Source organism: Dromaius novaehollandiae, chromosome 11 (genome assembly GCF_036370855.1).
Source record: "Dromaius novaehollandiae isolate bDroNov1 chromosome 11, bDroNov1.hap1, whole genome shotgun sequence".
In the NCBI taxonomy this organism is placed as follows: Eukaryota; Metazoa; Chordata; class Aves; order Casuariiformes; family Dromaiidae; genus Dromaius; species Dromaius novaehollandiae.
The window spans coordinates 20,199,858-20,334,554 of NC_088108.1; the positions used below are offsets into that span (position 1 = coordinate 20,199,858).

A 134,697-nucleotide genomic window follows, 5' to 3' on the forward strand; every position below is an offset into this window, starting at 1 on the left:
CAAAAGAGTTGCAGCACTGTGAAACTGAGGTTAGTCTGAGGAAACCCACCATGCTGGCTAGGGAAATGCTGCGTGAGGAGAGATGCACTAAATAATTGGCTATAGATGTGCAAAAAAAGATGTAACAGAGATGCAGGGATTAATTAGGACTCATTTTGCTCTTCATAAAATTGTAGCACAGGGCCAAAGCTGCAGCAGGGAAGATTTAGGGGAAACCTGACTCTACAGCAGTTTTCAACAACTCAGGCAATGCAAAACAGCCCCCTCGCTGGGTGGGGCTGAGACCTACCGTGACATAGGCAAAGAGGAGAAGAAAAAAAGGATGCAGTGCCCAGAGAAGTCTGTAAAATCACTTCTGTTGAAGACACACACCCTGACTCCACACTGCACCTGAAACAAACCCCATCACAGCCATCTCTAGCAGACCCTCTCAAAGGAAGAGACCCTCACTGCTCCACAAACATCCCCAGGCACCTGGAAGCCACCAGTAAACTCCAAACTGAAACACAAGTCTGCAAGCCCCCTCTCCCCCTGAGCAATACTTTCCCTGTAGAAGTAATTTTATGCTTACAGATGTGGAACTCCCACTACAATCAGACCTCGCTACAATTAAAGTGGAAATGAGCTCTCCACCCTTTGGTGATGGCTCAGAACTGACAGAAATCAAAGCTACTTGGATGCAGCTGGAAGAAAGACCCACACGAGGCCCCTCCACCCCAAACGACTCTCCCCGCACTAATAGCTGGAAGAGGGAGCAGGAGCTGGAGGAACATGCTGCTTGGAGAGGAGCCAGAGCATCGCTCAGTGCTCCAGCATGGAGACGGAGGTCTGTGACTCTGCAGCACAGTGTGCAGACTCCTGCCAAAAGCCCAATTGCACCATCTGCCAAATTAATATTCCTATTTTTAATATCTCGTTTATAGGGAGCCATTAAGGGGAGAAGGGAAGAAAGGAGAAAAAAATAAACCGTCACCATGCTGATTCAATTTCAAAGTTCTGTAAGGAATCGCGCCAGACATCAGGTCTGCTTCTTTTTTATCCTCCTACAATCAATTCTCTCTCCAGAGGTGCAGGGCCGTTGGGTCGAACGCATGGAAATGCACCACTAAACACCATGCTGCTGCTGCCACTGCCACTTAGCAAAGAGAAGAGAGCAGGGAGGCTAGGCAAGATGAATCAACATGGTTCATTTCTTTGTGAGGAGCTGTTTCTCCATCTTGTTTCCTTCCTGGAAGCAGCACCTGCAGCCTTGTTACTCCTGGAGGGCACATAGTAGGGCAATGCAAAGAATTGCACCTTAAAAATGAAAGGGGAAGGGGTGAAAACAGAGATAGAAAGAAAATATTCCCCCCGGTGAACAGAAACGCAAACGTACAAGCTACATTTCAGGTAGGAGACAGTGCGTAGAGTGGGCAACAGTAGCTGATGCTGAATTAGCAGGGGAATGCAAACAAGGGGCAGATGCTCAGAGCTGCAGCAGTGGTGCTAGCAACTGCTCCCAGTTTACGCACTGGGGCAGGGCCTGCTCCTGGCTCCTGGCCAGGCACAGGGTTCCCCTTCCAAGAGTGTCACCTCCTGAGGCTCTTCCACGCAGCTCCTGGGCTGAACAGCAGCCACCGCTGCTGATGCTAATGGAATTAAACATTAATATGCTAAACAGAACGAAGAGTGAGAGAGGGGCTTGGATTTCTCTAGGTAGCAGACATGTCTGAGGTTAATGCCTGCCAATTCTTATTTGCTCTGCTCTGTCAAAATCCATGTCCTTATTAGCCAGCCCATTAGTCCCCCGAGGCTAGTAGCCCATTAGTTTTGTCCCCGGTCCTCACTAACACTTAATGCTCTCAAAGCGCATCTCTCTCACCTCTGGGCAGAGCAGCGAGAGCGGACCTGGGGCCCACCTGGAGTCCCCACAAGGAGCAGCCCAGGCTTCTGCAGCTGCAGGGCTGAGACCTGGGGCTGGGCGTGCTACAAAGCAGCACCTTGAGCAAAGAGATCAGAGAGGTGCCAGTTTAATCTCTGCCATCCTGGTTTCGGGGGTGAGCTGCATCTTTCTGCCAGCTTCTTTGTGCTCTGAAAGGTGAGATGGGCTTCCCCACCTTCCTCTTCCTCCCTCCACCTTCCTGTGCTATCACCCCGCTTCTTCATCCTCCCAAACATTTTGGGTCTGTTCTGATTCTCTCATCACCAGCTTTATGCTAGGAATCCTGGAGGACAGGAAACTTGTCTTCTATTTGCCTATAAAACACCACTCTGTACATAATTAATACCAATAATTAGCAGGCATAACTATTAGAGACAAAAGATTGCCAACCCACATCCAGGCAGTTAGTCTATTAAGTTCAGCATCTGTTTCACACATTAGCAGCGATCCTGCAAGGTTTCTTTGCGCCGTGACTCTCACTGAACGTGCTCAGAGCAGCAGGCCGTGCAGCACAGCTGTGTCGGTTTGCACCAGCAGAAAATTTGGCCCTTAACGTGCCTCTCAGTCCAGGTAGGACTTCACTTTTCTCAGCTGCAAGCCCTGCTTTCTTCTGTACAAAGTGCCCTGATTCTCCCCAGGCTTAAATGAACATTTATACCTCTGGCTCCAGGTTAGTGGAAACTTAAGATGTAGCTGCTTTCTCTTATTCCCCAAAATGAAACTATGACCTGTAATAACAGCAACACTTACCACTATAAATAGAGATTTTCTGTCAGCAGGTCTCAAAGCACTTTACTAGTGAGACTTACCATCATCTCTGTCTTATAGATGGGGAAACCGAGGCCTGCAGGACACGTAGGAGAGATATAGGATGGGGCTTGCCCAAGGTCAGTCAGCAAGCCAGGAATGTAACTCAGCTTTTCTGCAGAGCTCCTATTTCCTAGCTTTAAATTAGTGCTAATATGAGATTAAAAGGGTGGATAGTGCCTTCTTCATCTCCCCCCAAGAAGGTAGTTACTCACTTTCATAGTTTTCTTTCATTTACATACCAGGCCACAGCAGTGGAATAAATTCTCACGTCCTGCATCTGTCAGAGTAAATGGTCCAAGCTCAATTTGGAGCCACATGTTCAGTGTGGATAAGTTCCCAAAGAAAGATCACCAAAGATACCAGGATGGATATAGATGGGAAATATACCCAAGGACCTGTTTCTTCTACCTCCGAAGTAAATATTTCCCCAGAAGTTCCACTCTCTGTAGGCAGGATCCTTCCATTTATTTCTATTCCCAGGCCTTAGATTTAGCAAGGCACTGAAGCAGGTACTTACCTTTAATCAAGCACATTAGTCGCCCCATTGAAGTCAATGGGACTTCTCAGGTGCTTAAAGCTAAGAATGTGCTTAGTGTGCTGCTAAGCCAAGGGAAGTGGTGGTTGATGAAGACAAGGAGAAAGCAGCCAACAAATGAACCAGAACCATCTGCAAATGACTCCCAACTGGGCAGGCTCCCTTGTATCTCCTTACAGTGCTTTGCTTGCTGAAGAATTTTTCATTATGAATACAGAGCTCCTGCTGCTGCTACTGCTTTTAAACAGTGCTTAGTAATGCTAAACCCTCAGGGTATGTCACAGTCACAGCCAGAGCCTCCTGCTCTCTTCTTGGACACTTCGAACCCAGGCATGGCAGGCTGGTAACAAAAGTGAGGTTAAAGTGTGGATGTGCTTTGGTCCAGGCAGGACAAGCAAGACCCAGCACAGAAGCATTATGGGGAAAGCTATGATGGGAACATTCCTATCAGAGTTAGGCTAGCCCAAAACTCTGGTCCAGATCCAGACTTCTGCATTCACATACAGTTGGTGGCCTCCAGGGACAAGTGGTGTTCACCTTACAGGGGCAGCTTTGCCCCATGTTGTGTCCCACAGCACTATCCTGTTACTGCTCTATGCCTGCACGAAGGCACCTTGAGAAACACTTCCCACACAGCTTTTTCTAAAAATCCTCCATCATCTACTTCCTGTGGTTTTTTGAGTGGATTCCTCAACACTCGGTAAAAACAAGCAAACAATTCAGAACAAATTCATGTTCCATTAGGTTTGTTGGTTAGAATGCAGTTGTTAACCTGAGTCAAAATCTGTGGTTTGGAAATTGCTGTAGGAAGATGGTTATGAACATTTGTGGTTCAAGCTTTGCAATGTTTAGTTTGGCCAGTACCAATTCTGTCCCTTGCTCAGCTATCTGTAACCCTGAGAATGAGTACCTCGTGTGAACGGGTTTTCTAAGTGCTCAAAAGACATGTTTTACAAATAAGCCCTTAAAATTCACCATTTTCTGCCAGTAAACTATTATAAAATTTTCACCACATTCAAAATGGATCTGAATGTGAGCAAAATAATTCTGTCCTTTTTCAAGTGAAGAGTTATAGAAGATGTTACCCCAGCCCCAGTTCTGGGAGGCAGAGTTGTTTGGAGTAGCTTGTGTATGCTCTCTATTGCTTTTTAAAGACATTACAGGTGGCAGATTGATTTTTATTAATTATTTCTATTGCAGTAACACCTAAGGCTGATCTGATGTAGCTCTTATATTGTGTAGGAGTAGCAAATAATGAGATTATCAGGTTGTGTACTGTCTCTGAAAGTGCCTTATTTGGGACTTGTATCATTTGTTGCAATGTACCCTGTAAACAATATTTATCAGAGCAGCATAAAAAGAATCCATAATATTCAGCTAGCTGTTGCTGCCTCTTTGATAAGATTATGATGGCAGCTCAGGAAAACACTCAAACAAGTTTCAGTTTGCCCCCCGTGAGGACTGCACATAAAGACCAAAATAAACAATAAAAACATACATTTAACTATCAGCCAGCTTTAAAATGTTTCCTTGAATTGAGGCATAATTAAAGATACAGACACGCACTTGCTTTGCAGACAGCAAGACCAGTTAAAGCCTGCAAGGTTCCTGTTCCTTCAGGCTGCTGGTACAACCTCCCCAGCACCAACGCTGGCAGAGCCTTTTTAGGGGCTCTCTTCTGCCTCAGTGCACCTTCAAGAGCTAGGAGGATGGTGTGAGCGAACACAGCTAACTGCACCAAACGATGACTCCAGATGTTCACAAACCAGCTGGGAAGCAGCAGAATCAGTATTATCTTCTATTGCTTCAGCCAGCTACTTGCCCTTATTATCAGAGATGCATACGTGCCAGATAAGAGATGGATATCTCTTCAAGAATAAGATGCCATATGCATGAAGGAAGAAAACTGCTGACAGAGAGAATGTAACTTACTATTTAAATCCCACTTTAAAAAAAAAGTCTTTTTTAATAAAATTTCCTCAGAAGAGTTTCTCTTGTGTACACAAAGCCTTGGGGAAATTTCCCAAAGGGTACAGAGGCGATTACAAGATACAAGTTTAGGCGGGAGCATCAGGGGGTGGATGCTTTGAACTCAGGGGGTTTCTAAAAGCACGGGGGAAATGCTTCCAGAGTCAGAGCATTTCACAGTGTTTTGATAGGGGACAAATTACTCATTTCTTCCTCCCTCTGCAGATCTGCCCAACAAATCACAAATATATTTCCTCCCTCAAATCATTTTCTAGCGAGAATGGTAACAATGCATCTCCTATAGTCTAACTCCACCTATAGATCTATCTCAAAGCACTTGACAAAGTTTCACAAGGTTTCATGAGAGCTATTTTTCAGGGTCAGAGCGAGGTGAAGTGACTTCACTAAAGAGCTAACCTAAGTAGTTGAATCAAAAAAGACCTTATTATAGTAACACCAAAGCTTCATTTGAGATACTACGATTTGACATCATCCCCCAAAATATAATGCTTTAGGGCATGACTCCATAGCCATTAACGTCTGTGTAAGGCTTTCCATTGACATCGGTGGAAGCTGGGTCTGCCTTTTAAAAGCTGTCCCTTCATCCATTCAGACAAGCATTTTTTTTTCATTCCCATTTGCAGCTGATGTTCTCCAGCCTGTTTTTTGGAAAGCGACAACTTTTCCATTTTCACATAGAGCAACTTTATTTCCATGGTATGCCAGCCTGCTTGGGATGTCATGGCGTGGCTCACTGCAAACACTAACATGACATGACAGGCAGATGCAACTTGCTGAGCTCTGCCTCAGCAAGACAAGACATGGAAGAAGTTTAAAGAAGCCTTTTCCAAGGAAACATGATGGTGAGGGAAAGGAGAAGGGGAGTGATGAATCTCCCATTTCCCAAGACCCAAAGTTTTGCAGTGCCTGACCCAGACTGGATGTTCGCTGTCCTTGGCCTGACCCCAGGTATCATTACAAGTCTGCCACTACTACAGTGGCAGCTCTAAGCCAACCAAGGGCCAATGGTGGTGGCAGGAGCACTGTCAGCCAAGTTGGGGTCAACCACGGCAGCCCAAGCCGGGGGGACACATTTCCCAGCATGATGTGACAGCGCACAGTCACTTCCAGCTGAGCTGCGTGCAGGCTCAGTTTTGCCTCTCAAAGCACCCAGGAGACATCCTTTAATGGAGAGGCAAGGAGAATAAACCGTGTAGCCTATGCAGACCGTAATACTTTGGATCTAAGCCAAGACATTAAAGCACACAAGCGAGTAACAGAAAGGAGGAAAGTCCCACATCTTTGATGGTGCAGAGCAGGTCTAAGATGCCTGGGAAGGCTAACTCATCACTCAGGCTGCCGGCATGGCTGATTACACTGGGAAGAGGATATCCATGGGGTCCCTAGGGAGCTCTCAAGAGGATCATTCAGAGCGGGAGCTCAGCACCTCCTCGCCTCCCTGTGCTGCCTGCTGAGGGGCAGGCACCGGCCGGCCGACGCGAACAACCTCCACGCGCACCGGGGAGCCTGGACCTGCTGCTGTGATAAACCCTGCTCTGGCGAGGAGCTGATTCAGCAAAGCACCACAGCCCAGGCCTTGACTTTGATCAGATGGCAGCTGTGCAGTCTTCTCCTGGAATTTTCCTTCTCAACTCAACCGCTTAATTGTTTTACTGCATGCACATCCTTGCTTTACTGAATCCAGCCTGCAAAACTCCCAGCAAGAACAAACATTGCATCAGGGATGAAGCAGCTCAGTGTAACTTTGGATGAGAGCCTGCTTTGCTTTACTTGCAAGGTGTTGTATTCTAGCCACACATCAGACACCATCACTGTTTGGACAGGGTGAGTATTTATGATGACCCCAGAGCCTGCATTAATTCATTTACAGTGATCCAAAGACTGGAAGACAACCCTCAGCTTCAATGGGATGTTGGCTCAGACCCATATACATCAAACTGTATCTGCAACATCCAAGCTTTCCCCATCTGTTACCCTGACCGTGAAGTTTACAGATGAGAACGGGAAAAAAGTTATAAAATACAATATGTAAGCCCTGATCTTGTGCACACGTATGACACATGCTGAATTCTCATACACAGGGTAATCTCCAATGTTCCAGTGAACTACAAACACTGCACGGAAACCAGCACGTGTGCTCAGCTGCCATCAGAGTGCAAGCAAAATCAAGACCAGCTCCTATCTTACAGAGCCCTGGACATGTACTTTTCAGGAGCTTCAAGAAAGTTGAGATAATTAATATCCATATTCATTAATATCCATTAATATCCTTTCCATATGCCACAGAATGAAATCACAGCAAATCAAGGAGGACCTTAGCTCTCTCTTGCAAGCAGGATTGCTTTTCACAGCATATTTTCAAGAACCACTACTCTCTCCAGCCCTGTCTGGCACGAGAAATGCCACATACTATGCTGTATAATCTTCCTGCCAGACTTCTACCTTGACCTGAAGCAGAACGTCCTGGAAATCTCCCTGGACAGAGACTGTCTTTGTAAGATTTATGACTCCATTTGGCTGCATAAGGAGCCTCTGATGAACATTCGAATTTCTGGGTGCTTATTCAAAGGAGGATTCTGAGCCTTTTAGACTTTCACCTGTGCCAGCATTCAGCACCATTGCCATCTCCTCCGTGGACCCTTCCTTCAGAGCAGCTTTTCGACATTGCGAGCCAGTAGCAGACCACTCAGTTCTAGATGGAGGGTCAGTGTCAGGGAGGAACAATGACTCTACAGCAGCACTGAAAAGAGGCACAACAGACTCTCAACACAGAAATTACTCCAGGCACAAAGGAAAAACCAACAAAGATCATACTCAAAAAAAGCCAGGAATTTCACAGCAAAAAGAGAAGAATAGAGACTTTAAAAGCTTCTTTCACTTCACTATGCAGCTCTGTACATGGACAGTCAAGCATCAGAAACATTGGGGCTTAGGGTACACTGCAGGTCACTAGGATTTCCTCATTTATTGCTTATTTCTTATAAAAACTCGCTACAAACACAGGAGTCCTCTTCCTCTTTGTATTGTTTGGAAAGAGTGAGACTGAACAGGATCTTTTCTTTTTCTCTCCTCTTCCTCTTAAGGGCTGCAGTAATGAGCTGAGGATATAGTTCACCTCTCTGAAAGAACTGGCTATTAGTGCTGTTGCTAAACACCTACATCAGAGACGCTGCAAAGCAATGGCTCCAAATCCTCCTCCAAGAAGTCACAATCCAGCAGCTCTGCTCAGGAAAGACAAAGAGGAAGACATTATTAAAGGGCACTGCTGAAAGGTTTAACTCCTACTGATCCCGAACAGCAGCAGGTCCAGTTCATGTAAAAAGCCTACATCCTACAGGGGACAGGGGGGTTCAAGAGCAAGCAGTTATTCTCCAGAAATGAACTGGCCTTCCAGGTCTTCTGCAACGCGTGGGGTGGAACCAGCAGAATAAGAAGCCCAGTGAATGCAGAGGTGCAGCCGATTTAATGATGCAATTACAGAAGGCGCCTGCCAGGTAGCAGGGTAAAGGGGAAGAGCCATGTGTTGTGGTGACTGGTATTTGGTCAGATGCATCCCAACACTGAGGAATTTATGTTCTCCAAAAATGTGTTTCAGAAGGCAACGCTGAGATCAGTTGCCCCAAGCCTGCTGTGACCCTCAAGTGATTATCACCTTAAAGTAGGTTAGTGTGTTAATAAATTAATTATGCACAGGGGTAGCCAGGTGTCTGAGGAGAAAAGGATAAAATTACCTCCTACTTAAATTAGGAACAAGGTGTCCTGGAGGGAAGGGAAAGGAGGGAAGATCTGAATCTGAAGAAATCCCACGGGAAATCCAAAAAAGAGACTGGAGCAAATGCAAACATTGCTCTTACCTTAACCTGCCCTGCGTGACCTTCCCTGGACTACATGCCTTAGTGATGGAGGGCCTGCCTAGAAAAAGGTACCTCCAGTATTCAGCGCATCCACGAACTCTGAGCACTGCTGGCCGTGGTGGCTGTCTCTGCAAACCAAGGTGACCATGTCCCAGGCTAAACTCTAGAAGTGCGTGCAAGCTTCTGAAAAATATGACATATGGGTAAAATTGAAGAAAAAGTATGATGGGAGCCAATTCTGGGCAGCCCTCATTTCAGACTGTGGCCTGCCTTGCCCTCACAGAGCGGTACGGCCAACTGTTTTGGAGAATGGCTCTTCTCTAGTTATGCTGGTGCAGCAAAGCCAACCCATCAAGTACTCCAGATGGGAGAGGATGAGGATGGTCAGGAGAGGATGTGGATGGTCAGGAGATACCCTCATATGGAAGGTGAACAGTAACTATAGCTCAAAGGCTAGGCAGTGCCACCATAACCCAGAAAAAAAAAATTGTAGAGGGAGCCATAGATAAAAAGAAGATGCAGACTCACAGTTAAAGCTGCCACAAATTCAAAGCCTGTCACCAAACTATCAGCAGGATGAGATAAATGTTCCAGGAGTTCCTCTTCCCCTCCTCCCTTAAGCAGGCAGTGATTACTAAGAACATTTCCATGAGCGGTGTATGATCTTTATTTTTTTCATGCACAATGACCTTTAAAAGTACTGGCTAAGCTATTTGCATTGCCTAGCCCAGAGTTTCAACAGACAGCAAGAAGATGAGCATTAACCTTAATGGCTAAATCACTTCATGCCACTCTGAAGATGGAACACTCCCTTGAGTAGACAAAAGACCATTTTTATTTGATTATTATATATTTAAATAGCAACAAGCACCTCTTAAGGCTCAAAGCTGCATACCTGTCAAAGCTCTCCTGGTTTTCCGGAGGGCCAGTCAGGAAACACCCTACCCTGGGCTTGAGCAGCACTCTGGGATGCTTCGCAGATGAAATGGGAAACCTTTGAGGGCACTTCCCTGTGGTGGGGTGAGATGGGAGAGGCTATGCCTGGGCACACAATCACACTGTATGGGATGGCTCCTGTTCTCCACCTGCACAATAGCAGGCGTCAGAGAGCTGTGAATTCAAATCTGACCCCAAAACTACCCTTTAATATTTCCCAGAGTTTGGAGTCTCCTTTGCACTGGGATCTCACACAGTTTTTTAGAGAGAGAGGATTTTGTAATGTGAGAGTTATATTTATGCTCAGAGTAAAGAAGCAACATAAAAAGCGTGTAAACAAAAGTCACAGCTCCTTCAGCACACTGTTTAGGTGAAAATACCTGCTTTGGAACTGGTTTATTTGTATGTTCATAACCACAAAGCCCAAAAGGAGTAAGCAGTGCTAAAATAAATTCCTAGAAAAGCACATCGCTCATGGCAAAATGTTTTGTGTTACTGAGCCAGCTCTGATAATTAAAACCTCACATCCAACCAAGGTCAAAATATGGCCCTCATCCAATGCATATTTACTTCCATGGAAAGGTTTGCACTGATCCTAAGAGATTCCCAGAAAAGATCAGTTCACTCTTCTTCCCATGGGCACACAGCCACTTCTGATAATACAGCTGTTTCCTAACAGCTTACAGCACTGCTGCGCAATAATTTTGGAAAGAACATGAGAACGAATGCCTCATGAACCAAATCACAAGGTGTGTACAAGTCCTCTGACCCAGCCAGGGCACCATCTTGAGCCTCTCCTCCTTTATCATATCAGCTTTAATGACTGTTTAAAATCTGGCCGACGCAGAGATCACGGCATCTTCTAAAGCCACAGCAATTGCCTTAATACTGATTCAGACCTCCGTTATTAAGCCGCTAGCATCACTTTTCACAGTCCATGGTTTGCAGCCAACCCAAGCATTGAGCGCGTTCTGCTCGGAGAGCTGGATACAACTGAACAGCACCTATATCTCCATATAGCTGTACGTGCAAAGGAGAACATGCTGCCTAATCATGTGCAAAACAGCATTTATCACACACCTCTGACTGCCATCTATCTACTCCTCCCACTCATCTATCTAAACCTGGGCTATGTCTAACGCAACAACCCCCATAGAAACTTTGGTTCTGCAAAAACCCACAGGCTCGTAATTATATCCCCCACAAACACAGCAGTGGTCACTTGGGGGGTTGCTTTGTCACACACACGGGGCGCGAATTTTGGGCAAGGAAGCAGCTGCAAGTCGGCTGAGCGCGGTGAGTGACGCCGCAGCCCCTCCCAGACCCTGCCGGGAGCCGGCGACTGCTGACGGAGGAGACCCTGGGAACATCTTCAGCTACTGCGGAAAGATGTGACAGAGGACATCTGTCAAAGCCCTCGTATTACAAACTACTTGAGAGGAAGCATGTGATCATATTATTGGAGCTTGTATTGTGCTGCTGAGCAGTGCAATTCTTCATGTCCTTTTGTCATTTAAGAGAGACTTTTGTGACAGAATTTCCCTATCACTTGTAATTCTGTGCAGGTTTTTAAAGTGCCCTATTTAAAAAAAAAATGCTATACATTAGATTTTTTCCATTCTCATTTTTCTTGATGTACAATACTGTCTAAATCAGTTTAAGATCAGGCCTGTACATCATCTCTGGAAATGAATACAAATACCTCTTATTCCAAGCCAAATTAAATAATCAGGAGATACAGCGGCCACTAGCATATTTAATATGAAGAAACACAAAGCCTAGAGCTTTCTATCCCTCTCAGAAACGCCCACGCTGCAGACTCTCCCTCCGCTGCCTCGGCACACCTGCGCTTCACCCGAGAGCGCCGCGGACGCGCATTAGGGGAGGTCAGCCCCCGCCGAGGGACGGCACAGCCCCACGGCGATGATGAGCCCTGCCCGGGCGATGCTGGAGCACGAGCCCCTCTGAGCAGACACTGAGCACCACGTCAGCGGGTTGCCAATGGCCCCAGGCCTGCATTTAAGTTTGCATAAATGTTTAATCAGAAGCATGCCTCCAACCTTCATATTTGCTGGCCGTGGCGCCTGCCTCCATAAATACGGGCGGCTTGCTGGGATCCACCGGCGGCTCGCTCGGCCCTGCCGCAGAGCAGCGCTTGCACCGGCCCCGGTGCCGGGATCAGGCCGGCGTGCGGAGGGAGGTGGCAGTAAGCAGCAGCCAAGGTGGGGACACGGGGCATGCACAGCGCTTGCTGCCCAAGGCGCATGCAGAAGACCCAGGATGGAAGCAGGCAGAGTGCGCTGAGCTATAACCATGCCGTCAGCAAAATCCTGACGTGCGTCTGCTGGAGCTGGCCCAGGTACACCCTGCTCGTGTCTGGGGTTTTTATCCGCCCAGCCACGCCGGCAGTCATTGGGGTTAGCTGCCTCTGCTGCTGCTGCGACGTTATTCCGCTTGGGTGATGGGAACTGACTGCAGCAGCCAAGGCTGACACATGACATGAATTGATATATTGGCACATTAGGGTTTTTACGTTGTTGGCAAAGTGGCATGATAAGCTGAGACCCCCCTTTTGAACTCAGCAGCAAAAAAACAGAAGCAACACCGAATACAGCAGGAACGTTAAAGAAAGCTGCCCTGGCTGCGGGCTCCGGAGAGCAGCACTCCTTGCAGCTTCAGGGCTGGAGGGCCAGAAACCACCCGTCAGGGAAAGCTGCAGCCAGAGCGAGCCGCGTGTGACCCCCGGTGAGGACGATGAGGAGAGCCTGAACATGGGGCGAGCAGGGCACTGGGGGCTCCAGCATCCTGCCTCCTCCCACGTAGCACCTTGAAGCGTCACCCAACGAAGGCCAACCGCACCCGTGCGCCCGTGTCCTCCTCAGAAAGGACCTGCTGCATCCTCATCGGGTCTGAACCTGTGCTGGTGTACGTCTGCCGTCACGCAGCCCCGCGGAGTAGCTGGCTCACGAGGGAAGAAGCGGTTGACTTCTCTGACTCTCTCTCCAAGTTCCCAATGTATTCAAATAGGGTCTTTTCTGCCGGAGTCAGTCCAACGCAACGAGTGAGGTAAGTGGACTTGAGCATGGAACTTGAGTAGCAGCTTTTATGAGCTTTACACAAAAAAATTATGCCTTTATAAAAGCTTAACAGCAGGTAGGCATAAGGCCATGAGAAACAGGGAGGTGGTAATGGTCTTTTGAAAGTAATTCCTTTCAACCATAAAACCAAGACTTGATGAAAATGATAAGCCATGGGATGTGGCTGCCTGATAGCGCATTAACATAAATGCCTCGAGTAGCGGCCACAGCAGCCTCGCGAGCCAGCAGCAACAGGGGGAATCAGCAGCCTTGTCAGCTGACGTGGGGAGCTGCTGCACAAAGGGCCTGCCGAGGAAATCATCAGCGATAATTAATGGTTGAGCTGGAAGCAGACCCACCTGTGTGAGCCGTGGCTCCCGCCTGGCAGGCGGGCATCGGAGGGCAAGACGTCATCCCCTCCCTTCCCTTCCAGCCAAAATCCTCCGCCATCACGCCGGTGCTTGCTGTGGAGAGAAGGGGGGTCCTCGTTTTTACCTATTTTGCACTTTCTTCGCCCCTGTTCCCCAGGAGATAAGCAGACATCTCCCAAATTCAAATCACAGTCCCCTCCCCAGGGGGGAAACTTTGCCCATGACAGACGGCTGGGGGGGAGGCTGGGGGGAGAGAGCGCGCCCTCCCTGCCGCCAGCGCCCAGCACACCCCCCGCCCCGCCACCACGCCGCGCGGGAAACCGCCCGGCCCGCTCCCCTTGATGGGCCAATGGTTAGAAACACAACTTCTGACAGGTGAATTTTCAGAATTCAAATGTACCCTTACGAAAGTAATATTCCAGTTCACTGGTGTCCCCTGCTAGGAGGATGCGATTTGGTTGCACAGTCTATTATGTTCCAGAACGTGAAAGGTCAGGCTTAAATGGGATTTTTCATTGTAAAAGTCACCTACATGAATGACACGCAGTACCACCAAAAGGCATTTGTAAAGCAGAATCCAGGATTACAGATGCACCATTTACTTCTGTTTATCCCCCAAATACAGAATTGCAAAATATTTGCCTCTCGTGAGACTTCAGCTTAAGAAATTTTTTTAAGCCACGTGCCGTTTGAGGGGAAGGTTGGTCAAACGAAGGAGAAGGGGAAGGAGCAATTGCAACTCCAGAGGATTGCAGTCACACCCCAGAGCTCCATCTTGCTAAGCGTGGAGATGCTCTTTGGCACCAGGTTGGCCACTACTGGGCATGCAGCTGGCTGCAGCGAGCCAGGCTGGACACTGCCACTCAGGTAGATGCTGGGGTGTCTGCGCCCGAAAGCCAGGTGCTTCCACCACCTTTGCCATCCACCGGCAGCACCCGGTGCAGCACATCTCCCGGCCACTGCCGCTTCTCCTCCTCTGTCCTCCCCCGTCTCTGCCAGGGGTGCCCAGCTCCTGCAGTAGTGGCAATATTTGGTTTTGCTCAAATGGCTGAAAAGCCCTGAGATGGCCCTGAGAGGTCCCACGTCCTCCTGGCCTGACTTCCACCTCGGCCAGAGGCGGACTAGATAGCAGAAAGCTGGATTAGCATCCGTTCTCCTTCAGCAGCGAGTGCCAGCATTTTGCGTCACTCCCTCCTGCCCTTGCCATTTCTCCTTCTTTTCACGGCTGTTAGAAAACGAATGCAGGCGTGTGTCTGTGCCCGTGCTGCACCACCCGTCCCGGTGCCCTGCTCCTGTGCGTGGGGGAGCGGTGCCCGCGCTCCAACAGTGCTGCTTCTGAAAGCAGCAAGTAGAAATAAGAAAATTTCTAGAAAGGGCAACCCTAGCCCTGCAGCGGCCCTGAGGACGAGTGCACGACAGACCCAAATCTGCACCCCAATGACTGGGAGTGGGGGGATGCTCGGGGGCCCGCCTCGGCGTTGTCCCCACTGCACCACGCATCCGAAAGCCGGCCAGCACCAAGCGTGGGTCTCGGCACCGCGCCACGAGGCCGGCACGGCAAATGGAGTCACGGAGCACGTCAAGGCTCGCGCCCGGCGGCTCACAGGGAGAAGCAAGCACAAAGGTTAATCAACCGCCCAAACATATTTGGGTCGTCGGTTCCTCTCCCCGCTCGGAGCATCACGTCGCCTCACTAACCGACTCTCCTCCAGGTATAAGCCCCGTCTTTTGGCATCGTATTTTTCAGATTTCTCTTCACGCTTCTGATTTTTACTACAGGGATAAAAGGATTTTGAATGCCTCCTCCTCCTAGGACTGAGGAAAAAAGGATCAAGATGTGAGAGTCAGGCTGAGAGGGGAAAGGTTTTGGGGACAAAAGAGAACAGAGCTTCTTTGCACTTTCAGGATCATGCATCCTGTTCTGGCTTACTGCAGAAGACCCAGAAGAAAGGGATAGCCCTTTTAGTATGGAAAAACAGCAGAAAGGATCAGAACAGCGAGCAGCAGGAGTGAGAGCAGCACCATTATCTGACAGAAGTAGAAATAAGACTGGGGGAAAGAATGACTTAAAAATAAAAGGCACATTAAAACCAGTGTTTCCGAAAGCATGTGTGTGTGTGCGTGTTTCTTTCCATGAGGAGGGCATGTGGAGGAATAAGCAGGGTTAAAGAGCCTCATTCATCTTCCCCTTACAACTGTGCTGACTCAGAACCTGGTCAAACAAGTTTAATCTTTTTAGTGACAACAAAGAGAAGTGGAAAGAAGGTGGAAAGAAGCCAGCCTGGATGGGCAAAGAGGGAGAAAAAGAAAGTGCAGAAAGAAAACTTCCCTTTCAGAGCTTTCAATCATTCGTTCCGCCACAGAAATCTGGCTTGATGGGCTTTAGGGGAAAAAACAGTGTCATTATAGCTGTGACTCTGTATCAGTCCTCTCCATGAAAGCTGTCCTACCTGTGCGGCCAGGATCCCAGCAGGGACCGAGCCCTGGAGCTAGAACCATCCGGCCCTGGGGGAAAAATTGCTCCAAGCCCAGGGCATGGGAGACAGTGGAGGGGGGTGTCCGGGAAGCGGGGCCTTGAGCAGACCAGGAGGGGAGGGAGCCAAAGTCTCCTTATGCTCAGGTTAATATGTTGCCGCTAGACCACACTGCTTCTCATCTGCTGGCTGATAGTCCTTGCATCGAGCTATTCCTTGAAATACAAACCTGAATGTCCGTCTCAATCATAAATATCTTAGCGCTCCCTGGGTCAGAAGCATGCCAGGGGGGTAAAGAAACAGCATTTTTCTTTCTTGGAGAACATCAGCATGAGGATGTTGTTGTATTGTCTAGCATGAAACAGATCCATTCATTAGTAGAGCTGCTCTGTAAGGAAAATGGCCATCATCTATGGTGGAAAGAATACTTTAAAAAAATCAAACACACTGTACAAAATAATCCTACACTGGCTGGAAGAGGAGGTCTTTTTCATCCTTAATTTCTGTAATTCCCAGTCATGCTGACTATGATGCATCCTCATTTATAATGTAAGAGTTAAGGTTGGGGCAACAATTATTTTCAGGATCCTATAATCTCAACTGTAAAATTTCACCCCAGGCTGAAAATGAAAGCACAAATCCTTCACTTTGGCATGAGCTGTATAAGACACAAAGCAGTTCCACTGCTAGCAAGTTACGCAAATATAAATGCACATTAGATTCCCCACTTAATGGTTTTTTTTTCTGATCTTGAGCCAAAAATAAGATCTGAACTGAAATATGAATTTTTCATTGCATGTTTCTGATGCAAGATGTAAAAACAGACTTCCGAGGCTACAAGCATATACCTGTTTTCACCCACCTCCAGAGCCCTGGAGATAGGTTTGCTGAGCACACACCCTGCAGACAGCTACATCATCTGACTGTGTTCCTGGGTGCTGCAAAACCTCTCCGAAATGGCTCGGCCCTGTCCTGCTCCAGATCCATACCTGGATGCACGCTGCCGGTTAGCTCTAGAAACTACAGGAAAAAATCCTGGCAGAAGCCATCAATATTAGTAAATACTGCAAAACACAGACCCACTCTGAAAGGTCTGCTCAACAACAAGCCATACACATGAATGCATAATCCCAGCTCAGCAGCCAGCATGCAGAACGGCGTCTGTGCTGAATAGGCCTGGCTACAAATCTCTGCTGTTTGCTTTTCCGTGTTGCAATGAGTTCTTTTGACCAAGCCACAGTGCTTTGTGAAGACCCATCACATTAAAGGAGATTTTTCGACAGTAAAGTTCATGTGTCCCAGGTCTCCTCCCTGGTCAGACCTCAGTAGGGCCTTTTCAGCCTGAAATGGGAGGTTTCTGAAACAATTATGTTTTGCAAAAAAGCAGCCAAACAGGCCCTGCAAAGCACAGCAAATGCACACGGAAACCTTGATAACTGGCAGGAGCGGGGTGCATCTCCAAGTAGCTCTAGCAGCACACGTCCCCCCAGGCCCAAAGCCCTTGATCTCAACACTGGCTGTCAGCAGCGACGCCACGGCAGCCCCGGGAAGGCAAAGCTGGGCACAAGCCGCAGGGAGTGCGTGCCGTGCTCCTCAGGCCCCGTCCGGCGGCACGGCTCCCCCCAGCTCCAGCCGGCAGCGTTCAGGGTATTTGCAAAAGGCGAGGGTGTTCACGGAGCAGCAGCCGCCGTGCGTCCCCCCAGCTCGCCGCGGCTCCATCTGGAGCCAGCCCGCCCCCGGCTCCCCCACGCGCCTCTGTCAGCGCGGAGCAGAGACCCGCACGAATTGATGCTGACAGCCCTCGCCCCTCCGGGCCCGCCGCTGGAAAACGCCTCCCGTGCAGGCAAGCGCTGCCGCGGTGGTGCGGGCTTTTTTCCTTCGTTTCGGCCTGATTTTTTTTTTCCTCTTCTTTAAGGGTAAACTGGAAGCGGAGTTTTATTCCACCGCAGGTTGGGCACGGTGGGCACGGCAGTGCGCATTAGAGACCAAGGCAGAGCAGCAGCAGGAAACCCAGGAGCGGCGGAGCAGCCCACTGCTGTTTGGTCTGAATGCAGGGGCATAGGGGGGGAGCGTGTGAAAAGCTGAAAGACTGAAGCATTTCTTTTGGTCATAAAACATGATGGTGTTATGACAGGCTGGGGAAACATTAATTACCATTATTGTTGTTCCATTATGTTCCAGACACTAAAAGGAGGAATGGGCTCTGCTCTGGAGAAGTCTGCACTGGTCTGATTGGAGAAAGTGTCCCAGGACAGTCTTTACATATATGCGTAAAATTATCTCATGTTTAAATGCTACCCTAATTTGGGACAGATTAAGTAAGTGCTTAAACAATTTTTTTGTCTCCAATCAGAGCCAGACTACAGCTATATAGACAGGTCTGGGAAAAAGAGCAACAAAAGATGCTTTTTCCATTCAAAACATCAAGATCCTCTAGAAGACACTGCAAGTCTGTGTTCATAGAGGACCCGGCAACACAGAGAGGATGGGACTCTGGCAGATGCATTAGCAGACCACAAGGGAGAAAGAAGCAAACCGAATATCTGTTCATCTGTGGACAGATGTTATCCCTGGATCCAGCTGTGCCACAGAAGAGTGCACTGCCCCAGCCACTCCTCATGGGGCTCTTGCTACTCACACAATTCTGCTGGCAGAGCGGTTCATGCAAGCGTGCCCAAAATGGGCTTCAGGCAAAATTCTTCATGTTCGGCTAAAGAGTTTAAATTGCTAGTTTCAGCCAACCCAGCTGATTTACCTTAAGCAAACTGTGGCAAGAACTGCGCCGTCTGCAGATGGCAAGAGCAGGAACCTCCAGCAGGGGCACTGATGCATATCTGGGGTGGGAGATCTTCCACCACACCTGCCTTCAGTACTGGTTAAATAGCTGAGACCTGATCATCTGGTAGCCTACTACAGCTCCAGGAGGACCTCATTGACAATGCTCATGGTTTTAACTGGTGTGAGAGGAAAGTCAGAGCACCAGTTTTAAATCTGACTACAGTACTTACACACAAGTACATAAGGCTGAGAGATGCCAGAATTATATAATTTGCTTGGTAGAGATTTGCTGCTCAATTTTGCAAAATGTAGCGTGTGATGCAGATTGCTATGAGTGTTTGTTTTTAAATACCAGATTAAATGGGCACATAAAATTACCGTAGCCTTGAGCTGATCCATTGCTCTATGACATTTAATGTTGGGTTACATCAGTCATGCCATGTTGCATTGCATCACATAATGTAATGTGACATGACTGATGAATCCAGACCTCATGTCTCAACACCAGGGAACCCTCACCAGGCTGATAGCCATTGTTAGGAGCTGTGCCGCAGCTGGTGCTGCAGAGCTGCCGGTCCTCCGCGGAGCGTCTATCAGGGCCCCTCCAGGACGCGCAGACACGAGGGAGGGATGGGCAGGCAGGGCCATTTGTCGCTGGAGCCTGTTCGCGAAACACACCGCAACAGGCTATTTTTTCAACTGCCTCTCTTGGCTTCGGAGTTGCCTCCCACAGCGTGCTTGCCTCGTTCTCAACACCACAGCTCTGCCTCAGCCTCCAAAGGCCCCTCAGTCCTCCATCCTGCCCAAAAGGTGAAGGGAAATGGGACACCTGCATCCGTCAGAGCAGAGCATGCCTCTGTGCCCTGGCCGTGTCCCAGGCTCTGATTCTGTGCCCGGTGACTGCACAGTGACCACGCACCCATGGATGAATTTGGTTACGGGTGGCCTCCTGTTTTAGTTGGGACCTGCACCCTGTGCGCTACATGTGGGTTTCTCAGCCCGGCCCTGGACTTTAAAGATAAAAGCCAAGACCCGATGTGCAAGGCCTGGGTGCAAGGCTGAGTAGCAGAGCTCTAAATCCCCCTGGCGCTTCCTTCCCATTCCACCTGTGGGGCAAAAGTCCCTATGGGCAACTTGCCACTGGCCACTGGAGTGCAACGTCACCTGGCTTTATAAAGGGCTTGATACAGCCACGTGACACAGCCGGACAGTTCACAGCGCGCGAGTGTGGGGCGGGCAGGGTTGAAATACCTCCAGGCTGGCAAAAGGCTGCACACCCTAAGCGGGCTGAGGAGATGGGGATGAAAATCCACACTAAGCTGCGGGGAAGCAAAATGGATTGGAGAGAGCATTAGCTAAATCCCCGGGGGAAAGGAGCAAGGGGGCTTTCGGTGCCGCTGATTCTTCCTTTGAAGCACGGGAGATAATACTCGTCCTCAGGCCAGGAGGGAGGGGGCAGTGGGGGGACAGGGGAGCTTGTGCCGGCTGGCTGGAGATGTAGGATGAGGATCGCTGCCAAGCAGGCAGGTAGTGCTGCAGAAGGGTACCCTACACCTCCTGTCTGGCCTGAATCTCCTCTGAGAGGGAGACAAAGACACCTGGAAAAATCACTGGGAAAAGGCCAACCCCACCAAAAGAAGAGACACCACTCCGCAACGCTAAATCGATTTTTGCTGGTCCCTCTGTGCTGCACTGATGCAACTCATCACCGTGTGAGATCGAAATGCTGAGCCTACCCCTGCCGAGGTCCTTCCAGCACTTCCCAGCAGGGACTGCAGGGTCAGCCTGTGGACTCTGCTCCAAGGCTTCTCCCTGCAATCCACCTGCCTGCAGCTGCTTGTGGGCATACTCCGTAAATCAGATCAAGGAAATTATCTGGGTTAAAAATAACCCAGATATAATCCTTCAAACTGCAGGAAAGGCGATCAAAATTGTGATATTTACAGATTTGCATGCAGTAGCTAAACAAAGATTATGTTATTTAAATTAGTAAAGGAAGACCTTTCAGGCTAGGCCAAAGCATTGGTCTGCATAAATGTTAGCAGCGATGGAGCCACGCTTTTTGTCACGCTCCCTATCAGGACCAGCCTTTTTACTGCAGAAACAGAGGATCCAGCCAGGGCTGGAATTTACCAACCCCGGTCACACAGATACTCAGCAGAGAGACAGTTAATAGTAGTAAAAATGGAAGGAACAAAGAGAGCCAAACTGGCATTTAGTACTTGGAACAAATGTTATCCCCGACCGAGCATACACGACTACCTTCCAGAGAACAATGAGTCACAGGCATGCAGTGTACATTTCCTAAGACAATACTAAATAAGCGTGATTTATTCATCTACTACCACTCGCACATTTTTACAAACGATTATTCCCTCTATGTGCCACTCTGCCTGAATGCTTAGCAGCAAAGACAGTGCCTAAGCAGGGTGTCTGCTGTTTTCTGCTCCGTCTGCCCTCTTCAATACGCAGTGATATCCAAATGTACAGGCAGGAGGGGAATGGGTATCTCACCACATCCACCAGATGCTTGCTGTTCCCCACAGGATCCAAAATGTAACGTATTCTAAGTCCAGAAGCCCAAGATTTCAGTGGCTAATGCCTCTGAAATCCACGTGCAACTAAACACACAGGATTTTGGAGCTTTCCCCCACTGAGCCCTGAGACACGGGCTGGGACACAGCCGAGCACAGGCACCATCATAGGCATGCATCCCAAACTGTGGGGTACACTTAGAAATTAGCCCCAAAAGAAAAAAAAATAGACCAGAAAACATCTCTAAGCCTGACATGGGGTTAAGCTTTGATATATCTTGCCACGGGATTTTGCAGATGATAAAAATTTGCTTGAGTTCCAAAACAAAGAAAGGAAATGAGTAGAAGAAAATCCCCTCATGGACCAAAGCCACCACTCCCAGCTCCGAGCAGCTTCCGGCCCAAAGCGCGGTGCCGGGGTGCCGCGCAAGCAGCCGGGAAGGCTCAGGGTAGGTTTGCCCTCTTCCTATGCCTTTCCCAAGGCATTTGCCAAAGGCCCCTCCCAGGGACAGCAGATCAGCCTCGATGGACCTTTGGTATGACCCCATACAACTGCTCTTAAATCCTTAACACAGCTTAGTTTAAATGTCAGTGAAAGATCACAGAGTAAGAGCACATACATATTCGGCTATCACGGTTCAGCTGACAGGAGGTAATTTGTTATGCTGCTGTAACTTGATCCTATCTCTGTCAAGTCCTTAGATGCCAACATTACTTCTGAAAATGGGGCATGGGCAGTCTAGACATGAAAGGGTTTCTGAAAACTTTATCCACATCTGGGATAGACATATGAACAACAAAATCCCCTGAGATACAAAATTGTTTCTGTCTAATTATTCCCAGTAAAGGTAGGCTGAACATCCCTCTATGTTCCTGTGTGCACTGGTATATTAGTTACTATTCCCTCACTAACACCTTACAGGTTTCTCTCGTGCTGAGCTGCTGCTGTTCCTGTTTCCAGCAGTGTCCACGTGACAGACAGGGAGAAGTTGATGCACACAGGTGGGGTTGGTCTTGCCTTGAGCAAGGGAATGGCCTAACTGACCCCTTTTCTATGATTCTCTGGACAGTGTAAATAAAATCCATTTCTAAGGTCTCAAACCAATGAATTTTCCCATTGGATCTTTGTGAAGTTATTTAGCTCAAGTGTCTCCGTAATTGTGATAGATTGAGACAATTCATACCAGCTGTAGAGTGGGCAGCAGGAGAAAGCAGGGATGAATGCGGACATCGGTTCAAGACCCTTTAATGGATTTTATTTACACGGGGTACATTCATCACGGAAAAGGCAGTCTGAGAGGTACAGTCCATCTTGAGCTCAAGGGGGAATGGTGGAGGGAGGTACAGCCCTGGGAACGTGAGTTTGCTTCGACGGCTGTGAGAGGAACAGGCTGAGGAAGGCAGCATGCCCCTGTGGACAACCTGCAGGATTTAAACCGCAACGTCACTGGTCACGCCACCTGACTGGTATGATTTAAAAGCAGAGTCCTGGCTCTCAAATTCGATCTCTTCAGGAACATGATGGACAACTATAGTGGTACCAGGAAAAAGAAGGAGCCAAGACACCTGAGCTCCAGCGAGTCGACCGGCAGCAGCAGTAAGGAAGCCACTACAACATTATCAATTGTAAGGTTCGATGTTAAAAGAAAAAGAATTAAATGTATAATTTCACAGAGCACTTAAAAAAAAATCTATTTTCATTTTCAGAGATTGGATTTCCTCCTTGCCCCTCTCCCAGGTCATTTTCTCTGTGCTCAGCCTTACCCTGGTGATTTCTCATTGCACTTCCAGCAAGTGTGAATGGTGTGTCGTTTTGCAAACTCTGTTCCCTCTAGACTTAGATTATTATTCGCTATTGATTCATTGCATCCATCCACAAAGATGCGTATTGCAAAATATCCAGGAGCAGTACAAGAAAAGCAATACAAAATACCATTAAAAATGTAAAGAACCAGTCATCCAGAAAAGATGCAGGATATGAGCAATGGCAGGTTTGTCGGGCTGTGGCACCGGTTCCCAGCTTCCCTTCAACAAACCCTAAGGAGTCTGATGCAGAAGAAGAAAAAAAGAGAAGCTAATATCTAATCCTGGCTTAGCCCACAAAAGCTCCACAGAAGCCAAAGCAGCAGCCCGACCAGGGGGTAACAACAGCAGGCTCAAACATGCCCTGGTCTAGCCAGCAAAGGGGGACACGGTGGGATATAGCTGGCATTTCATGTGTCGTGGAAGTGGAGACAGATCACAAGCTTCCTAAAGCCTAGTCTCAGGTATGACACTGGTTTTTCTGGAGATTTTGAGCAAATAAAACCCCACCCTCTTGGCTTCAGTTTCCCTATTTGCTTGAGGGTGACACTGCTTAGCCACTTCCGAGAGGTGACTCACAGGCTCATGCTACAGATATATCGCAATACTCACGGCAGACTCCCTTGGGCTGAGTCCCAGTAGAAAACTGCTGTGCAGGTCCAGGCAGAGATCAGGGTAATTTAGTCCTTACTTCCAGATACTTCTTCCTTCCTCGTTGCTTGGTGGTTGCATTGCATCGCCTGGCTTTGCCATGGGTGAGTTCTCAAGCCCTTACGATCCCGACTCTGTAACCCCGTGCTCCACGGCTGCCCAAAGCAACGGGTGAAGTGAGTTCCTCTTGGGAGACCACACCAAAGGACATAGCTTTGAGAGGGCCCTCAAAATTACACCTGCTAAAAAAAGTGTAGGGAGAATCATGAGATACTGCCTCCCTCTGCCTGAGGTTTCAGTGAGGCCAAGAGACCACAGCTCCACCACGAGCAGGGGGCCGGGCAGAGATGCTAACTGAGACATCTTTTCTCTGAGAAGAAGAGCCAAAAGCATGGCAAAAGTGCTTCCCCACTGCCCTTGTTTTACTTTCGGTTGCAATCCAGACATGCAATTTAAAGTTCACCTTCTCTGCAGACTCCTCCTCAAAGACTCTGCCATTAATAACACTTCACAGTAATTCAGAGACTGCACCCAGTATTTTGCCCTCTCCCTTCCCTTTGGCCATTCCTTCTAGGGCTCATGTTTTTTCTCCTACTTTTATTCTGTGCACATAGAAAATGAAAGAGAAGAAAAGGGGAAAAATATATTGCTCACTGTATACTCCAAGCAGAAAAATCTATGTACACAGAGCACACAAATCATCTAATTCAGGGCTTTGTTTGCAGGAATTTAATATTCATAATGCACCTATTTTTGTTTTAGTGCTACCCATGAATATAACTGAATAATTGCTGCTGATTAAAGACAAAAAAGAAAAGAAATGTTAACACTGAGACAAACAAACACTGACTGTGTGGTAAATAGAAACACTCAAGGATTTAATTCCCTAAATAAAAGGGAGGGGGTAGTGAAAGCAGGGAGATCCTGCCATTGCATCAAGAGAACTGCTCAGCTAGTGTTTCTGGTTGTAGTTTCCTACAATAATTTACAGTGCTAATGTACTTTTTGCTGTACAAATGGTTGTAGCCCCAGTGTAATATTGGAAAAATTTCTTTTCCTATCAAATACAAGACTGAATTCATGTCTTCTCTCCTGTGCAGGGCATCACTGCCTCTGTTGCAATTTCCACCGGTGGCTCACATCCAGCTGAGCTGGGCAGGCTGCGACCGCTTACACAGGGCAAGGGAAAACCAGCGCTGGCCTCCCGGAGGAGGCGAGACCCTGCCCCGGGCTAACGAGAGCAAGCGAGAAAGGTCCGTCTCACTCCACTTTCCACGCGCACAGCACCAGTCCTTGCTCCCACGGCACCTTGGCGCAGGGAGGTGCCACCAGCCCTGAGGGATGCCCTGCACCCCACCGTACCCTTGCTCCATGCATCCGTTATCTCCACAGCACGGAAATAAAGGCCTCTTCATCAGACAGGAAGCTTGACAAAATGCAATTGGTTTTCAAAAGGGATGTTCACCCAATAGCTTTTCTTGAGACACTTCTGGTCAGATTTTCCACCAAATTTAACAGCCTACGTGTCCTGTTGAAAATACAGGCTTACAGAGCATAAGGCATTTATTGTTAAGATTTATTTTATTATACAACATTACAGCCATTCAAGATAGATTGTATCCCCTGGCAGTTTCAGGAAACTTCTTTCCCTGTATTCATTAGGAGGAAAATAAAGTGCTTGCAAAAACCAGGAAGCCCCCAATTTCAGTTAAATCAAGAGCATTTCAGGGACTTCACCTTCAAGAAAGCAGAGAGATAATTTACATTCTGACCTAGATTTCTAACCCAAATGTATTTGCCTGAATGTGAAATGACATTTCATTTGCTCAAGGGTTCTATTTATTTATTTAATTACCAAAGAAAAGGGAAAGGGGGGAAAGCACTTTTTCTCAGATCCTACCAAAAGATTCTGGAAGAAAAGAGATTAATTCTCTGGTCACGCCTAAGTGGAGGAAGAGAGGACCTGAGAGGTCACTGTGTCTGCACATCTGCTTCGTGTGCTACGCATGTCCAAAAGCCGTGCTGAAGTGAAACATCTAGTTTAAATAAGTGTTCTGGCCCAGTGGGACCTCAGTCCACGGCCAGCTCCTGTGCTGTGGTCCGTGTGGCCTCAGGAGCTAAGCTGAGAATGAGAAAGCCCAGAGATGTTTGGGACTGTATAAGACACTTCACAAACATTTCTGGAAAGCTGGAGTCTCAAAACAAAGTGAAATCAGGTTTTTTACATGTTGGAAAAATACTATCTCCATCTATGGGAGAGTCCATGAAATAGCTCTAAAAGGCCTTCAATCGCTGAACTGTTTACCTTCAAAGTCTGGAGGCTTCTGGGTTTCTTCCCCAGCTAACTCAGTCCTGCTAATTCAGCACTTCAGCTCTGAGAAGGGCCAATATCTCCTGTTTTGCAGGAAGAAGGAGAGCAGCAGCCAGCAGTGGAATTGGGAGAAAGGAAAGTCCTGGCAACCGCCTTGCCTCCAACAGGCACCTTCACGTCTCCTCCTGAACTCTTGCTTACTGTACTTGCTTCTCTAAATCAGGGCATTGCCGCTGCCCATATAAATGTCTAATCTCATCAAGAACAGCATTGCACATTATGTGGCATCTAGTTTCATGCAATAATCCTCCCTGCACCTTTTCTCCCTCTGCTCATCTTTTATGGAGCTATAATATACTGAATGGTTTCCTGCCCCCAGAGGAACACGGGGAGCAGCAGACCTGAGGCAGACAGTGGCAGGACCCTCCAGCAGTCCCTTTGCAGCTCACCACCTAACAGATCCTGTGAAAAACAAATAAAGGAAGAAGAAGGAACCTTAATTTTGCACCACACAGCTAATCATCATAGAGAGAAGCCTTTGTGCATTGTGAAGTGCAGGTCAAAGCAGCTCAAGTGCAGTCAACAACCCCTTGTTCTGACACAAACAGATGCTCTTCACAGAGAGACAGATGAATGGAAAAAGCTGGAGAAAATGACATAATCAGAGAGCAGCACCTTTGAATATGAATGTGCTAAGATAAAACTTGCCTCTGCCCTCCATCCACTTACCAGCAGGTCCCTGGAAATAGTTATGCCTAGTACATAACAAGAGTCTAGTCATTAGCTCTGTATTTGCTGGCAGCCCATGCCTGACCTGCTGAATTCATCTGGCTAAGAGGTTTATTTTCCTCTACTTTATTCCTGACAGTGTCATCTTTTAAAATGCACACATTTCTCTGTCCTAGAAGAAGTTTAGCATGGTCCCTTTGAGGACATGAGAAGCTCAGAAAGATTTTGAAGTAAAACACCTGAAGTGCACCTTGACTTCTCTCATCTGGGGACCTGCCTACCCAAACTGCATACTTCCACAAGCACCATATGTGAGCCACGGTGAGATAAAAGCTCTCTTCTAGCAACCACAGGATCTCCCAGCAGAACATCTGTCCTAGCCCCTGGCTTTGTTGTTGAGCTTCTGAACATAGGAGTTAGCTCTGTTCCCGCAGCCCATAGCTTTCTTCAGCTGCCTCGGAGATGGCTCTGCGTCCACGTGGCTTGCTGGCCACCAAAAGCTGGGCTGCAGCTAATGCTGTGCGCATGTCAACACCCTGGCCAAGAGGAACTTTGTCCCTTGGTACCGGCTGATAGTCACTCTGGGGTTTTGTGCTCTGAGTGCCAAACAGACTGAGTTATTTAGCTCCAGTAATTAAGACCCCTGTTTTGACTCCAGAGATCCACAGTTCAATTCCTGCATATGATTCATCTGAGCTTATGGGTGGATAATGAGAGAGGCAAGTATTTGTGCTCCAAGGGGCTCTCATTGTTCTCTAGTTCTTTGTATTCAACCCGAACGCTCACTGGCCACCTGCCTTCCTCCCCAGCCTTTTGAAGAGGAATTCTTTGGTTCCCTTTGTTGTTCTCCTTGTCCCGTGCTGCCCAGGCAGCTACGAGCCAGGCTCATACCTTAGAAATGTGTCAATAAAGAGGGAAGAATTCAGGCTGCCTGGAAAAGAGGAGCGCAGCAGCACAGGGGCAGAAACGAAAAGGACTCCTGCAGGTCACATTTCTGACAAACTAGGTAGAAGACAAACAATCAATCTCTCTTGATAAAACAAAGCAAAACAAAACAAAAACAACAGAGGAAAGCTGTGAAAGTGAGCCTGCCACTCATTACGGGAAACGTCCGTACAGCAGAGGCTCCCCGGTAAATTATACAGGAGCTTCTTGATTAGAGAGGCAGCAAGTCTGGCAAATGCATCTTCCCCCACCTCCGTTAGTCACAGCACGGCTCCGAGGGAGCTGTGTCTTCCCGACACGAGCAAAGCAAGGCGGCCGGATGGATGAGTGCGCGGTGGTTGTGCTCGCCTCCCTCTGCACGATCCTGTAAGCTAGAGGAAGCCTTGCCGAGTGCAACAAAGGCTGCAGCTGAGAGATGGCTCTGACCTGGAAAGGCGGTGAGACACAGCATTTTCACATCAGATCTCGGAGTAAATTCACAGGATCCCTCAGCAACAGCCCCACCTGTGCAAGACGTGCGATTAAGTATCACTGGTGGCATGGGTCTGTTGTGGGGTACATGGTTTTGGCGTTACTTTTGCATCGTTTGCAGCCATTTGTGTCTACAAAATTCAGTGCTACTTCTTTCTGCCCTAGAGATGGCTGCACGAGGCTCCAGAGGATCCAGCCCCACTGCTGTCAGGGATAATCCTTCTCCTGTAAGCCACTGTCTAGTGCCCATGTGCCCCAGCAGGACCCTCCCTGGCCCATGACCAGCTGCTCAGCATATGCCATACTCCTCACATGGAAAATTCCCATCAGCAGGTCCCGTTGGCCTTGTAGCACAGAAGAGCGCAATTATACCACGCGGAGAGCGATGAGCAGAGCGGTCCCAGCAGCCCCCTCTTGGCACTAGGCACTGTAGCCATCCATTGAACAAGATAACCAAGATGGGAAAGGGGGAAACACAGGCAAAAGGAGTTTGGTCGCACAGGTAGCCAGCATCAGGTGAACCCCAGTCCACGTGGCCTGGATCCTGCTGGCTGTGCTGGCTGCCTGGATGCACAGTGGCGTGAAGCAGCCTCAGCTGGTGCTGCCTTCTGCTGCCCTGCCAGCAACCCTGGTGCTCCCTGCGCTTCACACAGCAGCTCAGACCAGGCCCAACACCCCCAGCACCATCCCTCCGCTGCACAGTAAAATATTCCCTCCTCCCTGCAACTGGGTGCTCCCTGGGCTGCATTAGCTGTATCTCACGTTTGTACAGGACCTGATGTCCTTAGAGCCCTGTAGGTACCGCAGTTAGTGTCCTCCTCCTCCCCTCTCCCCCTGAGCGGAGAAGGAATTGTTCTCTCCCACCACGGGGAAGCTGAGGCTGGTGGCATGCAAAGGACGTGTCCAAAATCCCATGTGGATTCAGGGTCACCCAGTGCTTCCGCTTGGCACAAGCCAGATATTCCTGGGCTGATGTAAGTTTAGGACATAAGACAAGTTTCTCCATGGACATAAAAACAACACACTAAAATAAATAACTATCCATTGAAGTCCACAGACTGTGAATATAGTTAAGGGAAGAAATTGCTCCCAGCTACTCTGAGCCCTTGCGGCCCCAGCCCAGTAACTTGTTTATGCAAATGCCTGCAGGTCAGAGGCTTATTCATTGTGCCTCACCTGATGCATCCAGAAATACCAACCCCCTCAGGCTAAAATCACAGTGCTAAATTAACTATGTTAATCAGCTCCACACATTTCTCGTACCAAGCCCAGGCAGCACAACCCCTGTTGCCTGCAGAGACAGGCTCCACACCGAGATTGCGAGCTGGCTGCCACTGCAGCCCTGGCTGGAAGAAGCGTTATCTACAGGAGAAAAATGAGGGCTGGCTTCTCCTTCCCAGGTCTGCAGCTGGCTTTGCAATGCGACTCTTACAGCCCATTCCCACGCTGGAAAGTCAGTATAGGTGTTATACTGGTGCAGGAGATAGCTATTATTAGGAAGCTGCTTTACATTCGAAGAAGTGTTTGCATACAAAGGGACATACAAAAGGCTGGTGTAAAACAGCTACTTATTGCTGTAGTCCCAGCCTGGCAGAAGTGTAATATTTACCAATTACACAGCACAGATCTGGCACGACCTTCCAGTGTTGGCCAGGCCTAAGCTATTCTGTACCTCCCACTGGTCCTCACTTTACCCTGCGTGGGAGGTTTGTACACTCCAAAGAGCCTTGGAGTTGCTTTGCAGAAAAGTGCGAAAGAAGGGAAAGGCGTTCGGTGCACATGAGTGTTGGGCCCCAAAGCACATGCATTAGTTACACCCGTGTTTTGCTGCTGCTGGGGCTCCCAGTGAGGGGGTGACCGAGGCGCTGCAGCTTCGAGCCCATTCGCCACCCCTCGTCCTGCCCAGGGGACTGCGAGATGGGCTGTGACCCCGAGCCAGGGAGGAGGAGGCCTGGGGAAAGCATCGTCTCTGCTGGCCCAGCCTGCCAGGCATGGGGATGCTTCTGTTAGCCCCAACACCGCAGCTCCCGCCCCAGCAGCCGCGTGCCACTCCGCAACAGCGCGGAGGTCAGCGAGCGCCGCTGCCTGCCCTGCGCAGCCCCTGGCGCTCTGCCGTGACGAGGAGCGAGCTGGGGCCAGCGGCCGGTCGGGCCCCAAGGGCCTGATGGAGAGATGCAGATTGTCCGCGGCCTTGGCTAGGAGAAGAGCCAGTGGCCTTGGCCAGAGCAGGACTTAGCTGCTGGGGACGGGAAGGACACAAAGTCCAGCTGCCCTCAAGGCTTTTGGCGTGCGCTTCCCACCATCGCTAATAGTGACACAGCTGCAGTGGTGGGAATTTGTTCGCAGAAATTCCCCAGTGTCAGCAAGGCTACATAAAGCGGGGGGGAGGCTGCGCTAACGGCTCTGAAGCCACAGGGCCTCTCCCTCAGCCAAACCCCCATCTGATTAGCACGTACTTGTTTTTCCTGTTCCCACACTGTTTGCATATTATCCTTTGCACCATATCCCAGGGACTCGTTAAGCAACTCGGCTTTGCTAGCACTCTAACCCTATTCAAACCGGGGAGCTGCTGCACAAAGAAACAGGAGTAAAATCCAAACACCCTTTCACCGTCTGCCTGGGCGCTTGGCTGTGCTTGATCAAAGCATTTCCAGAGACTGAGGAGCTGCTCTCAATAAGAACAGCGCAGACGGCTTATCTGGGAAGGCCTGATGCGATGGAAAACATTCACGGGGTTTAGCCCAATTTCCTCAGGAAATGAGGCTTGTTGAGCCACAACTATTAGTCGCAGTGCCTAATAAATTCCCTTTGGCCAATTTCAGACAAAACTGACAGAAAGGGAGTCCTCGAGGTGTCAAGTTCCTGGAGGTTTCGTGAAAAGGTGCCGCCAGGCAAAGGAGGAGCGCTCCAGGACGCCGCCAGGAAAGGCTGCAGAGAACGTGCACCGCGGGCGGACACGGGGAGCAGACGTCCCCGCTCCCGTTGCTCGCGGGGCTCCCGGCTCCAGCCTGCTGGAGCAACCCAGATCCTGAGCCCCGAAGGGGAGAATCATCTGGGTGAAACACCTGCAGCCTAAATTACCACCGCAGCGCATCCACGGGGAACGGTCATGCCAGGCTGGGACGCATTTCACTAGCGGGGCAGTCACCAGGAGCAGCCCGCTGGGCCCAGGCAGTGAGGAGTTTGCTTCTGCTCCAGCCATAGTTTGCTGATTTATGTTTAAAACGCAGACAATTAAATTACATGGGAGCTGATGCTGCTTAATGCATAAAGGCACTGAAATGCCAGGCCTCATCAGGTTGCCATGTAAATCACCATGGTTAACTGGGTAATGGAGAGCACAAAATAACATGGGCTGAGCATGCGTCACCCAAAACTCCCTGGCAGCAGCAGAGCAAAGCGGCATTTTGTGAGGATGAGCAGGGCTGAAGGGGAGCAGCACCGCCAGCAGCACCGCCAGGCTCGGGCTGGCACGCAGAGCTGACGCCGGGCCCGGGGATCCCAATCGACGCACGTGTTTGGCGTGCTCCGAATCAGGTGGGGAAAACCCGTCTCCAGCAATTTACCCACCAAGCAGTTCAGGCTCCCGTGAATTAAAATCAATACAAATGATGGAACAGTAAGAAGAGAAGAAGGGGAGATGGAAGGAAAAGAAAATGCAAAAATAGGAAGATAGCACCAGGATGAGGTGCCTGGACCTTAGTGAGATGCAAGAAGGGGAGCGTGGGGCAAGGAGACTTCCTGCCTCAGGGTAGGCCCCTGGTAGCATGCTGCTGAGCTCCAGGCAGTTCCCTGTAGGGCAAATTTGGGAACTTAAGGTGCTGGCCCACCTTGCCCCTTGCCCCATGCCAGCCTGCCCTGTCCCCGACTCCAGCGCAGAGTCTGGCATCTGGGCCAAGCAGCTGCACCAGCAGAAAAGCTGACCCTGCAAAACATGTTGCTCCTAGCTTGGCCCCCAGCACAGGGTCCGATGAGTGCCGGCACGCGGGCAAGGGGGAAAAGCCATCCTTTCCCGGGAGCTTATTCCCATGGCTGATTCCTCGGCTTCCTGCTGCCGAGGAAGCAGACCTTCTGCAATCCGAAATGAGGCAAAGAATGCTCAGTCTTTGAAACTCTAACAAAGCCCAAATCAGTAGCCTGGAAAAATACCACTTATCACTGTGGTAGTGCCCACAGTAAAGGGGACACCCCAAGGGAGCGTGGGGGAGGATTTAACCCTTGCAGCTCCTGCAGCCTGAGTACTTGTCTCTGCAAGCTGATCCTTCTTTTAACATTGGTCCTCTTGCAGGGGTTTTATGTGCCTGAGCATGCAGCCATGTGCCGCAGTCAGAAGTAGCGGTGGGGGAGGAGGTAGCCGAAAGACTACTGCGCTGGGGACAGCGCGTGCAGAGAGGTCCTGCTCCGGAGGCAGCCAGCCCGGGCCCCTGCCCAGCCGGTGCAGCTGGCTCAGGGTCATGTTGAGAATAGTGCACTCTGGAGCCACTGCGGGATGGGGGGCTGCAAGCCCCTGACCAGACCCCCAGTTCCAGCAAGCCATTTAACAGCCAGCCTTCATATCAGGCACACAGCAGATATTGATTGAATTGACAAGATCAGCCACTACAGCCAGCCAAAAGGCCGAGAAGTGTTAGAGCAGACTACTGTCCACACTGTTAATAGCATGAGGACCCCTTAAAAATCATCATCCAATCCCTGCCAGGCTTTAACTCCTGAAGGGGGGGTCTTTGCTTCTCTCCATGCAGAAGGACTTGTCTGCTGTGCCATGTGGTGTGCAGAGGAGCTTAACCCGGGAGAAAAACAAAGACCGAGCTGAAGTGGTGCTGTAGGTGCTTCCTAAGTTGGGAAGTGCTGCCTGTGCAGGAAAAGCAGTGGTGGTAAAGGAAAACAAGGGACAACTGTCTCATACCAGGGTGAGGAGGGAGTGGCTGCAGGAGACCTTCCTGGATGAGGCCATCCCTCGAGAAAGGTCAGAGAAGAGCATTTGCAGATGTGACAAGGCGCTGAATGCTCTCTGAAACACAGGGCAGAAGCTACCAAATGAGCTGATGTAAAGCTTTGCTTCACTTGCCCTTTCTTAACACTTCCATTTCTGAGCACAGGACTTTTGCTGCTCATTAATTAACCCATTCCGATGAAGAAGCTTTTCCTGTGATATGTCATGGAAAATGCAATGTGTGCAGAGGGTGGGAAGGCATGGGAGACAAAGGGAGCAACTACTCTCACAAGGTTTTCTCAGCAGAAGCGAGGGAACGTATGGAGCTTTGGGGATTTCACGGGAAACATTAGCACTGTCAAAGGTCACCCATTTCTGCGAGAGCTCCACAATTCAAACAAACAGCCCTTGCAAGCCAATTAGCAGCAAATGTGACAGATCTGGATTCTGTTTATGTAGCATCTAGCAAACAAACCCAGATTCCAGCACCATCTAACACGGACACATGGGCTGGCAAGGCCACTGGGTTCATCTCGCGGCTGCTCCATGTATTTAATCCCTGTGGAGGTGTCAGGTCTTTTGCAGCACTACACACTGTAGCAGCAAAGGGGCTAAGAACACCCTGCAAATTACCACCAGTGCCATGATCATGTTCTCAACTGATTCTTGGGCATATAAAATTATCAGGCAGTAAATTTTAGCTGAAGAAAAGGAAACCCTTTTCCCACACAGAACACAATTACATAGTACAGTTTATTACCACCAGATGTTGTGGTAGCCAAGAGCACAAGCTGCTTCAAAAGAGGCTAGAAATATGAATGGGGCAGCAGATCCATCCCTAGCTACTGAGCTCAGGGGCCTGGCTGCAGTCTCTGGCTCGGAGCATCCCTGTGCCTCTCCGTGCCGCAAGCCAGGAACCTCTGCCATGGGAAAGTTCACGCTGCACATCCCTCATTTCTGAAGCCTCTTCCTTAGCATCTGCTGCTGGCCAGTGTTGGAGACAGAGTGGAGAGCCCAAGTCCTGAGCTGCTCTGGCCCAGCACAGACAGGCTCAGGCTCTGCTTACTGGGGCAGGGGCTGACTAAGAATAAACCAAGAGTAAACTGCACTCCAATGGGCACATACCAGTGAGCTGGCTGTGTGCTGGCAGGCAGACATCTGAGTAAGCGAGGGGTTAGATCCAGGCATCAGTCAAGCTCTCCTGGTTGGGGGTAACTACCTTCAGAGGACTTGGAGCTTTTTTTGAAATCAGTATCATGTGCAACAAGTTAGCCCATCCTCATGTCTCAGACTGTAGGCTAGAAAGCGTCCGTGCTTGTCGGAGGCTCTGTGGCAGACCTTAGGGATGAATTTTGCAGCACTGGGCTCCATGTGCCTTGGCTGGACTGGAACTGCTGGGGAGCAAGGGCTGAAACCTGGCACTCCATCCCTCCCAGCAAAACAGAGCAAAACCCCATCCCCGGTGTCCTGGCTAGGGCCTTTCTCCTCTGCACTCCACACAATAAAGCCTGACCTGGACTGCAAGGTGAACCAGTGCCCCACATGCAAACTCTTCCACACCCGAGGGCAAGGAAAATTGTTAAAACCTCTTTTTCACAAATTTAAATCTAACGTGCTGCTCCTTTGTCCACATCGCAAGTTGCTCAGTAGAAAAACCACATGGTGCTGCTGGATTAATCACTGCCACTGACTGGTGCCGTTCACACACATATCAGCCCAGCAGGAAGTAGTATTGAGCTTTGTCAGCGCAGAAGTACTTTTCAAATATACATATAACAAACCTAACATCAAAGATCCTGAAAGAGAAACTTCTTTCAGATGATATCCCAGGCTCAGCCTCTATAGAGCACAAACAGAAGGGATGAATGATGCTGGAAACAACAAAGAGCAGAAAATTGTCTCCCCTGGCTGAACTCAAGCTTAAAATCTAAAAAAGGAACTTATCTTGCTTTTGTCTCTGCTGAAAACCCACCTCCTGCCTGGGCAATACACTGTTGTTCGGGAGGCAAGAGGCAGCCGGAGAGATGGGTTGAAGCATGGTCAAGTTCTATTTACAACCCCTCAAATCTCCAGGGAAACAACAACAAGTAAGCATTTGCTTTGATGAGCCTATCCAAAACTCCATCATATTAATGTAATATGTTAATTAATAGTAATATTTTGCACTTCTGAGGTGCCTTTTATGCAATGATCCCGAGACAACTCTACCAACACTCATTCACAGACCTCCCACGAGAAGTGAGGTAAGTAAGGGTCTCATCTCTCCCTTCTAGATGATTAAATGGAAGAAGAGGGAATATGAGCCACAAACTGCACCAGAGATTATCTGGAGTCTGCCAGGAGCATCACGGTGGAAATGGGCTGTGCAGAAAGGTGCTCAGACACCATGCTGCTGCAACACGGCACAGCGCGCACAGGACGAGACAGGCGGCGGGAGAGCTGAGGGTCCTCGTGTAGGTGGGCAGCGGCAGCGACGTGCCCCGTGCAAACCCAGGGAGCTCTCAAGCAGTGCAGATAGAGAAATGTGCCAGGTAACCCTCTCGTCCTGTCAGAGCTAGCTGAAGTAGCTCAGATTTCAAATACTTGCTGCAAACAATTTCTGTGCCGTTTGCGGTGTGATTAATGTGGCAGAGCCTCGCTCTGAGAGGGACTCTCCAACAGGGACCACATCCCCTTTTCCCTCAGAGCACCAGCACCTCCACCAGTACCGCAGGACTACAGGCAACATCCCCCCTTGCAAGATAGCTGCGAGTCTGGGCCTTTGAAACGCAGAGCAACACCCAGCAACGATATGTCACTTAAGGAGAGGCATCCCCAGCCATTATATAAATTGCTGATTCTTCATTTAACAAGTTAGCATTAATATTTATTGCAGTATGTTCACAATTGTAAAGATCTTCATTTAAAATGTTTTGTGCCTCACACCCTGTCAGCAGGGAAAGCACTATAAGGCAGAAAACAGGCTTGCAGGCTCTAATGCAAAGTGATGGCTCTGACTTCAGAAGGGAAGCCTATTTCCAGCAGGAACATCTGCTCTCAGTGTGGAAACTGGGTACCTAATCGAGAAGGCTGGTAGCAGATGGAACGGGAAAGTTTCTCCTTCTCTTGTTGCAAAGCTGCGGAGACCAAGGTTCACCACCTTACCAGATTGCTTGCTGGGTGGTGCAGTCATCCCCATTTGGATCTCTGTGCTTTCTTATCTTCTTACTTCAAAGCAAGCAGGGGGAGGGGGGAGTGCTTTAATTGTTCTAACCAGCAAGAGCAACCCAAATTTAGATCTGGTGCCAGAAGACATGCTGCTGGTGGTGACGCAGTTTTCAATCTCTTGTATGCCTGTGGAATCACAGCTCGTCTGCTGTGAAGAGGTTTGCGTGGTCTGAATCACAGACGTCAGACAGCAGAAAAGGTGATAACTATCTACAAGTCGGGAGAAGGATGGAGGAGAGGGGACTGGTTGAGAGGAACCAGGCAAGGGAAAGGTGAGAGTACAGTGAAGCAAAATAAAGATTAAGGTGGAAAAGTGAGAACAACTTAATGCTAAGATCTGTTAAACCTCCCTCTTGCAAAGCCTTATGCAGGTGCTTAACTTTGCAGACTGTGAGTAATCCAATTAAAGTTGTTAAATCCCGCAGAGACTTAAATTCCGGGAATTAATGATAGCGCGCAAAGTTAAGCACATGCTTACTGGGTGAAATTGTGTGAAATAGTCTCCTTTGGAGAGGAAGCTTCATGACTTAGAACTTTTAGATGTGGAAAAAACACCATCAAATACATCAGGAAATAATCTTACACTGGGTTGGAAGAAGCGTTTGATGTGACCTAAAAGTCACTTCCATCTCTGACTTTTATTAGTCTGTGACAAGACTTAAAAGGTCATCTAGTCCACCCCTTTGCTAATGCAGGATTATTCCCAATGGCACAGTGCCTGTTACTTTGTCCAGTCCAGTTTTCAATGAAAAGCCCTGCAAAATTTCCTCTTACCAAGGACCATTATCCTTCCAATTCTAATGTGTTTCTTTTTGTCAATAGTTCTGTCAGCATAATGAAATCCTTACTGTGCTAAATTGCTAAAAAAGATCTAAAAGTCGAATCTTCTTCTAATATGACATGAAAGTGCTGGTATAAAAATAGGATTGTATTAGCGATTCTCCACTGTATTGTATTAACATCCTATTTCACTTAAGAGAGGCAGGACTGAATTATCTGCGGATTCTTCCAGCCACTACTTTTACAAAGCTGTGTATTTGGGGTTCAGAGCTGCATGACTTCCCATTAAAGAAATGTAAGAAAATCCTTTGAGGCATGCAAAATGCTGAGGCAGCAGTTTAAGGCATGTGCCAAGCACCGAGTCTAACACTGCTCTTCCTTGCACCCAAGCAGACTCAACATGCTCTGCAAGGCTGCCAGGGAAGCTCAGGCCAGGACCTGCAAGGGGCAACCGTATCTGGGAGGTCTGTGCCCCTCAGTGATGGACAGACCTCAGTGATGGATAGCGTGATGCGGAGCAGAGTCTGTGCCAGCGTGACGCGGAGCAGAGTCTGTGCCCGGGGGATTTACCAAGGAGAGAGGTTGAATCATTGGTCTGGGAGGCAGCAGGTCTTGCCTCTGCCACTGACTGTTTGCAATACTGGCCAAGCGACTCCCCACCTTATCCCTCACACTTTCCATTAGAAAAGAAGTGGATAATAGTCCTTTGTTTGTCGCAGGGCTTGTCCCTCCTGTCTGTTAAAGCTGTAACTTCATTGCAGATGGACTGTCTCTTTGTAGCACCTATACACAAAGGCAAGCACAGCTGGCTCCTTTACTGCTGTCAGGGCCCCAAAGCGTTACTGTAATAGAAACAATCAGAGCTGAAACGACGCCTTTCCCTTGTACCCTTTGTGCATTATCAGCAACAGCATTCCTCCCCTTGAAAGCTGCCCAGCGCTGCTGCTCGCCTCTGGCAGCACCGTGGCAGGGAGAGGAGCAGGAAGGCAGACGGGCAAGATTAGAGGCCCCAGGGGTAGAAGAAAGGACAGGCAAGCTTCCTCCTGATCAGATGGTTCACCTCCTCATTTCTTGCCAGCTGGAGAAGGGAAGCCACAAGGGAAAGATGATAAGTATGTACTAAGAAAAAGCAAGACTTAAATGTCCAGCATGGAGCCGAAGAATGGAGGTGGAGAGGGGAAGCAGGTTCCTGGTCCTCCCTTTGCCAGAGCTGAGCCCTGAGCTGACATAAGGGCAGGACACTGGCTGGAAAGAGCTGGTAGCGGAGACTGCACGACCAGAATAAAGTAGAAATGGTCATCTCTGGGCAATTTTGAGGGCATTTCTAGAAATTAAGCTCCCAGGAAGAAGACTGAAGCTCGAAGCACACTCACAGGAACAAAGACCCTGGAAACTTCAGGAGATCAGCCAAGGGCACAAAAAAAGTCAACAGGTTTGGGACTGGCACCCAAAAAAAGTGCCTCAGGAGGGAGCTCAGTCCGGCCAGGACAAGTAGAGCCCAACTAAGCGGAAAACTGAGGCCTTGTTCTGCGCTGTCTCAGCTGCCATCGGTGCCACAGCTCACGACAGTCACTGCGAAGTGTTTGCCTGCTGCTAGATGGCAAGTACAAGCCCTTCCCAATTGCACTGTTGGCTCAAACAAGCATTTAAACGAGAAACTGTACATGGCCCGCCCCATCAGAGTTTATGCAAGTTTAATACATTTTTGACACCAAAACTCAACAGTGAATTAACCCCAGTTCTGCTAAAAAACAAGTCTGGATCCTTTGAAGGTCCCCGAGCTTCAGCAAAGCTGTCGTTAGCATCACATTTACCAGGAAGCTGGAAAAACAATTTCATCGTGTTTCAGCTCTGTTCTAGTCACCATTCCCAGCATGTTCTGCAGTCATGCCCTCCCTGGAATTTACAGGGACTGATTTCTCCAACACATGTTCCATCGTTGCTATTCTTTTTTTTTATTATTATTATTATTTTACTGCATAACAGAAAACTATTGAGTAGAAAGCCAGTGGGAAGCCATAGCTATTGTATTTCTGGGTTAGTTCCTTATCTGCCGAGGAGTCCTTTTGTGATTCTGTTGAGGAAGGACATGCAGACAGTGCCTTTTATCACCAGCACGGCATCTACTGAATGAAAAGAGAGGCAGCAGGAATGCAGATGTGACGTTAAAGTATAAAAATCCACCATATGGTAAAGATTACTTCAGCTACAGTCTGGTCAAGATGTTGACACTTTGGTTATGAAAAGCAATATGTATCTCTCTCTTGGTGGTTTGTGTTCAAATTAAATGTTTTGTATCAGGCAAAGAACTAATAACAAGCCAGGTTTTCCCTTGACAGAAGAGTAGTAACAAATATGGAGTAATGTGAAAGCTGACTTGAAAATTACTATTCCCAAAGATGCAATAAATGTAGAGATAAGATTTGCTTAGAGGACTGGAATGAGATAAATGCTAAAGGTGCTGCTGGTAGGAAGACAGTCCAAGGGGAACAGGCAAAAGCAAAAAAAGTAGCACTTAAAAAACAGTCTGACCTGTCTACATTTTTGTTAACATAGAATACCTCACGGCTGCCACGTACCGCTTCAGTCTTCAACAAAATGCCGCTCCCTCCCTCCCTCCTCTAATTGCACGGAAGGAAACAAAGAGGAGGGTATCCAGGTTGAAACGTCTGTGCTGTCAAGCCAAAACAGCAAGATACGCCTTTTTCAATAACTTTGCCAGGGATGAGACACCCCACCACACACACACGCACACACACGGGGCACACGTACCGCCACCCTCCAGCACTGCCATCGCGTGCTCCCGAAGGGCGAAAGTCAGCAGGTGGGAGAGAGGAGCAGGGGGCTTGGACAGGGAGGGCTGATGGCCACCGACGTGGTGTATGTGAAACACCTGAGCTGCACCATGGTGTTTCTTCCACCTCAAGGTTGCAGCCAGGCAGGTAAAGCCCCAGTCTCCAGCCCAGGAGCAGCCAGCACAGAGCCCTCGTTTACCACCGGCAGGTAACAAGAGGGCTGGGGCAGCAGCGGAGAGGCAGCTTGCAGGAAGGCGCTGGTAGGCACCCCTTGCCCCAGGCGCGCCTTGCCCTCCGAGCAGGGAGGGCACGCAAACCCCGGCACTCCCCGCTCTTACAGCCGGGCAGACACGGACATGCCAATGGTTTGGGGCGACACAAAAGCACAATTACACCACCACCAAGTGAAATTCGGGAGCGCTCGTACCCGTGGAGAGCGCAGGTGAGAGCACCCCAGCTCAGCAGACGCTGCCAGGAGGGAGCAGCAGGTCCCATGGGCCACCCAGCACGGCCTCGCCCAGCAGCCCCGCTCCACCAGCCCACCCTCGGCCCCAGGGCAGAGCGGAGGCGGACGCTCGCGGGACCCCCGCCACACAGCAGCCCAGAGCGCTGAATATGGAGCAGCCAGCCCTTCCCTTGCTCCACGCTAAGGCTCCTGCGTTATCTCTGAAACGCACGTGTGACACATCGCTGCTGTAAAACCCAAACTGCTTATTTCATTGGGCTGCCTAGCAGGATGCCCGTTATACTTGAAAAGAGGTTTGGGCTTGTGCTACCTTTATGTAAACGCAGATTGGCCTGCATCTTAAATTGCCTTTGGTGGCTTCCCCTGTCGCCTTGATCTATTGTTGTAATGTTGCTCGGTTAGCACAGCGATGGCTTTGCCTCACAAAAACAGCCTAGTTTGTTCTTCTAACCAATTATATTCTGGAGGCATAGCAATACCAGTCTGGCTCAGACTAAAATAAACTTTGCACATCAAATATTTAATACCCCAAAGTCTCTTCCTGAGGCTACACCCAGAAGCAGAATTCCCTGCTTGCCGTGACGCGTCCCAGTGTAGATACAGTCCCATCCTGATGCGCGGAGATGTATGCACCTCTCGCCCTGCACATCAAGATGTCTTTCAATGTCTAATGTAAGTTAACAGCAGTTGCGATGACTTATTTAAGAGCAGATCAAGAAATATCTCAACTCTCTTTGGAGACTTCAAAAGCAACCAAATGCTACCAGTATCCTTCGATAAAGATACAGCTTATGATGTACCTTCTACCCCAGGGGAATTCCACTCAGCAGCCTCCAGGCAGGAAGCAGGAGGCACAAGGCTGTTGGAGTCTCATAGGGGTGCAGGAGGAAGCATCAATACCACCGGAAGGACAAATCAATTCTACTGGAGAAGTAGTCCTTATACCTAAATGCAGGCATGATCCACTTCCACTGCAAGGAGCAGTCCCTACAGCCCAGAGAGCTCCCTATAGAGGCAGAAGTACAGCTACAGAGGGCAGGCAACCCACATGCTCTGCAAAGCATGAACAGAAGTCCATCCAACATGTTAACTCCATAAAACACCACAATTACTCACAAACCATGGCATGCAAGAGCAAGGGGAGTACAACATGCCTTTTCTCCATGGCAGCAAGTACAGACATGGGGGGCCAGGAGGCCTGACCAACCAACGTGAGTTCGGATGCAGCCCACCGAGCTCGAAGAGGGGGGATCTGCTGCACTGGGGACAGGCACCAGCAAGAGGAAGAGGATGTGCAACCCGTATTGACCGCTATGTCCATGAGGACCACCACCCAGCGGGATGTCCCCAAAACGGCGTGCAGCCCCAGCCAAGGGGTGCTCCCTGCGTGCTGGGTCTTGAAGGGCTTGGTGGTGGCAGGAGCTGGCACCCAGACACAAGCCAGGCTTCCCCATCTGGTACTCACAAGCCACCGCCTCAAGCTCCGGACACTCAGGCGGGGAAAGGCCCCAGCCCTGAGCCCCCGGCCGCCTGCTTTTCAGCTGCCCACAGAGGAGGTCGGATGTGGTTGCTATGGCAATGGGAAACAAAAACCAGCAGATCTGCCTGCTCCGGGGGAGCCCGGCTCTGGAGCCTCGGTTGCAAGGGCTGAACTATCACGAGTCCCACCTGGTGCTGCGGAGCAGGAGAGGCTGTCGGGACTCACTTGCAAGCAGAGACGCCCCAGAGGGGGTGTCAGTAACTGTATTATTAATTGTTATTATTATTGCTGGGATAGCTGAAGGGAAGGGGAAATTCCCTCACTGCTGCTGAGTTGGAGCGCAGGGAAAAGGAGGCAGCGAAGGAACTGCCAGAAATCCTGAATTAGAAACCCTCCAGCTGTGCCCATACATTTTGAAGTGTTTATTTCCTCCGTGAGGAGAAAGCATCAGTGAAACTGCGCGGTACTCTGGCCTTTCTCTTTCTTTCCCTTTTTATTTGCTTGGCCGGTGAGGCATACAGCGCAGAGGGTAAGCAGCGCTGTACAAGGGGATCCCGCTCGGCTGCTGGCGCGACAGAGTGGCACCCCACGAGTCTCCAGCCTTTGCCAAGAGCCGGACCAGCAGCTGAGAGGATGGGGCAGAGGCCGCGGCAAAGGCATGAAGACCTCGGGAGCTGTGCTGGAGGGCTTGCAGCACCACTTGGGCCACGTTTGCAGGTTTGCGGCACCGCGGGGGATGCTCACAAGCAGCCTTTACATGCTGCCGTGAGCCTTATTTATACAGCCTTATGGATGGAGCATTACACAACAGATGAAACGTACTGAGCAATCAAGAGCCCGTGGGCTGTGCCGTACAGGTTGTATTCCATGTGGATTATTTTTGGCTTACTGCAGCATTACCATCCCTGCCCGAGGGAGCACGGGCCAGTTCGTACCAAGGATTCGCCTAGCAGATCCTCCTCCTGGAGAACTCCTTCCAAGAAAGCCGCAGGAGGCTCCTCTGGGGACAAACTCGCCTCCTGCCAGAGCAAGCCCTCCTTGCACGCGGAGCTGCTGTCAGCCCACTGCCACCCCATTGGGAAGGCTTTCACCACCTTCTCTTTAGCCACAGGATGGGCCAGAGCATGGAAAAAGCATTTAGGACCTGACAGCCCTCGCACAGTGCTGCTGTGTCCCAGACTCATCCTTGGGGCCATCCTGCCCTGCTAGCTGTCACCTAAGTCCTCAGCTTCAGAGCAAAAGGTGCACAGAGGTAAGGTGGGACAAGTAGATGCCCAAAGCCCGACTCTGAGCCACAGCACTTACTAGCACTGTTGCTGTTTGTTCCTGTGGGCATGAAACCCTGGCTGAGCCCAACAGGTTCGCCACGCACAAGGACATCTTGCAGCACACACAGTGACACCAGCACCACTACTCGCCTGGTGGAGTCTCGTGCAGTGATCAGCTCCAGGATGCCCCCATCTGCACCCCATCCCTGTCCTCCCAGGATGGACAGCCTCTCAGCCTTTGCACGTGCCTCCCTTGGGTGACAAACCCAGCAAGCACTGTCACATTTCACCTCATGGGAGGCTCAGGTGAGGTGGATTGGAGGTGCAAGAGAAGTGAAGTGGTGCCAAGCTTTGAAGGTCAGCACCAAAGATTGAAGAGGGAGCCACAGATGGCAGGGAGACACTGCCAGAGCTCCTTCTTTGCTGAGACACTTCACACTAAGCAGGACTACACATCCCAGCTGCACCAGCCATCGAACACCTGAGTGCTGCATCTTCATGTTTGTAAGCAGTGCTTTCACAACAGAGACAGCTCATGACAGAGATCAGCTTTGAGGGGGGTAATTCACAGATGGATTGCAGGCTTTCAACCGAAATTTAGAGCAGGAGGCTTGGGATCGTGTATGATTTACTAACACATACAGGTGGGACTGGTGCAGGAGGACAGCAGATGCAAAGTTCTTTAACAAAAACCTCGGGAACCGCTTCCTTGCTGAGACCAAAAAAGTTCTCCATCAACAGATGACATTTCCCTGAGAACTGGGGAACCAAATCTCCATGGTCAAAATCTCCACCCCAGGCTGATGTTGATAGGAAAATTGATACTGATTCACTGGGGCCAGGATTTCATCCTGTGATTTAAGCTTACTCCTCCAAAGAGAATAAGATCAATTTTACAGAGAATCAAATAGATAAAGAACAGCCTTTGAGTCTGTGTGCAGAAGAAGCAGGGGTGGGAAAAGGTTCTTTCCTTATCTGGAAAGAAAAAAGGCTAGAAAGGAACCTGGAGAATGTTGTTTGCTCATTTTTCCCTCTTCCAGTCAAAACAACTCCGCCTCTGTCTGGTCTCTCCCCGGGCACCACGGGAGCCGAACGGCACTGGGTTTCTAATAGCTGCTGCCCTGGAGCAGCCGGTGGCGCAGGGCTGGGAGAGGCTAGGAAGGGTTGGACGGCCTTCCTCGGCGCCGCAGCGGGTCTCATCGACTGGCCACCACCGCTTCCCCGGCAGCTCCCTGCGCCAGGGCAGCGTGCCCCAGCCCTTGGCCGGGTCGCCATCCTGCCCCTGCGCTGCCAGGGTAGCGCCCGTGACGGCTCCTGCGGGGCTGCCAGCGTCAGCACTGCCTCCAGCGCTGCAGCCGCCGGACGGGGCTCGTTGCAAAACCCTTCACGTGTGCAGAGACTGACATACACCCGCCCGTGCAGCGCCGGTCTGGGTGGGCACAAGAACCACTGGCAGGATGGGGACAGAGAGGGAGAGCGAGGGTGAGCCACAGAGCAGCGACGGTGCTGGGCGAGCAGAGGTCTGGGGCAGGAGAGGGGACAACAGCTCTGCTCAGCCCCAGCAGAGCAGGCAAGGGCCTCCTACAAGACGGGAGGCAGCAAGGGAGGGCGGGCTGGGCAAGGGGGCCAGCCCCACGGAGGGGCACGGAGGGCGACCTCCTGCCACGGCGCGAGGGCTGGCCGTGCACTGCAGGATGCAGCCCCGCAGGCGGCTGCCGGGGAGCCGCGGCCCCGAGGGGCAGCAGGCTGCTGCCCGGGATGGCTGCGCGTTTGCAGCGGCCGGCGAGCGGCTCCGGCGGTGCCAGCGATGTTGCCAGGCAACCCCCATCCCTCCTGCCCTGGAAGCTGGAAACCCTGGTGCCGCACTGCTTTCTCAGAGGTTTTATTATCGTAATTCCTTTTTATTTTGGCCTTGGAAGACAATTCATCACCTTCAGCCGGCACAGAAGGGCCTTGCCAGGGCTCCTGCTTCGGTCGCATGACTCCAGCGCTGTCAGAGCCGGCGCTGGCTTCCCTTGGGGCGACAGACCAAGCTGGAAGCGCTCCTGTTGGCTTCTGAAGCTTTGCAAGGACTTGGTCTCATGTACCTCTTTGACCTTCTCCTACCATGCACCTCAGCCCGGCCGGCGCCCCGGCAGCAGCGCCGGAGCCGGTCCCCTCGCAGCCAGCGCTCGGCCTCGTACCGTGGTCCTCCTCTGCCCCAAGGGAGCGGCGTGCACTCTGCAACTGTTTAACAGCAGTCCTGAGATGTTTTTCTTGGGGAAAAGCTCTTAAGCTTGATCAGCGATGGGGTTAATATTGTTTGCCATATGTCTCAATATTTTCTCTGTATTAACGGAAAGCGCCGTGGTAGGATTTTCGACAATAGTACTTCAATTTTTCTTTTTTTTTATTAAACCAACAGGTTGGAATGACTGATCACGCTGCAGCACGGTAGCTACCAAACGTCCCGGGGACCCCCACCAACATCATGAGATGTACGCTGAAACGCAGCATGCGTCCCCGAAGAGCCACCCTTCCTCGCTGAGCCCATTGCTCGCCAGCGTGGGCAGCGAGGCGGCCGGGAGCCCGGCAGGGAGCTGCGCCTGGCTCGGGGTGAGCGCGGTAATTGTACACCTGCCTGTGTTTGCTTCCCTGATGGCTCTTCGGGGACTTGGGTTACATCACTTTCAGAAGAAAGACAACAAAAACAAAGCAAAAACCAGATGCAAGTTAAACAAGTGGAAGTCCCACTGGGGCCGCCGGTGAAGTTTGACTCTTGTTTCAGCCCAGGGCGAGCGACGGCACACGGAGCTACGCGACAGGCAGCCAGGCCGGTGCTTGCCCCCATCACCGCGCGGGAGCGGAGGCAGGATGCAGCCCCGGGAGCCCGGGTTCGGCCGCTCGGGCCTGGGCGCTTAGCACCTCTGCGCAGCTCAGCAGCAGGCGCCCCGTACTCCTGCAGCCTGCATCCCGCGCCGGTTCCCAGCACCTCCCTGTCCCGGCGGGCGGCCGGAGCTGGGAGATGTCCCTGTGCTCACGGGCAGCTTGCCCGGGTTGGGGCCCTTGCCACCTCCTTTCCCGTCTGGGAATGCTCTCTGCATTCGTAGAGCCACATTTCAAACAGATACATACACATATGTAATTTGTTCTTTTTTGCACTATGCTTTCAGGCCTTTGATCCCTCCAATTTATTTGTTCCTGTCTTTGTGGACTTAGTAGTCAAAGTATATGATAACTCATTGCTTGTTAATCCAATTTGGCTGTATTTAGATATTCCAGTTTGACATCAAATATAATATAACGTCCAGAAGAAAAAGAAATGAGATCTGCGTCGCTGAACCAGCTCTGAACCTTGGCCGGGTGGCTGCTTTGTGCCTTAATTTATTCCGTCTCTCCGGCTCCACGGAGCTGCTGGAAAGCCCTCGCCGGCGGGGCGGCCGACGCGCTGCGTCCTCACCTGCTCGCGGCATGGACCCACAGCCAGGCCCAGCGCCGTCCCGCGGGAAGCGGAGGCCAGCACCGCCGATCTGCATGGGACAAGCGCGCTGGCTCTCGATTTGCCCCGGTTTCGGCGGGACCGGCACCAGGAGCCCATCAAAGCAAACCCACTTAGCCGTATTTAACCAAACACTTACTTTCCATTTTATTCAATAATTGCCTTTAATACTAAAATGCATTAGATGCCCAAAGCAGAGAAAAGAAAATCACATTGAGGTGGAAAACAAAGTTCTCATCAGATAAAAAAAAAACCAACGTGGCAGGTACACCATTTTGAAACAGAATCGTAATAATTTAATAAAGCTGCTTTATCATCTTCATAAAATAGACAGAATGGTGATTTTTTTTTCCATTTTGTTGTTTACAATGATTCAATCACTGTGAAAATGTACATAACATACATATTAGCATATACAACAATTTATTCTTCATATAGTCAGCAACGGAGACACCATGGTGAAACGTACCGCACTTCAGTCCCACCGAGACCCTGCCCGAGGTTGACAGGTGAACAGTGATGGTGTCATCAGGCTGGTTTTCTTGCTCCGGGAGCTCGTCCGAAGGTGTGACACCTTCTGCAACTAATACCCTTAGCGTCGGAGTAGTGCAAGGAGGTATTTGTTGCTGAAAACCGGTTTGCATTAGGTCTGCTCTTTGAGTTTAAAGGTTATATCCCAGCTTCGATCAGCTGAACATCAGCTGATGCCAAGAGCGACTCCATCTCGCCAGCACCTGCAGTGGGCTTGGCTGGGTTTTTCCCCGAAGGTAACTGCAACTCACAAGTTGGATAAAAGATTACCTGTAGCTGCAAAAGCAGCTGTAGCAACGAGGTCATCAATTTTCCCCAATGACAAACAAATGTGTTTCCATTCATAATTAGAATTTTTTTCCCCCAAGAAGAATTTCAACATATTAATCAGACAGTGTGTTCTTTACAAAAGCAACTTGTTTCCTATCTTTTTTTTAAAAAAAAAGGCGGGGGGAACTCACTTCGGCACAACGTGTGATGCGCAGGCCACCTCCAGCTTCACAACACAACAGGGAACTGCAACCACCTCCTCAGGACAACGCGTCAGGCACTGGGGGGGTTTCTTCCTTCCCCAACCCCCCGCCACGCTGCATCGGCACAAAATCGAACCCCGGCGGCCACGGACCGGACAGCCGGGACGGGGAAACCCGGGGGCGAAGGCAGCTGGGCTGGTCCCCGGCGTGGGGAAGCACCGGCACAAGCAGCGGGTCCCCGCCGCGCGGCACAGAGAGGCTGCACGGCTGCGGCTCCTCCGGGTAAATGGGGGAGCGGAGCAAGCTTGCCCCAAGGAAACCAACGGATACAAGTGATTTTCCTAAACCAATGCTGAGGACAGGTCTGAATTATGAGCGATTACGTTAATTATATCTTAAACCATAAGAAGCGCCTACCCTGCAGCCTTTACATTTTTGCATGGCCAGTTTTGACGCAACTATTAAGGGAAAGAAAAAAAAAGCGAGAGACTGCGATTCGCCCAGGAGCCCTGAACTCATCTCAAATGACAGAGAGGGACAGTGACAGAAACAGCAAAATATTCAGGAGAGGGAAGGGCGTCGCAGCCCTTTCCCAGTTGCGCTCTCGGCCCTCTGCTCCACGCAGCGACGACGTGTCGGGGACATGCCTCCATCCGTGCCGCGGCGCAGGTCAGGGCAGGCAAAACTGTTGTTTAAACAATTTTCTTGGAGGCATAAGGGTTTACTGACCTCTTTAATGCCCCCTTTTAATACAGAATTATTTCACATTCTTTCTCGGCTGTGCTTTTATTTGGAGTGGCAAGCAACGTTTCCTCTGGGTAAATTAGAGAAATGTTTCTTTTTTTTTCCCCCCCTTCCTTTTCAGTTAGCATCTATTTTTCATCCCAACCACGATGGCTGGTGGTGGCAGCACCATAGGCAGAGGACAACACTCGGGCAAAATTAAGGGCTGGTGCTTCCCGGGCGCTGGGGACCCGTGCCCATCACCATCCTGCCAGGCCCCGCGGTGGCGGGACGGCTCTGCAAACCACCTTGCACCCACGGGGGTAGCGCTGGGGGTGATCAGCCTGGGGCACCAAGCAAGCATCTTCCACCCAGCAAACGCATATGTCACATTTTCCTGAATAAAGCCAACCGAAGCTGACCGAAACAGGCAGTATCACATTAAACCCAGCCTAACTGTGGCAGAAAATCCGGTTACTTTAAGAACATCAAGGCAGCCTCCTTCTTCTGTCGCTTGTGTTATAATAATACATCTGCTTGCAAAAAAGGGGGGAAAAAAGCATCGCAGCCGCACAGCCCCCAGCAGGCAGCACCGCTGGGACAGAAAGAGCACAAAACCGCTCTCCCGACTTCCCAACGAAGGGGAAACCCTGGTGCACTTCGAGGAGGGATACATGACGTCACATTAACTTATGGGATTGGGCCTGAATGAGGTAGCAGTAATCAACACCGGAGAGGGAAGGCTCACTAATCTCACCAGAAGAGCTTTCCTTGCAGGTTCTCCTCAAACTCCTGGCGCTATCAAGCGGCTCTGATGACAAACTGACTGAGGACCTGTCTCAGAACAGCTACAAGTTCAGACAGGACCAATTTGCCCTAAGGAACCAGATTAGTTGAGCTTATTTGATTTTGAGGATAATAATGACTGGAGCTTGTTTTCTTGTTGACATTTTTAATTTAAATAAATCAAAGTAAAAAATATTTTATCATGATATGTAGACCTAGAAAGACTATTTCTCTAGAAACCACTAATTTCAACTTGCTGGTACAGCAAACATTGGCAAGAGCTATATATTTTCCCTTCCATAGTCAATTTTAAATTCTATGAAATCTGTCAAGTGAAGGGTTAATAATAATAATACACTAATCCTCCTACCTTACTCTTACCTCACTGAGGAATTATCACTGCCAGAGAAAAGAGAGCTCCGAGACCCCTTTTCTCTCTCTCTCTCTCCCTTCTACAAATGGCTATTAAAGTAGCTCAATTTTTTAAATCAATTTTATATGAGTAAATTTGTACCCACACAAAAAAGTCCTTAATTATGAGAAAAAATAATGAATTGCTTTCATTTTTTCTCCATTAAGAAGGCACATTAATTGAATTAGTAGTGTTGTTACATATCACCTGTCTGCCCCTAAATTAACATCACTATTGCTCGTTCTGTATTTATTTATGATGCAGGAATAAAAAGAAATCAGATCACTAAAATCCATGCCATGATAACATACATACACGCACATACTTAGCATAATCATGATTGAGAAATGCTGACTGGGAAGTGTGTGTCTAATTGAGAAGGTAATTTAGATCTCTTAAATAATTTCATCACTTTGACTTTGAAATGACTAGAGACAGGGAATATCTAAATCGGGAAGCTAAAAAAAAACTTCTGGAAAAACTTTCCATGCATTGCCTTGAAAGCAGGCAATAGAAATGGGTCTTGGAAAAGTTCAGCACAGTGCAACCGACAATTCAGGCAGAATTTTCCCCCAAATGACTTCCTGTAATGCCCTGTTACTGCCCTGCAAGAGCAGGTGAAGGCTGCAGGGGATGGTGGGGCCTGGAAAAAGCACTTGCTCCTCTGGGTCTGAAAACTGCAGGTTCCCCAAGGTTTAAATAAGATGATTGTGGGTTTTTTAAAAAACTTGAAAGCCTTTTGCCATCACTAGACATACAGTAATTTGCAATATCAAATACAATAATAGTACAGATAAGCATGTGACAGCAAAAGGATTCATAAATGCAGGGGTGTCCATAGCAAAATAGCAACATCTTAAAATACAAACAACTTTGTGTTGGGTAAATATTAAAATTCACTGAACTGTAATTTTAAGCAGTCATGAACAAGAAATGGCCATCCTTTTGCCTAGACTACAAAAAGGCCAGGGTGCTTACTAAAGAGGTCCGAATAAGGAATTTGCAATTCAATTCTTTACAAGAATGGAAATTTGTATCAGTTTTGAGATATAAAAATATAGAAATTCAAAGTACGTAACACCTAACACTTCTGACAACCGAACAGGTCTCACCTCTGCCCCCTACCACTTCCAGGTGAACGGAAAAACAAGCTAATTTGCTCCAGCTGAACACCCCTGCTGCCTGTTGAAACAAGTGGGATTGTCACATTAACAATAGCTTCATTTATAAACAATACATTTAGGGAAAGCTTTTAAATACAGCAATCTGTGAACCATTGGTAAGCAATAAAAACAATACGCGCTAGGAGTAGCGTGGTTTCTCCTTGCTTTACAGGGTGCTGCTCAGAGGACGATGTCTTTTAGTCTCTTCACTCCTGGCGAGTCTTTTTCTCTACATTCTTGCAGAAGTGGGTTAACCTCATGCAGGATATTTTCGCTGTCCGCCCCCCGGGGCTCTGCCTCCGTGGGCCGGGAAGGGCCAGTGTTCCCGAACGGCTCCAGGTCGCGGCTGCCCGGGCAGTGCGCGATGCCGTACGGCACCGAGGGTTTGCCGGACAAGGGGCTCTTCAGGTGCAAGGGCGAGGTGACGGGGCTCACGGCCTCGCAGCCGTTGCCGGCCTCGCGGACCGCGCCGCTCGCCTTGGGGCTGCAGACGGGCAGATCCACTGTTCTTTTGCCTTTCGGGTTGCCGGCCCGCTCATCGGCGACGGGCTCGCTCCCTTCTTTGCCGAACGTCGCAAAAGTCCTTTTTGTGCTACAGTCTTCGTAAGGCTCTGTGTCCACAGTGGTCGCCTCTATGGAGAGCGCGATGACGTTCCTCCCGCGCTCGGGGGACTTGGCGCGGCTGGGGACCGAGGCTCGGGGCATCCAGCACCGGTCCGAGTGGCCCAGGATGCGGCACTCCTCCCTGCAATGAAATCCTTCGCTCTGATCTGCGTGAAGAAAACACAACGGCTTGTGAAACGGGTGACCCTGCCTTGGCGGAAGCCGCCCCTACGGAAAGCAGCCCCGAAGCCCCGGTGACGGGCAGGGCACGCGGGGCCTCCCTAGGAGGAGAAACGGTTTGCAGAGCCAGGCGTTGCCTGTTATTCCTACCTAAACATTAGTGATTTTACAGCAAACAGCAATCATTTTTAAAGCAACGCTCGGAAGAGGGATTTTTACTGCCATTTTTCTGCTATTCCAGACACTGGAGTTCAATTTCCAACAGGTTGTGTGTCATCTGCTTTTTGCTGCTGCTGCTGCTGCTGACAGACCGAAAACCTAGGGGAAACAAGTTACGATTGGAAATAAATTAAAACAGGTTTGTCCCACGTGTCAGGCTGCTGAGAGTCAGCGGTTTTTGTTTTTAGTAACCAGCGCTGAAAGCCAGCACGTTTTAAACTTGGTTTGACATGACATTTAAGCCTGGGTTTTTGGAGAAGGGGGAAGGGAGTGGAGGGAGGAGGGTGTTGCTTTTTTGTTGGTCTGTTTTTACTTTTTGCGTAATCCCCACAGGCCTCCCACACAACAGCGGCTTTATAAATCTCCACGACGGCCTGTTCCACTGAAGATTAAATGTGTCATTTCCAGCACTAGATCTTTATTCACCCGGGAGTTATAAAGATCCCTGCTCTGCCGGCTGACTCCGAGCTTGGGGCTGTCCCAAGACCACTCTGCAGGGCTGATAAACGCAGCGCTGCTCGGTCCTTTCCGAGGACCTCTCGTCCCTCGCTCAACATCATCCCCCGTCACGGACGGATGAGCCGGGGCCCAGGGAAGCAGGCAGGCTCAACCAAGGGCAAAGCTGGAAATCAAATCCGGGAGTCTCAGCTTTCCCAGCCTTTGCGGAGCACTAGACCGTGGCTTCCCACCAAACCATCACATCCCCCTGGCTCCTTTTCAATCCCGGCTTACGCCTTCAGCTTTTCCTCCACTCGATAAGAATTTGTAATTTGCAGATAGCCCAGTAAAACCCTCATAAAGCACAAGCTTTTCATACGCAAAGATGTAACTCATTCCTATCGTAATTTATACACCAGTAAAGTAGCAAAGCAGTGTTAAGAATTAATGCTAATAACAATAAAAGAATGCATTTGGTCCTTGTCGGTTTGATGGATTGAACCTCGCAAAGGTGCAGACTCAGCCTTGGTTTGCTTCCTGTCCATTTGAAAACAGTTCATTTTGATGCTTTGTACCTCTGTGTATATAACCTGAGCTTTCCAGCTACATTGGTATTTCCACCACATTCGAGCACTAGGGCGGCTGATAAAAATTCTCAGCACATAACACAATGCACCAAAATATGAGCAGCTTAACACTTACAGAGAATAAACGAGTAAAAGGCAGACCTAAAAAAAAAAATTTTTTTTTTTTTTAAAGGAGAAGAAGCCAATTAATTGAAAAGCTATGGGTAAAACATAAGCTATTTCTCTACATCAGAGCAGCGACCCGGTCGTGCGCAGCACGAGGCTGGGTGGCTTGGTAGGAGGTCTGGGTTTCGGTAGTCTTCTTTACAGCAGTTTTAGGGAGTGATGCTCTGAGCCTTACATGCAGAACAACCTGCACCAAGATCTAAAAGCTGATGCTCTTACACTTTGATTCTGTTACTTTCAAGCACTTGGGCTAAATAAAAAAAAGAAAAATTGCCCAGAAAGTGTTGCTGTCTGCCTATTTATCCACAGCTTAACTTCAAAAGGGTGCTATAAGCATACAAAGTTGTGCAGTCTAGCTGTGATAGCAAAGGACTTGGTAATGGCCAGAGGGGGTACAGAAATATCTTGGGTTCTAATCCCCGATGAGACACTGATTTATTGTGCTGTGTGACCTTGGGCTCCTGGCTGGAACACACATCACTTCAATCTGTTAGCAAATATAAAACACTGGATCTCAGCACACCCTGGGCTGTCTAGTCCAACACGTAAGTGCACGGGGGAAACCTCTGTTCCTTCCCCATCCAGGCAGTCCTGCTAGCACTGTGAGCGCCACGTACCCCCATCCACACAGTCCCCGCAGTGAGCGCCAAGAGCAAAGGCAAATCACGCTCCATTTTGGCAGAGTTCCTGTGGTTTTGTTTTGCCTCAACCTATTTATTCCAACCTGGCACATTTCATGGTTAAAAATGGATCAAAATCTTCACTGATTATTGCAGTTCATGAGGACCTTCCTCAAACCCAAAGGGATCCTTGCTTTGAGTGCGGTTTTAGTAAGCACTCTTGGCCAGGTGTTCAGGAGATAAACCTCTTTGGGCACCAAGATGCTTGTCTACAGATCACAGATGAAACGTAGGCTGGCGAAGAGATGGAAAGCATTACGTTACATTCTACCAATGCAATCTTTTATTTTATAAAGGGAATGCAACAGCTACGAAAGACGCTTTGCTGGCAGACAGAGCGACAGGAGTCACCACCCAGCCACAGAGCTTCAGACAGCGAGCAGCTCCACGGCGCATTTTGCCTCCCTGCCCTGATCCCCACCGTGGCTCTGTGTTGCGGAGACACGTCCTGCTCTCCAGGCCACGTCCCTGGCCTCTCCGGACGGGCCACAGGTGACAGGACCTGACCTGGCAGCAGCCTACAGGGACCAACGCAAGCACTCAACAGCAGCCACTTCTGCTTGTCAGAGTGGAGATCTTCGACTACCTGCCTCGCTACCCTGTTAACCTTGTATTGACGTAAAACACTTTTTATGCCATAAGCACACCCTGTTGATGCACATAAACACCCCACCGCATCTCTGCTATCACAGGCCCAAAGGAGGCAAACTCAAAGGGGTTCTAAATCCTCCAGCAGGCCAGGATGACAGTGCTCCAGACCCCCAGGCTGCTATCTCATGTCCTCCTCGGCCAGCACGGGACAAGCACCGGTGCACAGGAGGAGCCGTGACCCGCAGCACGCGCCGGCTCCTGCACCGCGCAGGCACAAAGCCGCTGGGCACCGCTCCTCGCGCTGCCCTTTGCAGCTAGGTCTGACTCACCCAGCCATAACGGCACCCAGGACAGTCATTCACATTCACGGATTCTTTATTGCACCATTCTTTATATTTTTTTTTAACAATCGGAAATAGGACGACAGGAAATTCTTTTACAGCTCTAGACCTGCCCTAGTCAATACGATTGTTACTGTCTGCACTAAAAAATGTTCTCAATGCAAGGAGCAAAGCCCAGGTAATAACAATCACATCATGCACTACATGACGAATGGCAGGCAGCCAAAACAGGCAACTTCCCACATCCGTACCAGACCCATGGATGGCAGAGGGCTGAGGAAGGTAGCGTGAAGTAATTACCAGGCAGCGCCTGGCAGGAAGGTAAAGGAAGGAGACAACAATGGAAGCATTAAGGGTTCAGGGCACTTCCCGCTGCAGCAGGGAGAAGCACCAGCAGCTTTGGCTCTGCTATGCATGAGGTCCTGAGTCGTGGAGCAAACACCTTACCCTGAACTGGAGTCTCTGGAAGACCCTGATTTCTCTGCTCTCTGATGCACCAGGCTAGCAAGTACCGAGCAGGACAGCACGCCGAGGCTCATCCAGCAAGTGCAATTTGGGGGAAGAGGAATACCATGGTCCCGGGCTTTACAGGTCTTACTGAGCAGGGGCCAGACTTTCTAAAGAGCTTAGCATGCCACACGCACACTGGGAGGAGAGTCCTCTTGCAGATCAGGCTGTTACAGGCAGGCTGTAGGGGAGAAACGCTGACCGACGGCTCGCCCACGCAGACATCTGGGGGCAGATGCCATCTCATGGGTGATGGTGGTGCAGTCTTGCATACAAAATGTGTGAGCAGGCAGCTCCTGCACAAGGTCACAGCAGCAGGACAGGGCAAGGTCTCTTCACCCAGCACACATCCAGAAACTCAGTTCAGAGCACCTTAGGGCATGGTGGCTTTTAAAATGATTCCTATAAGTTTCCCAAAACAGCTACCCTGCCACCAGAGCGGCGCATGATCCCATGGAAAGATATCCCTGGCAGGATCCACACAAGGATCCCGGAGCAAGGTCCTGGCAGAAGCCTCTCCACAAGCAGGCGAGCAGTTACTCTGGCATCAGACTTTGCACAAGAAATGCATCATTGTTAAGTGTAAGCTCTCATACAGCAAATGTGAAAAAGAAGAAAAAACAAAACACCAAAGGGCCATCTCTGGAATAAATACGCTCCTCAACAACTAAAGCAAAATCCATGCTGAGCTCCAGATTTCCAACCTTCTTTACGGTCCCCTTGGGGACTATCTCAAAGACAACTAATAACAAGCCCCAACCAGCCTCACATGCTGCCTGCCGGACCCCTGCAAGGGCCCGCGCTAGGCAAAAGGTGGCCAAGGAGCCAAGTGGCTTCGGAAAACGCCCATGGAAGAAATCCACACCCCCAGCTCAGGGCACGCAGATACAGAGCTCACATCCCCACCCATGGGAACGGGAGCCAGGGAGCACAAAGATGTAGAAAAGCAGAGCGTCTGATGTGAAATGCCAGCGCTGCCCCAATCCCTAGGGACGAGCCCAACGCAGCACTGATCCGGGGGACAAGCAGCACACACCGGGGCGTGAGCAGCACCAGAGCAGCGTCAGCCCCCAGCACCCACGCGCAGAGCCACCTTGCAGCCCACCCAGCCAAGCCCCTCCACGCTTGCAAAAGCCTCCCGTAAAAACACTCTGCCAGCTTCATGCATGAGTCATGACAAGGTGGGGAAGAAGTCCCTCACTGCTAGCAAAACTCTGCCTGAGCTCGGTGGTGATTTTATCCCAAGCTGCAATGCCCCTCAGTTACCAAAGAGAGTCCAGCCCTGGGGCTGATCAGAGCTGAAAGGGTCCCCGTGGTCTCCACAAGCTTTCAGACAGGCTCCGATGAGCTGCAAAATGCAAGATCCCAGAAGACCACGCCAGTAAAATAGAACCTGACAGGGGGAAGGAGGGAGAAGGGAGGGGAGCACGAGGAGGAGGGGTGCGATCCACGCCTCCAAAGGCTGCATGCAGGGAGCATCTCAAGCAGAGGAAAAGGGGACGTTCAGGCAAGGCAAACGTAGGTGCCGTACCCTGTGCGTTTAGGGTCTCTGCGATGATGAGGCTATGGCTGCACCAGCACGCCTTTCTGTTTTTCTTCCATATCTTTGCCTGCACACTTCCCAAACTTGCTGGTCAAGAAACTTATGGTGTCCCCAGTCCTGGGACAGGGTGGAGACGGACCAAGAACAGCTGGAGGAGGGCTGGGAGTGTGGAAAAAACAGCACCTTTACCTGTCCTGAGCCAAACGGCACCCCTGGAGGGCAGCAGCTGGAGGAGCAAAGCCACCGGGTCCTCCGGGCCTTCGGCAGTTAAAGGCAAGGGTTAATCAACACCCTGGATGCACAAATGCTTTTACTCTCCTATTCAAAATCTCTGTACCTGAATTCACGCCACAGCAACATGAAACCAGTTTGAAGAGACAGCCCATTCAGCTCTCACAGCAATTGAATTATCTTCAGAAGAATCTCAGCACCGGCCAAAGAGACAAAGTTAAATCGTACCAAGGTGCAAGCGCCTGGGAATGTAATATTCCTGATAAATGGCCAGATGACATGTGCTGTTACACAATCTAAGGTGCAATTTGGGCAATGACAATAGTCCCTGGAGTTTCCATTTTCAAACAGACGCTCAGTTCAATCCAATCCATGTCAGAGAAGGTTTGCCAAGGTGAGTTAGTAGAGCTCATTTGTGCTATTACATGGGGAGGAAGGAAAAGGAGCAGAGAAGTCGCTTGAAAACGAAAAATAAGAAAGAAAGGGGGATTAGAAGAATGGGCACCCAGCTGGGCCTCCACGTTTGCATTTTGCCTCGCACAAGGTGGGAAGTGTACAATGAAGTACCGGACTTGTTTGAGTGGTTTTCATCCCTCCCGGACCGCAGGGGTGTCTACACCGAGAAAACCACACGTAGGTACGGGCTGAGAGCGGCTCCCGACAGCATCAGGAGCAGCTAGAAACTACCAGGGGCTGCAGCGTCTGAAACTCTGGGCAAGCCAAGGGGCAGCAGTGTCCACCCTGACCCCATTTTTGCATTTTTTGAGGAGACCTGCACGGGAGGCCCTGTATGGGGCAATACTTGTCAGCATACCTACATTTCTCCATCCATTACTATAAGTACACTCATACGAAGGTATGGCATTATCTCCATATTTCGGTGTTTCTTCAGCAACCGTATGATTATACTGTAATCACGATGACACTGCTTCTGGGTACAGCAAACAGCACGATCATTAAAAAATTCATTTCAAAATCTTCCTGGAAGCTAATAAATTTTACAGCAGTTTCAATCCTTTCTCATTGCAACAAAGAAAAGCTTAGTTCCAGACAAATTAAAAGTAAATTGATTGCCTTAGGGGAATCTATTCAAATATCACTTTTCCATGTTTGAAATCTTTTCCTGAAACAAGAAGAGCGGAGCCAGGGAGAATAAGCAAGAGAACTATGTGGAAAGGCAAATCATTAAATCTCTGTTCACAAAACTAGGGGGGGAAACAAACTTAAAATAAAATGCAAATGTCTCGCTGAGGTGCAGGCCTAACATTTGTGATGGAATTTATGAATAATAAATGCGAATAAATAGTAAACATGAAGGGATCAAACATTGCTGTTGATGTTTGCTCATGGTTAGCCATCTTTCACGGACAATGCACAACTGCATTATTTAACGTTTTTCTTACAGTTACTTTGGGGGTTGCTTTCCAACTTCAGCATCTTCAGTTTCATGGAAATATTGGCCACCAAACACCAGGCGCTGGCTGGACGCTGTCGGGAGCCACGGGCTCAGTGCGAAGACGCCAGCCCTGCGCGCTCCGGCTCATGCATGTTCGCCCCGGCCTCCGGCCGGCTCCCGCCGCGTCCCCAGAGGAGGGGGCTGCTGGTCCTGGTTAGCGAGCAGCAGTCCGCTGCATTCAGCTCCAGATAAAATAATAAGCTCTAGCAGAATACAAACAGTCCCCAGCCATGGTTCATCTTTTGCTTGTAAATTAAGACTCTGCACCTCTCCCTTATCTTCCCTAGTAGCATAATACCGGAAAAGAGAGGTGGGGAATAGTGTATTATACTTTTGACCTATGGGCTTTTACAGAGCCTTCTTCGCCTTTCCTAATAAGAAACCTCCAGTCTATGCAGAAATGTAATCCTGTCGTGGCTTCCCCCGTACAATGCTCAGAGGATGCTAATAACCAGGGACAGTGACAAATGCTCTTTACTGCAATGAGGGGCCTTTCTTTTTCTGTCTTTCCCTGTTGTCTGGGGTTTATGCAAGCTAAAAAAAAATGTTACAACTTTAATCCTGGATTGTCTGTCCCGATACAAGAGGTCAGCAGTGCCTGGACAACTCAAAAGCCTGTGAGGAATTATTTTAATGAAACAAGGGATATGAACTGGATTCATTTATTACACAACGGCTGATAAGGACCCACGTCTGGACGCAGCTCATGGAAAGCGTTTCCATAACGGTCAGCAGAGCAGATATAACGGGGCTCACTCCCGGCTGGTGCAAACGGCCCCAGGAAGCACAGCAGAGCCATGCTGATTTACGCCAGCTCGAGGGCTGGCCCCTCCTCCTCGTTCCCCTGCTCCGCATTACCATTAATAACGTCCTTTCTTCTGGCGAGCTCTACCTGTATAATGGATGAAGATTGACGCACATTGACACATCTAAGGTATCTTTCTAACTATGTACTAGGTGGCTAAGAATAGACTTGATGATAAAGATTTTTTTCAGGATAACCAGCTTTTAGGCACTTTGAAGCCTCCTGGATAAGTATAATGCTATGGGAAGGAAGGAGACACCCAAAGCAAGAGCAGCCGATTTTTGGACATGCCACGCAGTACAGCCCAGCCAGGCCCTTGAGGGATGGGCCAGGCCGCAGTTTAAGGTTGGCTGTCCCTCTTTATCCAGGGCTCTGGGGCAATCCCTGCCTTCCTCACGCAGTGAAATTAATTCCCCTTCAGAGGGCCGACAGAACACGCCATTTAAACGCCAATTAATCCTTTTCTGGGGACTTAAGTGGTCCATGGAGCTTGTACTGGCCCCTGTGTGGCAAGGATTTCACCTCTGAAACTCTGCTATTTACGTATCAACAGGGGTATTAGATACAGGGCTCATTAACATACTAACTGAGCCAACAGACTGCTTACAAGAATCGAAGAGAGCAGGATTTGGTCCTCAGAGAGGAAAGCACTCCAGGATCTGATAGACCTTTTCCATCTCTAACCATTATGGCTCTGTAATTCATATGCACAGCTCCCATTAATGCTAATGGAAGTTACTGTACTGCATTCACTGAGTGAAGAATACAACCCTTTGACTTCATTACTGGAATTCAATTTCATTAACACTGGATACAGAGGGATTGTCCTAAATACACTCTTTCTTATATTTTTTTCATGTTAATGTAACCATTTGAGTATATTATACCCTGCAGAGATGGAAACATTTCTAGTCTGTTTAAACACATTTCCCACAATTGGGAGCAAAACTTTGTCTCCATTTATGCCTTTGACACCAGCTGCCTTCCATTTAATGGGACTTTAGTTGCTAAAGCAAATTAATCCAAAGGTTACTTTTCTCCTTCATTGTCAAATCTGAGACAGACAAATCCGAATACTCTGTCTTGGGGTAATGCAATATGAACCACCCATCCAAATCTGAACAGCAACAATGAATCAAATTATTACCGTGTCCCATGCAAAATCAGGTGTCATTCAGAAAATAACTACTTGACGATTCAGATAAAATTCAACAAAACAGAAATTACAGTTGGGGGAGATAAGAAGCAATTCCAAGCCGATCCTATCTGCTGCAGAGCAGGCCAGCTCCTAGGCCAACGTAAATCAAAGCAGCTTCTCCAACTTCAGTGCAGCCATACCGATTTAAACCAGTCGTGATGCTCATGGAGGATGTTTTATCCTAGCCTAATCTGGCACCTATCTGAGCCTGAAGGAAACAAACCAATCCATCCTAATGCACTCCTTGCGGGAAAGTAGCTGAGATGAGGCACCCGTCATTAATTTAAGGAAGTACTGGATGAGTTGATAAAACCAAACACTTCAGACCAGGTGCAATCCCCACAGATCAGTGTCTATTCTTGCTACATAGCAATATCCAAATTCTGGGTTATGCCAGTCTGCTTTCCAAAACCACCGTGCAGAGCGTCAGCTTAGTGCACTGCTAACTCTTAGCACCTTTTGGCACTGAGCGCTGCGTACTGTTAAACACCTACAGTCACTCCACCTTGGAGGTGGCTCCATCTAACCAAGGCAGAGCTGTTCTCGCACACTGCAGATTTGCAGATGGGCTTCAAATTCCTTCAAACAGCATCTGCTGCAGGCATGCAAGGCCAGCGTATCCCAGACTTCACCATTCTGAGAGCAGGTGGACAGAGTTGGAGGCTGTAGCTGCCCTCACCTGATGTTCCTGGAAAGCTCATCGTGCACCAGCCCCTCCACCCCGGCTGATGCTCAGCCGTGGCAGTGGAAGGAGGCACACTCCCGTTATCGCTGGAGCTGCAGAAGGATGATTTTGCAACCCTGAGGGCTTGCTAACTATCTCTGGCTAGCAGAGAAAGGCCAAGTTCACGAGAGCACAACATGGGGAGGGAAGCCATAAGGAACTGATTGATTCAGGGGTTTTCTACCTAGAATGAAGGAAAAAGCATCAAGGCAGTGGAGAATCCTGGAGAGAAACAACAATCTCTCCTTGGGACTGGCCAGCCTGCTCCACGACAGAGCAGCTCCTCCTCCGTCATCACTGCTACTGACTTTCAAACTTGTTCTTAGACCTCATCAATGCAGAAGCAGCCTTCAGCACACGGACTTGCTAGACACAGCAGGAGAACGTCTTCCTGAGCCTGCTGACTGCCTGAAATGGTGCTGCTGAGCATGGACCACTCTACTGAATGGAGGCCACCCCGGGAAGTACCAGGGACCACCTGAGTATCTATATTGCTGACCACTGACTAACACACAGGAACACCCTGGCGTCACTATTTGGTACCGGGGAACACTGGCCCAGCTCCAGTGACCCACCAGGCTCAGGGAAGAAAGTACTGAATTTGCCAGCGTGGATCTAAGAGCTGCAGAGGAGACTAAAGACCACAACAAAGCCAGCACCTGAATGAGCCATGTGTCTCACTTTGTAAGCAATCTGGGATGCAAAGCAAGAACCAGGCCTTCCCCTTCCTCCTGTCCACCCAGCCCAAAGAGCCTCTGATTTTCTTTGGAAATTTCTGGTGGTTCCACAGAACGAGTGAAAAATAAAGAAGCTGAGGTTATAAATGCTGATACATAATTTACTCCTATTATCAAGATTAAACACATCTTTGCATGCTTAGCATAAAACAACTGCCATTCCCCAGATTTCTCAAGGACATGAATAAACTTCATTATTATCTAAATAATCAAGAGTATTCAATAGAATATTTAACTGTCTGCCTACTGGAAACTCAGAGCCTTAATCTTAACACTGATCCTCTGTTGTCCTTCATGTAAATATTGTTGGGACATCAGCCAAAGCCTAGGGAAGTGAGCTTCATCTTGGTGGATGGGAATCTCTCGTGTCAGATACAGTCAGCCTGACTAATGAGACCTACAGCTTGCCAAAACCTACAGCCTTGCTGTCTGTTCCAGCCACTGAATGTGCTTAGAAACCCAGTGGCACCAGCCCAGCAGTCTACAGATCCCAATCAACTATCAATAGCTTAAGTGTAACTGATTGTGTATGAAGTATGAGCCAAATGTGTTTCCTTTCTCAGTTTTAGGACCTCCAGTATTGTTATTGCACCAGTAATGCTTGCATGGAATTAATCATATACGTACCCACAGGGCAAAACATTATGAGAAGCTCTTTGTACTTTTTGAAAGTACGCAGCTCTGAAGAGTGGAGGGAGCTGGAAAGCTTCCCAGCACGATGGGGCGTTCCCCAGAGTTGAGCGATAGTTAGGGAATTCTTCACCAAAATTGTTGGTCCATGTCCATTTCTCATCATGACACTGACCTCTCACTCTTCCACACCCGGACTCTGTTTCATTCCCTCCCTAGCATTTTACTTTAACTCTTTGATTTTTCCACCTAACTTTTTTTTTTTTTTTTTTTTTTTTTTAATGCTGGTGGATCCCTTCTTCTGAAGCACACGGATACTCCATGAGAAGATGCTGGCCTAGAACTGCAGGTACATCAGAAAATCTCAAAGGCAACTAAAGGGAACAGGGCTAACACAGCCACAGGGACAGTTCTGCAAAAGCTCCTCTAAATTATGCAGGATCCAAAGGTGTCCAAGGTCTGATCCAGCACTGTGAATCACTACAACACAAGGACACTCCTGTTCCTCTTTGTCCAGGTCACAGACCTACCAGAGGGCTCAAATGAGTGTGCTCCAGCTCCACAGCTGTGAGCATTAACTTGATGCTTGGGTAATGCCAGCTGGTTGGGTAAACTGGCCCTATGGCCACCTTGTGCCTCCAGAAGAGATCAAGGCATTGTCAAAGCCTGGGAATCTGGCCCATTTAATTCAGCAGAAAATTAGTTCTGGCAATTAAGTTTATCCTCATAAATTAGAAGAGTGCTATCATAGTGTATAAATATACACACAAAATTACTATACGGTCAATAGTCAAATCCAAAACCTTATCATAAGTCTAGGGCAATTACATTACCTGTGAGTTATGGAACAAGCTCAACTTCCAACAACACAGGTGGAGTTCCTGTCTGATCAGTCACACATCCACACGGCTAAACTACCCTTCTAATTTGTCTTGTGCTGTAAGCTAAAAAGCCATGGGAAAATGGCTGAACAAAGAGAATGGCAAATTATCATATTTTTGTAATTTGTGCAAGTATTCCAAGCAAAACAGTTGGCTCCACGGTGGGTTTTGTAGCTGCCTACCATGCAGATGGTGACGGTTTCCCTGAGGACTCTTGCTCAGCACTCGCCTAACGGCACCATTCGGACATCAGGAATGCGCGGCACCATCCAGCTGAGATCAGACACCCAGCTGCATTCCCTCCTTCGCATCCGTGCAGTACAGAAACCTCTCTGTGCTGGGAAGGAGGGCTCCGATCACCACCACATGCCACCACATGAAGAGCTGTGTCAGGCAGCACGGTGGACTTCTGGCTCAATCTCTCTCTCTGCAGCCACAAACCATTTCTGATTTCTCAAGTTCCTTCTCCTCTTTGACACATTCCCGCAACGCTGCTACGAGGTCAAGATGGATTCGGTTCACTCTTGGCCCTGGTTCACAGGGCTGTCAGCTAAATTCCACTACGACATCATTATTCCCGGTGATGGTGTGACAGACACGCAGAGCCCAGCTGGATTCTCAAAACCCAAGCAGTTTGCAGCACTGACAGGCCAAAAAAAAAAAAAAAAAAAAAAAAAAAAACCAACCTACTCTACTCTGAGCAGGTTTTATCTGGAAATACCAACACCCCACAAAGTTCTTCCTACTGAACCACTTTTCTGACCAAACCCTCTGACTGTCACCAGGAAATAAAGAGTGATAGGTGCAAGCCCTAACCATCACTACCTGATTAGTCTAGTCACCACCGCATCCTCAGTGCAGCATTTCTTCAAAGGAATAAAGCAGCGCTGAAATGACTGATATAATTTAGCGCTTTCAGACAGAGCTAGCGAAAGGAGAAGAGTCAAGTTCACTATATTTGAGTTCACCACAGGGCTCCAGCAGCCTTTAAAACGCGCTCTGTGTCGGGGCAGAGCTGCCGGCCAAACGCCGGCTTCTGCAGGGAGAGGCGACGACCCTGCAGCCGGGAGCGGCAGGAGCACAATGCGCGCCGTGGAGCGCGGTGTTACTGCGAGCGAGCGTGTTTAATTTGTGCGTGCTCCTCTGGGGTGGGAATCGGCCTGAATTTCCCTTTAAGCACAGCAACGGGAATGCTACTCCCAGGCAGGCAGGCAGGCACGGTCCTGCAGTCACTGTGCTCGAGACTCTCTGTAGGGATCCACCCTCGTGTTTCCTCGCTGTCTGCGGCGCACAGATGTAATGCTGTTTCTTTGCCACTGCATATTCTCCTCATTTCTAAAACACTTACACATGCAGCATGCATTAGAATTAAAAAACCATTAAACCTCGGAAAGGAAAAACTTTGACAGGATGCGTAATATACTAAGTATAATTAATTAAATTGGATGAGGCACTGGGGGATGAGAGAAGAGTGGATGGAGACTGTTCTTGGAAAAGGGATGGTAATGCACTAATGTTCAGTGTGTGCCATTAAGTAAGAAACAGCCTTGGAAAAGGCACGGGTGGATGACGGGAGCTTCGAGAGACGGCACCAGCCAGTTGGGCACCTCAGATGCATAAGTAAGAAGATGATACCAAGAAATGCAGCCAATTAAACTCTAAGAACGATAACAAAGGCAGAAAAGCACAGGAAAGACAGAAAAGCGAGAAAGGCATTAAGTTCACCGAACAGCAACAGGCAGGGCACGACGGCCTGCGCCCTGACGGGACAGTGACGAGGTCACCAGCAGGGAGAAGACTCCCACAGGGAGCTCAGCCATCTTCTCCACCGGGCTCAGGGCTGAACCTTGCCACCCACCTCCACTCCTTCTGCCCCGTATCCACACTCTCATTCCACTCTGCGTTCACGTAGGTGTGAGAAGCTTCACCCTGGGAAAGCATCTGGCCCTTTGGGGGGTTATTTTTCATTAATTTTTATTTTAAAGACCAGTTCCCTAATGCGGTGCAGCATGCTGCTCCATACCCTCCTCCCCTGGCATCGGAAGGAGCAGACACAGCCGGGGAGGGAGGAGGAGCATCAAAGCCGGCCCCAGTTGACGCAGCAGGTACAACATGACGAGACAGACACAGTCTGTCTGTTCAGCAGGACAAAGTTTTAACAGGCTTAACAATGGCATCGGCACTGATCGTTAGGCAATTAGAACTGCTGAAAGTTGACAAAGCACCAGGTCCAAATGAATTATATCCCCAAATCCTGCAGGCAGGAGCATGGAAAAGAGAAAAGTCGTTGTCAACAGTCTCCAATAGCTCACTGAGTGCAGAAGCAGAAACTAAAATCTAAAGGGCTGCTCATTTACTTGCTGTTGGGAGAGATAAAAGGGAAGGTCCAGGAAATGAGGTCTTTAAAAACACTGTCATCATTTAGGGAGTGATGGGAGGGAAGGTCCTGGAAACACTGATACAGCCAGGATTGCTCAACCCGTAGGAACACTTGCTGCAGTGAGAAAGAGACTGAGTGTGCTCAGAAAGGCGAGGCAGATTTTAGCTGGGGGAGTTCACTCCTGAATCATCTCCAGTGTGGTTACTTGCTCAATTCTGCACATTCCTGCACGGCAGTCAGTGCTGGCCAAGGGGACAGTTTTGCTCCATGAGCTGTTCTCTTATGCGATGTGCCAAAACCCACTCCTCAATGGATCTACAGAATTTAATCCATGTGGGACCACTCTGGCTCTGTGCTCTGCTTCCTTGCAAAATGCAGGATACAGGGCTTTGTCACACAGTGTTTCTCAAGTACAGCCCTTCACTTTGAGCGACAAGGCATGCTTTTAGGGGAAACATGCAAATGTGATTTAAAGACTCTAAGTGATACAGAATATATCACATCCCTTGGGAACCTGTTCCAGAGGGTAATTATTCTAATTCCTAAAATCATGTGTCTCATTTGCAGCTTGAATTTTCCAAGGCAAATCTCCATCCTCTAGCAGCGGTTATGCCTAAATTTGAAAGCTGCTTAGCAGCAAACACCTTCTCCCTGGGTGCACTCACAAATGTAGGCTGAGATGACCAGTGTCTCAAGCAAATTCTAGAGCATCTCCTCCAAGGACGACATCTCTCTTGGACTCCTATCTCCAATCTAGGACTGCTAGCCAGAACAACCAGGAGAACATCACCAGAGAGACAATGAAGGAGCAAACAGAGGCAATAAGAGCATTCGGGGCCCTAATTCAAGCCCAACAGTATCATTCCTGCTGGATTTAACGGGCTTTGAGTCAGGTCCTAAATCTCCAAGCAAAGCAGGAACCACATACACCTTTGCAGAGTGAAAGGCAACACCTTGAACTATACCCAGAAGTTCTGCGGCCAGCTCTGGACACTGAGCAGCCTCCAGAAAGCAACAGGACATTTTCGTGTGAGGTCCATCACTGACGGAGCCTCCTCTCTTCCAACTGACTGCCAGAGCTTGGCTGTCTGCACAAGGCACATCTGGCCAGTGCACAAATATGTCCAGTTCCTATGAATTTTCTATGAAAAAGTGCAGATATCTACCAAATAACAAAGGAGGAGGACTGCAGAAGCACAGGTCAGGTGATTAGGGAATTGTAGGTGGAATTGTTCATTTTAATTACATGTCTTCATTAATATGAGATTCCTCAATCCTACAGTGATGACTACTGGGTCTAAATATTTGCATGAGTGAATATATTTCCACAGAAGGAAACATGGCTAGAAGGTGAATGAGATGCAGAATTCTGTCTGGTTTTACAAGGGCATTTCCAGCACGTAATGAAGCAATTTTCCAGAGCCCAGCAGCGTACCAGAGGCGAACAACTGTAGATGTAAGATAAACATTTTTACAAGGCACAAAACAGAGTCCAGAAAAAGACCAGCTCAAGTTGAAAATAAGTGATGAATGAGGTAAAACACGGGTTATACTTGAGCTGTTTGTGTTTCCCTGGCACTTGAATGAGTTTGATACAAGCATCGGAGTTACCTGTTCTACTGACAGCACTGAAAGGAAACAAAAGTTTGGAACAAGCCAAACACATTCAATTCCCCTGAATAATTTAGGCTGCTGAGTTATCATGTGCTTCATGGACTGTCATCAAGAAAAGCTGTATTGCAAACTAAAGGTCTGTAAATCAATGCAACTGAGGGACCAAAACTAATCAGAGAGTGGCTGCAAAAGCAGTACATGTCAGAACAAATGCACAACATGAAAATCAACCCAGGGAGTGTTGCAAGGCAGGTTGCAGTCCTGCCTTTCCTAGGGATGGCTCCTCAGGAACTTGGTTGTAGAAATCCAGCAAGGATGGCCAGATGGAAGTGTCAAGACACGGGCTGATTCCTTTGAAACGTGCTGGTGAGCAGCACTGTCAGCAACACAAATAACTCAGCAGGCAAACTCAAATAGTGAAAAAACAGAAAACAAATAAAGGTCCAATACATATAGTGCCTCACGCTAGAGACCCACCCGGGTGTACCAAACACTCCTTAAAGCTATTTATACGCTCCCATCATTTACCCACTGCTTCCAGTAAGGTTTCTGGCTCTCCAACCTTTTCTGATTTACTACTGTTTAAGACTTTGGCTTCAGATTTCTAGCCAAATTCCTCTTCCCAAACCAGAGATGCTTCTTTTATAGCTGCTTGCTGAGCAGTGTCCAATGATCCAGAATCAGATTATTTGACTTGAGAAAGCCATTTCTTTTTCAGTGCAAATCAGGAGGGTCTTCACCTGGATCAGGACTGGTTCACTTCTTGAAACAGCTAACTGGAGAAAGTGGCTGAGCAGATGAGAAAGCACCTTTTGCTGTACTTGCACTAACTACAGTCCTGCCTTGTATCCATTCAAATTAAATACAGTGAAGCCAGAGCAGGTGATTAAAACCAGAGGAGAAGACTGCATTTTTAAGGTGTCAGTTGGTAGACATCTTGATATATGCAGTACACTCGTTTCCTACACTGCAGTCAACAGGTACAGTTTGCAGTAGGATTCTGTGCATTAATTAGGCTGACATTTCCAAAGCAGTCAGAGGAAATCAAGTACCCAACCCATGTTAGCTTTCAAGTGATTTAGACACTTACCTTCCTCACGCTTCTCTGAAAAATTCCAACCAACATTCTTCAGTATCTTTTGTTTTTCATATAGGTAAGTGCAAAAACCAACTGCAAAAACTACCCTGGCCAGCATGCATTCAGTAAAGAAAACTGTCTTCCACCTAGGAAGAGTCTGATCTGGCAAGAAGCAACTTGACCTTATCTCCTATCATCTGCCAGCTGAAAGCACTAAGCACCTGGCAGAATTATGTGTCTTTCCTCCTCACTGCCTTGCAGCCCAGCCCTCAGGCTCTAGACCACTCTTTCCAGCAGGCTCCAGCACTATTGAAGAGACATCTCCTACGACTATCTCCACACCTTCACTCGTGTGGCAGAGAAGCTTTGTGGCTTGCAGTTCTCAAGTGCTAAGATGCACAGTAGCATCTGGGGGAAAAATCTCACAAAATGATCCAAGATCAGTTTTCTCCAGCTGGGACTGATTGAATACAGCCTGGGCACAGGATGATGTGGGAAACCATTCGTAGCTGAGCACAAATTGCATGCACAGAGGTAATTACTGCAGCACAAGGTTGGTAGCACCACTACCCACATGACAGTATATCTCAGCAATTTTCATTTCCTATTGCTTCAGTTCAAAGAGATTTTTTTTCATCTCTTTTTTTGGTCAATTTTCTCCTTTTCCATCAGGAACTCACTTTAACCTAGGATTTCTTCAGGGTAAAGCTCCGCTTTCACAAAAGCTAGGCATTCCACATCTTCACATTTTGTTCTATATACTGCATCCAGACCTAGGGCCCAATTTGTCTCACCCTCACTCTGTTTCCATGCCCCACGTACAACTGTCACTGTCCGAACGTGAAGTGACACAGTGGTGACTGCAGTCACCTGCTGTTACGTGCTGTCACTTGGAGCCTTCTGTGGATATCAGTAATGAAACACAACATGTAAGGAGCTAATGAAGCTGGTTGCAAAGAAAGTCATTCTGCATGCTCGGAAAAGGGTGAAAATACAGTAAGGAAAATGGAACAAAAAGGATTTGTGCCTAAAAATAAAAACACTACCAAAACTCATGCTGAGAGTGGACAAAATTTATCATTACTATTACAGATACTCACAAACAATGGGGCTGCATTATACTCACCATGATTATGTACCTTGTGACGATCATATATCTATAATATATATGCCATAAAGACCCTACATTCTAAACAGAAAAAGTAGTTAAATGCAGAGCTACAGAAAAGGGAAATTACTGAACAAATACAACACAAAAAAATCAGTTTGAGTCTGGAGAGGCCCTGGGTGTCTCGGTTCCCAGCCCAGCACACTCAGCTGCATACCTGCATGACTACGGCGAAGAAAAGCTGCAAAACTTTTTAATAATTCTGTGACCTATTTAAAAATGTCTACTCTCTTACATTCATATATGCTGTATGAGAAATAAAATATAGCACTCAGTTTTGAGTGGCAGCACATCCCTTAAGACGGATAAAAGCGGCAAGTTCTCTTTGCTGTTTGGTGTCAGTTATTACAGAGTTTTGACTTATATATTATTACATAGATCATTTAGTAAAACAACCTACATAACACCGCTGTGGTATGTCTCCCTTCAGTAGCAAGCTGCTGGAGCTGGAGCATTTTAGATGCTCACCCCTATATACCTTCTTTCAGAAGACCATGGGTTCCCTCCTCCCCACACAGGCAAAGATACATCGACCTTCCCTAAACCACTTTTCACCACGAAAATGTAATTTGGAGTGGTCCGAATGAGGCAAGGGCTGCCATTTTTCTTTACCGCGCTTGCAGGTTGTATGCACCAATTTTGCCACTAGCGGGGAAAAAAAGCCACCTGAGTTGCCCCAAAGCGAGGGGCAACCTGCTCCAGCTGTGGAGGTGGCCCCGGCGCTGACGGTGGTTTGGTCGGAGCATCTCACCGCTGGGGCTGCAGCTGTTTATTGCCACCTGGCCGGGGCACGGGAGGCCGACCAAGGAGCTCCTGGAAAAGCAGGAGAACGGATCCCACTCTATGTCGAGCCCCAAAGGGTCTTTGAACCCAGGACCGGTGGCTTGCTCTCCTCCCGGAGCTGGGCGGCATGCATTACGCCAGCTCTCTCGTCCGCAGACACCCGTCCAATGCTTTAGCCAAATTCCTCCCCGAATTGATTGGGTGCATGTTACGATAAACCAGAAAGTCACTTTATTTGACAGCAACTGCTTGTGACCAGAACTGTGCTCTTTAACTAGCCGCACTAACACGATGCCATGTACCGACAGCCTGCGGAGGCTGCGGGTCAGCTCACTGTTTGCTGTGATTATTCCGTTAATAAAGGGCCCTGTATTTTACAGCGGCAGCAAAACTGATGCAGGTTGCCATGGCAAGCACACACGTTCTATTTAGGAGAATAATAGACAGCTTTGTATAATTCACTGATTTCATATGATTTCTCACCCAAAGAGCAAGTCGCTCAAGTTACGTAAGTCACCTGTTGTTTAGTCAATCTGGCAATTTTAATTAGAATAAATTTTTATGATTCCTCCATGCAACACTTAGAGCTGCTCCACCACCGGAATTTGAAGATGCCTGTAAATTATACAGGCTCCAATCACATCTTTTTCGCTCTTTTAATTACAGTAACATTACAGCATTAATCATCTAAGCCTCTGTTAAACAAGTAACAGCCATCCTCCATCATAATTAAAAAGAAAGGCCAAGCAAACAGGAGTTTGGAGTTTACCATATTTCTGCTGAAAATTGTGTTTTAACTTAAGGGTTTCACAAACACTAGTTTTATTTGGCTCTAATTAGTGTTGTGAAGGAAACACCAAAAGGTTAATCAGAGATGGTTAGTTTGTAATGCAAGTTTCCCGGTGCCAGCCCCAGCAGTTCAGTCTGTTTTCGGAGTCATTAACGAAGCAGATTGATTACGGGAGAAGATCAGGAAGTGCTCACTTGCTGTGTTAGCAGAAGGTTAGTTTTTATTCATATACCTTCCCTACTGTTAAATATGATGTCTATTACCTTGACCATTACTAGTCTTAATTGCTGTGAAATAGAAAGAGTTAATGGTTTCCTTAGAGGTTGCTGGCAAAAGGAGGGGAAAAAAAGTGCACATGTGCCTTTTTTTGGCTTGTTTATAAGGGAAAAGGAAGCTGCAAGCCTCACAGAATTGTTTATTTATCTTAGAAATATTTGAAAATCAAAATATTGTGTGGTGTTTTTGGAAAAGGATGCCTCGGGAGAGCCAGGGAAGACGGTTAAACCGCCTCGTCCTTCAGCTGAACTTTAACAAAGAGATCTTCTCTTCGAACTGTTTGCCTGGGATTTGAGTTAAGGAGCTATTAACAAAACCAAGCACAAAGAGAAGTTTGAACTCTCTGATTAGAAACATCACTTCCTTCAGTTCTCCCATACATTGTTCTCCAGTCGCACAGCGAAACAGTGGCTAGACAATATCAACATTTGACAAAAACTCACTTAAAAAAAAATAAAATAAAAAAGCTAGCAAAAAAGCCTTTCAACTTTCTGGGTTGATCATTCATCCATTACAAGCCTACACAACACGGCACAGATCCAAATTTTAATTTTCCTCTCTGTGCTGCCAAAACGTTCACATCTGGTGAGTATTTTCTGTACTTACAGGGAACGGACCTGAGGATATACAGGTTGTAACTGCAGTGACCCTGGCACTGAGTGACTTCAGGGACAGAGACATTGCGAGCATTATCTGTACATGAATGAACCTGAAAACTGAGGAAAACACTCCAGAAATGTGGGATATACAATAACGTTTGTCGTGCAAACAAAGAAGGTTACACATCTGTTTGTTATTTAGTCCCATTGTTCTACAGAAGGGATTGGCTTTCACTCATTTCTACGGCTATGATTTCAGTGACACCTCTGCCCCACCACTGATTTCCAGTGAAGACTCCTCTGAGCCCTGCACAAGCAAATGCAGCTGCTGCAGATCCCGCGACCCCAAGGCAGACGCAACGCGAGAGGCCCATCCATGTCGGCCAGCCGCTTTCTAGTCTCTGAGATGCTGTAGGGCCTGATAACCCTAGCGGTAAGGGTTATGGGAAAACGCAACGCTGTGTTTTCAGATCACCTAGCAAAGATGGATCTGAGCACCGCGTACCTGGCAACTTCAAGGGCAGACCTGAAGAGAGCCTTGCCACTCCGAGAGATGGACAGCTTTTCTTCCCGTCTAGCAGAAGATATGACGTCTCCCTGCAAGCCTTGCTTTGGCAACATTAGCGAGAGCCGGCACTCGGGTAAATGCAGAGACCACGCACGAAGGGACCAGTAACCATCACGTCAACCCAGCATGAGGTGCCCCAGCTCCTCGCCTGGCTTTTGCAAGGCTTTTGCCAAAACAGATTTAGATGCTCAATAGGTAATCATTTAGCAGTGCAGGAATAAGAAGACAATCAACGCCCCCTTCTTATCCCAAAGCTCAGCTTACTCATTTTTCATACAAATCCTTCTCTGGGGTTTCAGAGTATCCGGCAAAGCTGACTGCTCCCTCCATGCTGGCCACTGTAGGAGCACCACTGAGCTTACTTAGGCTGTTTTACTGGAAGATCTATCCAATAATGCAGAAATCAGAAAAGCTTACTGCTTTTATCCATCTTAAGGGATGTGCTGTCACTCACTTACAAGTGTTATACTTTATGTCCTATGCTGCATATATGAATGTAAGAAAGTAGGTATCTTTATTAATTTTTATAAAGTTCCAGAGAAACGCAGCTGTATTTCCAACTTCCAAAGCCCTAGAATATATCACTTAGGTCTTCATATACATACAACTCTAGGTACAGTGTTTCTGCAGAATAAAAAGGAGTTGCAGGTATATAAAATGACTGCTGGAAATTAGGTTCAAAATCAACAGTTTATAATAACCGTGTTTGCCTCCAGTTAGTACCATTAGTCATGTTCTCAATTCATGACTGAAACACATCCAAACACGATGGAGATGAGCATGGCATGAGAACCAGCTGGAATATTCTACATAAAACCTCATCCAGTAAATGATGATGTATCTGAACAATTTGGGATGCAAGTAACAAGAAAAGTTTCAGTTTCGGTGAATATTATGTGCCCAGTCCTCCTTTACATTCAAGCCTATTTATACACTATGTGATAGTATAAAGGAGACTTAACATGAGCATTTAAATATAACCTATTTCTATTCAAAGACCCTTCATCTTGCTGGAGTTTATGAGACTCAGACACAAATCAACTACCGATGAGAGCAAAGTTACTCAAATGTGTAAATGTATGCAAGATCAGGTCTTTACAAATGACATTTCACGCCAACCTTTACTGCTGAACTGGCACCAGAAAAATGAAAGTGATGCTTTTAGAAGCAATTCTCTGAAGAGACACATTACTGACATCCAGCATCGCTTAAAACCCCGCAAACTTTGATTTTAAAGCTTTTCACTATTTTATGGCTGTGGTGGTTATTTCTAACACTAGCTTTTTATGATTAGTGTGTGTTTATTATTTTCATACTTTCCTTTTGATTCTATTTTTATCTCAAACAATGAATCACTGCTTCTTTGGGCCAACGATTTTCCTTCTACAACTGATGCTAAAAATACTGGCCACCGCTGGGAATTGAGATAAGTTCGAAATCTGTTGCTTGTAACATCAGAACCATATATTTGAAATAGTTACTTTTTGGTTTCTACACTGGCAAGAGCTCCTGTGACTTATAGAGCACAAGTGTGGTTCTGGCTCAAGGCAAGGTGAAAAAGGTATTAGAGAAGATTTAAACACACCTATGTGTCTCTATATACCTGCACAAAGAAAACAAGCCCAACTTGCACAAATGATATGTTTGGAAGAGGGCAATGGCAAAAAAAAAAAAAAAAAAGAGAGAGAGAGAGAGAGAGAGAGAAATAGTCCCAATATGAGCAAAACCAAGTGAGGAATAACTACCTGAATCACAAAACAGAATAGCTACCCTCAAAGATGCTAATTCAGGTCCTGAGGGATCTAATCAACCTCTTTGTTGAAGTAAAGATAAAACTTTTTGACAGCAAATGCTTTCTGATAAAATGGAATTTTCAATTACTCTGCGAAACATCTGGTCCGTGCTACCATTTACGGAGAAAAGCACCATGACGCTTCGCAGTGTTGGAAAAATATTTCACGCTGCGAATTCCCCACTTTGCTGGGAGGAACAGACGTCAGGAGCTTCAAACGCGGCAGCAAGTCTCCTGCCGCCAGTGGTGTTTCCTGCCGTCACCCCGCGGAGGCATCATCCCGCTGCCGGGGCTCCGGCCCTGGTAACGACGCCTTGCCGGAAACCACAGTCTCCTCCAGTGCTGGGACTTTGATTCACAATTACATCAGGACTTTGAGAAAATTCACTAATACTGCAGTGAATTCGGGCCAAGATATAAACGGAGATCCCAGCATTTTCCGTGATGCTCCAATACACTTTTCCAGCCAACCTGAAACGTCGGCGAGAGCTAACAGACACTTCAAGATCTCACTTTCTCTAACAAATCTGAAAGTTCAGGCGAGGACAATACGAGGAGCGTATAATATCATAGCAGCGCTTAACACCTCCAGAAATAAACAAACAAACAAAGCCGCAGCCAGGCAATCTCGGAAGGTGCAGCCGTGCCGGCGCGGCATCCCTGCTCCTTCCATTCGGTGTCAATTAGCAGGGGAAGGAAAACAATTCTGCGTGAGAATGAACTCCAAATTGGGTACATATTAGCGCAATTAAAGCCATCTTTTCAACTGATGGATTTATAATCAATAATTAAGATCCCGAGGTAAAGAGGGACTGGGCGGGAGGCCTGCTCCCAAAATAGGCTAAGTGGCCCAGCTCCAGGCGGTATTTCTGATGACCTGCTGCTGCCCACTAAAGCTAGCACCCTTTACGCTACAATTTGCCGTTTTTCAGGAAATGTAGGTCATTTCCAAAGAAAGAAGAAGGGCTGCTGCCATGACGAAGCAGCAGCTGGTGCCCTTCCAAGCGGCAGGTGAGAGGAGGTGGAGCAGAAGGCAGGGCAGGGCCACCACTGCAGCAAGGGGACATGGCTGGGCACGTGCCACCGTGTCGGGACAGACGGGCGTCCGGTGGGGAATGCCAGTGACCCCCAACCCACAGCTCCCCACCAGCACGCGGCTCAGCCACGCGGGGAAGGAGCAGTCCTCTCCATCCCAACCACCTCATCCTCGTGAGAAAGAACTTCGTGGCACCTTTCCACCTGGAGACTACTTGTGTCTGAGTAAGACTGTTTTGCAAGGAAATAATTTAATAAACATGCCTTCATTTTTTCCACCACTGAAGTCCGAAAGAGTCTGACATTGTCTTGAAAGACCAGGCTGCAAATCCACAGGCCTAGAGAGTTATTTTAGGAACGCTAAGGAAGGTTGGATGCACTCACGCCTACCTCTTTCTGCAGGAAATCTAACATCTCCGTAAGTGCAGACTGGCCAGACAGGCCCACGCTAATCCCCCACAGCCAGCGAGGAGGAATTGTCCCGTACCCCGTACCTGATTAACACGCTTTATATCAAGATGTCACAGAGCTGTAAGGATTTGTGCCAACCGGTGTCTTGCCTCAGCAGATCCAGGATTACCCACAGAGCAGATAAAAAGACTCTGAAATTATCTGGACAAAAATCTGAAAATTCGGCATTCATGAATCACTTGTCATATTCTAACTAGAGGTCCAAGCTCAGCGGACCCGGTGGCTCAAGCCGTGCAGCAGGGGCGCCTTGCGGAGCTCGCAGGCAGGAGATCATTATAACCACGGCTGCAAACTCCAGAGATGCTCATGATGCATCTTTCCTGGATTAGGAGAGATGCAGTTTAGACAGGGATGGTGATCTAAAGAAAGGAACAGGGACATTAGCTTCCCAAACTCACATCAGGCGGTGAGCTGGAGTCGCGCTGCGTACACGGGAAGGCTATTAGCTAGCTGGTGTAAGCATCCTCGGCAACTCGGTCTCGAATATTGTTTTGTTTCCTTCTTCTCCCTGCAACTCTGACCTGAAATTGCGTAAAAATTACAATGCCAAAACCGTAGCTTTAATCATGTGGGAACTATTGTTATCACTGCAGTCTGAATACCTTGATTTTCCTGATTATTTTCTACCGTCCCTGCTCGACAAATCAGCTTAGAAAATATTCGCCTCTTTAACCTTTTTTCAGCTTCTGTGACAATAACTGCTAACTTTCAAGCCTGCACTCTTCTCGTCATTATTCCATAAACATACTGATATCCCTGCAGGCAGGTTCCTACCTGTTTCTATGAACAAAACCAACTTTTGACCCAGGAGCCTGCCTTTGCAGCCATTCCCGTCCTAGGGCAGGATGGACGCCGGTGCTGGAGAGGCCTCAAATCCCTTTACCCTGAGGACAGGATTCCTAATCACCTTCTACTTGGTTCCTCCTTCAGGGCTTAAATAGGCCATTAGAGCCCTACTCCCTGCCTGATTAAAGCGCATTGCTTGCACAGAGTGGCAACCTGTAAGGGGGAGACAGGCCACTTATAATTTGAGGAAAAACTTAGCTTTTTGGCTAGGACTTCAGGTTTTCAGGTTCAGAGCAGCAGGTGCCCACCTGCTTATTTTGGGGAGCAGCGGCACAGCCCCAACGCCGCTTCGTCCGCGGGAGCGGTGTCTAAATACACGTGCAGGGACCTCAGCGGAAAATATCCATGGAAGCAGCTCCCCAGACACCCGCGGGGAGAGGCCTGGAAGGAGCAGGTTGCATAAGGAAACTTCTGTCACGCAGCATTAGGGACAAATACTTGACGCGAGCTTTTCCCATGTAAATGGATGCGGTTTAGGCTGCATAGCTACGTTTGCCTCTGCTCTAGTTTCGAGTCCAAAAAACAGTTTTTCCTACCTCGCGTCTAGAAATCCCGGGCCATGTGAGTGTTCAGCCAAATCCAGCTAGATGGCAATGCAGAGCCAAAGTTTTGGGACTGCAGACAGCCCGGCCAGAAGCACCCTTAAGCAGGTGCTTAACTCATCAGGATGTGTTTCCACCGCAGCCCGGGGGAACGCCAACCTGGTTGCAGCCAAGCGTGTGCTCAGCTGCTTGGGTGCCCCTAGGTCAGGGCCACCACGAAGCGCCCCACACAGCGCAAAGGGACGGCACAAGTGACCGGCGTCAAGGAACAGGAGCCCTCCCTGTTTTACTGATTTTCTTCCCTAAAATATTCCAGAAACAAGAGCGCTAAACCGACTGAGCATCACGGGACTTGGGAGCCAGACATGCAGCTTGTCTATGGAAGTCCCCTTTAGAGCTACTTCCGACTTTCTTTGGGTATTTTACATGCAATAAGGAGTTTTCATTACAATGGATTGGACCAAATTTATTTCTGGGATAACTCCTCCAACGAGCTCTGTCTCCAACTCATTCCCTTCAACTTATTTGCATTGTTATCTTATGCACAACAGAGACAGCATGCAGACTTATCAGAAATGTAATCTCTGTAAAACCCTATCTGCAGTCCATTGAGGTTGTTTTTTGCTAAAGAAACGTGACAAAAAATTAACAGATGTTATTCAGACCATTCAACAGGATGGGAATCAATTATGAATATTTTTGCTCCTACCCCCATCCCTTACTGCAAGAAGCATCTTAGGAAACCCTCTCCTGATCAAAATGAAAAGGCATTTCTTTGTAATAGAAGAATAATAAATGATAGCTATCAGCCTGCATTCTCTGACACAGCGCTGCTCCTCAGAGAATTAAACTGCCACTGTACGGTTATATAAATGTTTAATTTTTTTCATCTCTGGCCACAGTAGGGTTGTCTGGAAATGCATTATCACGGTGGATGCCATCCCTCTCCAATTAGCGTGGCTGGCAGCGGCACTGGGTAGGTGACCTCTGCGTTCCCCTACGTACAGAATCTTACAGGGTTAACTATGGCCATTTAACAGACTCTATTGAGAATTAATACAGCGATCCACTTCCCTTCAGAAAAAAAAAAACATTCGCTGGCGCAGATGGCAAGAACTCTCTCTCCCCCATTTGACTCTTTTATGACAGCAAAACAAAGGCTTTTAATGATGTTTACCATGAATTGAATTAAACAGCTGAAGACCAGTTCATAATCACAGCATTTTGTTTTCATATCCTTAAGACTTTTAGCAGTGGGGCTTCCATTTGAGCCTCAGCTACAGCTTATCTCAAGATATAGCCAAGCGCCCCGAGGCTTCCCTGTGCTGGAGCACCAAACCACATTCATACTTCTTAATTGAAAAAGACAGGATGTTTGCATAGGATGTTTGCATCAGTAAGACATTAAAAGCGACATTCATGCCCAAGTACAAATGACGGCTTGGGCTCAGCTGAACTCCTCTGACTCTTTTCCTCTAGCTAATACGAGTTGGGTTTTCGATCAGGGCTTCATTTTCCAACTGGGCATGTGGGGATGTGTGATAGATGAAACTGCGCGGCACGTTCGGGGGAAAAGACACCAATACCTCGCCCACCGGGCTGAGCTAATCCCTCGTGGGAAGTGTGAGCTCAGCTGACCTTCTGGAAAAGTCGCCTGCACGACGCCTGCTCGCGAGCGCCTACGTGCTCCGAGCGGGAACGCTGCGAAGCAAAGCCAAGCAAAGCCAAGCGCGTGTGAGGAGGGGGGCGATCGGTGACGGGAACAGGCGAGTCTGAAGGAATGAGCACCAGACTCGAAACTGGTAATTCCCGCTCTAATCCCAACTCCGCCACCAACTCGCTGTCACACAGATGCTCAGGGTCGTGGGTTTGCCATCTGTGAAAGAGAGGATAATCCTCACCACTTACTTACCTGACAGGCGTGGCGTGAAGATTAATTTCTATCTACACAGCGCTCTGCAGATGTAAGGCGTTACACGCAGCAGGCGCTAAGCACCCTTATCGCACCCCTCCGCGAGGGAGCCCGAGCGCTGCCCGGATGCGGCGCGTGCCTGCTGCTGCGGGTGGGGAGCGCGGCCGCTCTCGGGACTTACCTGGCTCGGGCACCTGGGACCCCATGGAGGGGACGCTGGTGTTGAGCACGTCGTTGACGGCCGTGTCGCAGTAGAGGCCCCGCTGCACGTCGTGCTCGCTGTCGGTCTGGTCGCTCTCCTCGTGGCCGCTGTCCTTCAGGCTGTTCCCCTCCAAGTCCTTGAACGTGGAGCTGCTGGGTTAAAGACAGAGCGATGATTTACCGTCATGGCAGCACGGACCGGACGGGCCGGCGGGGCGAGCGACACGAGCAGCGCGAAGCTGCGGCAGACCAGAGGCAGGACCGGGAGACCGGGGCCACCTTCTGCTGGGCAGAGCCACGGGAGGAGACCAAGCACAGCGCAAGCCCGTGGCGCGCCACGAGCCGCTCGAGCCGAGCGAGCCTGGGGCTCGCACCCCGGCCAGATACTGCACAACTCGAGAGTCAAACAGGACATAAGAACAGAACTAAAAAAAAAAAAAATTAAACGATAAATTATATAGCCAGGTGCCCTCAACTTACATTACCTAACATGAAACTTAAAAAAGGATCTAAACTCTAATTTATCTGGTTATAGAGCAAACTCTAACAGCTTCAAGTCTGAAAACAAAAACGCCTCCAAGCAAAGGGAGTTTCTTTTCACGACGATGACATCACTCTTATTTTAAAAATAACCTGCTGGTTCTGGGTGCAAGTTCACATACTTTTACAGAGATCTGCTCTGCACTCAAGCTCCCTGGACATCCTCTGAAGTCGCAGCCACTGGCCCCTGCGAAAGGCGGCACGGGGCAGGGTGCTGGGCTGGCGGCGTGCCCGCGGGAAGGGCGCCCGGCGGCAGCACGTTCCTGCAGCTCGCCGCTATCAAAGCAAAGGAAAAGCCTCATCCTGCGCCGGGTAAGACGTGAGCTCAGGCAGCGGATGAGCGACCAGCAGGTCCAGACAAACAGGACGCAGAAGAGACTGCTCCTGCTCCCTGGCTCTCTGCAGACATCCACAGGTCCCCGGTGGCCACAGGGACCTGGAGGAAAATAGCTCTACCACAAACCCAGCCAGGCTTCCCAGCAGGCGGAGAGACAGTCAAAACAAGAGCAGGAACAGAGAGGGATCATTCTTGGTGTCCACACGCTTTACAAAGCCTCAGCCCACCCATGGAGAAAATGGGCACCCGTCTCCCTGAGTTGTCCAGCTCCTGACAGCAGCCAAGGGAGAAGATGTTCATTTTTGGCCCAAAGAAGACTGCGTTCCTGCTCCGTCAGCCGCTCCTCGAGCCCAGCCACCTTTGGCAGCCCTGTGAGCTGCTATCAGAGGTGAAGCCTGAAGAAGCTAGACTAAAACGAGACACAGAAACATCTTGAAACGTGCCCACTGCACATGTGAGGGGCACCGAGGACAACCACTATGACCACGGTGATAGGAAAGGAGCTGGTTACTGCCAGGACTGGAAGGAGAAGACCAGAAAGCATAGGCAGACCTCCAGAGAGAAGGAAACCCTTTGGGAAAGGAGGGCTCCAGAGAAAGCATCCAGGAGGGACTGGGAGAGGGCCAACGCTCACGCGGGACAGCCTCATCTAAAGCCTCGAGCGCCTGCTGCGAGGCCGGCACAACCCCTCGGCTGCACCCGTCCTGGGGACGGGTCTGTACCGACACAGAAACTGCACCAAACTTTCTCAATGGCTGATTCGGTTTGAAATCGCTCAGGATAAGAAATGGCCTGTGCTTCAAAGCACCAAAGAGCTGCAGATTTTCATTACTTTGTAAAGCCCTTTTACGTCTCCACGGAAACCAAGCAGACCACCTACCATTTGATGCTTTGCAAAAGCACACAAGGGGGGAACTCTAAAATACATATAAATTGGTAAACCTTCAAACATTACCTTTTAAATAAAGATGTCCCTGTTGAAGCCACCGACTTTGATTCCAGGCAACATCAAAGAATTTTAAGTTAAGAAAGCACTACAAATCTACAATTCATTTGTGTGCGAGTACATAAGCGAGAGAGGCAGGCAGACAACACAGGAAAAGTACAAATAGATTAATTAAAGTGCTGGATTTGAGGAGATTCACTCACCAAAGATAGAAGTGCTACAACATCTTCATAAAGGCAAAGGATGAAAATGATGCCACAGTATGCTACAGAAAATATTTTTGTTCTCGGATGTCTGCACAGCGTCCCTGGCATCCGCTGCACTTAAGGTACAAGACAAAGGGAGAAGGCGAGGGGAAATTCTGTCCTACACGGCATCGCTGCTCATAACGTGCAGGCAATCTGTGCTACAACGCGTTTCTCTTCCCTGCAGTGAACCAGACCATCACGCAGCAGCCGCACAACCTGTTTCCGCGGCTGACACCTCTCTGAAGGATGGGCAGCTCTCGAGCTCCGCAATCGCGGCGTTTCCCAAACGACGCAGCGGCGGAGTGAACCCTGCTGGGGCAGGTGGGCGTGCTGCTCGCCTTTATCTTGGTGGGAACGAGGAAAGATTAATAGATTTGGGTGTTTTTTCTTTTTTTCAGAACGCCTGCAGCCTACCTCGGGAGGAGTGATGTGGCGCAGGCAGCCCATCTCTCTCGCAATCGCATTAGCATCGTTAAACATCATGAGCAATGCAGATAAATCTACCTGCCCTCCACTAGCTCCACTGAAGTTGCTCAAACCCTGCGCTTGCAGCTCCCTCAGTCCCTATATTTTAAAGATGTAAACAAATGGGATCTTAGCCAGCAAGATAATTGGATTTTTTTTACTGCTCGAATCAGAGCTCAACAGGCCCACTTCTGCTCGCCGTTACATCTCCGCCGCCGCGCTGACTTCTGCAGACGGCACGGGAAACACTCCGCAGAACGCCGTCCCTCGGCTCTCATCCTGCAGCACTTTCAGGTTTTGCTTTAAAGGCTGGAGCTTGGAGGAGGCGCAATGCATGGTGGAGGGAAAGCAAAGGGAGACGGTGGAAATAGCTGCCGGCCACCTCCTGTGGCCTGCCTAACCTCATCCTGCAAAGGGGGATTAGCAAACCCCGCAGCGCGCAGCGCCGCGGCGCGCGGGGAGACAGACCTCCAGCCCTGCGCTGCGGCCGCCTGATTAGTATCGATCCTGCTGTGTCAGTGTCTTTTACAGCCTTGGAAATGGAAAGTGAGGGAGAGGAAGGACTGGAGACCTTCCCCTGCAGGGCGATACTCAGCACTCGTTTATTTTAATACAGTTGAGGTGGAGTCAATGGGGTTAAGCTGGAATAACCGAGATGTTAAGTTACTGGAGTCACTTCTTTGCCCCTAGAAAATTCTGAGGATACTGAGAAAAGCAGGATTTTACCCAAAGAGTTAAATTCACCCAAGGGTAATTGCTAGGTTGAGACTGAACTGATGATTGACTCTTCACCAATGGAAAGAAAACCCCAGCAAAACATTATTTTGCCTTGGTATTCAAAATAAAACAGTGAGCAAGTGTCAAACTACCTGCCCCAAATGCACATTTTTTTCCTCGGCAGAGCGATCTCACCACCCAGATCTACCATTTTACCCTTGTCCATTCAAACAGAATAAACTCTATGAATTTTAAAGTTGTCAGGGTAACAGCACTCCACCTGACTTGCTGCAACTTCCCAGTGTGAAAGAGCCAAATGGGAAAAAAAAACCTTTATTGAAAACCGAGAGCAATTGGACTTAATAGGAAGTAAATACTGTTTTTAAAATCAGACGATTATTCTTGAAACACTTTGCATGTTAAAAAAAGCAAGTAGTATATAGCGCAGTAAGAAAGAACATTAAATAATCAGGCCTTGGCGAGGCGAACCAAAGCACTTCCAAGCAAACCTACGTACCTTTTTATTAAATGAGCTCTGCTGTTCACGTAGTTGGAATCAAAGGAGTAGTTTTCGGTCTGAAAGGAGGAAAAGAAAAGGGAGATAGTTACAAGGCTGATTCATCGAAGAATGGGAACTGGCGGGTTTGCTGGGTTCATCGCGTGCGAGGCAAAGCAACCAGCACATCCCTCACGGAGAAGGAGCTGGTCTGGGGCGGCATTCGCCTTCTTCCCATGGGAACTCCCAGTGGGGCACAGGAGCGGGCGCCAGGGAGCGCGGCACAGGCCAGCCCCGGCCCGGACACCTGGGCTCTCGCCCGGGCAGCCCGTCCCGTCCCGCAGCACCCACGGGCACATGCTCGCCTACACGTTCGCCAAAGCTATTGCTGTCCCCCCAAGAGACAGAAGCACCTCTGATGCAAAAGGAATACCTTATTTTTAAGGCAGCCGAAGACACCAAGCCCTGTCAGTCTTTATATAAGCACTCGGCGAGGAGAAGGCTCAGAGGTGACCACAGAACAATTTGCAGAGAAGAAACAATGTGACTACGCTCTGTTACAAAACTAATTGCTTTTAATTCCCTGATGGACTCAGTTCTGTGTGTGTCAATTTGACTGAAAGTTCAAAAGGTATTTTTCTTATTAGTGTATAATTAACATGTTAAAATATTTATTGCATAGATATGTAAATGCCAGCAAGGTAATCCCCTGCCAGAGAATTTAATGTGGTCACTTTTCTTTGTTTTAAATGATTTCATTTGCTGAGGCACCGGGCTCCGTTATTAATACAAAAGCAAACAATGGGTGACAATGGTTAAAAGCCGGAGGGGAGTGGAAGAGAGGCAGAAAAGTCAATGGATTTGTCATTTGCAAGGAAAACCCACTAACAAAGTCTGCACTTGAAACACCCTCTTTCAACCTCGGATTACAAAGCCTGGCTTTTCTGGTGCTCCTAACGTCAGGTACGGAATGAACTGAACACGTTCGAGAAAAGCAGCCAGAAAGCAGGGAAGGGAGCATGGGGTACCGCCAGCGAGGCCACGGAGCAACTGCCCCAGGATGCAGCGGGAGCCAAGTGGCCAGGATGGGGTGGGAGCCGTGTGGCCAGGATGGGGTGGGAGCCATGTGGCCAGGATGGGGTGGGAGCCATGTGGCCAGGATGGGGTGGGAGCTGCGTGGCTGGGATGGGGTAGGAGCCATGTGGCCGGGATGAGGTCAGAGCTGCATGGCTGGGATGGGGTCAGAGCCACATGGCTGGGATGGGGTCGGAGCTGTGTGGCCAGGATGGGGTCAGAGCCGTATGTCTGGGATGAGGTGGGAACCACGTGGCTGGGATGGGGTCGAAGCCACGTGGCTGGGATGGGGTTGGAGACGTGTGGCTGGGGTGGGGTGGGAGCCACATGGCTGGGTGGGGTTGGAGCCATGTGGCTGGGATGCGGTGGGAGCCATGTGGCCGGGACAGGGTGGCCTGAGGCAGACCTGGAGAAAGTCCCAGAGTCTGCAGCTGGCAGCGGTGAGGAGCGGCCGGGACAGAGCCCAGCTGCTCCCCATGCCAGCATCTTTACTTCAGTCACTAATGAGCTGCTGGCATGCACCGCTTTCAGCCACCGACATGGCCCCTGCCCCTGGGCCCCAGCGTCACCCCAGCGCACCGGCGGCAGCCCACGTAGAGCAGCGGGAGATGCTGCACCCAGGCAGCAGGGCGCTCGCCGCGGTGCGAGTGGCCCCGGAGTTGGTGAGGCTTCGCTGCAGCTCCTCCTTTCCCCCAGCCTCTTCCTCTCTCTCCCTCCCAAAGAGCCACTTTGGAATACTACGGCCTGTTTTTATGGCAATTATGAACATGGTAAAAATAAATGCATGCATCTTTAATGTCTCAATAAATAAAGGAAAGCAGAGTCTGCTGCTAACGTAATCACAACGGCAGGATGCAGAGAGCGGGGCAGCTGCAGCCGAGCCGAATGCGAAATCCAATCGTACCCCAGCAGAGGTTAGACTGCTGCACCAAGATAATAAAGCAAAGGCAGCGTTGGTTAAGTGTGACCTTTTCTGAAATACAGCACAATATCTAATTTACCAAACAGGAGCCTCTCAGAGAGAAACATGCAAGGCTCTGCGAGCTGGGGGAGTTGGCCTCGCACTCAGCACAGCTCAGTTATTACTTTCACATAGTAATTACTGCTGTAGAGTCACGCAGGAGATTTACTGCACAAACTACTAGTCCCTGCAGTTCCTGCATCCTTGTTCCTGCAGCACGACGGTGATTGTTAAAGTGCTCCGTGTCTCCGTAGGAAACATCCACATGTATTTTTAAAATACACAATGCCAAAGACTTAAACGCTGCAGAAATGTTCTGATCCGGTGTTTACCCCTCACGCCCGACGCTGCCATCCCCGGGGCAGGGATACCACCATGCCCGGCGAGATTCCCGCCGCTCCCTTCCTGCGAGCCAGGCACGGGGCGGGTGGGAACGAGAGCGCCGCACGGCACGGGGAGGGAAGCACTGGGCAAACAGGCTGCAACAGCAGCTGAGCGATGGAGGCCGGGAAGCATCAGCGACAGTTTTAAAGCAATCACCGTTCAGAGGGGAGCGCGCTCAATCATCCGAGCCTGGCAGAGGTGGAAATGGCTCAAGCAAATCTGGGGCCTCAGCTGGCTCCTTCCCAGGTCTCCGGCCCCGCTGCCGGGCCCGTCAGCAGCCTCCACCGCCCATCGCCGCCTGCCCCTCCGCCGCTCGGCGTGGCCTCCTCGGCCGCGGTAAAACCGGGCAAGAAGAACGAGAGGTAGAACAAGGAGCACGTCCAGGGCTGCCCTGGAAACGACCGAGGAAAACACTGCCCCATGACCACCAGCCCGCGTGCCTTGCTTTGCCCTGCCACCCACCGATCGCTCCCTGGCTCTGGAAGACCCTGGAGATACAACGCTCCATGGGGGACCACCACGCCTGACCATGACCATCACATTGAACGACTGCTGCTGCCACGTGGCCCTTTCCGACTCAAGGCTCCAGCCAGCAACCCCCTTGCCGAGAGCCAGCACACCTCCAGCAACGCAGCAGCGGGGACCTCAAAGGTGGGAAAGTGGCCACCAATAGGGAAGGGAGATGCAGCCAGGCGTAAAAGACATCTAGGCGTCGTGCTGCCCTCCCAGGACGTTCCTGCAGTGTCGGCAGCAGCACATGCTCCTATGGAAAAGCTGCTGCAGCTTCGGGTATGTGGGTGTCCACCTCCCGGAGTGCCACATCCTCCATCAGGAGCCACAGGCCTCATCCCACCGCAATCTCTCCAGCAGATCCCTCTCTCCCCTCTTCTGCAGGCAGGGACCATCCAGGCTACATGGACTTTGCAAGCAAAGAGGAAATTTCAATATATACGGGTGCGCCCCAGAGCTTTAAAGCACTGAGAGCAGTGGAGCCACAATGGCACAAGCTCGAGGCATCCAAGGGAGCACCCAGCATCATCTGCAGGCCACGTTCAACCCCACGCTGCCCTCACAACACCACTCTCCGTCCTGAGCGGGCTGGGGGAAATGCCTGCCTCTGCAGCCCAGGCACAGCCCTGGAGCTAAACCCTGGCTGTACCCATGTCACCGGAGCTTTGTTATTGATTGCTGACAAAAAAAAAAAAGACCAAATCTTGGACCAACAGAAATCATTCTCTAATGAGCAAATTCTCCACGATTCCAGTTTGATTGACTGGAATAATGTTCTTTCTGGTACGCACGCTCACTCCCTGCTCCGGACACCCGGCATCATGTCCCTCCCGGAGATGCAAGGCCGCAACTCTACACGCAACAAGTTCAGCTGCTGCGGGGGTTTAGCTATGCGCGCTATCCGTTCCTGGGCTTCAAATCCAGCGTGCCACCGGGAAAAGCATTGCTAATGCAAATTACTTCCAGATTTCAGACAAGACAAGGAACGACATGGTAGCAGAGAAGGGAAATCTGCTTCTGCTCGCTGGTGGTTTGCCCCCTCCGCGAGGGCTGGCTGTGCATCCCAACCTGGTGTGCTCCAGGTGGTTTACGAGGCAGGCTAGCAGTTTATGAGGCTGCTCCTCAGCTGGGGGATTATCTGTCAAGGTTATCTCCATAGAGGCTATGGGATCAAAAGAGAAAAATAAAAAAGAAATGAGATTTTTCATGGAGAAGGGCTGCTTTATAGTTTGCATTATTCAATCGAAGTTCACTTGATTTAATTCTAGTTCACCCTGCAAAGTGCAATCACTTACAAACAGAGGCGAAATGACTGGGAAGGAGAACGTCTCCAACATGTCAACATTTTAATTGGAAAAGGATATGCTCCCTGTCTTAATGAGGCCCGAAGAACAAAGTCAAAGCACAAAAAAGAGGGAAAAGGTAAGGCTTGTTTTTGCCGATGAAACGGCGCGCTTCTTCATAAAGCACATCCTAAGGAGTCCAGCCCCCTCTTCTTCATTATTTTGGCAAAAGCAAACAAACCCATTACTTCCTTAATGATCAGACCTGCTCCCATAAAAATCCAAGAGAGGAGAGGCGAGCCCTTCCCGCACAGCCGTCTCCCCTCCCTGCTCAGACCAGGGACGCCGGGAACCTGCCCAACGGGGCTGCCAGCGCTCAGCTCCCACTCGTCTTAACAAGCATAAGGGACGCTCAGCGTTGGTCAGGATCAGACCCTTAGCAGGTAGGCTATGAATAAGCAATGTATTTGAGATATGGGGAAGCACCGCATACCATCTAGACTGAATAGTGTGGTCTCAGCTAAGGCTCCAGCCAGCGTTTCTCTTGCGGGAGACAACGAGAGTGATGCTGTCCTCCCGACTTTGGGATTTGCTTCTCGCACGCAGGCATGTTCATGTCAGTTCCATCAAAGAGAAAGCCCTGGCTCTGCACGCAGCTTACCAATGTCTAATTTGAAAAATGCTTTTAACTGCTGCCTTAGCAACACAAATATAAATATAACAACAGACACACTCAGAATCAAGCAATCAGCAGGGAAATTTTAAACAGCTTTTTTTTTTTTCCAGTGGTTGCTTTCTGTTGAGAACTATCATTTCCATTAAATTAAAAAAAAGATGCATAAACATCAGTAAAACTCTTCCTGAACTGGACATGGGGAGGGTGACTTTCCTATTATCAGATGACCTATTAGAAACGAGATACTAATCTAACAGCTACTTACACTCTGCCTTAAAATAACAGAAATAAAAGCCAAAGGATCCAGAGGCCGTTTAACGTAAAAGCTTAATGAAAGTGAAGCGGGGCCAGCGTAAAGGTCAGCGGGCTGAGGCGACTGCCTGCACGAACGCCGCCGTGCAGCACCAGGGCCATGGACCAGAGGCGGAAAAAGAGCATATTCCCTGCCCCAAAGAGTCTCCGGCCATGGCCAAGCACTGGTTAAGCCGTGGGATCCGCTTCGTTAGGAAGCTGTTAAGCTGTTGTAACGCTTCACCTCAATAATTCAGCGGCCGGGTGGTTCTGGGTTTTATTTGTGACGCAGAAAACATACAAATGAGCGTGCTTAAAAATGCCTCCCGCGCACGGGGGGCAGAAGACGGCACAGCACGGCCGTACAGACCCGGCCTCAAGCAAGGAACCGGCACGCGTCCTCATGCCCAGCAGCCTCCTCCACCTCCGGGCAGGTGCTCACCACTCGGCTCTTCTCCCGCTCTTCCCACTTTTCAGCTATTTTGAGTGGGGGGGGTTGTTGTTTCTTGTTTTCAAATTGGACTTTGTGGAGGTTAAAACCCACCTTTAATGCTATGTTTGGATCTGGATCCAGGATCTGGCTTGTTAAGGACACAGAGGTCCTCTGCTTGCGTTTCAACCCCCCACCAAAGTCCAGGGCTGCTCAAAGCCAGACCCGCCTCTCCCTAGACAAACTGACAGGTATCCACCCTTCCAAAATCTCTGACTCGCAACACAAATCTCAAACACATCAACACAGGCTTTTTGCTGTTCTCCTCACTTCAGGGTGAAAACATTTCTGTCTTTCTACAAATTATTGTAAACCTGCTGCAACCTCCTGCCAAAGCATGTAGGAACCCTTCACAAAATCAGCTTCATAAAAATGACACATTTAGCACCACTTTTTCAGAGTTATCCCTTGAGCCTTTTTTTTTTCCTGCATGCCTTGTTAATAAAGCTTGCATGTCACCCTTTATTACTAGAAAACAAAATGGACCTTTCTCCAAGGCTGCAACGTGCATCTCTTGTTCTGGATTTAATAAAATCCTCCCAAATTATGCAATGGCTCCTCCACCCCAGCCCCTCAATCTCCGCATTAAGATGCACGTATTCACCGGGAGAACAGGTCTTCTGACCTTATATCAGTGCTGTAGGCATATTCAGGGACCACAGAAATGTCAAATCATTCACAAAAATACACGCAGCCTTCCCGGTGGGAAAAGTAGGGCTTGTAAAACTGCTTCTCCCATTCTCATTTACTCCTCAGCCTTGTTCTCATGGGACAATCAATCAAAAACTCCAGAATCTGAAGTAAATCTGTTGCTTCCTGTTAGGAAATCTTGCCAACACTTAATTCTTACGGTTTGAACTATATTATGTGCGCTATAGAATAATGCAAATTAAATAAAAACACTCCAGCTACCCTTGTGAAACATGGATAATTTCAAAATGGGGACTGGGTCAAATGAAGTCTGCACCAGCAATGACTACAAGTCATTATCATTTAGCAAGCTGCTTATTACCCCATGGGAAATAAATAAGTGGTCTGAGACTCCTTCCCAACGGGAACAGGCTCCGTACAAAACACAGCATAATCACGGCCATCAGTCAGCCCGCCCGAGGACAAGGAGGACCGAGCAGCCCCGCAGGCTGCCTCCCCGCTCAGGTGGCCACGATGCTCCCATCAACACCCACTGACGCTCTTTAACCACCCTAGGGGGAAAACTCAGAGGTTTTTTCTTCTTTCACCCCCCTCTGCACTGCCCTTTAAAGACAGGGGGAAAAAAAAGAGAGAAGGAAAAAGAGCTCTTTAAAAGCAACACGCATCAGCCTGGGTGCTGGTGATGGAGTGACATGCCTTTTCTCTGCTCCGAACACATTTTTGGCAAAAGATAACAACATACAAAGCCCAGAGGAGGCAAAAGTGCTCCTGCTGCCATCTGGCTCACAAATCTAGGGCGAACTTTCAAAGGGTCATGCCAGATTTTCGCGGCGTTGTTTCCCTGGGACAGGCACCGAGTTAATTCCCAGATGCCCGGCACTCGGGGCGTTCGGGATGCCACGCGGCCGGCACGGCAAGGGCAGCTGGGCTGCCACCCCAGCAAAGCCCCACCGCCTTCTCCTGCAGCCAAACCACTGGCGGTTTTGGGGCTCTGGAAATCTCAGCCCTCCTTCTGAGCAGCGACCCACCACTGCAACCTGACGGCTTGGTGCACCTCCAGCTGCTCACACAAAAGCACTCTTCAGCTCCGTATAACTCGACAGGGACCTCAGGGCTAAAACCTAGTTCACCCTTTTGCAAACCTCCGCCTCGCTGGTCCATTTCCCAGGGAGCCGTGTGGCTTCTCCAGGACCTGGAGAAGATTTCCAGGAGACTTGGCTTCTTAGGTGTGTCCTGAACTCATGGAAAGCATCTGCCTTCAACTCATCCCTGGTTCAACGCAGGTTGCACATTACGGAGAGGAGCTGCAGGAGGAACCTCCTGCCTCGTGAGACTCAGGCGGTGTGACTGAGCAGGCGTGGCACCGCGGGCAAGGGCTCGACGCACGCACAGCTGCTCCTGCACAACCCACACGGACACGGCACGGGGAGGTGGTCACGGGCTGGCCGCCCGGAGCACAGCGGCCACCTCCCAGGGCTGCAGAGAGACTCCAGGCTGACCACTGGAGAGGGGACTGTGAGCACGGCCAGACAGCTCCCCAAACACCCTGACCAGCAGAAGTCCTGGGGGAAGAACTGCTCCCTAATCCGAGGACAGGAGTCATCATCAAGCCGGTTGGTATCTCAACAAGAGCAACTGGAGAACAAAGGCATTTTAAAACAAAGAACCCTTACTGCAAGTCCAAAGCCCACTCTGGAGGCAACTTCACAATGCAAGATGACAACCTACAGCCCAGCAGAGCTCTTAGACCACGCAGAAGGCGACGTCCTCACCCAAGCAGACAACTCTGACACCCCTCACACAGCTGCACGCATGGAGACGGGCTCTTCATTAGTGACAGCGAGGGTGTGAGGACCCTGACAGACACGCGTTGCAGGCAGTGAAGACAGCCAAGGCTGATTTTATGACCAGCAACATGACTGGTTTCTCTACACACTAAGATAAGAATAATCGAATCCCATGCTCCAGGCTGTAAACTGATCACAAAAGACGTCAGGAAAGATTTTCCCCCTTGGTGTTTGACATCGCGTAATTGGCCAGGGTACTACAGGCTGCTGACGAGAATGGCTTTGCCTCGCAGCATCAGTCAAAGGCCACAACCAGAGGCTGGAGCTCAGACCTGAATGAACAATGGCCTGACCCACTTCCCAAAACGCCGCTTCTCCTCCCAGGCGCGCTTGCCACTACTTCTGCTCAGATGCATGAGGGTATCGATAATGTCAAGCACCTGCAATGCTTCAGCCTCTGGTTTTGAGGCTCCTGAAGAGCCGACTGACACAAGTTGGGAAGACGCAGCAGAAGACAGATCACTCTACGCTTCCAATTTCTTACACACTGAGTACCCAGCGTACGCACCGGCAGTCACGGCAGATATTGGAGGAGATTTCAAAGCAGCACCAGCCTAAGGCTTTGGTTAAACACCCAGTGCAAACTCCAGCCCAAATGACTAATAGCGCTTTCACCTGGGGAGCCAGCGGCTGCTGCGCTTTGGCCTCGAAACCTCTGCCGTGTCGGGGGCCTTCGGAAACAGCCCGTTTGGCTGCCAGCCGCTGCCTCCAGCCAGCAGAAACCCCGTGACGGGTCCTAGAGCTCATTTCAGCGTGCACATTGCGTGCCGGGGAAAGGTGCCCGACTGACGCCGTGGGCGACGATGACCTCTAATTACCAGCCGCAGCCACGGCAGCTTCCCGGCCTGCCTCCACCCCAACTGGCAGGACCAAGGGCCCTGCGGCACCCGCGGTCCTCGGCCTTTCCGCCGGGGATGCCAGCCGGGGAAGCAATTAATGCCAGTCACGGAGCACCCGCTGACGAGCCCCCGTGTGCCAGGGACCCGCCGGAGAGCCCCGATGGACTTCGCACAGGCACCAGCCATCCGGCAGGTGATCACCAACCCAGTTACCAGCCAGCTCCAAACCCAGCCGAGATGAAACCCAGAGGTGAACGGCACCTCGGCTGCAAAACCTCTGCCTTTCCGGGAAAAAAGGAGGGAAGTGGCAGGTACTTGCATTGTGTCAAGAACCCCAAACAAGGCCGAAGAGAAATGTGAAGCAATTCAGTTATTATTAAGGAGCATTTAAGAGTCAGTCACCTGGAGAAGTTCAATAAAGGTTAAAAGGATCTGACCTCTGGCTTCTCCCTTTGAGGCCATTCTCCTATACCCAAGCTTATTGCTAAAGCCTGTAATACATGAGATTGCAAACTGTAAACTAGCGATATAGTGTCTCTGAAACAGTAAGTGCATTTAGCGTCTGATATTGATGTTTTATAATTAGATGTAATACAGCAGCTCATTTTCCTGCTCTTGATCAATGAAACCATGCTTGGTTTTGGGGCTGGGCCTTTTTGCAGACGTTCGGATTGCTGCCTAGCCCCGTTCAGCAGGAACGAGCTGAGACGAGGATGTGCAAACACAGCATCCATTTAGATTTACTACCCCCGAAATATAAACAGAATATTTATTTCTGACCTTTTAAGTACTAAATCCAAATTTAACGAGGCACAATGAACATTCCTTAGAGCCAGACTCCATGGCTGCTTAACACTAGCAACCCTCTAATTATTACTGCAGCTTAAATAAAGGGCATTTGCCTCTGATGGACACTATTAAACACTGAAGGAACTGCCTCTAGCCTCCATTTTCTCTTGATAAAATAAAAAGCATTGCAGAAAAATCGCTGGGAGAGTTCATGCTTTCACATCACACTGCTCATCGGGATGAGGAAAAGTCTCCAGACCGATCCTGCTACGGCACAGGCATACCCGCTAATCCGCTCTGGACTCCTGTCCCCTCCCCAAAGAAATACAGGCTTTCTCGTTTTGTGTCTGCAAATGGATCGGAGGCAGGAGGAAAGGAGCTGCTGTGATGTGATTTTGAAAAAGGGCATAGGATTAGGAATCCAGATTCAATTCTGCGAGTGGCGACACACAATGAAGCTGTAATTACACTCCTGAAAGCCGCAAATAATATCACCCGTTCGAATTTGTCAACATATCCGAAATCTGCAGTATCGCTCTGAAGTGCAAAAAGGCAATAATCAGAAAACTGCCGTACGTTCGTGTGGCATCTATAATCCGAAAGCTCTTTACAGGCCGTGACGCAGCAGGACGGCTCCTGCAGCCGCTGCCGGGGCGGCCGGGGGCAGCCGCTCCGCACCAGCACCAGCACCACGAACCCGGAGGGAAAGCCGCAGCGCGGACCCAGGAAGGGGGCATCTCCTGCAGGGGGGCTAAGGGAAAATCCCTGCAGGGCTGCAATAGCCAATAAACCTCATAACACCTTTTTCCCATCACCCACAGGACTTTCAGGGGGGTACTGGATATGGGAATGCAGCTTCTGACACGGACCATACCCTGCTCTAAGGAGCGCAAGAAACAACCTGGAGCTAACCAGCAGGCCGAGGGTAGCGGGCAGGACTTACAGATTTGTTAAAAACCCCTTCAGGACTGTCCTTCCTCTGCCTCCTTCTGTTTGTTAGAACAAATATAACAGAGAAACCCTTTTTTTCCCCAAACGTTCCCATCGCTAGGGCTAACTAAAACTCCTTGTCATTCACTTTCCGGAGTGGCAGGTCAGAACGATGCATTTTGCAGGGAACAGAAGAAATCACAGATTTGACACTGCAAAGAAAAAAGAAAGGGGGGGGGGAAGAAAAGCCCAAAACCGTTGCAGCTGAGATAAAAATAATGAAGGCGCAGGATGAAGCCACCACCTTGGCCCATAAATGAGACAGGACTTGCAGGCACTTGCAGGTGGCTGCCAGGGCGGCAGCCGGAGGATTTGCCCGTCCCTCCCTGCTAACGGGGAGAAACGGGAGTGGGCAGGCGGAGAGCGCGGGAAATCAGCCCAGCTCCCGTTAAAATCCCCCCATGTCGGAGGATAATGAAACTGGGCCGAACGCTGCCCCACGTGCTCGTCTCGTTATCATTTAAATTGTTTATCTGTAATTGCTAGGGATGAGTCGCAACCGGACTAGCTGCTGCCAGCTCCCGCCCTGAGCCTCAAGGGGATTGTGCTCACAATGAGATTATTTATCAAAACCAGTTTTCCCACCTTTTTTTTCCTACTCAGGTAGGCGAATGCAAAAAAATAAACACCTTGGCGTCACGAGAGAGGCAGCATGGAAGAACGGACAGGCCCCGATCTCTCCTCCCGCCGGGCGGCTGGGCGCATGCCGAGGGTGCAGAGCCCCCCTCCGTGCCGGGGGCACCCAACTCACCCCCCACCGTCCCCAAAAAGAGAGTGGGCAACGCACGGCACAACGTTAGCAACACGGTAAACACCGCCCGCTAGCTATTACAAAGATGCCCAAACCTTCCTACTTCTTGTTCCTTCCAGTTAATGTACCATGGCGGAGGATGAATTGCTATTACGAGGAACTAAAAATAAAAATGTTTCAGAGGCCGTAATTGGCTTGTCTTGTTGGGCTTTCTAAGGAGCCAAAGTACCAGTTCCAGGCTATTAGCCCTAAGGCTGCAGGAGAACGGTGTAAAATATTTCTTCATTAAAACCCTACCTTCTCCACAGAGGCGCTTTTCTTTGAATATTTTTCCCCTTCCTTTTTTGCTCCTTAATTTTTCGTATTCTTTTCTTTTCAAGACATGTGTTATCAAATAAGCTTTAGTTAAAAGAGGGCTTCGAAAGCCCAGAAGTGATAAAAATAGACAAGGCTTTTTGCAGCTGAAGAGCCAGTCAGAGGCATCACTCACGTATTCAGGTCATTTTTCTACAAACCTTATGTAATATTTCTGAATCACATCTCTAATCTTGGGCCTTTCACAGTAATCGGCAGCAGATCCTCCAGTCCCTGGTGAGACCATGCCGGGAGGTGCCGAGCCCGGCGGCGGCCGACGGCGACAGGCGAGTGGCAGCCCCAACACCACAGGAGATGGTCGCCACCCCGTCTGCACACCGCCAGGGTTTCCTGCCAGCTGTATTTGCAGTTGTATGAATTGGTAGCGTGGTTCGCTACAACTAGAGCGGTATGACTGGGTGAAATGATAAAAATGTACTTTCTTAAATGCTGAATCCTCCCTACATTTATGAGACCTCCTCCTCCGACCACTGATGCCGGACGGCAGCGGGAGATCAGACGTCGCAGGCTCTTCCCAAAAACACCTCGCGCTCCTGCAGTCAGCAAGGCTGCGAGACCTCGCAGGAGGCAGCCGGTGGTGTCAGAAGTGCAGTTCACTCACTGGATGCGCACCGGGGTGGGCACTAGCTTTTTCTTCTGTTGCTTTTGAGGCTTTTTGGTGCTACTTCATTATTAGCAGCATCAGTTGCTACCATTTACTCAATATTAGCAACAACAACAACAGCAACACCAAAATCATTTATTCAGCAAAACAGTTCCTTTGAAAGAAACAGATGCTCTGCCTGAGCAAGAACTTGGAGATTTGGCACCAGACAGTCATCCTGATGAGGCTTAAACGATGCACAAGCAAAACAACAATAATTTATGGTGCTGACTTCAGAATTGGCTTTAAGTTCTGGTACGGATAGAGTCTGCTCTGATCTCCACTGAGCTCAGAGGACCTTGGAGTGGCCTTCTCCATCAGAGAAGGGAGTTGTCCATAGGGAGCCTGGCACAACGGAGACCTGGTCTACAACCAAGGCTCAGAGCAGCACAGCATTAAAATAGATAATATTAATAATGACGAGGACAAAGCTCAGTAGCACTAAGCAGCAGTGGAAGCTCAGCAGTAAGATGAGAATATACCCATTTCCTCATTGGTTTTCGTGCAAGGAAAAGTATGACAGTTTTATTTGTGAAGTGACAACCCAACAGGTATTTACTACTTTGATTTTGTGATTTGAAGGTTACTGCCGGAAAAGGAACATATCTGCTAGGTACAATTTCTATTTTTTGATACTGTCTAGGCAATACCTTGTTAAAAAGGGCAAAACAACAGTTATTAATTACCCTAATTAACCCAATTCATAAGACACATTTGTGTGGCTGTCATGACAACTGCTTTGACTAACTTGCCAAGAATAGCTTAGCTGTCCATTCAACTAAATCCCTGATAATTACTAGTCTAGTTTACTGGGCTTCTGTGATAATAATAATTAGTGCTACTGTACAAAAGGTCGCGCTAAACAATTTATGAATGATGCGTTTTGCATGGTGATTATATGAGTCATGCCGCGTCTAGCAAACATACACAATCATGTTTTTAACGTGGCGAGATATGACTGGGTTGGAGGCAGCCAGAGAAACCCATGGCTCCCGTGCCTGCAAACACACCAGCAGGGTTCGAGGGAAAACGTCATTAATATTAGATGAGAAATAAAGTGGACCAATTAAAAGTTGGGTGAACGACAAGTGACCACAGCTCTAAATCACTTAATTACACGGCAAGACTTAGAAAGGGATCTTGCCCAGCACCGGAGGGAACTGGAGATGGAGGAGAGACATGCACTGGTTTGCAATGCTGCAGATGGCAAACGCGGCATGCTGCTCCCGCCGCCGAGCGGGTTTGCCGGCATGGGGCAGCGCCAACCGCGCAGCAACACACAGCTCAGGGCAACGCGTCTGGGACGGACGTCGGCAACCAGCATCCCTCCTGATCAAGAAGCAACTTCAAACCATGTTTTACCGCTTAGCTGAAATTACATCCGGTGTCACAGGGCACCTGCCTATTAAAACATCCTCTGAAAAGGGCTATAAAATTCTTCCCTTCGTCTTTCTATTGCAGCAAATCTCCTTTCCCATGCGATGAGATTAGGCTGTGCTGGCCGTCAGCACCGGCGCCTCGCGCATGGTCCCATCCTGCTCGCACCAGGAAGGGCAGGAGCCTCCGTCCAGCCCGCCTCCTGTATCGCAGCAGACCACCAGCACCAGGAACGACCGCCCAGAACAGACCAGGCGACTCCCCTCCTCCCAGCACAGCTTAGACTGATGTCCAACGTCTGGGACACGCCGCTGTTGTTGAAGTGAAGTTAAGAACAAATCAAAGATGCACACCACAATCATGAGCCAGAAGATTATATTCTATTTCTAACGAAGACAGCGGTAGACGCACAGAAATCTCCAAGACTGATCAGCCATATGCTGATACCTCATCACTCATTTCGCTCCCTGTCAATGACAGACAAAACAACAATTCAGCTCTCTGTTTTTGGAGTATTACCCCATTATTAGGCTCCAGGATTAACATCAAAGGGGGGCCAGGTCTAGCCTCTCCCAAGGCCATCAAGCCCATGCTGACCACTCACCGAAGCCAACGAGAGCCGCAGGTGGGCAGCGGCAGCCCTCCCTGCCTCCACCTCTCTGGGAAGAAAACCCCTCAGCAGCTTCCTCCAGGTCCGACTTCCCCCAGCAGACGTAGGCACACCACGGCACCGGGACCCCAGACATCCTCCCAGACGCCGCACCAGCCTCCCTGCAAAGCTGCTACCACAGACAGGTCCTGGCCGCGCTAGCTGCCAGCACACCGCCACGTGCAAACCCCAGATGAGCGTGCAATGAGATGCTCCTCGTGGCACGTGACTGCAAGCACCGGGAGCTGCATGCGCTCAGCCTGCTCCTACCCTCCCTCCGCCTCGCGCTCCCACCTTCCAAACCGCTCCAAGTGCCGGGCACCCTCCGCGGGGCCCGGGAGCGGGCGTCTGCCCAGGTCGGCAAAGCGGGCGCCAGGAGCCGTCCCGACCCCAGAAGCGGAGCCGGCGGCGCCTTTGTTGCGTGCCAGGAGAGAGCCGCCCGAGCTGTAACCACCGCTTCATCGAGCGGCTTCCACGCCGGGCTCATCGCTACTGTGTCTGACTGCCTCAGAAGATGAAGGGAGGTTGGATCTGGCCCACAGAGACCAACAAAGAGCCGAATTACCAAGGGGAAAGTTCAGAACCGACACCGACTGAGCACAGACTTCAAAGCCTCATTAATTTGCAACACCCAAACACAAAAGTAAGAAAGGGCTCTGGAAGGGACCACAAAGATGCACAGAGGAGAGGGGGGAAGCGAGGCTTGCGCGGCCAGCCGCTTCACAGGGACGTGCTGGGTGGAAAGCGTTTCATGCACCCCGGCACTCGTGCTTCTGAGGCTATTATGGGCACGAGAAGAAAGGGCTGCCTCCCTTCCTGTCTTCCTGAACTTTTTATGTGGTTCTGCTTTCATTCACCTCCACAACACTAAATCCGGGCCTGCCAAATACCATTTTTTGCTTTGCTGAGATTTGTAGGCAAACGCTGATACATGCAGTTCCCCCCGGCTGCACCAGTATGGTTTCCCTCCCCAGACCCCGAGGGGAGGACACCGGCTTGCAGTGCCCCCGCCGCCACTCAGCCAACCTGCAAAACGACCGAGGACAGCTGTCAGCTCCACGGAAATCCATGAAAGCGCCACATTTACAATAACTTCTGGTTAAATACCACATACGGTCTTTATTGTCCATCCCTTGTTACCTATCATGGGAGACATCTGCACATAAACAGGGTCTTAATTTTTAAATATTTGTCTGCTCTAGCGCTCAGCTCCCTCACCTCCACCCGAAATTGTAATTATCCTTATTGACTGACTTGAAGGCAGCACCACGCACACGCCTCAAGCTGCCGTGCAAGAGGGCAACCCGGGCAGCCGTGCCGGCCCCGCTGCCATCCCCATCGCAGCGAGCAATTGCCGTGTCACACGTGGCAGGTTACGGCTCCCGACCGGAGGCTGCGAGGCCAGATGAGCGCTTCAAACGTCGTTACGGTGTGAAAAGCAAGTATGTAGAAATTACACCTCCCTTCTCAACAAATCTGCTCTTGCAGCGTCTCCCTACTCTACGGACAACCACAGGTTGCACACATTAACCCTGATGAGCCAGTACAGCCGGGGAGAATGGGCTCAAGCCTTCTTTGCATGCCAAATTTAAGCTCTGATCAGGCCATCTTTGCTATGGGGGGACCAACAGCACAACTTGCTTTCAGGTCCCGAGAAGGATGTCAGCGTGAAGTCGGAGAAAGCCTCCTCCCGGAGCGAGCTGGAGGCCGCCATCCCCATCGTGGCGCTCCTCAGTCGCAGCCCTGGCCAAGAGGACAGGCTAGACAACACGATGCTTTCCTCCCACCAACAAGCAGAAACTACAGAAATCTAATGCCAAGCAGAACCTTTCTGGAGTTTTCCCATGTGAAGTATGCAGCTTGGTTCAATATGTTAGTGCCTAATGAAGGTTTCCCCCATATACTCTACAGGGTATAATCATTCTCCTCCTAATGAGCATGTGTTAATGGCATATTAATGCTGACAACAACTAAATGTGGAGAACAAGAGATGAACATACTCCAAAATTCGTCTATTTTTTAACAAAGGAATTCATCTTTTGGCTAAGCAACCACCAGACAAGCGGGAGCCCATAGCTCCTGCTTCCAGGGAGCGACACTGCAGGGCTTGGTGCCTCTGGCTGCCTCGGTGGGGCTGGAGCAGCCCCTAACCCCAAGGACTGCAGCCGCAAAGCCCGGGGGACGGGCCGCGGGGAAGGTACCGGGGCCACTGCCTCGGTCTCCCTCATTAACCTCAGTCCTGCTATAAGCCCATACGTAGGGAAGGATCTTCGCCAAAATACAGTGTTCCTCCCAAGAATGGGACACGGCCACCGTGTTGGGGGGGAAGGAGGAAACAGGAAAGGCCAGGAACTGTTTGCAAATTTTTGGAAAGGTATTTTCCTGGACAGGCAGGTTTGGATTTTGTTTTTAAATCAACAGCCATGTAAATTTGATTACTAAATGTCACTGAAGCTGGGTCCATGCCAAAACATCCAGATGTGAATCTGAATATGAAAAGTTCAGGACTGAGCAGGTGATTGGAGCTACAGAGGATGGGCACCAAACCCGGACCAGGGTTAGAGCACCCCGGCGCATCAGGGCGCAGGGTTTGCTCTTGGTCTGTGTCAAAAGACAGGCAGAAGTGCAATTTCCATTTATATTCACAGGTGTTGAAAACAGGACTCAGTAACACAGAAACACCAGTGCCAGCTGTCCAGCGTAGCAGGATGTACACGCATTGCCCATACCACCCAGGTATGCCAGCACGGGGCCTGACGCCTCCCGGTGCAAACCAGAGCCGGCTCCCCACGGGTAACACGAACCCGCTCCGCCGGTGTGCCGCCCACCACCGAGCGCTGCAGTGAGACGCAGAAGTCTCATTCTGCAATTGCTAAATTCCTGTCTGCTCACACCAGCACATACATTTACATTTCCGGATCAATAATCAATGCCACAATCAATAACAGGGAATTTAGCTACATTATAAAAACAGTAAAATCAGCCAATATTGAGAAATGACTATCGAGTCCTGTGTTTTCTGTACTCATTTAGTCTAATAATGGTGAATGATATTTTCCCAAGTACATTATTCAGCAATAAAAAAGCAGAAATATTTGATCTCTTTCTAACCTTTATGATTCTAAGCAATCTTTTTGACCCAGATTGAATGAGGCAACATCTGCAGAGCCTTTCACAAAATTGTACTCAGCATGCACTATTGTAGATCCACTGCCAAAGATAAATGTTATTATTTTAAAACCATCATCCTACTAATAGATGAGCAAACGCACTACATTAGCATAGCCTGCAGATCTCTGGCATTGGTGAGAAAATGCCAGAGGGTTTTAGCTTAATGGAATTTTACATACCTGACTTAGTATGGGTTAATGCAATCCACCAACACAGGAATTTTAAAACCTGCCCTGTGGCATACACCTGCCATTACAAAAGATGGTATAATCCGACAAGCTCAAGATCCCCGTGAGAATGATGAAGGATTCATGTCCAGATCTCTTGTGGCCATCAGGACGTTGAGACAAAGACCTCGTCTATGCAGCTCCGGCATAGAGAAGCCAGCCACCATTTCCATACAGTATTTATTGGATTTAATGAGGAAGAGTTGTTGGGGGGGTTTTACTTGCAGTGCACTGAGCGCTCCCATCAGAGGATATATGATAAGCCATCAAGGATATGAAGTATAATAAATGTAATGCATATTTTTCCACCGCAGCATTAGCACTCGCTGCACTAGCAGCCTTCGCTAACCTAACGAGGAGACAAGAACTAACTGTAATTCTGTGTTAAACAGGGAGTCACTTCAAGGCTGAGTAATAATCACTTGTCCAGCTGACATAAGCCATTACTTTGTTCCAAATTTAGGCTAGAAACTAGACGGAGGTACTGAAGTAATGATACTGCTGTCTTTCCTCTGGCAAATCTTCCAAACAGTGTCACTGGCAAGCTTTACCCAAACAGGAACAGCAAGATTGGGCCCAAAATGCGCCTGGAGCCATCAGAGGCCTCCATCTCTCCTTGCTGAACCCAGAAAGTCGCTCCGGAGGGCAACGGGAGTTTGGGCTGCAGGGACCCCAGGCTAAAGCCACCATCACTGGCTGCTACTGCGGCCAGGTCTGCAGAGGTAGTGCTTCCTGCACAGCACCCCATTCATCGCAAATTCAGAGCACGCTCTAATTTAAATTATAATTGCACTTATAAGTACACAGATTACAACTATTTATGCTACAAATAAGACCATCCTGTATTTTAATTAACAAAAAATGATTGGAACTCAACTATAGCCTCTACTGGGAACAATATCTAATCATTTATTTAAGCAGAGGCCAGGCACAGGCCCATGCACAACCTGCCTGGGAAGCAGATACACGCGCAGCCCCAGGGTTGCACCGGACGAGCGTTCCCGTGCCAGGAGAGCGTGGCCACGCAGGGCAGCCCGCGGGCAAGCGTCCCGGGGAAGAAGGGAGGGAGAAAGAAGGAGAAGAAGGGAAAAGCACTTCTGCAGCCGAGACGCCCCGTTTCATTCAAGGCACCAAAATGACCCTGACAAGCTGGAGCTTTTGGGCCCAGGGATGAGCTGAGCTGCAACCTTTCACACCGGAATAAGGGGCAAAGTGAATCACCAAACACTAAAAATAACAGGGCTTGCTCATGTGCCTCCCAGTGAAGCCAGCGAGGTTTCAGCTAGGTTAGCCCAAAAGAGCAGACCAAGGAGCGGTGCAGTGAATTCCCAAACAGAAAAACCTAGGCTGAACGTCAAGAAATATCAGAGGGACAAAAATCACTGCAAACCATCGCCTGTGCAATTGTGAAATAATTTCCGAGAAGAGGTGGAGGCCTCCTCGCTGGAGAGACTTAAAATTGTCTTCCAGAAAACTTGTGAAGGCTGAGTCTGGAGGAAAAAAAAGCTCTGCAGAGGCAGGGAGGTGGGTGGGAGGAGGAACGGATCTACAAAGTCTCTGCTATTTCCAGCGGGTGGAAATTTAGGCAAGACACAGCGTTGCCTCGCTAGCGGCAGAAGCCTGTCATGTGCAGGGGAGCCGCCAGCACCGCTGGCTCCGGGGGCCTGGCCACGGCCGGGAGCAGTGCGCTGGCGTCCCGAAAAGGGGCCGGGAAGGAGGAGCATCCTCGAACAGGTCCCAGTGCCGAAGCTGCCGCCCGGAGGGGTTTTGGGTACCAGGGGCCATGGGGTGCCCCCAGCCCAGAGAATGCTCGTTTGAGTGCAAAAGCCCCTTTCCGCGAACCTCACAGATCACGGCTCCCAGCAGACTCAGCAGTGGGAGGGAAAGGGAAATAAAAGCCCTGCAGGGTGACTCTTTGGAGAAGAGACTCACTTCGTGTTACGCGTTCAGCCCATCAAAGCCAGGCCACAGCCAGGAGAGCAGAGCCTGCAAGGGCACCTGGCTGCAGATATTCTCTGACTTGAGCCCTCGGGAAGGGCTGCAGGAGACAGCAGCTAGAAAATCCAGCTCTTCCAAGAACCCGAGCAGATGTGCGTAAGGTTATTCAAAGGAGATGTGCACTTGGCCTTAAATATTCTTGTGCATGCAGTGTGTGCTTCATGCAAAAGAAATCACATAAACAAACCACAGAGTTCATATCGCTTGCAACAACGAGAGCTAATTCAGAAATTACTATACAAAGGGCTGCATTTGTGTGCTAAGCCCATCCTTTGCATGACATTTAAAAAAAAATTACCTAAAACCTTTCCTAATCTAAGTGAAACTTCTTATCTGCCTTTTAAATATTCACTTGCAGTAGCGAACTTCATGGACTCAGCGAGTAAGAGTTGGGACATACGCACCAGAAATTCAAGTTTATCAAAAAACTAAACAAGCCTGCGTACTTTCAGTAAAACTGAACAGTAAAACACAAGCAAGTAGTGTAAGAGCAAGGGAGAAGCGATATAGTAACGTATAGTTATGTGTGATATAGGAATTGTATATTTATATAATTGCACATACATATGATACATGCTGTGTTATATAAACACTTGTAAGTAAATAACATAATGCAGGGCGGGACGGCCTCACAGCCCTGCCGGGCAGCACCGAACCAAGCGCGTGCCCAAGACTCAGCACAGCGAGCGGGGAGCGACGCTGTTGAGCGCGGATAGGAGCTGGGGTATTTATCTCCGTTGCAAGGCATTCAGATGAATTTTTCAAAACTGAGAGCTCGAAGCGATTGCATTAGAAGATGTATAATTTGGCTGGACTGACCTCGGAATGGAATAAAAAGCTGCTTATTTCCATAATGTTGGCCTCCGCCACTCGCAGAGGTCGGGAATGAGCAGCGATACACAAAACAGCTCGGGAATGGTTAAGCTGAGGGAGACTCCCGACTTGCAATTACACGACTATTTGCATATGCAGATATTTGGAGGGAGGATGAAGAGATCCTGAGAGGTTTTTGGCTCTTGGGGCTGGAGCCTCTCCCAAAATTCATCCAGGTCTTTGCTCCGGACTGGCGGCCGGCTGCGAGGATTTGGGAAAGGGCAGAGCTTTTTCCTTGTTTTGCAGTTAAACCTAGTTATCCCTTCATTATTTTTAAAACCACGGAGCGGGGGGGGGGGGGAGAGCGTCATTATCTAATCCTGAAAACATCACTTGTCTTTGCCGGGCTCACAGAGAAGACAGACTGCCATGAGCTGCAAGGCAGAGATGCGCCCTTGCGGAAACGAAGACACGCTAATTAGAGACGTGACCTGTGCTTACACATCGCTGTGCAAATCTGAGACCAAAAAAGTGCTGAGTTACAGTGACCTCCCAAGGAGAAAACAAGACTGGCAACGTTTTCTGTGGAGTCAATCTTCCGACTAGTTGCACATCATTGCTGATAATGCTTTAATTATTATCTCCACTTAAAATACGCCTTATTTCAACAGTCTGGCACGTCTCAGCGCCGCAAAACTTTCTCCGGGTCGGAAATTATCCATTTTTTCTCGTTCTATACACAGTCCTACTCACAAGCAAGCCAAATCCCTTCCAATTATACATGATGGCGTTTCCCTCACATCGCACTAACGCGAGGCCCTTCGCGTATAAGCGGCATGATTTATAGCGAATTGTCTGTTGTACCACACAGAAACGGATTTCCTCAAACCGAGCATATTAAAGCAAGTACATTCATTCTGGCTGTATCACACAAAATGTGATTATAACAGACACTTTGGGGCTTTCCAAGGCTAGCCAAGGAGAGGGGGATAAGATGAAGGGGAAGAAAGAACTGATGAGTAGAGAAACGACGGCGGGAGAGGAGCGGCCACACTGATTTCACCCCGCACAACACAAAAATCTCGGTGGGCTGCGGCAACGTGCGTCCGTCAACACCGCGAGAGAGCCCCAGCGAAAGCCGCCTGGAACCAAAACTGCCCTATTGTGCCGGGAAAAGCATTTCCCATAGCGAGGAGAACGAAAGCATATCAAAAACCACCAGGGCCTCATCCTGCCGCTGCTGCTCACTCCAGTAATCCCACGGCTACGAGAAGCCCCAGCAAAACCAGTGTGAGCCAGGATTATTCAGGAGTGCACCGCGGCTGGAGGATTAGACCCGGATTATCGCTAACCCCAGTAATTCCTAATCCCATTGCCGGCAGCCGCAGTGCCGGCTCCCGGCGCGGGGCGAGACCCCGTTGGTGCAGCCCCCGGGAGGCCACGCTGGTCCCGGTGCCACCCAGCAGCCCAGTCCCAACACTGCCGGTGGCCCGAGGTCCTCTATGTCCAACCTTCTCCCTTGAGCCGATTTCAAACCGGTGTCAAAGCAAGGCTGTAACTCATTTGCAACTCTAAAATACCCAATTTGCCAGCACGACAGCAACAGCGCTGTGCCTCCTACCTTCGTCCACCGCCACGCACCACCCGGAGCAGGACCAAAGACAGCCGGCGCCGAACAGCACTCTGCGTCTGAACATCTGATGTCTCCAGCACCTCGCGCCCGCGCCGACCCTCGCGGCACCACCGGGGGGGACATCTGAGGCGACACCGTCCTCCGATACGCGGAGCAGCCACGGCGTGCCCATCAGGGTTATTTTTTTAAAAAAAAGCACAAAGTCAAAATCTGGGCGTGCAGCGGTTACACGTGGGTGGCGACTCTGCGCAGATGGTGTCCCCCGGATCCTAAAACCTGTCCCTGTGCAGACGGGTTTCCCCAGCGCAAGGGGTTTTTCCAGCAGGGAAGCTGCTTAATGGCTCCTTTTAATTTTGATTTTCAATCTCCCGGCACAACTTCCAGTAATCTACATGCAAAACCCGCCAAGAAGCCCTTCTGCTTTCAAAGATGACTTCTCCTCCAGCTCAGCAAGAGAAGAAAAAGCACTCGGCAGCAGCAAAATGGGCAATGCCCTTTCGGCCTTCACGTGTCCCACTGGCCCTCCTGCAAAACAAGGCGAAACCACTAAACGGGGCCAAACCTCGGGCTGCCAGCCGCGCTCCCGGGGACGCCAGGGCAATGGCAAAATGGAGCAGGTCAGAAATCACACAGGAAAAAGCCCGCGTGCAGCGAGAGACGCTTCCCCGGCATCATCCCTCCAAGTTTTTTTTGCATCTTCCGGATCAAACCGCGAACCCCGCTGCTGCGTGATCCTGCCCGGATGAGCGGCGCGGGTCCAATTCTGCCCCGCCGCACAGAGACTTGCCGCCGCTCGTGACACTGCTGGGCACTCGGAGACGTCTCCTGAAGAGCCGCTCTCTCCACAAACAACTCCTCCTCGGGGACTTTTATTTCAAGGTTCCTGACTGCTAAGGCTAATGAGCCTCACGTTAAAGACCAGCTACACGTCAAGCCAGCGGAGAGCCCCCGCCGGCGACGACGGCGCCCATTTTCAGAGGCAATCACTTAATTCCAGGCACAAACATCATATGCTAGCTGACACCAAAAGCTGCCTGTTTACCTCTGCATTTTATCCTTTACTCACCGAGGCTTCGCCTTTCCATCAGTGCAATAAGGAGAAGTCCCTCCGAGGAGAAGCATTAGCAGCAGCTCCCTGACACGGATATCTATCAGATTTCGGGCTCCGAGGGGAAACGGTGGAGGCCTCATCACTTGAGATACATCAAACCAGCCCGGACGGAGTCCCCGCGCATGCACCGCAGAGTGCGATTCTGCGCCACGCGGGAAAGGCAATCGCTTTTCCCCTTTCTGGAGACTCTGAAAGCTCTGCATTGGGCAGGAATTATTTTTATTAAAGCACCTTCACCCGGAGGTGTATCAATAACCTACTTGATAAGCAGATAATTGCAGTGAACAGCAGCTACTAATAAAGCACCACACGACCATGCATGCACAGCAATGATGTTCCCCAGAAGCACGACGAGTTTGGCCCCGGGATTTGTGGGAAGCTCCTAGGAGACCCCAGCCGACCTCGGGAGCGTGGCAGAAGGACAGGTGCCTGTCCAAGCTGGAGCCTGCCCACAGCAGAGGCAGGCAGCAGCTGGCGACTCGGAGCCAGAGCTGGGATGTGAGACGGTGGCTGCGCCCGGAGCGCCGTGCTCGCCCTGCCGAGGCCTCGCTCCATCCCCCCCCGGCAGCGGGACAGCTGGGACTCGGCCGCTGCAGGGACGGCGGGTAGGGTTTTCCTCCCCCGCGGGCACCGGGCGCTGACTCCTTGCCGGCTGAGCGCACCTCACTCCAAACTCGGTCCCTAAATGTGCCGAGATGGCGGCGCTGCCAGCGCTGCAGCTGCAAGCTTCTCCTTGGAGCGGACAAATTAGCAAACAAACAAAAGCGACGGCCCTGGCAGAGAGGTGTCCTCGGGGCTGGAGCCCTGCCGCGTGCAGGAACGGCTCCAAAAGCCGGTGATGTCAGTGGAAAATCTTCCAGTTATCTAATGGGTTTTGGATGGGGCCCTCTGAGACCACCCACTATCCGGAGAGCTGCTGGTCCTCTTAGCAAGACTGGAAAGCTTTCAGCCGCCCCTCCTGTGCGCTCGCTGCAGTCGAAGCCAGCGCTCCAGGGAGGCGAAGCATGGCACTTGCCGCGGCAGGCAAGTCTCCTCCACCCCGCCACGGCTCAGCGCCTTGCAACACATCCTACCTGCAAGAAGCAGTGGGGAAAAGGGGCGACTCGAGGCACGGGGAAAGGCAACGCCATTCTCCTCCGCGCATGTCCTGGGCCCCTGGCAGAAGACGACACACCAGGCACTGGGGTTTTATTTGGAGAATGGCACCCAGCCAGACACCCAGGCTTAGCCGCTGCGCCAGGGAGAAACGTGCGCCGAGAAGCATTCTGCCTGCAACTGTCTATTAACTTTATCAGATGAGCTATGATGTTTCCGATGATCTTTCCTTCTTCCCCCGAACCGCAGGCCTCCAGCTGCCGGCGCACGCTTGTAGTTAACGCCAACGTGTGATGGATTTTATGACTGAATTTTGTCTGTAGCACTGAATCACAGGCTGACAGTGGTGCTCCACGGGGCGGTGCGTGGAGATGGCAACGGAGTCCGCCACAGCACGGCAGTGCCCTCAAAAAGGCACCAGGCAACACCGCTCCTGAGAGCCCTCTCCAAACGGCACCGTTCTCCAGGCCATAAGGGCAGGGATTATTCATGGACCACTGCCCCGAGGATGCTAAAAGCTTTCACTCACACACAACCTTGAGATGTGTGATCTGAGCAGGAGGACACCCTGAACCCCAAAGGTCACTCAGCAAACTCTGAGCATCGGTGGGAATCCCCCCATAACTGAGTGATGGATGGTGCTTCCACCTCCAGCCTGCCTGGGGCAGGAGTGCAAGGAACAAGGGCCTTCGTTCACCGTTCTTCTGCCACTGTTGACAAGAGACAGCCTTGACCCAGCCTGTTCAGATCCAGACTCCAACACAGAGTCCCTGCCTCTCCCTGTCTTAATGGCTCCTGGGATCAGGAGATCCTGCCCAGGTCTATGGCTGGATACATTTGAGCAGAATAGACAAGTTCTTATATCCAGGTCAATTCCAGTCAGCTATTGCTAAGAAACTCTATTACAGCTTTTCTACCAACACCAGAAGTTAAATCGAGCTTTACTTCTCTGGACTGGTGCTCCATTACTTGTGGGGTACCCTCCTAAATGCATGCAGGCTCTCACCCGCCACAGCTACCGGCAGCTCCATTTGGTGCTGGCTCTGTGCTTGTGCACTGATGCAGAAGTTGCCTCCGCACAGCCTCTAAGTGGGTAACCTTGAAAATGCAAAGCCGTAAGATGACAAGTCTGCAAATGTCAGGGCAGGAGAGACTGGAGATGCAGCCTGTGCAGAAGAAGGAAAAGTGCCCACGATCTGTCACGAAGATCCAGACAACCACCTCCTGATCGTCTGGTGTTTAGAAGCTGCACCTCTTCTCCAAACTACCAACACTTTCCACCCGGGAGCCCTTCAAAATTGAAGGCTCCTAGCCCTATGCAGGCACCGCTGAGTGACCTCTCAGGAGCTAACTCTCTACTCTCAGTGGAGCCTAAAATATCAGAGTTCAATGCGCATTTTGCCTGTACAAATACTGCAGGATCAGGCCCACCAGCATCAGCTGTTTCCAACAGCCCTGCAGACATTCGCAGAGGGCCGCGCTCTGCTCTCCACAGCATAAGTATAAATCTGAAGCAGCTCCACTGCCTTCAATGGCATCGTTTTGCATTTACACCAGTACACTGAACACAAAACAGAGCACGCCATAAATATTTTAGCTGCTTTTTCAGCTTTGTTATTCTGTTCAAAGCAGGAAACATGACAAACCTTTGATTGTTTTGCTTAATACCAAACAATAATTCAAAGAGAGACAAACAAGCAACATTAAATGATGCCTGTGATATACAGGAAGAGCTGATGAATTAGAAGAACCTGATGAGAACAGCATGGATCAGAGCTGCGCCTTCCCCTCCCGCCTGCAGACACCACTGCAAGGCAAGGAGCAACACCGGCCAGCCTGGATACGTGCTCAGCGGCGCTAAGGCATCTCATACTTTCTATATTCCCAACATGACCTGCTGCTGCCAGAGTGATGGCCACCAAAGTTAAAAACATTTTTAAAACACTCCTGTGAATTTAACAAGTGTCCAGGCTGCTCTTCCCTCGAGAGCCACCACACTCAAAATCCACTTGTAAAGCAAACAAGTCTCCTAGGAGCAGAGACACAGCCTGGCCTGGCATCGCTCGCCTGGGCACTTCTGATGACTTCTGCAGTGGCTGGTGGGTAAAACTGCCGCCCACGAGCAAGTGCCTGGACTGCCCTGCAATCTGAAAGAAGTGATTCATTACTGTGCCTGTCGCTGCCACCAGAAAGCCGGATGTGGAGGTATGTACACCTGCAGCCTGGCTTTGCAGCCCACCCTGGCTGCACATAACCCACCATGCCCTCAGCATGGGGGATCTGAGCCCTGTACGGGCAACGCGCTGAAACACCCTGCCTGCACGTTCAACAACTTTCTGCAACGCTTAAAGCCTGGATGAGACGACAACACCACCAAACACGTACGCTACTGTGCAAACACAAGGCTGCACGGCACGTGCACGATTATTGACGCCCCACGTAAGCAGATGCCACAGGGCCTGGAGGCCACCAGGGCCTGGAGGCCACCACCTTGGCCCCGGCCCAGCCACCCTCCCGTGCACAGTGGCACACGAGTCCCAGGCGCGAGCGAGGAGGGCCCGGCGCGCCCCGGGCTGCATCCGTCCGCACTCACCTCCGGCAGCGGCATCCCGTTGATGATAAGGTCGGGCTGCTGGGGGCTCTGCCCCGTGAAGGTGTGGTGGTAGATGTGGTTGGAGCCAGCGTTCCTGCTGTTCTGGTTCTCCACGTTGAGGAAGGTGCTCTCCGACCGACGGCAGCCCAGCGGCAGGGTCTGCTGATGATAGTCAAAGTAGTTGAGGGACGACGTGAGCGAGGAGCAGCTCACAACGTTCATTTTATCCGTCTCCTCCACGTCCCGCGGTACCAGACGGATATCGTTCTTGCTGATTTTCTTCTTCTTGCTCGATTTCTTCTGATGTCCATAGGAGTACTCTGCAATTCTATGGGAGAGAAGCGAAACGAATAGCTGAAAGCATCCCAAACTCTGCCTTGCTAAATAAACATTAAGAGACCCAGAGGGCTTGGCCCCATCTCCATGTAGGCTTCTTAGTCATGCACGTTACGTCATGTATTGGGTCTTGTGGCACTATATGGTCTTCAGCTTATTTTCATATGTATAAGGTTTTCAGGTCAGACATGGAAAATAAAGGAAAGGGAAAATGCCTCTGTGTTTTGCTAGTGCTGATATTTAGTTACTAGGAATAAAGTCCAGCCTGCAGAAGAGAAAGATGGAGATGTTAAAATCCATGAACTGAAAAGGGTACCTGAATTCATTTCCATACGTAATAAGGATTTTAAAAGTGATTTAATTTGGTCCCTGTAATGAAAATTCAAAATGAATAGTGGACTTTTTCCCAGTTCATTTTCCATAGCAGTAAATAAAGCAAACCCAGAAGCAGTCCTAGCTGGCAAGCTCTCTTCTACCACACTCCAAAGGCTGCTTGTTTATTAATGTTTTTTTCTAAATTGCTAGTATTTTGACTATCTCCTGATAATACCTGATAACTTGAAATCTTTTCTCCAAGTATCTCCTATTGCTCACTCCCCCCCTACACACACACCCCCTTCTGCTGGGAAATGCTTTTGCCTTCTAGAGAACCACTGTGTTTTGCAAAGAGAAATGATCCTTTTTGACCTTTTTTTTACTGCAAGCTTATTTTTCTCTGCCTTTCTTTCCCTCTTTGCTTCCCACCTGCCAAAAGAATCAACTGATTAAGTGCCTTGTTTGCCTTCTACAAAACACTGGAGGAAGAAAGTTACCATAAAACACTACCCCAGAAAATAATAAAAAATATGATTGCACCTTGCATTAACCCTGTATGCTCTGCTCAAAGCAACAGTGGCCCATTTTTCCATAGGAGCCAACACAACCATAACGAATGCCCCACAGAGGAATACAGGCATACACGGTGCTAAGCATCTCAGTATTTCCCAGGGAAACACATTAAATTGTATCACAGTCAGAAATATACATTTGAAAGTCCTGAGTCTGTTCCTCTTCTTATTATGATAGCAGCATTTAAAAAAGGGAAAAATCCAATAACTGCAACAGAAATAATAGGATGAATAAATAACACAGTTTATCTAGAAAAGCAAATATTGGACAAATACTCTTGTTCCAAAAAGCTAATTGCCTGAGCATGAAAATGCCACCCAGCCAAACAGCTCTCTCATATAACCTTATGTGCCTCATAAATTAACACATTTTATGAAGACTCTCCAGCAGATGTTGTTAAGGACCTTTAAAAAAAGGAAATGGCAAGTCTAAATGCACACACACAGCGCGGGGAGGGGGGGGCCCAATGATCACAAACACCGCGCAGCCTATCTATTACTTCTTTACCTCCGCAGCTGACTTCTGCCGATCAGATTCACACTGATAACAGCCCATGCATTCCCCCGAGTGCGGAAATAAATCAGAGGAACGCGGGGATTTCTGTTGTGCCAACAATCTTTATGCTGCTGACTGGCCTAACAATGCTTGATGAAGCTTTAATTGTTTTGTTTACCTAAATGTTTAAGTTTGGCAATGTGAGATCCCAATTATTTCCTGCAGGCATTCATTTTGCTGTCCTTTCTCTATTGACCAATTATTTAATTAAACTGCACTTCATTAATCCCTAAGCCATCACACTAAACCTAGTGCTTATACATATGTGTGAAGCTGTTAGGGGCACCACCACCGTTTGATTTTTATACATTCAGATCCTATTCTTGTTTAATGGGCCGAGCTGGCAAGAAATCCAGTATATTAGCTTTCACTTAAAGCTAGACATCCCATAATACAGCACATAGCGGGCTTTATTTGCAGATGATTTTTCCCCATCAAGCAAAAAGGCTTATGAACTCACTTTATGTTGTAAAAATGGGGTGTAAAAACTGAACTCTCCGTCATTATCTCTGTGTAAATAAAACTTTAAAGACTGCACATCCTCCCGCACTACCGCTTTGCCAGAGGCGATCATACGTTTCAAAGGTAGAGCAAAATTAATTTCCATTCCTCCCCTCTGAAATGACTCAGTGCTGAAGGAATGGAGAAGTCATGGCTATTTCACTAGTAACAGGATTAAACCATTTATGAGGCATTGCAGCTGCTCTTTTATGGCATCTGATTGATATTCATGTGCGGTTAGCATTTGTCTACTAACTTGTGTAACACGGAGAATAGTAAAAGAGAGACAATAATCGCGGGGCTGTTACATATTCAGGGGACTCAGTTTCACGTATCAGCCTTTCCCGGCCGCGCCGGCCGCCGCCGCAGCAGTGACCTCCCTCCCTTCCCCTCCCCTCCGCGCTTCGCCCCCGCGGGCGCGCACTCAGCCAGGGCAAAAATCGCTAAAAACCGCTAAAAGCCGCGCTCCGCGCCAGCGCGGCCGCTGCACCCGCGGGAGCGCCCGCCGCGCCGGGCACCGCGGTTTTCTCCGCTTTTGCTTTGGGCTCCCCGTCGCCTGTCACCGGGGCCTCATCCGCGCCGCCGGGCCACAATGGGGCTTTGGAGAGGGGAGAAAAGGGCCGCGGGACACGGCGGAGCTTGGCGGCTCCGCGCCCGGCCGCGTCCTCCCGCGGCCGCCGGGCAGCGCCCCGCTCCGCCCCGCCGGCTCTCACCTGCGGGCAGCAGCAGCGCGGCCCCGCGCCCGCGGCGAGGATGATTTCCGCGGACACTTTGCCAAGCGCGAGGGAAGGGGACGGCCATGCCGGCACAAAAACTGTTCGCGCTGCTCCTGCTGCCGAGCATGTAAAAATAACGTATGCTGCAACAGATTGCCGAGCCCCGGAATGAAGCCTAGTTAGTATTCGAGACAGATTTTTTTCCTTTTTCTCCCAGATAAACAGTTTTTTAAAGCTTCTAAGCTGGTGACCCTCACTTCTGTTCCTAAAGCAAATTTAACTACCCCCCGCAGGCACATGATGGCAAATGGAAAAGTAACCGGGATTGCAAAAATCAAAGCACACACTGCCGGGTACATAGAAATAAGGCTGTCTTTACCTGCAGTTATAGGTCCTGATTTCCTTGTTATCCCTTTTGCACTTTACTGCCACGAAGATCATGGTGACAAAAAGAATGGCTGCAATAGACCCCAGGGCGATAATGAAAATCAGGGACAAGTTAACAGATCCTATGGACTCCTGGGCATCCAGGGCCGGAGAGAGGTATATCAAAATCAAGGCAGAAGCCGAGAGAGATGTTTTTCCATGGTCATGAGCCACCACAATCAGCTCATACGCTGTCTTTGCGTTCTCCCCAAAGGCTCTGGTGGTCCTTATCTCTCCATTGACCTGGTCTATCTCAAAAAATCCTCTGTCTCCTTCGACCATTTCATAGGAAAGTCTGCCATTTTCACCCTCGTCGTAGTCATCCGCCTTGACCACTGTCACTAAGTAGCCAACCCCCGCGTTCCTGGGGATGTACACTTCAGCAGTCCCATTGACCAGCGGAGGGGCCGTGATCACGGGGGTGTTGTCATTGACATCCAGGACGATCACCCTGACAGTGGCATTGCTCTGCAGCGAGGGGTTACCCCCATCCTTTGCCAAGACCTTAAACTCAAAGGCCTTCGTCTGTTCATGGTTGAAGGACCTCAGAGCATAGATATCCCCAGAATTGGGGTTGATGGAGACGTAGGTGAAGACAGGCATGTCCCTGACTTGGGAGGGCACGATCTGATAGGAGACACTGCCATTGAGGCCCAAGTCAGGGTCCCTCGCTGAGACGGAGAGGAGGTAGGCCCCCGGGGTGTTGTTCTCCTGCACAATGACCTGATAATAGGGCTTGGAGAAGTGGGGGTGGTTGTCATTCTCATCGGTGATCTTGACAGTGAAGGACTTGGTGGCCTGCAGGGAGGGGATGCCATTGTCCCTGGCCTGGATGGTCAGGTTGTACTGGTCCCTCTGCTCCCGGTCCAGACGCCCGTCCACCAGGATGGTGGAGAAGCTCTCATACTCCTGGAGCCGGAAAGGCACGTTGCCCAGGAGCTTGCACTGCACCCGGCCATTGGCCCCAGAGTCACGGTCTGAGACCCGCACCAGGGCGATGACGTACCCCGGGGGGGCGTTCTCACTCACCTCCACCAGCTCGCTGTTGACGGAGAGCAGATTAATGAGAGGAGGGTTGTCGTTGGCATCCTGGACACTGATGGTCACTTTGCAATGGGCAGGGATGGAGTTAGGCCCCAAGTCCTTGGCCTGCACATCCAGCTCATAGACATGACCTTCCTCATAGTCGATGGCACCACTGACTGTGATGAGGCCGCTCTGGGGGTCAATCTGGAAAAGCTCCCGGGCCCTCTCAGAGACGTAGCTGTGGAAGGAGTAGAGCACCTGGCCATTGGTGCCCTCATCTGGGTCGGAGGCATTGAGGCGGATAACCGGCGTGCCCAGCGGGGAATTTTCGGGCACACTGACGGTGTAGGCTGGCTCCTCAAAGAGAGGGTTGTTGTCATTGGAGTCGATGACACGGATGCTGAGCTCCACCGTACCGAATTTGGGCGGGTCGCCGCCATCCAGCGCTGTGATCACATAGCTGTAGTGGGACTGAGTCTCACGGTCCAGGCTCTTCTCCACCACCAGCTCGGCGAAGCGGGACCCATCACCCCGCGTCTTGGTCTCCAGCCCAAAGAGGTCGTTGGGTGTGATCTCGTAGCTCTGCACGCCAAAGCTGCCCGAGTCCGGGTCATAGGCGCTCTCCAGTGGCACCCGCGTGCCGGGACTGGCTGTCTCCGAGATCTCCAGCTCAATCTGGTCAGTGGGGAAGCTAGGTGCGTTGTCATTGAGGTCCTTGATCTCCAGCTTGATCACGCAGATCTCCATGGAGCTGGACATCACCTCCAGTGAGATGATGCACTTGGGGCTCTGCCGGCACAGCAGGTCCCGGTCGATCTTCTGCTTGGTCACCAGCAGCCCCGAGCCGGGGCTGATGTCCACCAGGTGGGGGGCCGAGTTGGAGACCACCCGGAAGGCGGTGGGCTGCCGGGAGTCCATCACGAAGCCGGCGTCCCGGGCGTCCTTGGCGACGTTGGCGATCACGGTGCCGGCCCGCTGCTCCTCCTCCACCGAGTACTTGAGGTTGATGAGGGCCCCGGCGCCGGCCCACAGCAAGGCGGCCCCCAGCAGCGCCGGGAGAGCCCCCATCGCCGCGCCCGCCCCCTCCGACCGCCGAGCCGCGCCCCGACGGCCGCGCCGCCGCCGCCTCCGCCAAGGGGGCGGCCGCCGCCGGCTCAGGGCCCCGCCGCCCTCATGCCGGGCAGCGCCCGCCGAACTTCCCGGGGGCGGCGGGCATGTGCGGCCCCGCGGCGGCTCGTCCCCCTCGCCGCCGCCGCCCGCTCAGGCGCTGCGAGCCGGCGGCGCCGCGGCCGTACCGGACATGGTGCGCGGGAGCGGGCCGCCGAGCCAAGCCGCGCCGAGCCGAGCCGCGCCGAGCCAAGCCGAGCCAAGCCGAGCCAAGCCGCGCTGCCGAGCCCCGCTGCCGCCGGCGCTCGCTGCGGCGGCCGCACGCCACTGCCCGCAGTCCGGAGCGCCGGCGGGCGGCGCGGGGGCGGGCGGCGGCGCGCCGCGGCCAATGGGAGCGAGGGGGCGGGGCCAGCGCGCCGCGCCGCGGCCAATGGGCGGCGCTGCCGGCCGCGGGGGCGGGGCAGGGGCGGGGCCGCGGAGCGGCTCCGGGAACGGGAGCGGGGACGGCGGCGGCGGCGGCGGGGGCGCCGGGCGAGGCGGCTCTGTCGCTCCGGGAGCGTGTGTCCGCGCGGCGCTCGGTCCGCCCCGGCCCCCGGAGCGGCGCGGGGAGCCCGGACGCTTTCGGGGCGCCGCTCCGGGGCGCCGCCGGCCTGGCCGCCGCTCACCGGGGGTTGATCCCCACCGCACTGAGCGGCCTCGGGGCCGTCGGCGGAGCCCGCCGCTGCCGGGGCTCCCGCGGCGCCGCCCGTAGGCACTGGCACCGTGCCCGCGGCCCCGCCGAGGGAGGCACCCCCGGCCCCGCCGTCCGCGCTGTCCGGCGCAGCGCGTCTCCCGCTTGCTGCGGGGAGCGGCAGCGCCGGCAGCGCCGCACCCGCCCCGCGGGCCGGGCTCCCCGCGCGGGGCCGCGCCGCGGGGCCGCTCGTCCCTCGGAGGAGCCGCGGGCAGCGCGGCCCCCGGGGGCTGCCGTCCCCCGTGCCGGGCGAGCACCGGGAAGCTGCCGCGTAGGAACCGAAAAATACAAACATCCTCCTGGCGACTGTGAGATTGGCAGCGCTTTGTGCTCACCGTTAATTACCCTCCGATTCGCTCAGAAATGCAGAGCTCTGCAGCTGGGAGAGGCAACGTGGTACCGTCTTATCTCTTAAAAATAAAACTTCCATTTTACTGCTCCCGGTGCTCGCCTCGGGTCTCCGCGTGCGGCACGCAGGTGCGTTTAGGTACAATCAAAAAGGCCTGAGGAGGGCACCGGGAGGGTTTCGTGCCTTGCACACGGGAGCTGTCTGTGCACCTGGCAGCTCGCCGAAGCCCTGCCCGCACTGCTGGGGCAGTCCTGCTAGCGGGGCCCGGCGGTCCGCGGCGCTGAGCTCAGACGCTGCTAGCCGCAGCTCCCAGGCAGGCTGCTCCCCCCCGGGCCTGAGGAGCGCGGCCGCGGAGCGGCGGGGCCAAGGCGGCGGCGGCGGCTCGGCCCCCTCAGCCCGGCCCCGCGCCCGCCCCGGCCGCGCCGTCGGGCCCCGCCGCGGCTTCCCAGGCACAACGGCGCCATCTAGCGGCCGCCGCGGCCGCCGCGGGGCGGGAGGCGTCGCCCGGCCCGGCCCGGTCCCCCCACACGGGCCCGGCCCCTGCAGGGGTCCGGCCCCGAGCCGGGCTCCCCGCTACCGGACACCTCCCCGGGACACCACCCCGGGCCCAGCCACCACTCCATCCCCGGATACCCCCTGTCCCAGGCCACCACGCCATCCCTGGACACCACGCCATCCCTGGACAGCACCCTGGGCCCAGCCACCACTCCATCCCCGCACACCTGCTGTCGCAGGCCACCACCCCAGGCCTGGACACCACTCCATCCCTGGACACCACGCCCTCCCAGCATACCCCCCCCCCATCCTAAAACACAGCTCCAGCCCCGGACATGTGCCCGTCCCAGGACACCACCCCATGCCGGGACACCGTGCCCCCAAGCACATGGGGACATCAGCATCCCCGGAGTGCGCAGAGGCCCCCAGGCTCGTGCTGCTGAAGGAGGGCCTGCTCACCATCCCACCACCTCCACGTGGTCCTGGCCATTTCCCGCAGCCTCTTCGCTTCCCTGTGGCCCCCAGCACTATGCAGCCCCAAACCCTCTGGGCAGGTTGGCCCTGGTGTCCCCTCCTGCCTCCCCACCATCCAGCTGTCACCTTCCAGGTCTACAGAGATGGGGCCAAACATCTCCCCAGGCAGTATTTGGGGGGCTGGAGAGCAGAAGGGACAGGAGAGAGCAGCCTGTGATAGGTGGTCCCTCCCATCCTGGGAGGCAGCGCAGCACCATGGCTGGGGAGCAGGGGACGAGGGCTCGGGGAGGCAGCAGGTGGGGACGGCGCGAGCGGTGGAGCCGCGCGACTGTGCTCACAGTCTTCCTCGGAAAAGTTAATTCTGATGACTTGAACTGTGCCGTGTGGATTGAAAAACTGGCTGAAGGATCATAAACAAAGGGTAATTAGAAACAGGGGGAGGTGTTTATGGGGTACTGCAGGGATCTAGGTTAGGTCTGCTCTCGTTTAATACCCTTATTAATGACCTGGAAAGAGGGAGTAAACTGCACATTAATGAATTTGGCAGATGATGCTATGCTGGGAGGTGCTGTGAGCTCCAGCAAGCATGGAAAATTAACACAAAGGGGCCTAGCGAGATTAGAAACACGGGCAAGGAAAAGCAAAATGCCATGTGCCTCAGACAACTACAGGGGACTGCGTCCGGGCGGCGACAGCCGAAAGGGGCGCCCGGGGACGCGAGCGGGCCGAGCACCTCCGCTGCCCCTGCAGAGCTGAAGGGCTCCCTTTGCATACACAAATTGCCAGCAGCTCCGGGGGAAGCAACCCAAGTGATCAAAGACTCTGAGAGACTGATTTCCGAAGGAAGATTAAAAGGCTTAAATACATATATTGCTTGGCTAAGAGCTGTCCACAGGGAGAGAAAATAAGAGCCTCGCAGATCTGCTTGGTGTAAATAGAGGAGGAGGGAAAGAATTATTTAATACAGTACAAGGGACAGCACCAGGAGGGATGGCAGGAAATGAAGAAATGGAACATTTAGGTTGAATGTCACCGGGGAAAAAACCCTCTGCTGACAGGGGAAATTATGAGGCTGCTGCGTGGTTCCCTGGAGGGAAAAAGTTCTGTGGCTGGAGATATTTAAAACCAGACAGGATCAGTCTGAATATAAAGGCGTCGGGATCAGCCAGTGACAGGGCAAGTGTGCGGGAGCAAAAGCTGGGCAGGGACACACCGAATTCGCCAGCTCTTTTTCTACTGAAAGATGCCCGGACCAGGGTCTCGTCCAGCTGTTGCTGCTGCAGAGCAGTTCCTATCCCAGCAAATTTCCCTGGGACACTTGAGTGCCGGCATGAGCAAAGAATTGCAATGGAACATCTGGCTAGCTGCACGGCCCCGGTAACCTTGGCTAACGTTTCGTACTTCAGTGAACGCTCGGTATTTACTTTGCCCGGGGTGGTGACTGGCTCCCGGAGGAGGAAAGCTAGGATCGATTCCAGCCCCTCCGCCCTGCTCCCATCTCGCTGGAGGTCCGGGAGGCCTGTCAACAAAATGGATTAATAGTCCTATTATCAGTTCAGATAGATAGCTGGGGTGAGAAGAAAACATCGCGTCCCAGGGAGCTCAAGTAGGCACATTAATAAAGATGCCACACGTCAGCTCTGGAACCTAAAAGCTTCGCTCCGCTCCTTGCAACACAATTAGTTCGCCTGCAGCCCGCCGCTCTCATCGCCATGCGCCTGACGTCGTTGCAGCACCGGCCCCGCGCCGCCGGGGCTGGGACGGAGTGGGGACAGCGCGGTGCCCCCGCGGCCCCCGGCAGTGCCCTATGCCGAGCGGCAGCACCGCCGCATCCCGTTCCCTAGCAATGGCCGTGGCCGCGGTGCCGGCAGCAGCGGGGCTGCCATGGGGCCCGGCACGCCTTGGCCTCTCCAACGCCACCTTGCCACAGGGCAAACACACGCAAAATGAAAAAGCAAGCCCTGCTCCCAGGACACCTGAAAAACTCAACCCTGGAGCAGGTCAGAGAGCAGCATCCACGGCCGGCTGCAGGATGCTGCGTGCACACAGCTCCTGGTGGTGCTGGTACCCGTGTCCCAAGGAGCCAAGCCGGAGCCCGGCTCCTGCCTCTGGGCGGCTCTGGCGGCCCTGGGCCGGCGGGATGAGGAGACGTCGCAGCCCGTCGTCCTCATCAGCGGATGCAGGCAGCGCGTAGCAAAGATATTGGTTCTGGTTCTGCCCACGCTGTAAAATAATGAAAGCTTTTAATTAAAGGCAAGTGGTGCAGCCCGCAGCCTTTTGTTTGAGCTCTGATGGAAATAGCTTGCCTTTCCAGCCCGGCGTTTATAGCTGTCTCTCTCGTACCTGTCAAAAAACAGATCTCAGGATCTAAAACACGTGCATTTAAAGCAGTGGCATCAGCGCACCGTCAAGCCTGGGATTTCTCATTAGCTCAGGGTGAGGAGGACCGCGGGGCTAGTCTGCGGCTGTGGTGGAGTGGCCGGCAAGGCGCCCAGCACCTCCAGGCAGCCGCCGGGCTGGTTAACCGTGTGCTTGTGGCGGGGAGCGGAGCCGTGGGGCCGCCATCCGCCCCCGCTGCCCCGGGGACCAACTGGGATCCTGCGCTGCCCCCGTCTCCCCTCTCCCAGCGCTTCGGGCGCTTGACACCGCAGGATGCTGCCGGCGCGGAGCCGCGGGCGCTGTGCCGGCCACGATGGTGCCCGGCAGAGCTGCACCGAGCCGGCAAAGCGCCCACGGAGCAGCCGGAGGTTCTGCAACTTGTTCTCGCTCCAAAGCGGGACTTTATCTTTTTAATTTTCCAAAACCTTGCTTTTAATTTCACCTATAACATTTCTGAAGGGTTGTTTTTCCCCTTTCCCACACCTTTCCCTTCTAGCTACTGAGCAAAGTAAAATAAATGATGTGGGTTTATTTTTTCCTTTCTTTGCTTACCCAGTTCTGCAAAACTTGAAAGCTTTTCAAAGCATCTGGGTGTCGAGTGTTACAGTTTAGGTTTCTGCTGTTCTTTCCCTCAGCGATGTTTCTAATATCAGAGCAAACTAGAAAAATTGCAGCATAGAAAAAGCAAATGAAGAAATAGTAAAAGTGGGGGGAAAATGCCCAGACCACTCACTAGGCATCAGCCGTGTGCGGAAAAAGGCAAGACCTAGAAAAGGAGGAAAATACAACATTTCATATTTCGGGTTTGTTTTTCTTTGGAAAGATCTGACAAAATATTCAGCTTGCAATTAGGCACGAAAATGTTTTCTGAGCGCCGGACCTCCCGGCGCCCGCACGCCTCCGCGCCTTGCAGACCGGGTCTGCGCAACGCCGCGTGCCGTTTGCACACAGTGCAGATAAGGGACCTCTGCCGTAAAATAATGAGTCTTTAGACTATAAAAAAAACTGTCTTTCTAAGCTGAAATCTGACTTTATTTCTACTGCTGCAATTCCATCAAAGTCAGCAGGGTTTCCTGGCTGTTAGCAAGGGCTGCGTCGGGTGCACTCTTTTTACAGAGGTTAAAGCGCCAAAGAGGGGACAGCACCGCTCTGAAGGAGCTGATAAACTTCTGTCACTCAGTAGCTTAATTCACTTCCACTGATGCAGCATCTTCTATCAAAGATTATATAGTGCTGAATAATCATGAAGCGCATAAAGCAGAGCCAGACAGGCAGTTATAATCAAATTTAAAGCCTGTAGGCTTTAAAGCCTAAAGGCCGAGAGCGAGCGGGGCACATGGGCCGAGCAGCTGTGGCTCCCGGAGGTGATGGGCAGCAGCCCCGGCTGCGCAGTGCCCACCGCGGGCTCCAGGCATGGGGCCGAGCAGAGCCGCCAGCCCGGCGTGAGCGTCGGGGCCGCACCTGCAACCAGCCGCCCAAGGGAAAACACCTATTTCAGCCGTGCCGTCTAAATACTTCCCGTGCAATCAATTCCACTGCCTAAAACCATCAGACAGGATAACCTTGCGATCAAACGGCCAACAGAGAAAAGTGCTTAATATTATCCACTCCAGATAATGAGCTGTATTTCCAGCACAGGCCCCAAACACACATCATCGTGCACTAAATGCCATGCAATTGCCTGCACAAGAAGTTAAGCAAAGATTAAAAGCGAGGCGGAGAGAAGCGGGAGGATGGGAAACTAAGCACGATGAAATTGCAATGTGTGCCCCAAGCCGGGCAGCGCGCAGCCGGGCAGCGCTGCGGTGCAGTTCACTGCACAATTGCGTGGTGGACCTTCAGGACGGCGCCTTGGATGCCTGCCCGGCTTTACAAACCGTGCACACCGCTATGAACACAGGTGAAGAGCAGACGGCCTTAGGGTTTACAAGACAGCAATGCCATGGATGAATTAAGAGGAAATCAAACCTCTCTCTGCAGGAGATCCACCTGCCAGCACAGGTTAACCTAGGTGATGGGAAAATCACTGCGCTTTCTACCCGGCTTGCAAATAGCATGTCTGCTGCGGTCTCCGTGTCCTTGTATGGAAAAAGGATTGCAAAGGTTGAGGAACAGAGACCGTGATGCATTCACACTGATGACGGAGAAACCTGAGGAAGGACACAGCTTTACGCAGTGATTTAGAGAAACAGCCCAGGGCAGCGTCTCCAGTCTCAACGGCTCCATGGCTAATGCACAGCAAACTCCGCGCGTCACCTCCAACAACATCCATCCTGCCCTTCGAAATGGCTGCAGATACAACTGAGCTACTTACTCTTCTTTTTCCACTCCTCCTCTCCCCCCTCTTTATTCCAGCATGCTCTGTAGCCAGCTCTCGACCCCGTGGGAGGGGAAGGGGATTGCAATGCTACCTCCTTTCACTGGCAAAAAGCTGGCAGCTCCAAAACGTCTCCTCGCTTTTAAACAGAGACAGCCCTGAGCCACAAGACTGGCCAGCGAGGCAGGAGGGACCACTTCTGGGGAGTCACCTCCTCCTCCCGCAGTGCCCGGAGCCAGCCACGAGAGTTAGGCAGAGCGCCTCAGCTGGGGCGGTTTGTCACGGCTCCGGGGACCCGGTGGGGACATGCAAAACCAGCTGAGGATCGGCTGCAGTTGCAGCTCTGCTCCAGGCTCTGGCTCCATCCCGCCACAGTGCCTGTGTTTGGGAATTTGGCTGGGATTCCTCGCTGGCATTGACTTAGCAGCATCCCGCAGTTTGGAGTTTCCAGCGCTGCCTGCGTGTATCCTGGAACCGGCAATCAGCGGTGCAGGCACCGCTCCCAGAGCGGTTACCTCTCCCCCTCAAGCTCCCCTGCCACTCCTGCAATTGCAGATGTATGAAAAACACCAAACACGCACGTCAAAAATCCAGCTTCCCCCCCAGTGTCTCCGTGCGGATCATTTTCACCCACAAAACTGAGATTCACACGTTCTGGCACCCCTCCTGTGCTGTCTGCAGTGAGCCTGATGTTCCCATGCGGTAACGCAGCCTGGCTATGGGTCGTGTTCAGGCAGCGCGCGGAGATGTGAATGTCAGGGAAAGAGATTTGTCACATAACATTACCTACAAGAGAAGGGAGAAAAGGCTAGAAAAATGCCTAACAATCACTGTAATTATGGCCTCTTCAAACGGCTACATGATGTCAGACACAGAGCGGGGAAAGGGCTGGCAGGGCTCACGATAGCCGAACCTGAGGTGGATGTTGTTCCACGCTGGTGATTAATAGTCTGCTAGGATTTATTTTGGCATCAAGAAAAACGAATGCAGCATCTCTGAAAGACGCCAGATGGACAGCACGGAGGACGGAGCCCCTCTGGTTATCCGCAGCAGCGGTTCGGAGCAGGGCGGGCAGCGGGCGACGCCAAGGCTGGCTGGACCATGCAGGCGGAGCAGGTGGCCACCTCAGGCTGGGCAACGCTCACTCCTGGTTTGTGGGGTGGCCGCATCCCAGCAGGGACAAGCTCTGGCCGGTTTCCGAGGCCCCAGGACTTGTGGAGTTGTTGGGGTATAAGCGACTGCTCAGCACATTGCAAAACCTGCATAGAGCCCATGTGAAGGCACTGCTGGCTGCCATCCTCCGACGCACGAGCAGAGCCCACAGAGCAGCACAAGCAGCAAGGGCAGCCTCGTCCCCATCCTCATTTCAGGTGCATCTTCATGCCAAGTCCTTAGGCTTGGACCTTATTTCCACCAGGAGCGTCAGGGACAAAGCCTTCCTCCCACAGCCCGAGCTGGTCTTCCTCCTGGGGCTTTGCCCACCAGGCAGCCGAAACAGCAACGGCAGCTCCAGCAGTCCATGTCTCCAGGCAAAGAAAGTAGGAAAACTCCGTCGCTGGGGAGCCCACGGCTTGCCCCCACCCCTGCGCCAGGCCGGCAGCCGCAGCGTTCAGCCTCCCCCACTGCAGCAACAGCAAGCGTTGGCGGTGGCCTTCAGAGGACACTGAGCAGGGAGGTGGTGACGGTGACGGAGTCCATCCAACTATTTGTGTCACTTGTCCCCTTGCAAAATGAGACGATGATCTTGGCTATCCATGCGAGCAGCTACAGCCATCTTGCTGCCTGCTGATGCCAACACATCCCCCAATGTGAGGCTAAGGAGAGGAGCGAGTCCAGCTGGGCCACAAGATATATTGTTTGGATCAGATGGAGAATTACTTATGCAGTGTTTTATTAACCATAATTGATAGCTGTGCCTGGTAAAATGAGTAATAATCTTGTTTAAGGGATCACTCCTGCATCACACAGTGTTACTGCCAATGCTACAAACTTTCCTCACTGGTCAGCAGGCCAAGTCCTTCCCTGGAGCAAGCGATGCCCAGAAACAGAGAGCACAAATAGGACAGGGAGAGTGTTTTTAACGGCTGGGGAAAATACGCCAGGTAGAGCCCTCCAGCCCACAGTCCCTCCGATTTTTGCACCACCACGTGGTGACCCTCTATAACGGTGACCCAGTAACTGCAGGAGACGCATCTGTTCTCCAGGTTCATCTTGTTTGCAGGTGAGATGATCCCCAAGGACCGTTGTCCCCCCAGTAGAGGTGGTGGGTAGCTGGTCTCCTGTTCGAGGGCATTTTTGGCCCTCGTATCCCCATGACCGTGCGTGGGGCAAGAGGGGGAGGCGCATGGGGATGGACTGCAGCGCGCTGCCCCAGGAGGTGCACGCCCAGCACCGGCCAAGGCCACCACGGGACACCCCACTGCCACCTCCGCAGCGCCAGCGAAGGGCACAGAGCAGCCGGGAAGGGGGGTGAAAACCTCAGCAATATGGAGAAAGGTTTATTAAAAAAAAACCAAAAAATCCGGTGGCGAGGCCGCCGCGCTGACCACCGCCTGCTCATGGGGCCGCTCTCCGGCGGCTGCTCGGGGCACCCGCGGGCTTCCCCCCCACAAGTGCTGTTGGATGGGGAATTATTTCAGCTGTCCGCCTCCGCACGTTTCCCCGACGCCTTCATTTCCCAGACTCTGCCTTCTGCTTTTCTGAAAGAGGCTCTAAATTTACCACGGGTTTCTCCGGGTGGGGAACACAGCGCTGTCCTGGGAAAATGGCGTGCGGCGCTGCGGCCGAGCCCATCTTTCTGAGACGTGCCCTGCCAGCCCCCAGCCTCCCCAGCTCCCCACCGCCAGCCCGAGGCCCCGGGGTTCAGGCCAGCGAGTTCTTCTGCAGCCAAGTAATAAATAATCATTAAAGTTACGGCAAGCACTATGTTCAAAGGGAGACGCGCCAATTACAGACCAGACCACGTGGCAGAGTTACGCGATGCACTACATAAAAAGACACTCTCTGCGGCGGAGAGTTAAAATACACCCCAACCCCATCATCATAATTTAGTTTAATTAGCAATCTAATCAGCAGAGCAGTCAAACCTGACTGTACAACGAAGCCAGGGCTGCCCCGGGGCACCGCTGAGAGCGTGGTGGGGAAAGCCGCGACCCGGCACCCGCGCTTGCAGCTGCCGGTGCCGGCAACGGAGGTGCTTCCCCTCCACCACCCCCCAGGCGCTTGTGAATAGCCACCACCTACCTCCAGAAAGTACAGCTGCCAGCAGCGGTTCCAGCCAGCAGGACCTGCCTATTGCTGTTACTACCACGCTGAGATTTCCATGGCTCGAGGCGCTTTCAGAAACCTGAGCTTGAGCAGCCAGAGCTATTTTAGGTATTCTGCGTATTTGCAGCAAACAGTTTATTGGAAACATTTAGCCCTCTTTCTGTTCATTAATGAAGTTCAAACATACTTTGATTTTTTTCGTATTTGCTCATTATTTGAAATTGCACAGGGATGCTTTAATGGGGATATGTCAGTGCAGGGCCTGCCGGCTCGCTCTTCAAAGGTAGGCAGATTGGCAGTCCCTGCTCCAGCTTCTCCGGACGGAAACCTGGCAAGGATTCAGACCCCCACCGCCATCTCCAAGACCTCCCCTTTCCGCAGACTTTTCTGCAAGCAAAAACCTGCAGCCGCAGAAGTGCTTGCTGAGAGCAATTTAAAAGGGTTTGCAAACACCAGCATGGTTCTTACGGAAACAAATATTCACCAGGCTGCGCCGCGCTCCGAGGGCACGAGCGCCGGGGAGGATCACGTCTGCCGGCTGTTCGGGACGCAGCGCTGCAGCGGGAGCGGGGATGCGGAGAAGCACTTCAGCTGCAGCCCCGGCGCCCTGCTGCCGCACAGAGCCCCATCCTCGGCGGCCCTGGCTGCTGCGACAAGGCACGTGCGACACGGCACCAAGGAGCGGGCACGGGGGGCTTTTGCATGGATGCTCCCAACCGCTGCCAACGCTTCTGCGGGTCAACTATGGCAGACCCGGTACAACATTTGGTTACTGCACAGGAATTATATGGTGATGGATAGAGACACAGTGAAGGGCCATTGCACGCTGTAAAAAGCCGCAGCCTTCCCGCTTGCTCTGTGCTCTGTGACAAACCATCTGCCTCGCCTGCACCTCCCTTTGTTTACCCTGCTCGGCTCAGCCGAAATTAAAATTGACAAAAGCAATTTCTCCCCATCACGTCGGAAAGATAAGGAGCGCAGCGGCGACGCGCACTGCCATAGAAACCCGGGCTGCTCCGGCGCGCGGCTCGGCCTGCGAAGAGCAGCGCCCAGCTGCGGCGGGAAGATCCTCCTGCCAGCGCCAAGGAGCGCCGCAGATGGGCTCAGCCGCGGGAGAGCCGTCTCGCAAACGCCACGCCGAGGAGGAGTCGTGCTTTATCTGTGCTCAGATTTTTTTTCCCCCTTAGACTCCAAAATAGAAAGCAGCCCGTTCGATTAGAAAAGCGCGTTTGGGTGAATTTGCGGTTATTTCCCGTCCAAGGGAAGGGTGGGGGAAAACACTGCGTATTTGCTATAGGAACATTTCTGCAGCGTTTGAGAACCTCCTGGGTTATGTCGACACTGCTAATGCACTTCTCAGCTCAAAGCGCTCTGCAAAACCCGGGTGCGGGCTGCAGACGCAGCCGTGACCCCGCGTGGGCACGAAGCCTGCAACGCCGGGTCTCCCACCGCCCAGCACGGCCCTCGGCAGCATCCCTGCACGTGGCCCTAAAATCCCCTTGGTGACCTGGAGGCCCCACCAGCCTCGTTCAAGCCCCCGTTCCTGCACCGCGCTGAAACGGGGCCCAGCGCCGGGTCCGCGTCCTGCGGCGCTGCCCCCAGCCAGAGCCACCGCCTGCCGCGCTTCAGAGACTGGGGACCTTGGTATTTCTACATCCAATTTCTTTAGACATATTAATAGCATGAGGCATCTTTTCTGCGAGATGCAGGAGCCGCTGCTCGAGTCTCCACTGAATTAAGCTAAGGGCAAGTTTTATGTTTTTAAAGAGAGATTTGGGGGGTTTGGTGTTTTTTTCTTTTTTAACCCGAGAGCAAAGAAGGACATCAGAAAAACATCAAGCTGCGAGACATGCCATTTTCCCTGTGCTGTTATAACTCAGAAATAGCTGAATAAAACTGCAGTACATGTTCCTGACAAATTCCCCAGTGGGCTGAGCAAAGGCTGAAGAAATTCCACCCTAGAAGGTAATTGCTTTTTTTTCTTCTTTTTTCTTAAGTTACTAGTGGTGTAGGCCAGGCCCTGGAGCAGAAGCCCTCCTGGCTGCCTCGCACTGTCAGAGGACCTGTCTCCCATTAACATCCATAACCACATTTCACGCTACCACCTAACCCCTCGGAGACCTTGAGGGACATCCTCTGTCACCTCTCTGGGACAGCCGGGCAGGGAGCCCCGCTCTGCCATTCCCAAGGACGAGTGGGAGCGGGCAGCAGGCGATCAGGCAGCATGGCAGCCCCTGGCAGGCGGTGGGGTAAGGGGACCATTGGCTGTCATCATGACTAAGGTGACCTCCAGGGCTGGAGACAAGGCCGAGGAGTGCACGAAATGGGAGCAGGAACCCCATGCACACGAGCTGCATTTTCCCCAGACATCCATGGCTTCATCACAGCTTGGACAGCATGGAATGGCTTGCACAAGGCCGGTGAGATGGGAACTGATGGTGCAATTGCTTCCCAGTCAGATTAACCTCCTCCTTCTATTACATCAGTGCTACGTGCAAAAAATCCCACTGCTCCATGGGCCAAGCAGGGCGCTGCAATCCCGGAGAAAGAGATGCCAGGCACTAACTACCCCAAATTAATCAAGATGACCAGGCTGATTGCATTACACATCAAGGGGCAGATAATGCAGATAAATCCCTCCACGACGACGAGAAACTGGAGCGACGACGCAAGGAAATCAATAGAGCTATTCCAGATCTGCACAGGATATGTTACATTAGAATCTGGATCTGCTCCGGGGGTTGTCCCGGATAAGCAAGATTAGGATCTGGATCAATTCTGGGCTTGCCAGGGCTAAGCGAGATTAGAGCACAGATCAGCCTCCGTATCGATCGTATAATTTGTCACTACTATGTTCAGGAGAAAAAAGTCTCCACACAGCTAATGGAGGCTGCGCTAGCGCGAGCGGGCGGAGGTGCCGGCTCCTCTCTGCTCGGCGTGTTCGTTAGACGTGTCATTCACGCGGCACCCTCCTCATTTTCTGTAATAATACACTTAAAATGCAGCGCCTCACTCTCCCTACACTCAAACAAAACCAGAGATTTACCCCCAGACATATATTACGCATTAAAACGGCATTTTAGCAACTGGAGTACGAATTCACCTGACTGCTCGTTTGTCTGCAGCTAATGAGGCTCCTCAAACCACGGCAGCGAAGTGGGGGCCATTCCCACTACCCAGCCGAGTGCTCCCGTATGGGACAGAGCCGGAGGGGCAATGGTGCGGTTTGCAGCCTTCAAACCGGAGCGGCGAGAACAGCATGCGGTCTGTTTGGTAAATCAGGGGAGAAGAAAGCAGAGCGTCCGAGGAGCCGGCGCGCACAAAGAGAATTGGGAATGATGCACAAGACCACCTGCCGACAGCCTCCGCGCAGGTCGGCCAACACAATGTGACACCTTGGTGTCTGGCAGGGGGACGCAGCTTCTTCATCTAGACCTTGAGAAATTTCCCTGGGATTTTGAAGGGTTTGATGATGATAATAACCGGTTGTTTTTGCACGAGCTGCTTTTTATGCATTCCTGACTGTAAGAGTTAGAAAGAATCAAAGACTTTGCAAACCTTCTGGCAGCTCACGGGATCGCAGCCTGCTGCGAGCGGAGGGAGAGGGAAGAGCTCGCACAGCGTCTGAAGTTCGCTCCTCTTCGGGGAACTACAAAAAGTTATTTCTGCAATATTGCAACTGCATCAGCAAAGAAGGAGATGACACGAGATTAATGAAATAACCGTGCTCTGCAGGGCGAGCAGGAGCAGGGCAGCATATTGCCCTGCCAATACTCTCGGCAGGTAGCGGAGCGCAAGATGGGGAAAACCATGGGCATCTGCCTCCCACCTCCAACGTCCTTTGCTTGTGGCGTGTAATGATTAATTCAGTGCTTGGTAATAATTTGCCCAAAGAAAAACGCTTCAAAATTCCACTGCAAATTTTCCCGAGGTGTCTGTGTCCCTCTCTCGCTGACCGTGATGTTGAGAGCGTTATCTGCTGAAGGCGAGCGCTCTCCCTGCACGCCGGGCAGTGCCGACGAACCACGGGCTCCGCAGGAAGCCCTGCAAGCGGAGGGGCCGCAGCGGCATCCGCCACAGAGACCCTCCCCACTTTGGAGGAGCGCAGCGGGGAGGGTTGCTCCTCTCCGTCGTTAACCTGACATAATGCCTCTCCTGCTGGCAGCTTTCAGGCTCAGCAGGTTTGTTATAAAACTCATTATCAGATATTGCAATCACAGTCACCTTTATTGGGCTCTGCGTTTACAATAATTAGACCAATAAACACTGATTTATATAAGTGACAAACAGGAATTCCCAGTAAGCAAGAAAAATGTTCCTTCTTTACCGAGCACTTTCTCACAGGACAAAAAAATAAAAATGTAAAAATGCAGAAAGGAATCGCGCTGGCGTTGGGGGCCAAATTAAGCTGGTCTCCCGGGAATTTCCGCATGCCCGCCGAGGCCTCACCAGGGACAAACCCGGGCGCAGCGTCCCCGGCTTTCGGCAGGGCAGCGATTGCGGTTGCTGTGGGACCCGTCTCCCGTCCCACGCACCCCCCAGCGCAACGCTGCAGCCCCCCTCCGCGTGCCCAGCCGCAGGGCCCCGAGCCAGAGGGACGCTGGGGCGCTCGAGCCGGGCCGCCCTGATGCCAGCGCCAGCGGGAGCGAGCAGGCAGCGCGCCAGCGGCACCGGGCGGCCCGGGACCTCCCCGGCGAGGCGCCGCTAGATGGTAGCAGCAGAAGAGAAACGGGCCCGGGATTGAATAAAGCATCGACCGCTTGTGCAGCACCCTGTATCCGCGGATCTGGGGCCGGCTGGGCTGCTCCACACTGGCTTCGGGGCTCTCGCCCTTACGGACCCATGCAAAACTTCCAGGGTGGAGGGAAGGGGCACGGAGAGAGGCACCCGGGTAATCCAGCAGCTCGGGAGAGCGATGCTGGTACCCAGCAGCCGTCCTGCTCCCTCCTGGCCCCCAGGGAGCATCCTGCCCTCCGCGGCCTCTCCACTGATGCAGCAGCGCCAGGGAGCAGCTGGGAGGCAGCAGAAAAGCGGGAGACGCCAACGGCCCGTTTCCAAAGTTGGGGTTTCCATTGTTCCCTTTTACGCCCATCAGAGAGGAGCTTGGAATATTACTGCAGATCTTAACGACCCTTTCAGCCTTGAACTATTTTTAATAAAATGGTTTTCTGTGTGACACCGATACACACGTAGCTTTCAATTACATTTTAGCACTCCCGGTAGGAAGGAGCTCTTTACTGGGAGAAGTGACTTATGATAGCACAGGATTACGGTTTGGGTCTTTGCGTTACGGATGTTCAAAAAAACGCTCCGCACATGTTCTGTAGCTGCAGCGAGCCTTGTGCACAGGGAAGCACAGCTGAAGGAGTTCAGCATTTGAAATAAAACCATGCAGTCATCTCACAGAACAGAGACACAAAACTGTTATTTATCAAGATGAAACCAGCATTTGAATAAAATTCTCCAGCTCCATTAATAACTTCTGTTGACGAGGGAGTCACGAGAGTGGGAAGGAGGCAGACGTCCCCCCGAGCCAGCGGCAGCGGCGGTGCGGCTCCGAGCAGCCGGATTTTGCATGGGCTGTGAGCAAGGAGAAGTGCGTTTCTTCGGTAATAACTTTCCGAATGGCTCCTTCAGAACGGCCACCATGAATTTATCTTTTATGTGCTTTCCGAAAGGTTTGTCAGCTCTGAATAATCTGCTGCGGCTGAAGATTTCCAGGGGGCCACGTGACCACATGCGCCTTGTTCATGATGGCCAAATCCCTCAGCAGTTTTCGCAAAATGATTAAGTTTCTTGACTCAGACCACGCATACCTCTGGAGTTTTCTGTGACAACGTGAACATAAGATAAACAATGAATGATGAATAGGCCAATTACGGAAACCTCTCTTCAGCAGAGGCCATATGTGGCTAGTTGATAAGAGGAGATACGTGTTCTCTCATCTGGCAAAAGTTGCAGAAAATGGGGTGGTTTGAAGCACTAAATGCACTCTGCAATCAGCCCCGTGGCTAATAAGCAATTTCCTTTTAAAAGTGATTTCTCTTCACTTCTATTTGCTGTCCAGGCTGTTGGAAACGGGAGGGGAGGGAAGGGACAGCCCGAGACGTGCATGCGGCCGCTCCGGTTTGGGTAAACCCCTGCAGCGCCCGGAGCCCGCTGGCACCCGGCGGTGTCGGCCCCGGCGCGTGGGACGGAGACGAGCCTCCCTCTCACCGGGAGAGCGAGCGGGCGATGTGTGTGCCGCCTGCCCGCCCGGCTGGAAAAGCCACGAGCCGCCGCGTCCCGCGGTAAGTGCCGTGATTTACGTACTACCTACGGAATTGCCCAATTAATTCACTATCCACATTAATATTATGGCTCATTTTTAACTTTACTGTCTCCATCGTTCCAATTTAGTGCTGCTCAGAGATGCTGCCGCTGACCTTAATGGGTTTTTCATTATAATAAAGAGCGCCGTATTAATCACGGTTCGTTTTCTGCTGGAGGTTGCTGCCCGAGCCCGGCCGCTTTGGGGAGCAGCGCTCGGCACCGCAGGGCTGCGCCGGTTCTCGCCCCAGCCCACGCCACGCACCGGCCCGCGCGCTGCCCGGGAGGACCGTCTTGGCGTCGCGTTTCCAGACGCACAGATTTTACGCAGCAGTCAAACGACATTATGGGTATGATAAATTTTTCAGGGTAAATTGGAGTGAGAAGCACAAAAACACCTAAAGGATGCACTGCTCAAAGCCAATGAGCCTCTTATTGTCCTGTATAAAAATCAAAAGCCTTTTAATCATATGAAATGTTCTTCTGGGTATCAATTAGTCACACATTACATCAGGATCGTTTTCCTTCCTCTGTTCGCATCAGGTTCAATTCCCCCCTGCCGAACAGGCTCGCGCTCAGTAGCCGCAAGCACAATCAGCCGCTGTCCCCCTTCGCTGGCACTGACGGGAGCTTTCCGTCCGAACCGGGTTTTTTGGCCAAAACCCTGATTGCTATTTTCCCGTGGCAACTCTAGCTGAGGACGGGGAGGTCCGGTCCTGCCGAATTTCGCAGCCTGAGGTGGCGCGAGGCAGCCCAGCCGCTGCCCTCGCTGCTCTCCCCAGCACTACCCTGCTGCTCGCGCGGCGCCTCCCTCCCCAGCCCCCTTGCCAAGGGCTCGTGATATTTATTGAGTTTTATTAACTTCCAACCCTGGGAGTTTCTCACCTCTACAAGCTAATTCAGACGCCGGGCTCCTGCCGGAGTTACAGTGGGTGCCGTTAAGAAGCTTGACATTTACCTTACAACAGTAATAAAATAATAATGCCTAATTTGGCGTACGAGCGGTATTTGCAGCGTTTCCTGTCTGCAGGATGGGGGCTATTGCGAATATCGCTGCAATGCTGATCAATTATGGCTGTTTAACAGCGCTGCTCTAATTCTGTCCTGTAACCACGCAAGTCTTGCAGGAGAGCTGCTCCAAAGTTTTGCTTTGAAATGGCAGGAAAAGAAAATGTTTCCAGACTGAAACAGACGTCTCAGTTTTCAGTGAATAACAAAAGCTTTGGAGGCAAAGGTTTGCGGTGGAAGGAAAAATGCAGAAACATGAATGCGGCGGCTGCGCACATCTGCCGCATTCAGATTCCCCAAATATTGAAGAGCTTTTCACGAGCCGCCTGCAATCACTTTCCATTAAAAGCGGATTTTTCTCCTCTAAATAACCGGCCGTCATTGCCTTGTCAATACGATGCCCTTCCGTCATTGGCCTCTCAGAGATTAAAAAAACGGTGTTTTACATTCTCGAGTGGTTGCTATTGAATTAAAAGGAGAGAAATCCTCTCCCGCGCTGCCAGTCGAATACGCGTGGGAAAGAGCCGCGTCCCACGGGGCAGCGCGGGCACGGGAGAGCGGGGCAAAGCAACACGGGTTTTGTCCCCGTTGCAGCCCCGACGTCCGCCCGGCTCAGCGACGGCCCCTCAGGCTGCTGGGCACTGGCAGTGCCGCTCGCACCCGTTGCAGCGATTTCTTCCTCTGCGCCTCACCCAGAGCAAAACTGCACACAGGTTTTTTTCCAGTGTAATTTTAATTAGTGCATGATGAGCTCTGGGTTTTTATTAGCATCAACAGCTTGGAAAGACAGTGCAGAGCGGCTCCACTACACCAGGGAGCCACCAGCCTGTTCGGGGCAGAAGCTGCGTGTTGCTTAAAACGGCTCCATTCTGCGGAGAGCTGGTCTGCTCTCAACAAATGGGAGTTTTCTAACGTAGACAGAAATTGGGCAGGAAATTCCTGGGTAGAGCGACTTTGGGGCAAGGCAGATTGTGCACACAGCGAGCAGGAGCCTGCAGAGGGCGGGCCACGCACAGCGCCCATGCACACGCCTGCACACGCCTGCACACGCCTGCACATGCCTGCACACTGTCGACACATGCATGGCACCCACCCACATGCCTGCGCACCTCCGACACACACGGCACCCACACACACGCCTGCACACGCACACGGCACCCACACGCACACCGCAAAAGCCCGCACACCCCCGACACATGCACAGCGCCCGTGCACACACTGCACATGCCTGCACACCTCCCACACGCACAGCAACCTCGCACACGCTTGCACAGGCACATGACGCCCACACACACGCCACGCACACCTGCACACCCCCGACAAATGCACAGCCCCCACGCACACACTTGCACACCTCCAACAGGCGCACAGTGCCCACACACGTCTGCACACCTCCGACGTGCACACTGCACACGCCTGCACACCTGCACACGCCTGCACGCCTCTGACACACGCACGGCACCCACACACATGCTGCTCAAGTGTGCACGCCTCTGACACACACGTCTGCACGTGCCTGCACACCTCTGACACACACATGCCACATGCATGCACACCTCTGACACACATGGCTCCAATGCACATGCCAC

At 50.8% G+C, this 134,697-nt stretch overlaps 1 protein-coding gene across 4 annotated transcripts; it reads right to left on the reverse strand.

The window, feature by feature from the left end:
* Positions 1–46,718: 46,718 nt before the first annotated feature.
* PCDH19 (protocadherin 19) lies at positions 46,719–116,129 on the reverse strand. 4 transcript variants are annotated; one of them, XR_010391075.1, is made up of 6 exons: positions 113,601–116,129; positions 110,226–110,553; positions 83,026–83,084; positions 79,236–79,408; positions 51,618–51,785; positions 51,347–51,454 (listed from the first exon to the last, which is right to left on the reverse strand). XR_010391075.1 is itself a non-coding variant. In XM_026111060.2 (5 exons), the coding sequence occupies exons 1-5, from the start codon at positions 115,739–115,741 to the stop codon at positions 50,865–50,867; spliced, it is 3,288 nt and encodes a 1,095-aa protein (XP_025966845.2). In that variant the 5' UTR covers positions 115,742–116,129; the 3' UTR covers positions 46,719–50,864. The 4 variants fall into 4 exon arrangements, 3 of the variants coding, with proteins under 3 accessions (XP_025966845.2, XP_025966844.2, XP_064374364.1); XM_026111060.2 differs by lacking the exon at positions 51,618–51,785 and having other exon boundaries at positions 46,719–51,454; positions 79,236–79,405; XM_026111059.2 differs by lacking the exon at positions 51,618–51,785 and having other exon boundaries at positions 46,719–51,454.
* Between the last annotated feature and the right edge of the window lie 18,568 nt (positions 116,130–134,697).

Coding starts and splice junctions, on each gene's coding strand:
- PCDH19 (XM_026111059.2), bottom strand. CDS start 115,741: ATGGGGGCTCTCCCGGCGCTGCTGGGGGCCGCCTTGCTGTGGGCCGGC. Junction 110,554..113,600: donor ATCAGGACCTATAACTGCAG/GTAAAGACAGCC, acceptor TCTCTCCCATAG/AATTGCAGAGTACTCCTATG. Junction 83,085..110,225: donor ACGGGATGCCGCTGCCGGAG/GTGAGTGCGGAC, acceptor TCCTCCTTTCAG/ACCGAAAACTACTCCTTTGA.